We start from the raw sequence: 142948 nt of genomic DNA, 5'->3' as shown, positions 1-142948 counted from the left end.
CTTGTTTAACCAATCATGTGTATCCGCTGGAAGCCATGAGTCAACAAAGGTACAGAAAGCTACACTCCCAGGTCACCTGTAGGAGTATAGCAAGTGTAGAAACCGAGAACCCATCCCCAACAGCAAGGTAAGCTTCTGGGGCAGTAGTGAGAGTGTTGGCATCCACCGTTAACATGTCAGAGATGGAAGATGCCTATGCTTGGTGAGGGTCACAACCCCAGAGCCCTTTCCCAATCTGTTCTGTAGCCTGTTAACAGTCTCTGTGTATATTTCTGGGTAGCCTGTGACAGACTCTGTACTATACAGCCATGAGGCAGGAGAATAGGGTCTAAAGGCAAGGAACTTAAGGCCGATTCATGCTGACTTCCTAGAACTAAATCAAAAGAAAAGCCCCAACTTTCCACACCTGAGGAACAAAAGGACCCGTCCCCCTCCCCCACCATCTCCCTTTTCTGCGTGGCAGACGGAAAATTGAAAGTACCTCTGATTGGTTGCTTTCCACAACGAATCAGATGTTTGCATAGTGTGTAACCTTTGTAACTTCGCTTCAGGCTCTGATTGGTTGCTTTCTGCTATCAGACTGATTGTGGGCCACTATATTTGCGTGGGGTGTACACCAAGTGGCCAATGGCAAACCTCTAGGGGTATTTATACCCCAGAAAATTCTATAACCCGGCCGCCCGGCTCTTGAGTCCCATGTTCTGGCTGTTCACGCCCTGTGGAGTGTACTTTCATTTTCAATCTGCTTTTGTTGCTTCATTCCTTCCTTGCTTTGTTTGTGCGTTTTGTCCAATTCCTTGTTCAAGATGCCAAGAACCCGGACACCCTCCACCGGTAACAGCCAGAGGTAGTTTCTGGCCATGTAGGTGCAAGCCTCAATCTCCAGCTATCCTTTGAGCTACTTAGCGTCCTCCAGTAAACTTACTTTCTGCTTAAATTAACTACAGCTGCATTCTGTTGCTTAGCACTAAGACCAGCTCACTAAATCAGTGGTTTTTCATCATCTTCCTCTGACCTGGTCTTCTGCCTTATGACTTTAAAACCATTTTTGATGCTTGTTATCTTGTCCTTATACTTTAGAATACTCAGTGAGATGTGTATATGTTTGAAAGTTAATCTGCACAGCCCAGGGTGGGTAATTGGCATTTGAAAGACTAATAAAAACTGTTCACTGCAGAGTTGAATGCACAGATGCTTCCAGTATCACCATGTAAATCTGCACTAGGTGTACCTCAGCATAAAGGATTAGAAAGAATTCTTCATTGTGGAAACAAGATATTCAAGATACGTGACTGGCTAGAATATTGTACAAGCACCTCTTTGCATAACTGTGGAGTAGAAATCTGAGTGTAGCAGACCGACACCCTTCAGAATGGCTGTTAGTCTAGACTTAATATTTTGCCACAAAGTACTATTTGCAGTGTTTTTTGTGTCTGCTTGCTGATAAGATTTGTGTAGTAGCATTCAGCCTGAGACTTGTTTTAACTGTAGGACACTACTTAGTACCAAGGGAAAAGAAAGATAGCCTTGTCAATCATTAGTTATTGAAGTCTACCAGTATTCACCAAAAAAAATTTGAAAGTTATGAATGACCAAGTGCTGTTCATTTTCATCCACCCTATCTCTTGCATTTATTATTTCCCATCAACTTCTATTGCTTCTACTCTGTTATGGTATTCAGTAACCTCTATGCTGGTCATCTTGATTTCAGCCTCAGCTCAGTCTAATCCATTACACAGGCCCCTGGCTGATACTTTCAGAGTACCACGCTTTGTCACTTCTGGGATTAAAACCAGTGACTTGGCCAGGCGCAGTGGCTCATGCCTGTAATCCCAGCACTTTGGGAGGCCGAGGTGGGCAGATCACAAGGTCAGGAGATCGAGACCTCCTGGATACCACGGTGAAACCCCGTCTCTACTAAAAATACAAAAAATTAGCTAGGCGTGGTGGCAGGCGCCTGTAGTCCCAGCTACTCGGGAGGCTGAGGCAGGAGAATGGCGTGAACCCGGGAGGCGGAGCTTGCAGTGAGCCTAGATCACGCCACTGCACTCCAGCCTGGGCGACAGAGCGGTACTCTGTCTCAAAAAAAAAAAAAGTGACTTACACAGGCTACAGAATAAAGTCCAAATTCAGTCTGGCACCTGAGGCCCTCAAGGTCCCAATCTAAATCACCCTTTATCCTGAAAGTAGAAGTGTCAGGGTCAGATTCTGACATCTGGTACATCCACAGCCAAACACCTAAATATAAAACAGCCACCTGGGAAACATTGCAGAGACTGGTGATTTCAGGTTCTGGTTAATGATGGCAGTATAATGATCCTAATCACTGGAATATCCATTCTTTAACACCTGCTTCTATACAGACAAGGTCTGTGTGCTTCAGGCCAGGAATATCACCTGAGGAGTTATTTCAGACTAGGAACACCTGATGAAAATATAATCATGATAATAAGAAAAGGAAGAGGGAGCAGCACCCATCACAGGAGGTACTCCAATCCTATCACACATTCTAGTCCTCCGGCAGGGAGTCACAGATGAATCCTATGTTATTTCTTATGTTCTCTTTTGTTTTTCTCCTACTTTTTCCATTTATTCAGTTGAGTCCTAGGGCTAAACTAACTCAGATTCTCCATAGAAAGTCAGCTGGACCTCCCTTATTACCTCTGGGTAATACTTTGAGTTTACAAAGTACTTTCACCTATATCATATAATCTACACAAAAACCCAATCATGTAAATATTTTCATCACCAGTTTGCAAATAATGTAACCAAGGTCTAGAGATACTACATTGTTCTAGGTCCTCATAACTGTCTAAGATCAGGGTATTAAATCCAGTCTTTTGGCTTTAAGTTCTGGGCCAGCAAGAGCAGCTTTCTAAATATCAACCCCCCTCTGTGGGGAATCACAGGTATTTCATTCTTATTACTATTGTTTCAGTAAGTAGGGAAAGAGTTACAGCATTCAGTCTACACCTTAGAATCATCTGGCTAGACCAGTTAGAGTTTCCGAAATTAGCCTTGGGGGTGTGTGTGTATGTGTGTGTGTGTGTGTGTGCGCGCGCGCGCGTTTTTAAAGCCTCCCTCTCTTCCAGTGATTCTAATGTAAAGCACAGCTTGAAAATCACTAAGTTATTACCTCCATTAGTGCAGTGGTTCTTCAAGTATGGTCCCCAGACTAGCTGCATTAACATCACCTGTTAGAAATGGAACTATAAGGCCCTATCCCCAGACGTACTGAATCAGAAACTCTAAGGGTAGAGCCGAGATTTTAGGATTCGGCTCAGATGTGTGTATCAGAAGACTCAACAGTGTCTTAATTGCAGTTTATTTCTTTATCATGTAAAAATGGTCGAGAAGTAGGTGTTCCAGAGCAGACATGGTCCTTCCTTGGTGTTAGAGATCCTGATTCCTTCTTTTTTGCTACCCTGCCATTCTCAGGATGTGGCTTCCTCTTCATAGACCAAGATGGCTGCCTGATTTCCAGCTATGACTTCTGAATTCCAGTCAGCAAGTAGGAAATGCACTTCCTCCCACCCTTACTTTGACACTTCTTGGAAGTTGTCTGACACATCAGCTCATATCACATTGACTAGTATTTAGTATTTATAGAGTCTGCAAAAGGTGGTAATTTTGGAGGCGGCCATGTGCCCACCTAAAATCAGGGTTCTCTTTCAGAGAAAGGAGAATAAATACTGGATGATAGCAAGCAGTATTTGCCAGAGTTAACTAACTGCTTTTTTTCTACCTCCAAAATTCTTAAGTGAGATGACAAGCATCATTATTGTTTGAACAGTTTTGGTTTGTTGTTCTAAGTGATGCTCCTTATTTAATTAGTCTTTTCATTGTATTAATGATGGCAAGTATTTATTCATATGGCTGAACCATGATTAATTCTTCCCCGAATTTTGAATATTTGGAATGTTACAGTTTTTGCTGTTGAAAATGCTACACTAGGGCTTATTGCATTTGCGATGCATTGCATTTATGATTATCACTTCGGAATGTAGATTCCTAGATAGGTTAAAGAATTTGAACATCATAAGGCTCTTAATTCATATGGCTGATTTTCTTGCCAGAAGGGAAACATTTTGTGCTCCCCTTATAAGTGAACTACATTTTTGGCAGCAAAAGGTTTTGTCTGTTTAAACTTTTTGTTCTTTCAACATTTTGAAAACAATGCATTAGTATCTTCTTGCAACCTAATGATGCTGCCGAGAAATCTGATACCAATTTGATTTACATTCCTTTGGAGGTAATCTGACCTTTCTCTCTTAGCTTTTAGAAAATTGTCTTTATCCTAAATGTTCTGAAATTCTATATTTAAGTGTAAGAAGACCCTATATTTTTATTTAGCAGTTCTTTTTTATTGAAGGATTGTAGTCATTCTTAAATTCTGAAAAAAATATTAACCATAGATTTTTCCAGTATTTTCTTTCTTCCATCTTCTCTATTCTCTTACTTAGAACTCCTATTTGTTGAAACTGTATTTAAACTTCCTTTTTCTTTTATATTTTGCATCTCTTGGCCAGGTGCGGTGACTCACACCTGTAATCTCAGCACTTTGGGAGGCCGAGGCGGGCAGATCACCTGAGGTCAGGAGTTCGAGACCAGCCTGGCCAATATGGTGAAACCCCATCTCTACTAAAAATACCAAAATTAGCTGGGCGTGGTGGCGGGTGCTGGTAATCTCAGCTCCTCAGAAGGCTGAGGCAGGAGAATCGCTTAAACCTAGTAGGTGGAGGCTGCAGTGAGCCGAGATTGTGCCTTTGCACTCCAGCCTGGGTGACAATAGTGAGACTCTGTCTCAAAAAAAAAAAAAAAAAAAAAATTAATATATATAATCTCTTTATTTCTTTGGAAGAATTCCTCAATGTTGCAGCCACCAATTTACTTCTCAAGCTGTTGTCAACCAACAGGAGGCTAAAGACCAGACTACAGTGCAATAAATCAGGGCATTTTTTGGAGTCCTAGGAATTGCAATTTAAGAGTCACAGATTCAACTAGAAGCGAAACTGTGTTCTGAAGAGAGGTGGAGCATAGGGGCTTTTAAGAAAAAATCAAAAAGAAGCTAAGGGTGATTACGTAAGTTGTTTTGAAGGAATTATCATTGGTGGAGGGGGTGGCTTATTACATGAGTCCATAGTTCTTTGGTTATTATTGTCAACATAAGAATCTTGAGGTCTTAACTTTGGAGAGGAGACTTTCTTGTAAAGGGTTACAGCCTACCAGGCTGGCCATTCTGCAGGCTGGGAAGTGTAGCCTCTAGAAGAGACCATTAGCAGGCACTTCTAGGAAGGGAAGGATGAGACAGAAATTTATTCTGAACAGGTTGGCTAAATATACATTTTCAGTAGCTTATAAGAGGACCTATGAATATTCACAAAGTGGGGATGCACACGTGTGTAATAAGCAAGCATGCATTTTAAATGCATTCCATGTTCACTTTGGGACAGAGATTTAACATTGAAACGTATTACAATTAGGCCCTATATGTCAAAAGGTGAAGTAGAGACACAAAGACACTCAAGTTCACAACCTCTGTAAATCAACCGTCACCAATCCATAATCTGTGGTCTCTTATAAGGAGAAAGTTACTGAAATAGGTCTCTTGTCCAATCAAAGCTGTAGTTATGGCTTGTGGAAGAGGGGATGAGTTAGCACTGGTGGCAGATGAGCTGTAATTGTTTTAACATTGCTTATCTCAAGACCGGCACTTGTTTTGCTGATAGAGGAAAAGAAGAACCTTGTGGCAATTAGAACATAGCTTATTCTTTAAGTGTAGGCATAGGTAACTTAACCCTTGCCTGGCATGACCTTAGGTCTGCTTATAATTTGGTATCTTCTTCGTACAAAGAGTCCATTCTGTCAGTCCTATGAGTTCTATTTTAACAGACAACTGACCAGCATTAAGCTGCAGAAAGGAGGGAGTACAATGAGGCATGTCTGACCTCCCATCCCTTCATGGCCTGGAACTCAGTTTTTAAGGTTTCTCTGAAGTCCCCTTGGCCAAGAGGTGTCTGTTTTGTTGGTTGGTGGGGGCTTAGGATTTTATTTTTACTTTTCACTGCTCAGGAATTAAATTCAGCTGTTTTCCAGGATGTTGTGGACATGGAGGTTTGGCCCAGCTCAAAGGTTCAAAACAAGTTTCTGGGTTTGTTTGGTATTTTTCTTCCTTCAAGTCTATGGGATGTGCAGGCAGTCCTTCTTAGAATGGCTTCCCGACTCCGTTTGAGAGCTTGAACCAGTGACACCATTTTGCATATCACCTTTCACACTATCATTTTAAAATTTTCCCAGGTCGCTCGTTTCATTTCTTGAAATGTCCACTAGCCTTTTATTATCTCCTGTTTTCTTGTTTGATGGTATTTACCATCTTTATCTTTTCAGGATATTAAATATACATGTTTTAAGCCCTGTTCTGAATACTCATTTTACTGTTTCATCAGCTTGTAAATTCTTCTATTTGTTGGATCTGTTGTCTCTCTTTCGTGGTGTTGACTATCTCCAGATGTTAGGAGTATCTTGCTTTTCCATAGTAGCTTTTCTGCTGTCATCCCTGATGCTTCTTGCTTTAATGTCTTGCAGAGACTGAGTTTTTCCTTACTTTCCTTATTTAAAATAGTGCTCACATTATTCTGCTGAGAATTACTCTGATTTCAATGCAGCTATATTTATATTAAATTATTTTAAATATATTCTCTATTATTTTTCTCAACTCAGTGTAGGAAGGGTTATTTCTGCATATGCTGATTCTGTCTTGACATTCTGCATTATATTTTATAATTGAATATTTTAAGGAAGATATTTTAAAATTTGGTCATGTCACTAAGTTTTTTTCATGTTATACTTATGTCATGCTGAACCCCTATTAACCTAAACAGGGATGGCAACATGTTCAAGAGACTGAAGAAGAGACCCAGAGCCAGCAAACAGGACATAGAGCTTTATTCGCAGGAAACCTACAAAGAGGGAGGTCCAGTGGTGGCAGGCTGGACAGGAGAACCACACAGCCCAGTGAGAGGGTGCTGGGTTGCAGAACCACACAGCCCAGTGAGAGGGTGCTGGGCTGGAGAACCACACAGCCCAGAGGCAGTAGGCTGGGCAGGAGAACTGCAACTCCTTGCAAAAAGCATGCAGTTTATATAGCACCCTCCCCCTAACCATCTTCACCTGGCAACCTTCACTTAACCCAAAGCAAAGGGCCTTGATCCCTTGTATGGCCTGTGTTTCACTAGACAGGCCAGGGGCTCAGATGTTCCTCATAGATAAGGAATGAATGCCTGGGTTGGCCACTCCTGGATTCCTTAGCTGGGAACTCTGAGCACACATTCAAGTGCTTCTGCCATACAGGGCCATTCTCAGGTTATGGCTAAGTTAAGGAACTGCTGTCAGGTACTTCTACCATACAGTCCACCCCAGCTACCCTGGAACAGCCCTCACATCCTTATCACGCTATTCTTCCATGATTTCCCAGGGGCCACGTAATGTGGAGAAGCATTGCCGCCAGACTGCTGCAGCAGCAATACAAACTAAAACAAAAAATAATCCAACTTGGGAGTTGATTTTGGATTCACCACAGCAGGCCCATGGTGGAGGGGAGGGGCAGCTCTTCACAGGCCCAACAGTCTATTTTGTTTTGGAGAGAGGCCACCATCTGTACCTAGTTGGTGAAGAGGGTCTGCTGTACACCATCTGTGGGTGGAAGATGAGATGTTTAGTGGGTACAAGGAAGGGCAATCACAGCCATTCAACAAGACACAGGAAGTTGTATTGTTCTGAGAAAGCACCACCCTTGGCAGTGGCCTGGGGCCTGGCTTACATCACCAAATGGATTGGCTGCCTCTGGGATACATTGGGGGAGGCCAGAATAAGACAATGGGAATGTCATGATGTTCCATAATGAGAGGATGATCATCCCTTTTCACAAGGGAGGACCAGGATTCATTATTTTAGAAATACGATGGGGAGCAGGGTGCAAAATAGGTGTGACCTGTGTATCTTCATCTAGGCCCTTCTCCCACAGAGTGGAAAAACCAAAGCATCGGGGACTGGCTTGCCATTTCCAAGGCCACGTAATGATATGCTCCCCAGTGGATAGGTCCTGTGGCAAGGGCAATCACAGGTTATCTTGAGTCTCAGGTTGGGACAAAGGAGTACTGTCCCTTACCTTGTCCACCTGGATCGTGACAGTGGTGTCACATTCTTGCATCAGAAGGACATATGCACTGGTGATGAGGACGTCATGTTCATTCAGAGTGGCAACAACTGCTGGTAAGTGGTGTGTCCACAGAGCCAGAGTGTGTCACCTGCTGGAGTTGTTGCTTCAACAGCTCATTCATCCTTTAAATCAGCCCCACGGCTGCAGGGTTGTACAGCAGGTGGAAATGCCAGTGGATATCCAGGGCCTCCGCCCATTCCTGCACTTCATGTCTGGAAAAGCGCAAGCCCCGGTCACTGTTGATATTGGTGGGGACACCATAGGCCACATACAGCAACTCTAGTCCTTTTATGGTAGTTTTCTGGGTAGCATGCTTGCTGGGTATGACTGTGGTAGCCCTGTGCAGGTGTCCACACGAGTCAAGGCATAGTAGCAGCCATTAGATAGAAACAAATGCCCTACATAGTCTACCTGCCACCATTGTACTGGACTCTGGCCCCAGGGGATCTGTCCAGTATTAGGTGGCAAGGGCCTGGGGCATTCCTGTGTATGGGTAGGACATTGCTGACAGAGGTGTACTGTGTCTTTATGTCATAGTGGCAGGCCCCAATTCTTCACCATGGCCCAAAGGGAACGCTGTCCCCAGTGTCCTGTCTTTTTGGGTAGCCACTGGGCTGCGTATGTGGAGACTAACTTGAAGAGACAAATGCAGGCTAGCTTGTTCTTATGTTGATTTCCAGATGGTGTAGATGCTGTGTGGGCATCCACATGGAAGACTGTTACATGCATTCCCTGGATGTAACAGAGAATGTCCTTCCACATGCCAGCACCCCAAAGCAGGCAGCCTGCTACCATCCAATCCTGAGCTTCTCCTTGTGGTAGCCACATAGCAAGTCCCTTAAAGACAGCCCAGCTGTTGGTACACAAGACTATTGGGTCCGGCTCATAGAGGAGGATCATCTAGGTGGATCTCAGCTCAGCCCATTAGTTAATATGTCCCAGGCCTGTATCAAGCCAGATCCTATCAGTGGACAGCTGGATGGCTGCAACTGTCCACATGCAAGGATTGCCTCATAGCAACTTTTCTGTGTACCAGATCTGGTCAAGAATTGGGCCCTGTCCCTCCTGTACAAAGGAGGGAATCTGTGGAGGTTCAGCGGCCTCTTTCAATTCAGTTGTCACATAGGTGACAGTACTGAGCACCAAATGGAGCTCTGTGCTCAAGGGGCTATTAATGAATATGCCCCTTTGTTGAGGTATGCGTGCCTTTTGGCTACAATCTGTGTTTGGGCATTCCCAGGCTTTAACTTCTGGAAGGTACCCTTTAGTCAACCTGGTGTGGGTACTGGGTGCGTAATAGCACCAGGACCCACTTTGTAATGTCCTCCACTTACTGTAAAGTATACATAGCCCAGAGTTGTGGCACTCTAGCTAGCTGAAGCCCCCTTCCACAGTTGCGACCAGAATCCAAAAGGCACACATGTCCTTGCCTTCACCACAGGCCTCACCCAAACCCCTCAGGGTAACTGGCTATGTTCAGTTCACAAGGCTGCCCTTGCACTACAAGTCCTAGGCTTGTATTTGTTTCACTGCAACTTTAGCTTGTTCAAAGGCCTCATCCTCCTTTGTGGACCAGTCCCGGTGGGCACCCATCTTGACTAGCGGTATAGGGGCCTAAGGAGTTGGGCCAAATGAGGAATAAAAGGATACCAACACTCTAGGAGGCCTAAGGAAATTTGCAAGTGCTTTGGTGTGGTAGGACATGGGTAGGCCTACACCTTGTCCATAAGAGCAGACTGAAAGACTTTCATCTTACCCAACCAGAAGACAACCAGACTGGCAAACCTGGCCTCTGATCTTTGTATGCATTGACCGCCAATCCTTTGTTCGCCAAGTGAGAGGGTAAGGTGGGGGCTGTGCAGATTATCTGCCAGAAAAAGACCTAAAAGTTCATAGGAAACATGTATCCCCTCCAGGGTGGTATCCCTGGGCAAGACAGTCCGTTATTTTTCTTCCCATGTGAATGCAAATTGGTCGTGACTCTCTGGGGGCAATGGGGGATGCTGAAGGCATTGGCTGGCAATAACCAAATGGCATATGCCCATGGCTTCTCCTACCCTTGTCCCAAGAGAGGTAATATTGAGAACAGCCACATACACTGGGGTGGGGGGGACCACCTTACTTAATTCCTAGTAATCTACTGCTATTCTTTGTGTTCCATCAGGCTTCTGCATGGGCCATTCAGGGCTGTTGTATGGGCTGTGCACTGACCTTATAATGCCTGCCCAGGTCATCTCCCTAATAGTCTCTGTGATTTCATCATGCCCCCACCCTTGTAGGTGGTATTGCTCAGCACCTCTACTCACCGCAGGGCTAGAAAGTGGACTGGTGTCCATTTCCCATTCCCTGATCACAGGGTTCACCACACAACTCTCCATCAGAATTCCCTGGCAGTTGTTTGCTGGGTCAGGCCTGATCAGCTATCTATTCCCAAGATGTATTCTGGGATGGGAACAAAGTGTAATTGATCTACAAAATGTTGACCATTTAAATAAAAAATTTTCTAATTTATGAGTTGTAAAAGTGCCTCCTATTCATATTTTTAATTAATACACTTAGTTTTAATATCTCTTATCTGTTCTCCATGTACTCTCAAAAGTATCTTTTTCAATGCATTCCACTGGTTTATTTTCTCTCTGCCTCACTCCTTATCTGTTCTTTCTTTCTTTCTTTCTTTCTTTCTTTCTTTCTTTCTTTCTTTCTTTCTCTTTCTTTTCTTTCTTTCTTTCTTTCTTTCTTTATTTTGAGGCGGAGTCTTGCTCTGTTGCCTAGGCTCAAGTGGCACAATCTCAGCTCACTGCAACCTCTGCCTCCCGGGTTTAAGCAATTCTGCCACAGCCTCCCGAGTAGCTGGGACTACAGGCGTGTACCACCATGTCTAATTTTGTATTTTTAGTAGAGATGGAGTTTCTCCATGTTGGCCAAGATGGTCTCGAACTCCTGACCTCATGATCCACCTGCCTTGGCCTCTCAAAGTGCTGGGATTACAGGTGTGAGGTTCTGCGCCTGGTCTGTTCATTGTTTATTATCTGAAGTGTATAAGGTAGTGATTAAGACCGGCAAAAGTTCTGGAGCTATTGACTGCCTGAGTTTGAATCCATCTGCGCCACTTACTAGCTCTGTTTCGCATGTGTAAAATAGAAATAGTAATAATATTTAATTCAGAGCATTGTTGTGAGAATTAAATGAGTTAATATATGTTAGGTATTTAGAACAGTAAATACCTTACAGTAAGGTTCTCAATTATCTTAGCCTGACAGTAAGTTTCCAGTTGTTAGCTATTTTAATTTTTATATAGGCTAATTGAGTCAGGCTTCTTTCAGTTTTCCTCTTCTTTCATTTTTCAGACTGGCACCTTAGTACCCAGCGTTCAGCAGGGAGGCCAGGAACCTTGTTAGGAAGCAGGGAGAGGGGAGAAGTCTACAAATACTCATAATGTAATATCCATTCTTTTATCTTTGTCACATCTGATTACAAAAACAAAGACAAAAGAATAACTTCTGACTTTTACATGTAAACAGATTTAGCCCTATATTGCTTCCCCCTTTCCTCCTACTTATCCAACTCTCACACATATCCTAAGATTTTAAGTTTTCCTTCAATTGTGTAATAATTTTTAAGTGTGTTTGATTTTAGTGTTTACCACCTTTCCTTTATTACTATAAAGCAAATTATATCTGAAGTAGTGGTCCATAAGCTGTAAGGGAAATGTTTAAATAGACAGATTTTGAGATTTCAAACAAAATCTCCAGACCTGAATTCTTTGATGTCCTCATTCCCAGAAGGTTGTGATAAATGCCAGTTTTGAGAACCACTGTTCTAACCAATTGAGAAATGAAACAAAGTGAAAACTCAAGACTGGTGAGGGTAGTTGGGGAGAGTGGTGGTGTGATTGACCATCCTTTCTCTATTAGTTTGGAAGATCTATATTCTAGTTCTCATTCTACATCTCTGATTACTTTTTCTTCATTTTATTTGTTCCAGTTTTTAAAAAATGGATCCCACTTTCTCTTAAATAGGTCCCCCACCCCCCAGCCCTGGAGTCTATTTTGGTCCTGTCTTCCTTTGTTTGCTCTCTTAGTTAGATCTTGATATTAACTCTCACTTTTCTGCAGCTGATTCCCAAGCCTGTTATACCTCAAGCTCTCGGGAAACTGAGGTCACATTTTAAACTTGTCTAAATTCTGTATCTCTGAAAACAAACCCTTCCCATCTCATCTTTCTCTTTCATTCATTATGTATTCTCTACTCATCACCCGGGCTCCACCTTCTTCTCTTTCTACTGCCTCTATAAAAATTCCTGCTCATTTCTTTTGGAATGCACTATAGTGTCCCCTCCACCTTCTGCCTCTTTAATGCATCCTGGTATCAGATTAACCTTCCTAAAATTTTGTTCTATTGTAGTGTAATGATTACACAATTAAAAAAACTTTTATTTTAGGTTCGGGGGTACATGTGAAGATTTGTTACATAGGTAAATTCATGCATGGGGGTTTGTTGTACAGATTATTTCATCACCCAGGAATTAAGCCCAATACCCAATAGTTGTCTTGCTCCTCTCCCTCCTCCCACCCTCCGCCTTCAAGTAGACCCATGGCTGTCGTTTCCATCTTTGTGCTGGTAAGTTCTCATCATTTAGCTTCCAATTGTGAGAACATGTCATATTCTGTAACACAGGTTTTCTGTTCCTGTGTTGTTTGCTAAGGATAATAGCCTGCAGCTCCATCCATATTCCCACAAAAGACATGATCTCATTCTTTTTTATGGCAGCATCTGTCACACAATTCTTAAGCTCAAAATCTTTCAGTGATTGTTCACTGTTTTATATAGAGTTCAGATTCTTCAGCTTGATAGCAAAGAACTTCCAAAAATATCTCATGTACTACTATTATATTTCTTATTCCTAATATTTCTCTTTACTGCCCTAAACTCTATCAACTGGAAATGCTCACTAATTAAGGGCCCTCATTTCCCCTCTCTGTGTTCTCATCCATTTCTCTGCGTAGAATATGTTTTCTGCTTTACTTGTCCTATAACCTTAGCTTTTCCTTCAAAGCTCATTTCAAATGCCACTTGCTCTAGGAAGTGTTCCCTGAGTGCCACAGGTGCAAATGGTGTCTTCCTTTGAATTCTCATAGATTTTATCTGTCAAGTGACTAAAGACACTTCACATTTTTTTTCACTTATTTTCCTGTTGTTATTTTAATTTAAAAATGTACAGATTACATTAATTCATGCAATTCAAACAAGTAAAACTATGCAGAGGAAAGAGTGGGAGTTCAGCGCTTTGCCAAAGCCATTCCCATACCTACAGGAACACAGTGTTACCATTTAGTATACTATATCCTTCTAAATCAGTCGTTCTCAGAATGTTCCTGGTAAAGCCCTTGCTTCAAACCACCTGGGGAGCTAGTTAAAAATGGAGGTGCCTGTGCATCAACCCAGACCTTCCGAATTGGAATCTCTTGGAAGTAGGAACTAGGAAGCTGCACTTTGGTCATTCTTAATCATACTAAATTTTGAGAATCATCACTTTTATCTATGCATTAAATAAGAGTTTTACAGAGTTTTACAAATGTATAATTTCGTTTTTTGTTTGGTTGTAGTTATGTTCCTTCAGTAATGTTATTGACTTTCTTTTCATTTTTAGCAACATATCTCGGAGATATTCACAAAACAAATGCAGAGACCCACTGTGTGTGTGTGCTTTTTAAAAAATTTTTAAACTGTGTAGAATAAATTTACCAAGATTTATATGACTATTTTTCTGTTGATGGACATTTAGGCTTGCCAGTTTTTAATTATTAAGAGCAGTGCTTCAGTGAATGTGTGAAATTTACACACATGGTGATATGTTTATGGAGTAGAAGTTGCTGGGTTAAGTGCTTATTCAAAATGGTTATGCTGCTAAATTGTTCTCCAAAAAGGCTTTTTGGGTTCATACCAAATTTCTACCAATTGTGAAGGATAATATTCACATCCCCACAACTGTAGTCAGTAGTACATCTTATTTTTCAGTTTGTCAGGCTGGTGGATGAAAATAGTATTTCCTTGTTGTTTTAATTTGCTCATTTTTTCATGACTGGTGAGGTTGAGCTCCTGATTTTCTTTTTTGCCGTTTGTATTTCCTTTTATATGAACTGTCAGTTCCCATTTTTGTTCATGGTTATTATTTATTGAATTGTCTACCACCAATACTATTGAACTGTCCATTATTTTTCTACTGATTTGAAATGTCATGTTTGTCATACTAACTTCCTATATGTACATTGAACAGTTTCTGATCTTTTTATTCTCTTCTTTTAATGTATTTGCATTTATCTTCTATCATTTATATTATGGTAGCTTTGTAGTCTGCTTTTTTTCTTTTTTAACTTTAGAGACACAGTCTCACTCTGTTGCCCACACTGGAGTGCAGCAGCGTGATTATGGCTCATTGCATCTCTGACCTCACAGGCTCCAGTAATCCTCCTGCTTCAGTCACCCAAATAGCTGGAACCACAGGTGCATGCCATCATGCCCAGCTAATTATTTATTTTTGGTAGATATGGCATCTTTCTATGTCGTCCAGGATGGTCTCAAACTCCGAGTCTCGAGGGGCCCTCCCATCTTGGCCTCCCAATGTGCTGGGATTACAGGTATGAACTACTGCACCTGGCCTTTAGTCTGCTTTTATATCATCATTTTTATTCTTTTTCAAAAAATTTATTTGTTGTCCCTGTCCATTTTTTCTTTCATATGAAATTTTAATTAGCTTATAAAATCCATACAAAATTGTATTTGAATTTTGATTGAGACTGCAATGAGTTCTAGGTTAATTTGGGGGAAGATTTGACATTTTCCAAATTTGATATCTCCCCAAAGCACAGACATATTTTTGATGTTTAGTCTTCTCATCAGGAAGCTGGCAGTCTCTGCAGTCTTCTGTTCTTTAGTAAAGTTGTAGTATTTTCTTTAAATAGGTCTCAAAACTTTTTTAATATTTTGCTTATTGATAAGTATTTTTATAGTTGTTTTGTTTTTGCAACCTCGAATAGGATTTTTCCATTGTATTTGCTAATTGGGTTTTGCTGATTTTTAGGAAAACTACTGTATTGAAGTTTCTTGCAGTTCTAGTAGTTTTTCAGCCATTTCATTTACACTTTTTAGTCAATGATACCATCTATAGATAATGAGTCTTGTCTCTTCCTTTCCAGTGATTGTACCTCATTTATTTATCTTATCTTACTGAATTAGGTAAGTCTATTGGCTCAATATTGAACAGTCATGGTGAGATTGGGCACCATGATTCTTCTTTCTGTCTTTAAAGAAAGGCTACTAGTGTTTGTTAATCAAATATGAGGTTTTCTATAGGTTTGTGGTAGATGCTTTTTGAGATGTTGAGGAAGATTTCTTCTATTAATCTGAGTTAAAGTTTATTATATGAAAGTGTTAAATAAATGCTTTTTCCAGAATCCAGATGATCATTTGAGTTTTCTCTTTAACTTATATGTTAATTTGGTGGATATAATGACTTACATTATTTATTACTTGCCTGAATTCACTCTTGGAAGGAAAAGAATCCTCTTGGGTAGTAGTGAATTGTGTCATATTACTTTTATGTGATTTCTTCTTAGTATTTTATTTAGTTGTTTGGCATTAACAGTTATAAGTGGAATTAGCCTGTGAATAGGCAGACTAATGGCCTCACAAAGATGTCCTAATTCGTGAAACCTGTGAATAAGCTACTTTACATAGCAAAAGGGGCGTTGCACATATGAGTTAAGTTAACAAATTCGTGCTAAAAAGATTATTCTAGATTATCTACACTGGCCCAATCAAATTGCACAAGTCCTTAAAAAGGGAAAACCTTTTCCAGCTGCAACTAGAGAAAGAGACGCAGCAACAGAGGAGAGTTCACAGAGATGTGATGTGAGAAGGACTTGTGCTGACTTGACTGGATTTGAAGACAGAGGAAGTGTACTATGAGCCTTAAAATGGAGCCAGCCTCTACTAGAAAAGACAAGGAAATAGATTCTCCCCTAGAGCATCTAGAAAAGAATGCAGCTTTGTTGATGCCTTGATTTTAGCTCATTGAGACCCATTTTGGACTTCTGACCTACAGAACTGTAAGATAATAGATTTGTGTTGTATTAAGCCAGGAAATGTTGTTAGAGTGGCAAAAGAAAATTAACATAGCCTATGGTTTCATCTGTGTGCTTTCCAAGTTTAGAAACAAAACTGTAGCTGAAAAGTTTTCTTTTTCAATGCTTTAAAACAGACTTCAAAAAAGTCATTCAAGTTTGAAAAAATTAAACTGTCAAACCTGGCTCTTGTGCCTTTTTAAAGGAGAAAATATTTGATTCTTCAATTTCTTTCGTGACATCTTTTTCTAACCATGTGTTAGAATTCTCAAGTATATATTTTGTCTTCCCTACTAGACTGGAAGCTTCTTGAAGGCATAATGTGTCTGATTAATCTCGGTATCTGACTCAGTACCTAAAATAATCCCTTACAGTAATGCAAACATTTATATAGATACCTTATTCAACTTTGCATCCTCACAGCACTATATACAGTGTCTAATGTTTATGAAACTAATTTCAAAAATATATAGTAATTTAGACAGCTTAATTGATTAGGTAACTCAGATAATATGCTGAGTGAACATGAGCTTTGAAGTGAGGCCTGAGTTAAATCCTGGATGAACTACTTTCCTAACTCTGTAAATTTAGACAGTTGATTAACATCTCAAAGATTCGCTTTCCTCACTAGTAAAATTGTAATAATAGTGCTTACTTTATAGTGAGGCAATGTTTGTAGAGTGCTTAGCACAATACTGGATACATAATAGTTGCTTTATGTTAGTTATCAAGATAATTAAAGAACGTTATTTAGAACCAAATGGTATTTTATAAAAATGTTGCTTTTTCTGTTGCTCCTGTTGTAATTTTTTAGGCTGTTGTCATGTCAAAAGGGGATACTAGGCCTCCAATCTGTTCTTGCATATACAGTAATGCCATCAATAACTTTAGTTGGTGTCTCCAACACGTATTCTCCTTGGATGAGGTTACACCTGAGTAATTTAGAATATAATAGAAGCAACATTAGGTGTGCTTTTATACAGCTCATGAAGTCAGTGCTTTAGAAACTGAATTAAAATGTTTGAAGGGTTTTCTGCCTATTTAATGCTGTGATATTGCTAATCCCATCCTACTCTTAAAGCTGGTGATCCTCCTAGTTCATATTAACTGCCATTGGTATAGTTTGGATAATTGTCCTCACCAAAATCTCGTGTTGAAATGTAATCCGCAGTGTTAGAGGTGGGGCCTGGTGGGAGGTGTTTGGGTTATGGGAGTGGATTCCTCATGGCTTGGTGCTGTCTTCTGGGTAGCGAGTTCATTCTCACGAGATCTGGTTGTTTAAAGTGCGTGGCACCTCCCCTACTCTCCCTTGCTCCTGCCTTCAGCATGTGAAGTGCCTGCTCCTGCTTTGCCTTCCGCCACAAGTAAAAGCTTCCTGAGGCCTCTCCAGAAGCAGATGCCAGCACTATGCTTCCTGTACAGCCTGCAGAAGCATGAGCCAATTAAAGCTCTTTCTTATAAATTACCCAGTCTTGAGTATAGCAATGCAAGAGTGGCGTAACGCAGCCAAGCTTGATATTTATGGAACCCTCTCTCAGGCTTAATAGTTGATTCAAACACAATGAATAAGTGGTCCCCTGTCTTTGTGAATTCATAGATAAAAAGACAAGACAATCTTGTATTGTGACTTGTTTTGTAGTTTCCATTGAAATCTTGTAGGGTAGGTTGTAGTGAAGTGCGTATCTTACATCATTTTCTGGGAATTCATAGGGAAGAAAAATTGAAGATAAGAAAACACTGATTATCTTGCTCAGTATGATTCTAAGGAGTTGATATCAGACTTCGAATTGGGTGTTCATGGTGGAGATGAAATAGTGAATGTGTGCGGAGCAGGCAAGACTGAATGAAGAGAAGGAATGGGGCTATTAAAGGCACTTTGCCAAAATAAATAATAGTCACTATATGTCGTATCCCTACTATGTGACAAGATTGTTATCTGCTTTACAGACATCATTTTAAAACCTATCAATAACCTTGCAAAGTGAATTTTGTGGATTATCAAACAGGTTCTGAGAAGAACTTTGCCCCAATAAGTTTTCATAGGGTTAGTGATGGAAATCTTTCTGGATACAAAAGCCAGTGGAAAGTAGTACAAATCATGTATCCCTTATACGAATAAAGAAACTTCTGGAGTACCACTACTCTTGTGGGGTTGAAGAGATCATTTAGGTAAATATTCCTTTTAAAGATGTAAAAGCTAATGATGGTTTACAAACTTAAATTCTTTTACCAGCAAGGAGAGGGAGCTGGCCATTGAAGAGAGAGTACTGACGGACATGGCAAGAAAGTAGCATTTTAGGTTTAGATATAATTCATTTTAATGAATGTGTGGGAATACACAGAAGAGAAATTATATGGCTCCAGGTTACTTAGGATTGATTTAAGCCTCAGTTTATACAAACCAATTTAGACTTTCCTGAAGTATAAATTGAGCTATATCTTAATTATGAGAACACATTAATTAATATAAACAGGACCAGACCACCCCAAAAGATTCATAAACTAAGCATCAGCAGTGGCCCTGTATCATCACAGTTGCATTTTGGAAGGTGAAATTAACCATTTGGAAATTTGTATTCAATCACCTTCTTTATGCAACGTACTTATTTAGGCTGAAGATACAGGATAGAAAGGGGCTTTGCCCATATACACAGATGAACATGGACAAAGATAAACTTCAGATAATTAGAGCTATGCAGAGACTTTATGGTATTGTGAAGAGGCTATTTTCGATTATGTGAACTAGGACGGTGTCCCAGAGGATGTGGTATTTAAGCAGAGATTTCAATAACAAAAACAAACTAGCCATGGAAATAAAATATAGGAGGAAGAAATTCTAGGCAGAGGGACTAGCTAGTGCAAAGGTGGGCACATGATGTGTGTGTGTGTGTGTGTGTGTTTCCCCCACAGAAGGTCAAGGAGAGAATGGTGGGAAGTTGGAAAGGTAGGGAGGGGCCGCATCATTTACATTTGGCCCCTTTATGATAAGGGGCATCCACATTAAAGTAAATTGCCTCTAGATGGGTTATGAACAGTTGTCATAAAAGTGAACAGGTTTCATTTATATGTACCACCAGATGCTGCAGTGCGAGAATGTTTTCTGTAATGTTTGTTTTTATTTTTTGCCTCATATTAATGCTAGTGTATTTAAGTTCCCATTGTCAGCCCCTGAAGAGCAGAGCAGACATCTGCTCCTTATAGTACCTAATCCAGCGCCATGGCACAGAAATTCTCAATTAGTGAATCAATATTGATTGAATAGTGTAGACTAGTTAACTATGTTATTGCCACAAATGACCCCTAACTTGAGCTAGTTATTCCCACAAATAGTCCTCGTAGTTATAAAAAGGGAACCACAAGGCCTACTAGATCAGTGAAAATTCATTATTACTCAAGACAACTCCAAGTACATAACGTCTTAGGTAATACTCTATATAAAGTGATTTGTCACAGACCTGTGCTTGCTTTCTTTTGAATTTCATGCTTCACATTCTGTGGGACTGTGTATTGCATAAGTATCTCACAGAAGTATTACTATTAACCTATATTTACTTACAGTACTGTCTTCTACAGCGTGATGTTAAAATGTTGCTTCTTTCTGTTTGATAAATTTTAGGGAGGAAAATGTTGGTCTTTTTTTTTTTTCTCAGACAAGCTCTTAAGTCTGTTGCCCAGCCTGGAGTGCATTGGCCTAATCTTGGCTCACTGCAACCTCTGCCTCCCAGGCTCAGGTGATCTTTGTGCCTCAGTGTCCCGAGTAGTGAGGACTACAAGTGTGCGCCACTGCGCCTGGCTGATTTTTTAAATTTTTGTGTGCAGATGAGGTCTCACTATATTGCCAGGCCAGTCTTGAACTCCTGGGCTCAAGCAATCTACCTACCTTGGCCTCTCAAAGTGCTGGGATTACAGGTGTGAGCTACTACACCCAGCCTGTTCATTTTATTATAAATAATTCGTTGGAACTTTCTCAGTTATAGAATTGATATTAGCAGTTCAGTTTAGTCCAACCCTAAGACTAAAGGGATGATTTGTGACATCCTGACTCCCATTCTGTATCTCTTCATTCCAATTGGCACCATTCCCTAGGCCCACAGGGTCTTCCCCTCTGTCCTCCCCTTCCCCCACCTGCCCTCACCTTTTCTGGTTACAAGCTTCAGACCATTCCACTTTCCTATCAAATTATGTCTTCTTACTTTGAAATTCCCAGGTCCCTGTTCTACTTCCATCACACTGTACTCCAGTACTTTAATCTGTGGTAATGATTCAGAGGGGCCAGAGAATATAAAGCTCGTTATACAGTTAGTTAAGCTGTTAGGCCCTCTTTCTGTCTTAAGCATCTTTCTTCTTGCAGACAGTCTCAAAGATTTTTCCTTTTTCCAGTAATCACCCATTTATTTCCAAGGAATGTTTCATCCATGCCTAGCTTTAGGAAACATGTTATTTCTTGGATTTCTATTAGAAGTATCTGTGGCAATTTGGACACCATTTTTTTCCTGACTTCATTATTCTTTCATGTTTTAGCCTGTCAATGCAAAAACTATTTTATCCAGAGACGCATTATAGAACAGGAGTTTAAGGGAGAAGGAAATTAATACTGGCCATGGTCATTGTTCGTATTCTTTCTCCTTGTAGAAGACAACGGGCATAGCTAGAGTGGATTAGCTAACTGCAAAAAGGATTTGTAGGTCTAGGGATGAATGTAAATGTAAACAACTTAAATATGGATTCTATTATAGCTTCATATAGAGTATCTGTGACCACAAAACATATTCTTCTCAGTAGCTGATTTCCCACACCAGTTCAAAGAGCTACAGAAGAAATACTGTCATCAGGACACTACTGAATAATTTACTTGGATATATGCAGTAAAAGGATGCAAGTATATTTTCTTGCATTTTCTCCCTAAAGAGTTGCAAACAGGGCTGGATCTAGAAAATACTTTTTCATTTTTTGGGGGGTAATGCTCCTTACCATTTTTATGGTTTACATAGGCATTCCAATCCAACAATAGATTTTACAGCTTTCAAATTATTAATGACAAATTCAAGAAACAATTCTGCAGTCAAAGACTATGCTCTAATTTTTTGTAGTTTTCCTTTAACTTAAAAAACATAGAAGTACCATCTTTGATACTACTGATGGGCCCAAACTTAAAAGATTTATCATGCAAAATAGTTTTACCTATCATTTTTGATTACTAAAAACAAGCACTGACAGTAAATATTTTATACTATCACAAAAAGCAGACTAGCTTTCTCATAACTCAGCAAAGGTGTTATGGTTGAAAATAAAATTCAAAATAAATTGAACTGCTTAACTTATATTTACTAGAAGTTTATACTCAATAGTGCCATATGTAACAAGATCCTCATAAAAAAATAGATGCATACTAATTTAAAAACTACTGAGATGGTTATTTTCTTTTGAGATCGAGCCTCACTGTCACCCAGGCTGGAGTGCAGTGGCGTGATCTCAGCTCACTGCAACCTCTGCCTTCGAGGTTCAAGTGATTCTTGTGCCTCAGCCTCCTTGAGTAGCTGGGATTGCAGTCACGCCATGCCTGGCTAAGTTTTATATTTTTAGTAGACATGGAGTTTCATCATGTTGGCTAGGCTGGTCTTGAACTCTTGACCTCAAGCAATCCACCCACCTCGGCCTCCCAAACTGCTGGGATTACAGGCGTGAGCCACCACACCTGGCCAGAAAACTACTGAGATTCTGAAACAAATTTAGAAAAAAGCATACAAACCAAAGTTTAAGGTAAATTTAAAAGGTTTTCCAATTGTTGAAATTTGCATTTCTCTCATCAGAGAAAAACATTTAGAAAAACCAGCATCTCTCTCCTTTTATGCACTTAGAGATCTTTAAAATTGTTAGCTATTGTAGCCTGCTTGTTCGTTGGGTTTTGTAGTGTGTGTGTGTGTGTGTGTGTGTGTGTATACATATATATAGGCCACCACTAATATACTTGGGGAGCTTTGCATTCACAGTAGCTCATGGATATGACTTTAACATGAACTATCATACTATCATGGTTATTGCAATTCAGTTTTTTTTTGAAGAATAGTTATAATACAAACATTCCTTGTAGTAAATGTTTGTATTACGGGTTTTGTTTTGTTTTTTTTTGTAACAAAGAATATTTTCTACCTTTGTTACCATCTAACAAGCAATTCACAAAACCAAGAAGGAACCAAATCTTTGATTTACATTTCTGCTGACCTAGTGTGTGGACTCTGGCAGAGGAATAGCATTGCTGCATGGTGCTCAGAAAGTGTGGGAAAATGGAACAAAAAGCTTGAATCCATTTTTTTTTCTGCTTTTACATCAGAATTTATATTTAGGTTATACTTTTCTAGAGGAATGAACAATACATCTCTTATCCACAATATGTAATTTGCTAGTTTTGTGTTTAAAGCTTTTCTTATTTCCTGTTCTACGTCTGTGAATTAAGGATTTTAAGCAGGGGCAAAACTATAGGATCAGCAGGTAATCATTCTTGGATACAGATATTAAGTACACGTAGCATGCTTGTCTTCACTCTTAGGTCATAAGCTCCACGAGAGCAGGGGACAATGATCACTCCAATCCTTGCTGCTTTCCCAGCAATATAGCACATGGCAGAATTCAAACATTTGTTTAATAAACAACAACAACAAAAAACCTTTCATATTACGATAAAGACATCTGCTGCCCTGAAAGAACTGATAAATTATTATGTAGTTTACTTTCAAAAAAAAGAATATGATATGGTTGACACATAATGAAGTAGAATTTATGCTGTTGCCCTGCTTCTGTCATAAACATGACAAAACATGACAATGGGAAGCCACTTGAGTTCTCTGGATCTCAGTAAATAAATTTATGACATTAAGGGATTTAACAAAAATGAAACCCAGTTGGAAAATTGTACAAGTCACTCAAGTTCTAAATTGCTTCCCAATGCCAAAATCACTTAGTGAGATACATCAAGGACCACAGAACTTTCGGTTTACAAGTAACAGACAAAGAATACTAGAAAATTTAAAATTTTTAATAAATGTGCTTTGTTCACAAAATGTGAAAAAATACAACAAACACACACGTACATTTTCAGGTATGCTACCTCCCACCACTTGGCAACTATGGTAAAACCATATGATCTAGTCATGATCCTGAAGAATCCAACCAAATGATTACCATTTGTTTTTGAAACAACCAAATTATTTTGGAGAACCTGCTGTGAATGTGACAGGAGGCCTTATAACTTCTTTATATCCGAAATGAAATAATTCTTAGGAGTACCCATACAGTATTAGAAGGCCCTATTAACTTCCACTTGTTATTACATACATGATCTGGCATCAAGCTGCAATGACTGCTTATACTTCAATACTTATACACTGAATTGGCTTTGGTGGAATGTATATCAGTTTAAATCTGTGCCAACCTAATTTGAATAAGCTGAATTTACAGTAACAAATGATATAAATTCAAACAAATTTATACTAAGTGGTAGTAGGTTTTATAAAGAGACTTCCTCAGAGTACTACGTAAAATACATCATGCACACTTTGGAGCATAAGCAGAATCAACATCTGTAAACAATCAGAATTTATAGCACCAACATTTTAGCTATAACACAAAGGCTGACTCCAGGGTCATACTACACCAGCCTTTCAAAAGTGCTGTTTTCATTTACTTTCAAAGCATTTTCATTTGGTGTATTGTTTTCTTTTCTCTTAAGATATTTACCCAAGTCAAAAAGCAAACAGTATGGTAAAAGTTACTACCAAAATTGTTCAAAATAGTTCTGTATTATCAACACAGTGCTTTTTTCCCCCTTCTCTTGGGGAAGCTACAAGGCATAATCCTGTAGTGCTTAACTGGAAACAACAGTCAATCCTAAATATTAAGCAATCTTATGCTATTGAAAGTAAATGAAAAATTTTGAGTTACTTGTGGCATATTTGAGCAACCAATATTTATTGCATTTAATCAACTGACTTTAAAAAATCACAATCTTGTTACTTTCATTAATTTAGCAATGTGAAATTTAATTTGAAATACTGGGTACATACACTCAACCATTTATATCATAAAGGATAAGTTTTATATTTCTAAATAAAGTTTGACATTCAAAGGTACTACGGCAATTCACAATAAGCACAAAAACATCAGCTTTACCAGAGTAAAGAAGTGCAGTTTATGAAATTTAGGATCAACTATTGAAAATGCAAGTTTCCTTTAAAAACATACAAACATACGCACAACATTAACCATGAAATCTGAAACTGTGATATTTCAGTGCAAAAACCTCAGTATGAGGTAATTTTAATGTAATAACCACTTGAAAAAAAAAATCCACACAGTGGCACTCTTAAAAATGATAGTTTCCGTGACAATTGCTGGCTGACAAGACAATGTGGACTAAATGTTCTTAACTGTTTAAACTAATCTTGTCTTGTTTGGACATATATTTTTCCCTAATCATTTGCTTCTGATTCAGAAACACAGAAAGGCATTTATTAATGTGGAAAGGGAAAATTCCCACAGCCAACTAATTGATATATTCAAAGAAAATTTTCTGATAGAGTTTAGATAGAAATTAAGATACCAAAAGGTCAAAACCATTTTATGAGATCACCAACAGAGGATTAATTTTAAGTTTTTCCATATAATTTGAAACTTGTAGTGCGGCACCTCCTTCACAGAAAGGTGAGGACCCTATCAAAGTTGGTTTCAACAGAACATAAACTCTTCCAAGTGCAAACCCTTTCAAAAAGGTGTTTTAGGTCATTATTGAGTATTACATTGTTCCTTGCTTAAATAAAACATTTTGTAAATGAAACCTAAGTTTAAGAAAAGTAAAAGTGAACTCTCAGGTAAATATACTTCACACCAAGGCCCAAATCAACAAAGTTATGAAAATACTACTTTGGCAATGGTGTTTAATGGATAGGGCTAATGAAATTAGAATACATACTTTGGGGGAAATCTCTCCCCCAATGTCTGATGCTGTCAAATGAGCTTTTAATAGAAGGAAGAAAGAAAAAGAATTATCACCAATTACAAAAAGTTCAGGAAATATAAAGGAACATAAAATGACTTTCTGTAACATCACAATTTTAGTTAGAAAAAAGAAAAAGATAAGTGCATCACAAAACAACTAACCGATCTATTTTTCTGTATCACATTTAACTTGTGAGTCATCAAAGTGCAATCTACAGCTTTCTACATCTTAAAGTTTCCCATTCAATGGTTTATAGTCAACACTGAAAAGTTGAAAAGGAAAACATATAGCAAATTATGCTTGTTTTCACAATAGCACTAAAGAGAAAAAGGTACCTTTCTATGATAGTGCTAAATGCTAAAGTAACAGAAGTTTCTGCTATGACATGAGTCACTCTGCATGAAACTTTAAGCTTTCTATATAAGAATAAATTTTAAAATTGAGAAGTAGAAAAAAATAGCAAACTCTGTAAACCTCTGCATTTCTTTTATGCAAACCAGGTTTTCAGTACTGAGTTCATGTTAGTATTTCCAATTGGTGTAAGCAATTAGTTTAGGAGCCTGGACTGAAAGGGCCTTTTGCTTCTATATTAACTTAAAAGTAATATGGGGTCCTCTAGCTCATAGAAAGGAATAGAGCTGGCTTGACTTTCTCCAGAATCTGAGTCATATGGAGCATCAGGGAGTTCTGTGAAACCATATGCTAGTTGTTCATCTTCTATATCTGATCGAACATAGCAGGAAGGATTAGAATATTCCTCATCTTCTATACTGTTGAAATCTTGAGGAATATATAACATTCCTGGGTAGTTCCTACTAACCAAGTCACTTGTGGTTTTTAGAGAGATTTTCCTAAATGCCATCAGATGCATATGTGAAAATTTTGAGTACTTGAAGCGTTTAAAGCCCAGAGACTCTATAGCAATCTTCCAGCTTTTCATCATCATAGCATGACGGTTCTGATGGGAGGAATCAGGTGTGATGATAAGTAATAAACCATTTAACACTAACAGTTCATGGGCTTTCTTGCAGCAAATCCATCGCTGGTAAGGAGATGGAAAATAAGAAAGGAGGAGAGAGAAAACAACCACATGGAAAAGTTCTCCAGGAAGAGAATCAATAGGGTTTTTCAGCTGCTTCAAAAAAGCATCTATAGCATCCTGTGCAAGCTGGAGTGGTTGCTGAAGCTGTAAGTTCAGGAAATCACATTTATAGACACTCTGCAGAAACAGAAAACAAGGCATATTAAGAACTTCAAGATTATTTCCACTTTAATACATAGACTTTTCAGCAAACCATTTCACATATCATAGTAATAATTCCAGCATTGATTATACATTTTTCCTTTTAAATTTTAAACTTGAACAGATTTATTCAACCACAACTTTTACAAAAAACGCAAAGTAGTTAAGTCCAAAGACTTGCTAATCATCATTTAAATATATATTTTTGCCTAACAATTTAAAATGTGAAATAATTTAAGTGTGTATTTTGGGTTAGGACTTACATGAATTTTAATTTGGGTAGGAGTTTACAGGAATGACATTTCTATTTACATTCAGTTTAACATTTACAGTTACCAAAAACAAGCTAATATAAAAACTCTAAACAAGAAATACCATGAAATAAAGATGAATCAAATAAATTAAAGAGGATAATGAAAGAGGCATTATAAAATTTGTACAAGCAGAATGATTCCAAAACTGAAGTTATTTGAAACCATTAACTTTAAGCATTTAAAAAGTAACCCTCAACATTACTTTTATTTTATTAAAAAGCTAATCCCTGGTTTGGAACAAACTAAATTTAGTTAGACAAATGGCCATGGGAAACAATACAACTAAAGGAATAAACAACATTATATAATTTGCTAAATCTTAAAACTATGGAAATGGACCAGAAGAAAGCAATTTTAAAATTAGACAAAAATTACTCTGTCATATACTAATAGTTATTAACGAAGATATGACCTAATACCTTAATCCCTCACTCATGTTAGTGTATATACAAGCTGGCCACATAGTCATCTGGACTGTTTATTAGGAAAAGTGATATGTAATGTTCTAGTACCAGAAAAAAAGATGCTTTTCTTCTTCCCTTTTTCTTAAAGGCAGCTTTACTCATGTATAAGTGACACAAAAGCGTAAGTCTGGCAAGTTGTGATGTATTTGTACACTCATGAGACCACGGGCATTGTCAAGTTAATGAATAGATCCAACATCCCATAATTTTCCTTATGCCTCTTTATAGTCCCTTCCTTCTCTTCCCCTGCCAGCAGGCAATCATTGATGTGATTTCTATCACTATATTCAAGTTTGTGTTTCCTAGAATTTCATATAAATAATAATTTTGAGATTTTTCTTGCAGGTATTAATAGTTTATTCCTTTTTAAATTGCAGAATGGTATCCCATTGTATCAAGGATGTACCACAGTTGGTTTATCCATATACATCTGTTTATGGATATCTGGGTTGTTTCTAGTTTTTGGTTATTACAATTCAAGCTGCTGTGAGTATTCCCATTCATGTGTTTGAATCAACATTCTTTAATTTGTCTTGGGGAAATATCTTGGGTGGCTAGATCATACAGTAGGTGGTGTAGTAAGTTTAATTTTTAAATAACTCCCAACTGATTTCAAAAGTGGTTATGTAGTTTCATGTTCCCACCAGGAGTATGTGAGTTCCAGTTCCTCCAAATCCTTATTAACTCTTGGTATAGCTAGTCTATTTCATTTTAGTAATTGTTATAGGTGTGTAGTGGTATTGCAGTTTTAATCTACATTTTCCTAATGAGTTAGTGATGTTTATCATCTTTTCTCAGATTTATCTGCCATCCAGATATCTTCTGTGTTAAAGTGTTCAAATATTTTGCCCATTTAAAAATAATTGGGTTTCCTTAAATTTTAAGTATTTTCTTACTGGGTTTTGAGAGTTCTTTATATATTCTTGATGCAAGTCCTTTATGATATATGACTTGAAAATATTTTCTTAGTATCATGTGGCTTATCTTTTCATTCTTTTAACAGTGTCCTTTGAAGAGCTGAAGTTTTAATTTTGATGAAGACTAATTTATCAATTTGTTATTTCTCAGATGTTGCTTTCGAAGTCAGGTCTAAGAAGTCTTGTCCTATCCCAAGGTCATAAAAACTTTTTTTTCCAAAATGTTTTCCTTTAGTAGTTTTATAGTTTGTTTTTTTCATTTAGGTCTATAATACATTTTGAGTTTTGTTTTTTTTTTTTTTTTCCAGATGGAGTCTCACTCTGTTGCCCAGGCTGGAGTGCAGCAGTGTGATCTTGGCTCACTGCAACCTCCACCTCCTGGGTTCAAGTGATTCTCCTGCCTCAGACTCCTGAGTAGCTGGGACTACAGGCCCACATTACCATGCCTGGCTAATTTTTGTATTTTTAGTGGAGACGGAGTTTCACCATATTGGCCAGGCTGGTCTCGAACTCCTGACCTTGTGATCCGCCCACCTTGGCCTCCCAAAGTGCTGGGATTACAGGCATGATCCACCGTGCCTGGCCAAGTTCATTTTTTTTTATATGGAGTGTGGTATGGTCTGAAGTTTCTTCTTTTGTATATGGATACCCCTTTGCTTCAACACCACTGTGCAAAAGACTATGCTCTCCATCTTGGGCAAAAATCAGGTATCTAAGTTTGGGCCTATTTGTGAACCATCTATTATATTTCACTGATATTCTTGAACATCAATACCACACTGTCTTGAATACTGTAGCTTTATAATTTTGAAATCAGGTAGTGTTACTCTCCAACACTGTCCTTTTTCAAAGTTGTTTTGAGGTATTAATTCTAGGTCCTTTCAATTTCCACACAAATTTCAGAGTAAGTTTTTTAATTTCTATAAAAAAGCCCATAAGAGTTTGGTGAGGACTGCACTGACTCTATACAGATAGAGTCTCACTCTGTCACCTAGGCTGGAGTGCAGTGGTGTGATCATAGCTCACTGCAACCTCCACCCTCTGGGCTCAAGCAATCTTCCTACCTCAGGCTCCTAAGTAGCTGAGACTACAGGCAAGTGCCACCACATCTGGCTAATTTTTCTTTTTTTTTTTTTTTGTAGAGACAGGTTTTTTTCACATTGCCCAGGATGGTCTCGACCTTTTGGATACCAGCAATCCACTTACCTAGGCCTCCCAAAATGCTGGGGTTACAGGTGTGAGCCACTGCACCCAGCCTAGGTCATTTTACTTTCTCCTAATTTGTGGTTTGCAGCATTTGGATTTTTCTACTTTTGTCAGATTTATGAGCTACATATTTTATATATGTTTACATATAAAATATTTCATATTTTTGATGCTAGAGTATATGGTACTGTTTTTAATTAAAATATTTCTGATTGGTTGCTGCTAGTATATACACACAAATATCTATTTTTATTTATCTTTAAAGAGTTTAAACAAGAAGAGAAAATCTTTTTAGCTGTATAGTTACCACTTCTAGTGTTCTTCATTCCTTTGTGTAGAGCCATATTTCTACCTGGCTAAAGCACTTCCAACTTAACATTTCTTGTAATATAAGCCTGCTAATATTGAATAATTTCAGTTTTTAGATATCTGAAGAAAATCAATTTCATCTTCATTTTTGAAAGATATTTTGGCTGGGTATAAAATTCTAGGTGACTTTATTTCAGTACTTTAAGGTGTCTTTACAATTTCTGGGAGCTTTTAAGACTTTATCACTAGTTTTAGAAGTTTGATTTGATGTTCCTTGGTGTAATTTTTCTTCATGTTTCTTTTGTTTGGAGTTTGTTGGGCTTCTCTGAATTTGTGAGTTTAAAGCTTTCATCAAATTGGAAAGTTTTTGGCCATTATTTTTTTAACCCCGCCTTTTGGGGGATTCCAATTATGTTTATATTTAGCTGCTTAGATTTGTATCACTGATGCTCTTCTATTTTAAAAATTGTGTTTCATTTTGGATAGGTGTTATTATCTTCAATTTACCTTTCCTTCTGCAACATCTAATATGCATTAATCCTATCCGGTATGCATTTTCACATCACACATTGTAGTACTGTCTCTAGAACAGTTTCTTCTTAGCTTTTTATACAGTTTTGATATTTTTAAAATAATAACACTGTATTGAAGCATAACATGTATAACGGAAGAATATAAACTGTGTAAATGTTTAGCTTAAGGAATTTTCCCAAACGGGTATTATCTCTATTTTAATGTCCTTGTTTCTGTGTCAGTTTAGGGTTGGTCGTTGTTGGCTGATTTATCTCCTCACTGTGGGTCCTATTTTCTTGCTGCTCTTCATGGCTATAATTTTTTTTGGATGCTAGACATGGTGAATTTTACCTTGGTGGGTTCTACATAACTATGGATTGCTATAAATATTTCTGAACTGTGTTCTGGGATGTAGTTAAGATACCTGGAGACAACCTGAACTTTTTGGGTCTTGCTTTTAAGATTTGTTACGTGGGACTAGAGCACTAGTGTTTAGTCTAAGGCAAATTATTCTCCATTACTGAGGTAAGACCCTTCTCTGTGTACTCTATTAAATGTCTGTGAATCTTGAATGTTCCAGTATGGCTGATGGGAACAGGTACCATATTAGTACTTCCCTGTGTGAGTGCTGGCCACTGTAACCTCTAATCCTTTCGGACAGTACAGTCTCATGTAGTCTTCTCATATACATGTGTGCTGATCTGTACTCAGCTGAGTATTCAAAGGGGGACCTTTTGCAGGCCTCTGGAGTTTTCCTTCTATGGCTTTCTTATTTTCAGTAGACCATTCTAGAAACACGAGCTGCCTCGGTCTCTGAGGACTCACAACTCTATCTTCACAAGTCACGGAATCACCTGAACTCTGCTAGGGTTTCTCTCTGTGCTACATCCTGGAAACTCTCTCAAGGCAATATCCTAGAGTAACTGTAGCGCTTGTCTCATTTGTTTTCCATCTCTCAGAGATCACTGTCCTTCATTACCTGATGTGCAGTGTCAAATTATTTCAAATATTTTGTCCACATTTTTGTTGCTTCAAGTGGAAGAGGATAAAGCTGGTCTATGTTATCCCATCTTGGCTGGAAGAGTAAGTCCCTTTACTCTGTTTTAAAATTATAGGATTCTGAACTGTGAAACTCTGATTCTACACTTAAGTTATTTATAGCAGTTCTTTTGTCTTCCCTGGTGACTATACAATTCAGTGTTTATAACCCTATCCATAGATAGATTTAATATTAAGCTTAAGGATCAGATCAAATGGTCATGATGTCTCAGCAGTCCCTGAATCATGTATGTCTTGAGGAAGGAAGGGAAGAGAATTCATGCATGAAGCCACTTGGGCTTTAAAACTAGTTCCTGATGGCACAGAAATTCTCTGCAGTGGTAAGCTAAGAACAGTGATTTTAGCATAGAGAAGACGAAAGTAGAACTAACAGGAATGGTTTTAGGACTTGCTTGTTCCTCAGTGTTATACCGATTTAATCATGCTCATCAAACTGATACATAATTAAAGTTAAATCTTCATGCAGGAACTTACCAGTAGTAACAACAAACATTTATTTAGCAGGCACTACATAAGAGGTACTATGCTTGGTGCTTTAAATACTTTTTTTTTCCCCAAGAAAACATTACAACATCCTATGAAATGTGGTCCACTACTAACCCCATTATACAGGTGAGAAAACTGAGGATCAGAGACTAGAAAAAGGTGATGGAGAGGTTCAAACCTAGGTTGGAAATATTCTATTCTTTTATTTTAAAAAGTATTAAATATACTAGGCACTCTTCTAGGTACTGGGAATACAGCAGTAGAGGGAAAAAATCCCTAATAACTGATATATTAATATTCTAATCCATACTTTAAAAATAACATTAAAATGCATTTTATAAATATTTAAATGCATTTTAAAAAATTTTTTGTGTCTGCAGTTCTATCAAGAGTAAAATGGTAAACATAATGAATTAATGTTATGCTGGAAAAAGATCTTTTTCTGATATAATGTGCCTACTTTAGAGTCATCTATCTTTAAGAAATGCCTTTAACACAAACTCTTGGCATCACATGATTAAGGTAAAAGAAAGTTCAAGCTGGCTGGGTGTAGTAGTTCATGCCTGCAATCCCAGCACTTTGGGAGGTTGAGGCAGGTGGATCACCTGAGCTCAGGAGTTCGAGACCAGCCTGACCAACATGGTGAAACCCAGTCTCTACTAAAAATACAAAGTTAGCTGGGTATGGTGGTGCATGCCTGTAATTCAGCTATTTCAGAGGCTGAGGCAGGAGAATTTCTGGAACCTGGGAGGCATAGGTTGCAGTGAGTGATCATGCCACTGCACTCAAGCCTGGGCAAGAGTGGAAACTCCGTCTTAAAAAAAAGTTCAAGCTGATAAGGAGGTGATCCTGCTTCACTGAATTGAAATGATAGTGTCATAATAACTGACCCATAGGAAATATTCTCAAAAGAAAGGATAGAATCTATCATTTACTGAGTTCCTACAATTTACCAGGCGAAGTGTTAAGTAGTTTCATTGACTCAAGTACAAACAAGCTGGATTTAATAAAGTTCTGGCTGATGCAAAAGCCCTTGCCTCTTTCTACCATTCCATAATGGCTCTACAACACTATATATTTCAGAAAGAGATGCATTAAAAGAAAATAATAAACCAAATACAACAAAATGCAAAACCCAAACACTACAGCTATGTGGAATTCTGTAATCTACTGAAGTTTCTTTTTATTGTTAGATGGAGTCTCACTGTGTCGCCCAGGTTGGAGTGCAGTGACGCGATCTAGGCTCACTGCCACCTCTGCCTCCCAGGTTCAAGCGATTCTCCTGCCTCCGCCTCCTGAGTAGCTGTGATTACAGGTGCCTGCCACCATGCCCAGTTAATTTTTTTATTTTTTAGGTTTTGCCACGTTGGCCAGGCTGGTCTCAAACTCCTGACCTCAGGTAATCCGCCCATCTTGACCTCCTAAAGTGTTGGGATTACAGGCATGATCCACCATGCCCAGGTGAAGTTTCTTAATTGCTAAGCTTTTACTCTAACATAGTTCTAGATTATGGCTATTTAGATGATAAAGAAAATAAAGACAAAATTTGCTTAAATGCTCAATTTTTCACAAAATGTATTTAGTTTAGAATAGAAATTTCTTCTTAATGGGTACACATGAAATATGTTTGCTATTTTAGGGATGCAAAGACAGTGCTTTTCTTTTGTAAATATACACGTAAAATATTGAACTCTGAAACAAAACTATGCATACCTCTACAGCAGGTACAATGTCTATGCCAACAGTTAGAAATTCTTCAAACTTCAGAAATGGGTTAAAGCAGCTGCCAACATCAAGTAATCTGATTTTTCCTGAGGCTTGTAGCAACCTAAAAACACATATTTTATGAGAACAAAATCAAACATGAGAATTTAATAAATCACATAGATTATCAGCTTTTTAACTTGTTGGTCTCAGGACCCTTTTACACATTTAAAAATTACTGAGGCCCCCAATGAACTTTCATTTCTGTGAGTTATATCTATTAATAATGATCATATTTGAAGTTAAGATGAACAAGTCTTAAAATATATTCATTTATTAGACTTAAAAAGGACAGTAAAAATGTACAGCCTTGTTTTATATATATTTACTTATTTAATTTTTTAAAAATGGAGACAAGGTCTTGCTATGCTGCCCAGGCTGGTCTTGAACTCCTGAGCTCAAGTGATCCTCCAGCCTCAGTCTCCCAAAGTACTGGGATTAGAGGCATGAGCCACTGTGCCTGGCCCCCCCCCAACCCCCATTTTAAAAAAATATATTTTTTCAAGTCTCTAATGTCTGGCTTAATTGAAAATGAATGAATTGTAATATCTACTTTTGCATTCAGGCTGTTGCAATATCACATGCTATGTAGTCTCTTGGAAAACTCTACCCTCATGAAAGAGTGAGAGTAAAAACCAAATGAGAATCTGTAACAATATGTAATACTATACACACTACTAGATACTCATTCTAATCCTTATTGGGCTATGGTTAAGGAGTTCTCGAATCAGAAAGGCTAAGATCATAACCTGACTCTGACCCTTAACATGTAATACGGGGATAATAGTGGTACTCACCCTTAGACTTTTTTCCAGAATTAATAAGATAATACATTTCATACTTGACCCTATGCCTAGTACATGGTAAGTGCTTAAAAAGTGGTAGGTATCATTGCTCTCTATTACCATGTTATATAAAAAATTTGTATTTCTTCCACTAATGGTTTTCCCAAGTATAGTAAAAGTAGAATTTGCTATATGCTAAATTCTGTAGTATAAATTCTAGTAAACTGAGTAGCAAAACATTTCTGAGAGTCTTAAAAAATATATACTTCTTATAAATTGAATTTTCTATCTCAATGGAGTAACTTAAACCATTCAAGTTACTTCAACATTATGGAACAATCACCAATAACTTAATCATATCATGGATGAGCTTAATAACTGATCAATTCTCAGTAATATACTTAGTCTATTTCAAATTATTTGGCTTAGCTCCTTATTTTTTTATTTGCATAAAGTATACACAGTTTAAAGAATAGTCACTCAGTGAGTGACCACGTAATTACCACTCAGGTCAAGACACAATGCCTACACCCCGGAAACATGATCCTCCCTGATGACATCCCCACACCCTTCCAAAATGGTAGTCACTATCCTTATTTTAGGTAGTCACTATCCTTATTTTAGTCACTTATCCTTATTTATTCCCTTGATTTCCTTTTATAGTGTTAAGTACCTATGACTGAGTACTAGAGACTTAAGTACCTATGTCTACAGTTTAGTTTAAACTACGTTTTGTGATTTGCTGCTTTCATTTGATGTTATGTTTTTGAGTTGTTTGTGCTTCTATAATTCACTTTTACTGCTGTATAGTATATACTTAAGACTTTTATTAGTATGGCATTAAGTCTAAAGATCATTTAAGGAGAATTAACATCTTTACAATATTCAATCTTCAAATCCATGAACATGAATAGTTATCCATTTACCTAAAAAAACTGTCAATAGTTTTGATCATTTTCTCTAAAAAGTTTCCTCACATCTTTTGTTGGAGTTATATTCCTTGGTATTTCCTAGTTTTTGATGCTTTTATTATCTCTTTTCCCATGGAACACTTTACTGTTTTTTTTTTTTTTTTTAAATTTCATTTTTTTATTGTTGGTTACACAGATGCAATTGACTTGGATACAATAGTTCCCCCTTATCTGCTGTTTCACCTTTTGTGGTTTCAGTTACCCATAGTTAACCATGGTCTGAAAATGTTCAACAGAAAATTCCAGAAATAAGCCAATTCATAAGATTTAAATTGCGTGACATTCTGAGTAGCATGGTAAAATCTCACACCATCAGACCCAGGACATGAATCACATCCATTTGTCCAAAGTATCCACACTTTTTACATTAGCCATTAACAGGATATCTTATGATCCTGATATCTAACAATGGACATAGGCATGGCTTCATGATTTAGGATTACTGAAAGCAGATGATCCTCCTCCTCCTGATATATGGTCAGAAGGTCAACAGTAGCCTAATGCTATGTCACAATGCCTATGTCATTCACCTAACTTCATCTCATTGTATAGGCATTTTATCATCTCACATCATAAGGGTAAGTGAAATACAGTAAGATACTTTGAGATACCATACTCACATAATTTTTATAGTATTTTGTTATAATTGTTCTATTTTATTGTTATTCTTATTGTGCCTAACTTATAAATTAAACTTTATCATGGGTATGTATATATAAAAACATAGTATGTATATAGATTCAGTAATAGCTGTGGTTTTAGGCCTCCATGGGGGGTGCTGGCATGTATTCTCTGTGAAGGAGGGATGGCTACTATGCATATCTTTTTTAGATCCAGCAGCTTTACTAAATTTATCTCGATTGCTTATCTGTATATTATTTTGTGTACTCTAGGTACGTAAGTTCCTAAACTGTGAAAAATGACATTTGTGTTTCACTCACCTACCCATCCATTTTTTTCCCCCTTACCACTCTGCCCAGGACTTCCAATATGTTGGTAGATAGAAGTGGGCAAGTGGATGGACGCTATTAATCCTAGATCAGAAGGAACATTCCAATGTTTCACCATTAAATATAATAACTGGTATAGGTTTTATATACTACCCTTGATAAAGTTGAAGTTCCTTTTTTATAAACTTTTATTTTAGGTCCAGGGGTACATGTACAGGTTACATAGGTAAACTACGTGTCTCAGGAGTTTGGTGTACAAGGAGTTTGGTGTACTGATTATTTTGTCACCCAGGTATAAAGAGAGTTCCCAATAGGTAGGTTTTTTAATCCTCTTCCCTTCTCTGTCTCCACCCTTAAGTAATCCCCAGTGTAATCCCCAGGAAATGTTGTTTCCCTCTTTGGGTCCACGTGTTCTCATCACTTAGCTCCCAGTAATAAGTAAGAATGTGAGGTATGTGGTTTTCTGTTCCTGAATTAGTTTGCTTAGGATAATGACCTCCAGCTCCATCCATGTTGCTACAAAGGACATGATTCCATTCTTTTTTTATGGCTGCATGGTATTCTATGGTGTACATGTACCACGTTTTCTTTATCCAGTCTACTGTTGTGGGGCACTTAGGTTGATTCTATGTCTTTGCTATTGTGAACTGCGCTGTGATGAACATGTGTGTGCATGTGTCTTTATTGTAGAATGATTTATAGTTCCTTGGGTATATACCCAATAATGGGATTGTTGAGTCTAGTGGTAATTTTAAGTTCTTTGAGGAATTGCTACACTGCTTTCCACAATGGCTGAACTCATTTATATTCCCACCAGCAGTGTATTAGCATTGCCCTTTCTCAGCAACCTTGCCAGCAGCTGTTATTTTCTGACTTTTTAGTAATGGCCCTTCTGATGCCTGTGAGATGGTGTCTCATTGTGGTTTTGATTTGCATTTCTCTAACGTTTAGTGATGTTGAGCATTTTTTCATATGCTTGTTGGACACATTTATCTTTTTTTGAGAAGTGTCTGTTCATGTCCTTTGCCCACTTTTTAATGGGGTTGTTTTTTGCCTGTAAATTTGTTTAAATTCTTTATAGACGCTGGATATTGGACCTTTGTCAGATGCATAGTTATATTTTCTCCCGTTCTGTAGATTGTCTGTTTATTCTGTTGATAGTTTCTGTTGCTGTGCAGAAGCTCTTTAGTTTAAGTAGGTCCCACTTGTCAATGTTTTTGTTGCAATTACTTTTAGCATCTTTGTCATAATCTTTCCCAGGTTTTATGTCCAGAATGGTATTTCCTAGGTTATCTTCCAAAGTTTTTCTAGTTGTATATTTAAGTATTTTTAACTGATCTTGAGTTTATTTTTGTGTATGGTATAAGAAAGAGGTCCAGTTTCAATCTTCTGTATATGGTTAGTTACCCCAGCACCATTTATTGAATAGCGAGTCCTTTCCCCATTGTTTTTGTCAACTTTATCAAAGATCAGATGGTTGTAGGTTTTATTTCTGGGTTCTCTATTCTGTCCATTGGTCTGTGTGTGTTTTGGTACCAGTACCATGCTGTTTTGCTTACTGTAGCCTTGTAGTATCATTTGAAGTTGGGTAACATGTGATGCCTCCAGCTTTGTTATTTTTGCTTAGAATTGCCTTGGTGATCTGGGCTCTTTTCTGGTTCTACATGAATTTTAAAATAGTTTTTTTTTAATTATGTGAAGAATGTTCATTGGTATTTTGATGAAAATAGCATTGGATCTGTAAATTGCTTTGACAGTATGGCCATTTCAACAATAATGATTCTTCCTATCCATGAGCATGAAATGTTTTCCATTTGTTTGTGTAATCTCTGATTTGAGTATTGTTTTGCAATTCTTGTTGCAGAGATTTTTCACCTCCCTGATTAGCTGTATTCCTAGGTATTTTATTCTTTTTGTGGCAATTGTGGATGGGATTGCATTCTTGATTTGGCTCTCAACTTGAATGTTGTTGATGTATGTGAATGCTACTGATTTTTGTACATTTATTTTGTATACTGAAACTTTGCTGAAGTTGATCATCAGATCTAGGAGCTTTTAGCAGAGACTAGGGGGTTTTCTAGATATAGAATCATGTCATCTGCAAACAGAGATAGTTGGACTCTGCTCGTATCTGTTCCTTTTATTTCTCTTGCCTGATTGCTCCGGCCAGGACTTCTTGAAGTCATTTTTATGCTTAGCTAGGGTGGTTTTTCTTTTTTTGACACAAATCCATGTGGAATTTTATCAAATGCATTCTATATATTTGTGCAGCTATGACTATGTGGTAGAAAAAAATTCATTAATTGTACAGTGTCAAATCAATCTTGCATTCTTTGGAAGGCCTTAATTTGGTTTCTATATATAATTCTTTTCATAATCTGAAGGATTTGTTTTATATGTCTGTGTGTATATATAGTCAATTCTGACTACTTGTAGTCATTTGGTTCTATAAAGTGACCATGAATGTTGAATTACTAAATGCTGAACAATGGCTCTTACGGAAACTACAGGATTAGGTCTCTGGTCACAACATTTTCATCAACACAGACCTTGAATTTATGTGTTTCTGTTTAAAAGCACTATATTTAATACATATTGTTGATGCATTAACATTGAACTCGGGCCAACAGCACTATAACTCATGCCTGAAGGAAGCTTACATAACACATGTATTTTCTTTGTAAGGCACTATACAGCATTCTTGTGCTTAGGAACACTAGACTTCAACACCGTATGTGGGGGTTGTTTTAAAAGCAAAGTCATCAACAAAAAGCACAAACAAAAAATGTAACACCAAATAGGCTGTGAAAAGGGTATTTGTGTAAGAGAGCAGAAACAAGGCATAGCTCACCTTGTTGGACCTCAGCTGGGAAGTTTGTGTGTAGAATGAGCCAAATTTTTTATCACAAATATTGATTGTAGTGTTACAAGTAAGTAAGTTTTAGTAAGTTAGGTAATTCACAGGGAATTTACAAATGAGAACTGACTGTGTATATGTATTTTCAGGATTTTACATTTATGTTTATAAGTGGACAAGTTTGCTAACCATGTTGTTCAAATATTTGATAGTCTTAAAATGTTTCCTCAATCTTCCACCATTAAGGAAAAAAAAACCAGAATAATCTCTGCAAATTGATTTAAAGGTATTTTGTTATTTTCATATATATGTTTATTTTTGCAAAAAGAAACCTAGAAAGGATAAACCAGAAACTAATAAAACCTCAGAATATTTGGAACAAAGTAGATGCTTTAAGGATGAGATGGGATGTCTGACTATACCTTTCATTGTAGTTTTGACTTTTGAAAGTTGTTAATGTTTTACATATTCAAAAAATAAAATCAGTAGACTAGAGAAAAATACAATGGAATAAGAAGATAAACTAATGAATCTAGTTAAATGTCAAATAACCCAGAAGGAAAACTAGTAATTCAATACCACTTGAACATACTATTCTGAAGATAATAATCTTGATGGGTAATATATTCTAAGGACAAAAAAAAAAGGGGGGCTGCAAAAATACCCTGAAGTTTTATCATGAAAAATTTTTATGTTTGTTGTTGTGGTGGTGCTGATATAGTCATTTTGAAATTATTTTGTAATGGCAAATAAACTAAAGTTGCTGGGAGATACAAATTCAGAATGAGGGAACGGATGGAAAAAACCCTGCAGTGATGGATTAGAATTAGAGGTTTCATAAGAAAGGATGTCCAAGCAGTGACACCACAGTAATGAAGAGAATATCTAATACTCAGAATTTGGTTTCTAAATACCATTCTCTCACTAAAAGGAACCTGTACTACTTAGAGGAATAGCTTATGCCAGGGTTGAAGCAGAGAAAGTATATGGTAAGCCTGAATGATCTTATTGTACAAAAAAGTAAAGCACTGCTCAAACACTAGGAAAAGGCAAAAGAAACTACTTTAAAGGCATTTCCATTGGCCTAATTTGGGATGATTTCACCATCATAAGAATGAACTTTAACACAATGATTTAAAATCTGAGTCTACAGGTACTTAAACAAATAAGAAAGGGGGAGAAGGGAAAGATGTTTTTACAAAAGAATGCCAACCAATATATTTAAGCACGATAGAAATTAATCACCATTTCGCAACCACTGTAATAAAAACAACTTGATTTAGGCAAGACCATTAACGGATGCTAAAGCCACTGGTGAAAACGGAAACTTCACTTGGTGTTCATGTATAATTCACTCCACAAATTACAGATTAAAGGTACTTTTACAACGGAGGAATCTAGTAGACATCACCTTAGTCAAAAGATCAAACATCACTGAAAATGGGACAAATTGACATTTGCCCCTGAGAGCCCAGTATCACCTATGTAGCATGCTTACCAGAAACATTAATCATAGGGAGTTTTCTGTATTAATGCAGTCCAAGAGATATTTAACTAGATGCTATATGTAATCTTTGATGAATCCTGGATCAAACCACCATAAAAAATCTCCCCAAAACAACTGTAGATTTGTCTGTCAATTTTCATTATATATATAAAGTGTTAATAAATTTCATTATTTATTCAATATTTGTTTCATATATGCATGCAATACTATTAGGTACAAGTTTTAAAAACGTTATATTTTCCTACTAAATCACACCTTTTATCATGAAAAATGTCTCTTATCTCTAGCACTGATACTCTAAAGCCTCATGTTTTGGGTATCTCTCATAAGAGCATAAATTGGATTTTTATATGCAGAGTCTGACAATCTATGTTTTAATTGGAATATTTTGATCTATATTATATTACTTTTGTACTTTCTATCTGCTTTACTTATTCTATGTTTCTTTTCTCACATTCTATACTTTCTTTGGAATCACACTGGAAGTTTTAACACCCAGAGATTCTGATTTAATTGGGGTACAATGGAGTCTGGGCATTATGATTTTCAAAAGCTCCCTAAGTGAATGTATTGTATAGCTAAAGTTGAGAACTGGTTTTAGATTTTTCCTTTTTAAATCTCAGCAATTCCATATTTTTGATTTTGCTAACTTGAAAATTTTACATTGCCTTTGTCTTCACACCCAGACCATACAAAACCTTGAGAACACTTAAAATTCTGTTAACCATACAAATTAGACATTTTGTGTATTTTAATTCTATTATTATTACTGGTGTATATCTGTTTAGATTTAGCAACATATTTACTTTATTTTTTTGTTCTTCATCCTGTTTTTCACCTTAGACTTTCCCTTTGGGATCACTTTTTTTTCTGCCTGAAAGGTAGCTTTAGAATTTCTTTTAAGTGAGGTTTGGCTTTCCTATTCCCTCCTCTCCTTCTGCAACTCCAATAAAGATGTAAGTTATACTTCATTTTTATCTTCTGTCTTTAACCATTTTATTTTTTGTATTTTACATTTTCTTGTCTGTGTGAGGCAAGACAAGATAATAATGTTATCTGGATGATAATGTTTCCTAGTTTGATAATTCCCCTTCAATTCATTCCATATACTGAGTTTATGTTAAATAATTTTGGCTTTCCAAATGGCTAGTCTTAAAAGTTTCTATTCCCCATAGAAATTTTCAAGCAATTCTTTTCTCTAAAATAGCTTCATCCCTGGGATGCAAGGCTGGCTCAAAATACACAAATCAATAAATGTAATCCATCACATTAACAGAACCAAAGCAGTGAGCTGAGATCCGGCCACTGCACTCCAGCCTGGGTGACAGAGCGAGACTCCGTCTCAAAAAAAAACAAACAAACAAACAAAAAACAACAAAAAAAAAACAGAACCAATGACAAAAACCACATGATTATTTCAACAGATGCAGAAAAGGCCTTCGATAAAATTCAACACCCCTTCATGCTAAAAACTCTCAATAAACTAGGTATTGATGGAACATATCTCAAAATCATAAGAGCGATTTATGACAAACCCACAGCCAGTATCATACTGAATGGGCAAAAACTGGAAGCATTCCCTTTGAAAACTGGCACAAGACAAGGATGCCCCCTCTCACGACTCCTATTCAACACAGTATTGGAAGTTCTGGCCAGGGCAATCAGGCAAGAGAAAGAAATAAAGGGTATGCAACTAGGAAAAGAGGAAGTCAAATTGTCCCTGTTTGCAGATGACATGGCTGTATATTTAGAAAAAAACCCATCGTCTCAGCCCAAAATCTCCTTAAGCTGATAAGCAACTTCAGCAAAGTCTCAGGATACAAAATCAATGTGCAAACATCACAAGCATTCTTTCATACCAATAAGAGACAGAGAGCCAAATCATAAGTGAACTCCTATTCACAATTGCTACAAAGAAAATAAAATACCTAGGAATACAATTTACAAGGGATGTGAAGGACCTCTTTAAGGAGAACTACAAACCACTCCTCAAGGAAATAAGAGAGGACACAAACAAATGGAAAAACATTCTATCCTCATGGATAGGAAGAATCAGTATCATGAAAATGGCCATACTGTCCAAATTTATAGATTCAATGCTATCCCCATCAAGCTACCATTGACTTCCTTCACAGAATTAGAAAAAACTACTTTAAATTTCATACGGAACCAAAAAAGAGCCCGTATAGCCAAGACAATCCTAAGAAAAAAGAACAAAGCTGGAGGCATCACGCTACCTGACTTCAAACTACACTACAAGGCTACAGTAACCAAAGCAGCATGGTACTGGTACCAAAATAGATATACAGACCAATGGAACAGAACAGAGGCCTCAGAAATAACACATCTACAACCATCTGATCTTTGACAAACCTGACAAAAACAAGCAGTGGGGAAAGGATTTCCTATTTAATACATGGTGTTGGGAAAACTGGCTAGCCATATGCAAAAAACTGAAACTGGACACCTTCCTTATACCTTATACAAAAATTAAGATGGATTAAAGACTTAAACCTAAGACCCAGAACCATAAAATAGCTTGTTTTATAAATTGTAATTCATAACTCTAATATACAAAGCCTTTATGTCTGTTCTTGCTGCCTCTGCTGACTTTAGGTCATACCGTGTTCTCATACATGCTTAGTAATGATTTTTACTATAAGCAATTTACATTTCTTGAAAAATTATTTATGAAAATTCTTTGAGTAGAAATGTCTTTGCTGTATCAAGCTACCTGGAGCACCACCAGTTTAGGGCCACTTTCAACTAAATAAATACAAGGTTTTTTGAACTATGAATTTGTGCTTGGGATATACTATGGTTTCAACCTGTTCGGGCTCTGTCTGCTTTGGATGAAGGAACAGATTTACTTCTGGTTCACCAAATTGAGAAAGCAGCTGTTTGGAGATTCAACTCTATCAGAGGAGTGTAAAAACCAAAGCTCAGGTTTGCCAGTTTGGACCAATGCTCTCAGCTCAACAGAAGCTTTATGCTTTGCTTACTTTTCTGGCTTCTTGCCATTATTTGGATTTTGGCCTTATCAGTTCTTACCTAAGAAGATTTATCCATCATTTAAAAAAAGTTTTCAGTTTGGGAGATTGGTTAGAATATCTAGATAATCATATTCCAGTTTAACTTTTAAAGTAGAATATGTAAACAGATAAAATTATCTTAGTCTAAGTAGTCAGCATAAAATCAGTTTGTGACAACATAGCCAATAGTTATGAAAGTGTATGTAAATAAACAGTAGTAGTGTTTTGTTACTGTTCATTGATGTGAAAGTACTGTATTACGTGAATACATTAAGTATGCTAAAGACAACAGACTTTGAATAATCTATTAAAAGACTGTACTTTCTTCATCAAAAAAAAGGCTAGAGGGCCAATCTTAAGTGATCTTAACTGATACACTTTACTTCCATATTAATATATGCAATGCACATAGCAGGAGAACCTAACTTGAGAATCAGTCCCTCATTAAATTATTAAAAAACTAAAACTACAGAGAAGTGCTTGTTATAACATGAGTAACTACCTGAAAATGCATGTTCAGTTGCTTAAATGTTTTCAAACAAATAAAACTCCTTTGCCAAACAATTATAACTTAAATTCAGCAAATATTTAAATCATCTAATTAAAGAATAAATTTGACTCTTCAAAGATTGTATCATGCAACCATGTGCACCTTCTTTGTCTAAGCCAAGGGTTTTAAAATAATTTTTGGACCCTCAACCCCTTTAAGCAGTCTGAAGACAGATCCCTTTTCAAAATGCTTTCAGAAATGCATGAATAAATCAAATCACAAAATTAGTTATTCAGAAATAGTTATAATATTACAAGAAAAACAAAGCTACGATATAGTAACAAGTGTTACATATAATGTGTTAAAGTAACACATTAAATAATGAGGATTCAGCAATGCAATGACTGACTACCACAATTTCAAAGTAGTGATGAGAATAAGTATTCTGATATATAACTACAATATGATACAAACATCTGTAATTTCTCTAATAAAGTCATAGATACTAGTTTTGCTGCCTACATTCATAAAAGAAAGAATTGCTAAATTTTAATTGGAGTGAAACTAGAAAACCTGTAAGAGACAGATAAATTCCTGAACACATATCCCCTCCCAAGACTGAACCAGGAAGAAACTGATTCCCTGAACAGACCAATAATGAGCTGTACAGTAATAAGTAGCCTACCAACCAAAAAATGCCCAGGAGCAGATGGATTCACAGACTTCTACAGCTGTAGAATACTACAAAGAGCTGGTACCATTCCTACTGAAACTATTTCAAAAAACTGAGGAGGAGGGACTCTTCCCCAACTCATTCCACGAAGCCAGCATCATTCTGATACCAAACCTGGCTAAGAAAACAAAAAAATAAATATCCTTGATGAACACTGATGCAAAAATCCTCAACAAAATACTTGAAAACCAAATCCAGCAGCACACTGAAAAGCCAATCCACCACAGTCAGGCAGGCTTTATCCCGGGGAAGTCAGGTTGGTTCAACATATGCAAATCAATAAATGTGACTCAGCACATAAACAGAACTAAAGACAAAAACCACATGATCATCTCAATACATGCAGAAAAGGCTTCTGATAAAGTCCAACATCCCTTCATGTTAAAAACTCCCGGTCTCACCACTCCTATCCAACATAGTGTTGGAAGTTCTGGCCAGAGCAATCAGGCAAGAGAAAGAAAGAAAGGGTATTCAATTAGGAAAAGAGGAAGGCAAATTGTCCGTTTGCAGATGACATGATTGTATATTTAGAAAACCCCATTGTCTCAGCCCAAAATCTCCTTAAGCTGATAAGAAACTTCAGCAAAGTCTCAGGATACAAAATCAATGTGCAAAAATCACAAGGAGACAAACAGAGCCAAATCATGAGTGAACTCCCATTCACAATTGCTTCAAAGAGAATGAAATACCTAGGAATACAACTTACAAGGGATGTAAAGGACCTCTCCAAGGAGAACTACAAACCACTGCTCAATGAAATAAAAGAGGACACAAACAAATGGAAGAACATTCCATGCTCATGGATAGGAAGAATCAATATCGTGAAAATGGCCATACTACCCAAGGTAATTTATAGATTCAATGCCATCCTCATTAAGCTACAATGACTTACTTCACAGAATTGGAAAAAACTACTTTAAAATTCATATGGAACCAAAAAAGAGCCCTCATTGCCAAGACAGTCCTAAGCCAAAAGAACAAAGCTAGAGGCATCACGCTACCTGACTTCAAACTATACTACAAGGCTACAGTAACCAAAACAGCATGGTACTGGTACCAAAACAGAGATATAGACCAATGGAACAGAACAAAGCCCTCAGAAATAATACCACACATCTACAACCATCTGATCTTTGACAAACCTGACAAAAATAAGCAATGGGGAAAAGATTCCCTATTTAATAAATGGTGCTGGGAAAACTGGCTAGCCATAAGTAGAAAGCTGAAACTGGATCCCTTCCTTACACCTTATACAAAAATTAATTCAAGATGGATTAGAGACTTAAATATTAGACCTAAAACCATAAAAACCCTGGAAGAAAACCTAGACAATACCATTCAGGACATAGGCATGGGCAAGGACTTCATGTGTAAAACACCAAAAGCAATGGCAACAAAAGCCAAAATTGACAAATGGGATCTCATTAAACTAAAGAGCTTCTGCACACCAAAAGAAACTCCCATCAGAGTGAACAGGCAACCTACAGAATGCGAGAAAATTTTTGCAATCTACTCATCAGACAAAGGGCTAATAGCCACAACCTACAAAGAACTCAAACAAATTTACAAGAAAAAAACAACCCCATCAAAAAGTGGGCAAAGGATATGAACAGACATTTCTCAAAAGAGGACATTCATACAGCCAACAGACACATGAAAAAATGCTCATCATCACTGGCCATCAGAGAAATGCAAATCAAAACCACAATGAGATACCATCTCACACCAGTTAGAATGGCAATCATTACAAAGTCAGGAAACAACAGGTGCTGGAGAGGGTGTGGAGAAATAGGAACACTTTTACACTGTTGGTGGGATTGTAAACTAGTTCAACCACTGTGGAAAACAGTATGGCGATTCCTCAAGGATCTAGAACTAGAAATACCATATGACACAGCCATCCCCTTACTGGGGATATACCCAAAGGATTATAAATCATGCTGCTATAAAGACACATGCACACGTATGTTTATTGCGGCACTATTCACAATAGCAAAGACTTGGAATCAACCCAAATGTCCATCAGTGACAGACTGGATTAAGAAAATGTGGCACATATACACCGTGGAATACTATGCAGCCATAAAAAAGGATGAGTTTGTGTCCTTTGTAGGGACATGGATGCAGCTGGAAACCATCATTCTCAGCAAACTATCGAAAGAACAGAAAACCAAACACCGCATGTTCACACTCATAGGTGGGAACTGAACAATGAGATCACTTGGACTCGGGAAGGGGAACATCACACACCGGGGCCTATCATGGGGTGGGGGGAGGGGGGAGGGATTGCATTGGGAGTTATACCTGATGTAAATGACGAGTTGATGGGTGCTGACGAGTTGATGGGTGCAGCACACCAACATGGCACAAGTATACATATGTAACAAACCTGCACGTTATGCACATGTACCCTAGAACTTAAAGTATAATAAAAAAAAAAAAAAAACAAAAAAAAAAAAACCAGGATAGTACTGGTAGATGGACACATAGACCAATGGGAGAGAATAGAGAGCCCAGAATAGAGCTGCACATCTACGACCATCTGATTTTTGACAAAGCTGACAAAAACAAGCAATGAAGAAAGGACACTGAATAAATGGTGCTGGAATCAGTGGCTAGCCCTACACAGAAGATTGAAACTAGACCCCTTCTTTACACCATATACAAAAATCAACTCAAGATGGACTGAAGACATAAATGTAAACCTTAAAACGATAAAAACTTTGGAAGGCAACCTGGGCAACACCATTCTGGACATAGGAATATGCAAAGATTTCATGACCAAGATGCCAAAAGCAATTGCAACAAAAGCAAACTTTGACAAATGGGATCTAATTAAACTTAAAAGCTTCCACACAGCCAAAGGAACTACCAACAGAGTAAACAGACAAGCTATAGAATGGGAGAAAATATTTACAAACTATGCATCGACAAAGGTCCAATATCCAGCATCTATAAGGAACCTAAACAAATTTACAAGAAAAAACAACCCCATTATAAAAAGTGGGCAAAGTACATAAACGGACACTTCTCAACAGAATACATACACATGGCCAATAACTGTATTAAAAAAAGCTCAGTATCAGGATCATTAGAGGAATGCAAATAAAAACCACAATGAGATACCATCTCACACCAGTCATAATGGTTATTATTAAAAAGTCAGTAACAGATGCTAGTGAGGTTGTGTAGAAAAGAAAATGCTTATACACTGCCGGTAGGAGTGTAGTTAGTTCAACCATTGTGGAAAGCAGTGTGGTGATCTCTCAAATACCTAAAGCAGAAATACCATTTGACCTAGCAATCCTATTACTGGCTGTATACCCAAAGGAATACAAATCGTTTTACGATAAAGACACATGCATGTGTATGTTCGCTGCAGCACTATTGACAGCAGCAAAGACACGGAATCAACCTAAATGCCCATCAATGGTAGACTGGATAATGAAAATGAAATAGTATTGCAGCCATAAAAAAGAACAATATATAATGTCCATTGCAGGAACATGGATGGAGCTGGAGGCCATCATACTTAGCAAACTACTGCAGGAACAGAAAACCAAATAGTGCATGTTTTCACTTATAAATGATGAGAACATATGGACATAAAGAGGAAAACAACAGACACTGGGGCCTACTTTGAGGGAAGAGGTCAGGAGGAGGGAGAAGATCAGAAAAAACAACTGTTGGGTACTAGGTTTAGTACCTGGGAGACAAAATAATCTGTACAATTGTTTTTTTTTTTTTTTTTTTGGCAAGAGAGAATTCTTTTACATTAATGCTACGTATAGCTATCCTGGTTTCTCTTAGATTTACAAGTTCTTACAGTATTTGTAATCACAGTTAGCAAACTAATGCAGAAACACAAAACCAAATAGTGCATGTTCTCATTTATAAGTAATGAGAACATATGGATATAAAGAGGGAAACAACAGACACTGGGGCCTACTTGAGGGTAGAGGTTGGGAGGACGAAGATCAGAAAAAATAACTATTAGATATTAGGCTTAGTACCTGGGTGGCAAAGTCATCTGTGACATGAGTTTACCTATATAACAAACCTACAGTGTTCTCCTGAGCCTAAAACATAAGTTTAAAAAAGGCGAATGAAAAGATTTTTCTCTTGTTGTTCATGGACCCCATAAAGGGTTAAGTGTCAAATGAAGTAAACCTGGACAGGTTCATTTCACACAGAAAAGGCTGTCAAATGAAAACTATTTTAAAGGAATAGAATAACTTTCTAGGGAACCTACGGTGATTATGAGCTAAATATGTGGCCAACTTCTAACAAGCACACCAGCATTTCCACAGGTTTTGTTTATATTTATCTCACTTCTGGTTCCATATTCATACATTTTATTTTCCTCATTTAAAAAATTGTATCTGTTTTTATAAGCCACTTATATCCTTTTTGGAATATGAGCATTCTAGAAATTTTCTGCAAATTAGTTAATACCTAATATAAATATGAATAAAATTAAACTGAATTACTCATTTTTCCCATTTTAATTACTGCTTATAATTGTTTCTCAAGATAATTTTTTACATTAATGCTATGTATAGCTACCCTGGTTTCTCTTAGATTTACTATGGTAAGTTCTTACAGGATTTGTAATCATGTAGTCCAAAATAAGTCATTCTATAAGAACTACTTTCACATCAAGATAATTTTTATGTATGGAATCAACAACATTGATAAAGACTAAATTCTAGCACTAATCCTTATGCAAATTCTCACAGGGTAACTTTACCTAAGGGAAAAATCTTATTTGCAAGTTAAATGGTAAAGTTTGTGGTTAGATATCTGGATTTCAAAAAACTGCCTTAGCAAATTAAGAATAAATGATTTAACAGCAGAAATACTCAAATAGTACAACAGGATCTTTATTTTTCTTGATAATACTAATTGAACTATTCTTTCTTACTACAATTAAAGGACCTGAACATTCCAGTTTTTTGTTATCCAAACAATATTTCAGATTACCTTTTATTTACAGAGCACTACCCACCAAAAATACACAAGATAAACCTGTGTTCAGATCATAATTTGTAATTTTTTATGTGGAAAATATTACAACTATAGGCAGGATGCAGTGGCTCATGCCTGTAATCCCAGCACTTTGGGAGGCTGAGGCAGGCGGATCACCTGAGGCCAGGAGTTTGAGACCAGCCTGACCAACGTGGAGAAACCCTGTCTCTACTAAAAATACAAAATTAGTGGTGGTGCATGCCTGTGATCCTAGCTACTCAGGAGGCTGAGGCAGGAGAACTGCTTGAACCCAGGAGGCGGAGGTTGCGGTGAGCCAAGATTGTGCCACTGCACTCCAACCTGGGCAACGAGCGAAACTCCGTCTCAAAAAAAAAAAAAAAAAAAAAAAAGAAAAGAAAATATTACAACTATAAGGACTGTCAACCTAAAAAACCCAAGTTCTAAAAACAGAAATATGAGTATAGGCCAGGTGCTGTGGCTCATGCCTGTAATCCCAGTGCTTTTGGGAGGCTAGGGCAGGAGGACAGCTTGAGGCCAGAAGTTCAAGACCAGCCCACACCACATAGCTAGTCACTGTCTCTTCAAAAAAATTAAAAAAGAAAAAAATGAGCATTATAGGTCATGGTAGTGCATTCCTGTAGCCCTAGCTACTCAAGAGGCTGAGGTGGGAGGATCGCTTGAGCTCAGGAATTAGAGGCTATAGTGAGCTATGGCCATGCTACTGAGCTCCAGCCTGGGCAACGAAGTGAGACTCTGTATCTTAAAACAATTTTCTTCTGAAAGACAATAAATAATAGAGGCTTATATCAAGTAGCTATAATTATAATATATAGCTATTAAAACTGTTTCTCAGTTTAGAAATCATTATTTTCATTTGGAATTTAGTGAAAAAGTATTTCAAATCTATAAAAATTCAAGTACCTTTACTATCATTAAAAAATAGTTTTACATGTATACATACCTATAATTCGACATATTATTGAATACCTGTTGTATCTGTTAAGCCTGTTTCAGAGCTTGAGATATAAAGTTGAGTAAGAGAGTCCAGATACTCAAGAAATTAGTCCAGTGAAGAAGACACACATGTAAACAGTGCAATGTTTGCATTAGGTAGAGGAGTACACAAAATCTTATGGGAGTAGAACACTCACGGAAGGGAAGGGAAGGGAAACTCGGGGCTCTGGAGCCTGCAGAAGAAGCAAGCTTTTCCCAGGATCAAATGGAGGGGGGATGGTGGAGAGTAAAGGAGAAGACTATTGAGGTGGGTGACTATCATTCCAGTCAGAAAGCATAGTTAACTGAAAAGGTGTATGTTTCTAAGTAGGTATGAACTTTCCACAGACTCTGAATCTCACTGTAAAAGTGCCTTTTGAAATGTTGTGCAGTCACTTATTTCACTATATTTCTTTAAAAATTCTCCAATGCGGGAGGCCGAGGCGGGCGATCACGAGGTCAGGAGTTCGAGACCAGCCTGACCAATATGGTGAAACCCCGTCTCTACTAAAAATACCAAAATTAGCCAGGTGTGGTGGTGCACGCCTGTAATCCCTGCTACTCGGGATGCTGAGGCAAGAGAATTGCTCGAACCTGGGAGGCAGAGGGTGCAGTGAGCCGAGATTGTGCTACTGCACTCCAGCCTGGGTGACAGAGCAAGACTCTAAAAAACACCAAAACTTATCCAGTGCAACTTTTTCCCCCTACCCTTAACACTGCTTTAAAACTCACTTTGATTTTAAAAATAGTTTAAAAAAAGAAAATATCTTAAATGGTTCTTTCATTGGTTTCTGCAAGATTATTAAATCCAATTCTACTTCCACAAATAAACACACATGTCTATGGAAGTATTTTTCAAACCAACTTATGCTTTAATATAAAAAAATCACAATGTAATTTCCCTCCACAGAAATAGAAAATAGTTTGGTACAGTAAAAAAAGGCTCTGGAGACAGATAATCAACAGAGCTCTATCTTTACCCACACCTTACTAGTATGTGACCTTACGAATTTTACTTATCCTCCTTAGGTCTCAGTTTCTTCAAACATGAAATGAGGGGGTAGAAGTAGATGACCTCCAAAGACCATTCTAACTAACAATTTTAGAGGACTCTTTAGGGTTTTCTAGGTATAAGACATCATTAGCGAACAGAGAAAATTTGAACAGAGAAAATTCCAATTTGGATGCCCTTTATTTCTTTCTGTTGCCTGACTGCTCTGGCTAGGACTTCCAGTACTATGTTGAATAGTAGTGGTGAAAGTGGGCATCTTTGTCTTGTTCCAGTTCTTAAGGGGAGTGTTTTCAACTTTTCCCCATTTAGTATGATATTGGCGGTGGGTTTGTTACAGATGGCTTTTATTATTTTGAGGTATGTTCCTGAAATGCCTAGTTTGTTGAGGGGTTTTATGAAAGAATGCTAGATTTTATAAAATGCTTTTTCTGTGTCTATTGAAGTGATCATATGGTTTTTAATTCTTTTTATATGAATGACATTTATTGACTGCATATGTTAAACCATCTTTGCAGCTGGGCGTGGTGGCTCATGCCTGTAATCCCAGCACTTTGGGAGGCCAAGATGGGCGGATCACCTGAGGTCGGGAGTTTGAGACCAGCCTGACCAACATGGAGAAACCCCATCTCTACTAAAAATACAAAACTAGCCGGGTGTGGTGGTGCATGCCTGTAATTCCAGCTACTTGGGAGGCTGAGGGAATTGCTTGGACCCGGGAGGTGGAGGTTGCAGTGAGCCAAGATCGTGCCATGGCACTCCAGTCTGGGTAACAAGAGTGAAACTCTGTCTCAAAACAACAACAACAAAAAATAAACCATCTTTGCACCCCTGGACTAAAACTCACTTATTCGTGGTATATTATATTTTTGATACAAAACAGTATTTTGTTAAGGATTTCTGCATCTATATTCACCATGGATACTGGCCTGTAGTCTTTTTGTGTGTGTGTGCTTGCCTGACTCTGGAATCCGGGTGATCTTGGCTTCACAGAAATTAGTTAGAAAGAATTCACTACACCTCAATTTTTGGGAACAGTTTCAGTTTAAGACTGGTACTAGTTCTTTGTACATCTGGTAGAACTGGCTGTGAACTTGGTCCTTGGCTTTTTGTTGTTGTTGTTGGGAGAGGTTTTATTACTGATTCAATTTCACTATTAATTACTGGTCTGTTGAGGGTTTCTGATTTTTCCTGGTTCAATGTTGCAGGGCACTGGATGTTTCCAAGAATGTATCCATTTCCTCTAGGGTTTCTAGTTTGTGCCTGTAGTTTGTGCAAGACTCAAGGCGTCTCTGATGATCTTTTGTATTTTTGCAGTATCAGTTGTAATGCCACTTTTGTCATTTCTAACTGTTGCTTATGTGAATCACCTTTTTTCCCTCAGTTAGTTAGTGTAGCTAGCAGTCTATCAATTTTGTTTATCTTTTCAAAGAACCTTTTGTTTAATAAGTGACTTCAGTAAAGTCAAAATCAACATATAAAAGTCAGTAGCAATTCTATCCACCAATAATGATCAGATGGAGAACCAAATCAAGAACTCAGTCCCATTTCCAATAGTTACGAAATATAAAATACCTAGGAGTACACTTAACCAAGGAGGTGAAAGGTCTCTACAAGGAGAACTACAAAACACTGATGAAAGAAAATGTAGATGATGACACAAATAAATGGAAAAACATCCCATACTTATGGATTGGAAGAATCAATATTGTTAAAATGACTATACAGCCCAAAGCAATCTCAATCACTATTAAATTATCAACATCTTTCACAGAATTAGAAAAAACAAGTCTAAAATTCATATGGAACCCAAAAGGAGCTCAACTAGCCAAAGCAACCTTAAGCAAAAAGAACAAAGCTGGAATCATCATATTACTCGACTTCAAATTACACCATAAGGCTATAATAACAAAAACAGTGTAGTATTAGTATGAAATAGACACATAGATCAGTGGAACAAAACAGAACCCAGAAATAAAGCCACATAACTACAACCAATTGATGTTTGACAAAGTCAATGAAAATATACAATGGGGAAAAAAACCTACTCATTCAATGATGTTGGGAAAATTGGATAGCCATATGCAGAAGAATGACACTGAACCTATATCTCTTACCATACACAAAAATTAACTGAAGATTGATTAAAGACTTAAATATAAGACCTGAAACTATAAAAACTCTAGAAGAAAAATCCAGGGAAAACTCTTCTGGACACTGGTCTAGGCACGACTTCAAAAGCACAAGCAACAAAAACAGACGAATGGGACTTAAAAGCTTCTGCATAGCAAAAGAAGTAATCAACAGAGTAAACACACAACCTATAGAATGGGAGAAAATATTTGCAAACTGTGCATCTTACAAAGGGCTAATATCCAGAATTTACAGGGAATTCAAACAACCTAAGAAGAAAAGTAACAACCCCATTTAAAAAGTGGGCAAAGGGCATGAACACAGACATTCTTCCAAAGACATACAAGTTTCCAATAAATACATGAAAAAATGTTCAGCAGCTCTAATCATGTGAAATCACAATGAGATATCATCTAATGCCAGTCAGAAAGGCCATTATTAAAAAGTCAAGTAACAACAGATGTCGGCAAGGATTCCCACCACACAATTGGTAGGAATGTAAATTAGTGCTACCTCTATGGAAAATGGTGAACTAAAAATGTAACTACCATTCAATCTAGCAATCCCACTACTAGGTATCTACCCAAAGGAAAAGAAATTATATATAAAGACACCTGCCCTCGTACATTGATCACAGCACTATATACAATAGCAAAGTCATGGAATCAACTTGTGTCCATCAATGGATGGCTAAATACAGAAAACGTGGTGTATATATATATACACACACATACACACATCATGGAATTCTACACAGCCATAAAAAATGAAATTATGTCTTTTGCAGCAGTATGGATGGAACTGGAGGCCATTACCTTGTGTAGTGACTCAGAAAGCCAAATACATGTTCTAACCTGTAAGTGGGAACTAAGCAATGTGGCAAACAGAGTGAAATAATAGACACTGGAGACTCCAAAAGGTGGGAGGGGAGTGGGGGATGAGAAACTACCTACTGGGTACCATTTACACTAAAAGCCCAGACTTCACGACGCCATGTATCCACGCAACACAAAAGCATTTGTACTCCTCAAATCTATTCAAATAATAACAAAAAAGTAAAAAATAATTACAAAATTTTTGGTCAATCCTTGACAGAATAAAATACCACTCTCTTGCCCAATTCTAGTTTTTCTATATCAACTTGCAGCTGTAAATTATTTAAAAATTACTACCTAGTAAATTAGGAGCCACATTTCATGAAAATCTAATAAGTCAGGTTAATATACATCTAAAAGCAGCAAAGCTCTAACAAGAACTTTCTCAGTGTGTCATATATAGAATAAAAACTGGTGTAATCCTGGCACTGTAACATCCAATGATAATGAACCAGAGTTTCTTTCACTGCCTCAACATGGAATCAAAAGTGTAAAGAGACTCTGTCACCTAGAAGCAAAAGACTCTCTAAAGGACAATGAACTAAAATGCTGTTAGGCTGGTTTCTCTTTTCAGCATATCTGCCCTACATTTCTTCATTTACATTTTGTAAAGTGATAAAACACACTGATTGGAAAACAAAGCTTGGCTAAAAAGTTTATTTCTGTTATGCTGCCTCTACATTTTAATGTTACTTTGAAATGTTCATTTATATTCCTTAAATTTTCACTTCTGATTCTTTAGACAAATTTATGCAGAGAATCTTAAAACTGCATTATTTAAAAATATTTTTATAACTTAAGAATTTACAGCCCTTATAACTTCACTTGACAATTTTTCCTTTATTCAGTGGAAAAGAATTGAGGAAAAACCCTTGGTATATATAATGATGCATATAAGCTGTTCAAATTATAATTTTCTACTTACATTTAAATTTCATGTGTGGTTTTTAAGTCAATATTGTCTTTTCTTTTTCAAAACAGAGTTCAAGATCATATTTCTTTACTCTTTCCCCCTTGATTCCCACCCTGCTGGTTATCTATTTTAATAAGGAAATATAGGATTTTTATTTCCTACATAATTTTCTGTTTGGTGTGTGGCCAGTGTTGACAACAGCATTTTGAACTACTCAAGACATGTTAAGAAAGAGCTGTAACTCTAAGTAAGCTTTTTTGCTTATTACATAAGAAAACTTGGCAATATTTATCCAAATATGTAGTTTATAGTAGCTTTTTTGTTGTCGTTTTTTCAAAGTGCTCTCTACAGAGCCGGAGGTATTCTCTAGAGTCAGTGAAGGGCCGGCAAAGGCAGATATGGGAGATATACCTGGAGGCTATACCTTTTATACCCTTCAACCAGAACAGCAATTTTGCTTCATATGGTGGGCTTCCATAAAAGGTTTCTTCTGAATAAAGGGTTCTATGGTTAAAATACTTTGAAATCAATGATCCAGGCCTTATTGATCATCTCTGCTGCTTTGAAGTAGGGGAACAAGAAAAATAGGTTTCTACCTCGTATCTTTTAGAACGGGGAAAATTAAAAAAGAAAATGCGTTGAAAGTCAGTATGTAAATAGCATTGTCACTTCTTGAATTCATGACAGTCATATACATGAGAAATTTTTCTAATGTCTACTTTTGGGGCTGTTAGATGAGAAGTGGGTAAAATTTATTACTAGATACCTGAGATGACATAAAACCATTAGTTCCTCTTGTCTCAGTCATTTAAGGAACAGCAGAAAAAAAATAGTCACAAAATTCCTGACTGTGCATGAGACTAGGCTTATTCTCATTTATTTGGCAACTTACCCTTAGCATTTTTTATATAATCCATTTCATTTCTGTATGCATAAAAAATCCCTGAAATACTGACTGGTTAAAGATTATTGGTTTTGATTGCAATGTGTAACAGTCAGACAACAGCTTCTCCTCTGTATTTTGGTGATTAGGAAATAAAAAACTCATTGTAAGAGGTAAGTGTGGTGATCAAAGGTTACTTATGGGCTAAACAACCTGCACAAAGTAGATTAAAAAAATTCTGCCTATCATACCATACTTAACAAGCTTTAACAAGAAAAGAAAGGAACAGGTATTGGCTCATAGAATTAATGATTTATATCTGAAAAAAGTTTTTCTCAAAGAGCATTTCATGAAATAGTCTTGCAAGAAGCTCTTTAGTCAATAGGTCAATGAATGTGGGAAATATATTCTCTTTTTGAAAAGCTACACAAAGAACGTAACCATCTAATAGCTGTATGGTTAAGGAACTCTATTTCTTTAGTCCAATGTTTCCCCAGATTTATTTTGCTGACAAACTCCCTTTTCAAGAACATATTACTATCTTACAGATCTTTTCTAGAAAACTGAAACCAGAGATCTGGGAATAGAGGCTTAACAAAGGCAAGTATATCTAGTTTCTAAGTAAAATATTTGGAAAAAATAAAAGGATAACCCAGAAACTCCATATACAGAGCTCAGAGAAAGGTATAAAGAATTAAGTAAAAAGATCTTAGCCATGGCTTTTCTCCTGTAAATGTACAGATTCCTGCTCTTATTGACAATATTCTTTGTGTTGTTCTCATCATGAATATCATTACCATATAACAATGACAGCGGCCACTGCAGCAGCAATGCAAAGTTCTTATCAGTATGTACTACTACTCTCATTTTATAGATGGAGACTAAGTCTTAATACACCAAAGATCATATAGCTAATAAGTGATTTCAGATGGGATTAAAATATTTAGCAGCCTGAGCTTTTAATACTTATACTTTCTAATATAGAAGGAAATGGCAGTTTGGATACATCTTAACTGTTTTCCATGCATAAGATTAATATGCAATGGAAATATATACTATGAATGTTATATATCACTTTGAAAACCACCATAGGTATTAGGTTTTTATTGCTGGGCAACAAACTACCACAAACTTAACTTTAAAACGATATCCAATTCCATAGGTCAAAAGTGCAGGCAGGCAGGGCTGGTACTCTTTTTAGATTCTAATAAAGCTGAAACCAAGGTCTGGGTTCTTATCTCGGGACTATGTGGGGTAGAATCTACTTCAAGCCTCATTCCGGATTTTGGCAGAATCTGGTTTTGCATGGATGTAGGACTGAGGTCCCTGTTTCCTTGCTGGCTGTCTGCTGGGAGTCATTCTCAGCTTCTGGAGGCCACCTATATTTCTTAGGTCACGGCCCCCTCCATTTTCAAAGTCAATAGCACATTGAATCCTTCTTATGCTTCAAATCTCCCTGACATCCTCTTTTCCTCTCCTCTTCTGCTAAATCTGAAGAAAGTTCTTGGCTTTTAAGGACTTAGGTGATTAGATTAAGTTTACCCAAATAATCTATTTTAAGTCAATTGATTCTGCAAAACCATTTTGGGAGTACCTAGATTAGCATTTGACTCAATTAACAAGGGATAAAAATTTTGGAAGTGGGGACATCTTCAGAATCCTGCCTACCTCACCATCCTTGGGGGGGATTAAAAAAAAAAAAACTTTTACTTTCTATTAGCCACTAATAGTTTTAGGAGTTTATTCAGAATTTTTACTTCTGTGGTTAGAGAGTGACATGAGAAAGACTGAGACTTTAGTGTTTCATGTGTGTGTATATGTGGGCACATTTGCTAATAAAAAACACTGAATTTTATGTTGTTTCTTTGAAGCTATGAATATAAACGAGTATACAACTAAGTCGGATATTCGGTTAAATGAATGTCATTTTGATTGGACTGTTACAAAATGAAGAAAAATCACAATGGCAGTAGAAATTAATACCTGAATTATAGACTTTTTAAAAAAGAAAAGTTTATTTTTCATTTACTTTTTTATATTTTTATTTTATTTTTAGTTTTATTTTTTTTTGAGACCAAGTGTCACTTTGTTGCCCAGGCTGGGGTGCAGTGGTGTGATTTTGGCTTGTGGCAACCTCTGCTTCCTGGGTTCAAGCAGTTGTCGTGCCTCAGTCACCTTAGGACTACAGGCATTGAGCCACCACGCCCAGCTTATTTTTGTATTTTTAGTAGGGATGGGGTTTCACCATATTGGCCAGGCTGGTCTCGAACTCCTGACCTCAGATGATCCACCTGCCTCAGCCTCCCAAAGTGCTGGGATTACAGGCATGAGAAGCCTAGCCTATTTATCTTATTTACTTCTTTGAGGATGTAAAGAAGCAAATACCAGCTTAGCAGCAGTGACCTCTGCATATCTTTTTTGCTATAGTTTTGAAGTACTTGAAAAAGTTGCATTCAAAATTAACAGCTTTTGCAAATAACAGATAGAAAACACAAGGGAATATTAATATTTTGATTATCTCAAATAATGTTCCTGTACAAGAAAAGTGATGTAAAAATATTTATCGTCCAAATGTATTTACATATTGAATTGAATTTAAATAAGTATCTCCTAAAACAATTCTTTTTGAACTAAAAAAAAAAATGAGGAAAAATCAGAAATTAAACTATTCAAAACTATTTAGTAAATAAAAACTGAACAAAGGAACAGAATACAGATAGCTTCAGCTCCATATATAAACTTATCTGATAAGTTAGATTCATTCCCTAAATCACATATACACATAAACCTTGGGCAAACTGGTGCTGAGTTACATATAATCTGAACGCAAAGTATTTAATATACAGAGTTTATGCTAAAGAAAAAAACTAATGAAGTCAGCAGTAAAATGTTCTTTTTATCTTTACAGCGCTAAAATAAAACCACAAAAGAATGGTTTGAGTAAAAATATAAACAAATACAATAAGAAAGTAAAAAGCAAACTGAAAACCATTAATACTAATCTATATTAGAAATCACAAAACAAATACAAACATATATCTAAAGTTATAAATTGCAAAAACTATAAAATTTATATATATATAATCATCACACACCAGTGACAAAATGAAAAAATGTCAGAGCTGTGCTGATCTATATTGTGTCTTTGCATCACAGAAGAAGAATTTAAAAGAAAAGGTCCCCCCAGCTTCTTCAAATAAAAATGTTTAGTTAGTCTATTGCTGTACAAACTGAGCAACTGTATGCAACTGCCCAAGCTGCCTGTCCAGAGAAGCCTTCCAGAGCCCATGAAGAAGCAACCTGGCTGTACAAATGTGTAAGTCACACATATCCTAAACCTGTAAATGCACACACTGCCAGCAACCTATGACGTCCCAGTGAGATGAGCTTGTCTGGGTCAGAGTAGGAGGTGAGCAAACACTGGGCCTCCTAGAGCAGCAAGTAGGTGAGTGAGGTGTCCCCTGCCATGCACAATATGGCTGGGAAAGAGGAAGCAATGCTATGAGTATTTGGGTAATAAATCATGATGGTCTTTTTTGTTGCTCCAGGGCTGGGTCAGGAGGCAGGACCACCATTTGCTCTTATTTAAGTCAGTATAAATGTCTACCCATGTGAAAGGCTTACTCCTTGGATGTGGCTAACTTGTGTGGTGTGGAGTCTGAATACTATTAGTGGCAACTTTTTAAATTACTTTTAAAGCAAAATGAAAATATTTAGTAAGAACGATGAAATATTCATTGTCTTTGAACTGCAATATCACTATAAATTTTCTCTTAAGGATAACATGATAGAAACAAAGACATGAAGCATGAACTTGATTATACAGCCATTAAAAATAAACATGAAGACCACACTAGATACAGAATGTTTACCCTGACAGTAAAAATAGAATATAAAATAATATACAGATTTTGAAAGCAGCAATGCAAAAATATATAAGAAAACAGAAGATAACAGTAATTCTGATAGTAAAATCATTACAGAATATTTTTTAAATGTCTATAATTTTTAAAATAAAAATCAAGTTGTTATTCTTAAATGCTTAAATACTTCTTACATTATTTACTAAAAATCCTTTTTCCAGTTATAGTAAAAATAAATTTTTGATTAGATGTTAATCATAAATTCAAACTAATATGATTTTAATATATGTCAGTGATTTACTTGTGAAAGTGTATATACTTAATGAAACATCCATCTTTGAGTTTTAACAAGTAAGGCTATGTGTACAGGGTATCCATTACTATGTTCCTAAAAGTAGAGAATATATAATATCACTTACAAGTATGGGAAGCCAGTATCAGAACTTCTATTTATTTGTGATTTTAATTTCTGAAAGAAATGAAGCTGTATTGATATTTAATACATGAAATGACACTTGAGACCCTGTGATGATTAATTTTATGTGTCAACCTGACTAGGTCATAGTACCCAGATATTTGATCAAATACCTGTTTAGATGTTGTTGTGAAGGCACTTAGATGAAATTAACACTTAAATTAGCAGACTTTGAGTAAAGCAGACTACTCTCTACAATGTGGGTGGGCCTCATCCAATCAGTTGAAGGCCTTAATAGAAAAAGACTGAGTTTGCTCCCAGAAGAGGAAATGCAGCCTCCTGATTCAAGCTGCAATATCAACTCTTCCATGGGTCTCCAGCCTACTAGCCTGCCCTGCAGATTTTGGATCTGTCAGCCCCCACAATTCATGTGAATCAGTCCCTTAAGTTTCTCTCTCTATATATACAATTATGAGCCACATAACAACGTTTTCAGTCAATAATGGATGGCATATATGATGGTGGTCTCATAAACATAATGGAGCTGAAAACTTCCTATTGCCTAGTGACATTGTAGTGCAATGCATTGCTCACATTTGTGGAGTTGCTGGTGTAAAACAATTCTGCATTGCCAGTCATAGAAAAGAAAAGCACAGAGAATTATGTACAGTACATAATACCTGATACTAACTATTGGTTATGTATTTACTACACTTTTGTTATATTAGAGTGTATTCCTTCAGGCAGGTCCCTCAGGAAATGTTCCAGAAGTATTGTTGCCATGGGAGATGAGAGCTCCTTGGCCAGTAATGACCTGCCAGTGGGACAAAATTTGGAAGTGGAAGACAGCGATATTAATGGTCCCGACCCTGTGTAGGTCTAGACTAATGAATGTGTTTGTGTCTTAGTTTTTACCAAAAAAGTTTAAAAAGTAAAAAACCACAAAATTTAAAAGCTTATAGAATAAGAATATAAAGGAAGAGATTTTTTTTTACAATGTGTGTTTTCAGCTAAGTGTTACTGCAAAGGAGTCAAAAAGCTAAAAATATTAAAAAGTTTATAAAGCAAAACAGTTACAGTAAGCTACAACTGATTTTATTGAAAATAAAATTTAAAAAGTATAGCTTAAGTGCACAGCGTTTATAAAGTCTACAGTAGTATAGAGTAATGCTATAGGCCTTCGCATTCACTCACCACTCACTCACTCTCACCCAGAGCAACTTCTAGTCCTGTAAGTTCCACTCATGGTAAGTGCACTATATAGGTATACCATTTTTAATCTTTTATAATCATATGTCTACGGTGTCTTTTCTATGTTTAGACACACAAATACCATTGTTACAACTGCCTTCAGTATTCAGTACAAAACACGCCTTGCAGGTTTGTAGCCTAGGAGCAAATGACTATACCATATAGCCTATAGGTATGTATAGGCTATACCATCTAGGTTTGTGAAAGTACACTCTATGATGTTCACACAACAATGACTGACGAATGACACATTTCTCAGAATGCATCCCTGTTATTAAGTGACACACGACTATATATGTATACCCATTCTATTCTGTTCTGTTCCTCTGGAGAACCCTAATACACAACCCTACACAGACAACCCTGTTATCTGATGGTTGAGCTTTTTGTTTGTTAAGGGGGAATAACAATGGCAGCACTGCTATTCGTTCCCTTATTGCATACTGTGACTGTATTGAGTTTCCTTGCTCTTAGTTAAGTGCATACAGTAAATTATTGACTTAATTAAACTAAGTCTCACAAAAGAGTAGCTCATCAAGATTCTTTGCAAAAAAACTAAAACTAATGCAAATGCAAGAAAAAAGTCAACAGATTTGATACTTCTGTTCCTAGTAAAAACACTCTTTGCAACAGTGAAGCAAAAAATGACTAAATCAGATCCTGACAAAAGTTGGAAAAAATTATAAAGAAGGCTAATGTAAATACAGATTTACATTTGCTCATGACATTGCCCTAAGTAATTATGTCTTGAGATATGGGTTTACAACACAGATGAGTTATAATATTTTAAAATATTATTTGCTTCAATTATCTCATCTCTTATTTATAGCACAAATAACTTGTTGGAAAACTATATTGCAGTAGTTTTTGACAACTCAATTTTGTGGTAGGACACGTTTCTTTAACCAAGGGGAAGTATCTAGTGCTTAAATATAAGTTTTATATTTAATAGAAATTTCTTATGATTTAATACAGACTTACCAGTCTTCTTAAAAATGACTTAGTGAGCTGAGTGTGGTGGCATGCACCTGTAGTCCCAGCTACTTGAGAGGCTGACATGGGAAGATTGCTTGAGCCCAGCCTGGTCAACACTGTCAGATCCCATCTCAAGACAACAGAATTTCTCGATAATAGCATTCATCATGACCATTAGTGATTTTTATAGACATATAGGACTCGGCTTCTACAATAAATACGGCTGTTTCTGGAATTATTTATCACTTTTCTCTAAAAACAGTTGGTCCCTTGACTCACTGTCACATTTTGTTATTAATAAATTTGATCCTCCTTCTGTCTTCTTCAGGTTTCTAATCTGCTATGCTTGACAAATTCTCTCCTCTTATTAAATACAAGTCAGTTGAAAGTGGACTTACTGTCTTATGCAAACTAGGGTAAGGAACTAAATAGTACAGCCATTAGATTACCAACATCTTCTGAAGATATAAAGTCCCCTTTTTAAAAAAACCATTTCCTAAATAGTCTACTTCCTAACATTTTAATCCTTTGTTTTTCCTCCTTGGGATCATCCATTAATGTTTTAATCTGTTGTATTTATGACTCCATCCTATTCTAAATACTTTGGGTCACATCACTGTACTAAATGGTAAACAACTGAAAAGAGGCCAGGTATGGCGGCTGAGGCCTTTAATCCAAGAACTTTGGGAGGCTGAGGCAGGGTGGATTGTTTGAGCTCAGGAGTTCCAGACCAGCCTGGGCAACAGTGGTGAAACCCCGTCTCTACAAAAAATACAAAAATTAGGCAGGCATGGTGGCACATGCCTGTAGTCCCAGCTACTTGGGAGGCTGAGGCAGGAGAATTGTCTGAGCCCAGCGGGTGGAGGTTGTGGTGAGCTATGATCACGCCACTGCACTCCAGCCTGGGCGACAGGAGTGAGACTATTTTTTATTTTGAGACAAACAAAACATGGAAGAGATCTTCTAGGGGTAAAAAGAAAACAGAGGATTATTAATTTTCCCTGTTTCTAACTTCAATGTTGTCATCTCCATATTATAACATTAGAGTTAACTTAAAATCATGAGATTGGCACTATGGGAAATTTGGATTAAAATTAACTCTATGGTCCCTTCTCACAAAGAATTTATTCATTCACTCAATTATTGGATTGCATTATGTGCAAGGCTACTGGTGCCAGGCCTTGAGACATAGCAGAAAATAATATAGTTCTAACATGTTTTCATGGAGCTTTACAATCTAATACAATGGTATGGAAAATTAAAATGCTTCTTGGGCCACTTATTAAGTGAAGAATTAATGGTTTTAGAATTCTCTAACCCGGGCTGGATATGGTGGTTCATGCCTGTAATCCCAGCGCTTTGGGAGGCCGAGGTGGGTGGATCACCTGAGGTTAGGAGTTTGAGACCAGCCTGGCCAACATGGTGAAACCCTGTCTCCACTAAAGACACAAAAATTAGCAGGGTGTGTTGGCAGACACCTGTAATCTCAGCTACTCTGGAGGCTGAGGCAGCAGAATCGCTTGAACCCAGGAGGTGGAGGTTGTAGTGAGCTGAGATCGCATCACTGCACTCTAGCCTGGGTGACAGCATGAGACTCATAAAAAAAAAAAAAAAAAAAGAAAAAAAAAAAGAAAAAAAAAAGTTAGAATTCTCTAACCCTTTCTTAAGCTCTCAGCCACTATGACAGCTGATGAAAATCTGGCATCACACTATTTGACTTCAAACTATGCTACAGGGCTACAGTACCCAAAACAGCATGGCACTGGTTTAAAAACAACAACAACAACAACAACAACAAAAACAAGATATATAGGCCAATGGAACAGAATAGAGAACCCTGAAATAAGATCACACACCTACAAGTATCTGATCTTCAACAAAGCTCAAAGAAACAAGCAATGGGGAAAGGATTCCCTTTTCAATAAATGGTGTCAGGATAACTGGATAGCTATATTCAGAAGTTTGAAACTGGATCCCTTCCTTAAGCCATATACAAAAATAAACTCGAGATGGATTAAAGACTTACAGGTAAAACTCAAAACTACAAAAACCCCGAAAAACAACCTAGGCCATACCATTCAGGACAAAAGCACAGGCAAAGATTTCATGATGAAGATGCTAAAAGCAGTTGCACAAAAGCAAAAATTGACAAATGAAATCTAATTAAACTAAAGAGCTTCTGCACAGCAAAAGTAACTATCAACAGAGTGAACAGACAACCTACAGAATGGGAGAAAATTTTTCTAAGTTATGTATCTGACAAAGTCTAGTATCCAGCATCTACAAGCAACTTAAACAAATTTAGAAGAAAAAAAACCAACCCCGATAAAAAGTGAGCAAAGTTCTAAAGATGACATACATTCAGGCAAGAATCATATGAAGAAAGCTCAATATCACTTGCTATTAGAGAAATGCAAATGAAAACCACAATGAGATACCATCTCACATTGGTCAGAATAGCTATTATTAAAAAGTCAAAAAATAACAGATGCTAGCAAAGTTGTGGAGAAAAAGGAATGCTTACACACTGCTGGTGGGAGTGTAAACTAGTTGTGGAAGACAGTGTGGTGATTCCTCAATGACCAAAAGACAGAAATAACTTTCTATCCCATTACTGGGCATATACCCCAAGAAATATAAATCATTCTATTATAAAGACACATGCACATGTATGTTCACTGCAGCACTATTCACAATAGCAAAGACTGGAATCAACCTAAATGCCTGTCAACAGTAGACTGAATAAAGAAAATGTGGTACATATACACCACGGAATACCATGCAGCTATAAAAAAATGAGATCATATCCTCTGCAGGGACGGTGACCACTGTGGCCATTATCCTTAGCAAACTAACGCAAGAACAGAAAACCAGATACCACATGTTCTCACTTATAGGTGGGAGCTAAATAATGAGGAAACATGGACACAGAGGGGGACAACCCACACTGAAGCCTATTGGAGGGTGGGAAAAGGGAGAGGATCAGGAAAAATAACTAATGGGTACTAGGCTTAATAACTGGGTGATGAAATAACCTGTAAAACAAACCTCCATGACACAAGTTTACCTATGTAACAAACCTGCACTTGTACCCCTGAATTTAAAAGTTAAAAAAAATTCTGGCATTTGGACATGGGTTCTCCTGTGTTTTTATGATAAAGTTTAATGATAGGATACTGTGGATTCTATTTGTATTCAACCTGAAGTTAATCCATAACAGGACAAAGATCTTTGGGGGATAGGCTTTTCCTTAAGAATGATTCTTAAACACCGCTTAAAGGCTTAGAGAGTGAGAAAGACTTCACTCTGAAGTACTTGACTACTCTACACTCATATTTACAGCTGGAAGTTCTGTGTTTTAACCACTGTCAAATTAACACAGGTAACAATACTTCTTTGAAGTCCAAAACTACTGCTTAGGAGAACTGAGGTGGGAAAATAATTCAGATGGCTAAAGTTCTTCAAAAATTTATATATTTCTTTTTCTTTTTTGAGACAGGGTCTCTCTCTGTCACCCAGGCTCGAGTGCAGTGGCAAAATCACAGCTTACTGCAACCTTGACCTCTCGGGCTTAAGTGATCCTCCCGCCCCAGTCTCCCAAGTAGCTAGGATAGAGGCGTGTACCACCGTGCCCCATTAATTTTTTTTTTTTTGAGACGGAGTCTCGCTCTGTCACCCAGGCCGGAGTACAGTGGTGCAATCTTGGCTCACTGCAAGCTCCACCTCCCGGGTTCACACCATTCTCCTGCCTCAGCCTCCCAAGTAGCTGGGACTACAGGCACCTGCCACCACGCCCAGCTAATTTTTTCATATTTTTAGCAGAGACGGGGTTTCACTGTGTTAGCCAGGATGGTCTTGATCTCCTGACCTGATCCGCCCGCCTTGGCCTCCCAAAGTGCTGGGATTACAGGCGTGAGCCACCGCGCCTGGCTGCCCCACTAATTTTTACATTTTTTGTAGAGATGGGGTTTTGCCATGTTGTCCAGGCAGGTCTCAAACTCCTGGGCTCAAGTGATCTGCTTGCCTTGACCTCTCAAACTGCTGGGATTACAGGTGTGAGCCACCAGCCCTGGCCTAAAAATTTCTGTATTTCAAAGATGGCTTCCATCTGAAGTTTACATTTCATCTTTGGTTAAATGTAAGATTAATGCTATACTCTTAATTTTAAAATTGGCAATCTCAGCTGGATGCAGTGGCTCATGCCTGTAATCCCAGCACTTTAGGTGGCTAAGATGGGAGGATCACTTGAGGACAGGAGTTCGAGATCAACTTATGCAACACAGTGAGACCCCCATCTCTCGCTCTCTTTTTTTTTTTGAGACTGAGTCTCTGTCACCAGGATGGATTGCAGTGGTGCAATCTCAGCTCACTGTAACCTCTGCCTCCTGGGTTCAAGCAATTCTTGTGCCTCAGCCTCCCAAGTAGCTGGGATTACAGGCACATGCCACCACCACACCCAGCTAATTTTTGTATTTTTAGTGAAGACAGGGCTTCACCATGTTGGCCAGGATGGTCTCATCTCCTGAATTTGTGATCCACCCGCCTAGGCCTCCCAAAGTGTTGGGACTGTAGGCGTAAGCCACTGCGCCTGGTATCCCATCTCATTCATTCATATATATATATATGAATAATATAATATATATATATTAGCTACTTGGGAGGTTGAGGGGAAGGACTGCATGAGCCCAGGAGTTCACTATGACAAGCTATGACTGCACCACATCACTCCAGCCTGGGCAACAGAGTGAGACCCTGTCTCTTAAAACAAAATACCTAAAAAACTCATGACATTCTTCAGAAATAAAGCAATTACCCTCTAACATTCTATATTAGATTATTTATATACTAAGTACTTACATGCCAGGCATTCCATAGGTTTCAACAATACAGTGATAAAGAAGACAAAGCTATTATCCTTAAATACACAGAGCAAAAATATAATTTAGGTAATTGCTATATAAATAAAATGCTTTATGAATTATTTTTATATGCTTTTCTATATAGAGAGCTGAACTGAGGAAGAACGTGAACCATACACAATATAATAAATGTACAATGCTACATGAGGACTGCAATTTAAAAAATGAAGAATAAGATTTGAGATTAAATGTCTATATATTCTTCCATATACAGTTGCTCAATACTAGGAATTTGGCTATTATCCACATAGTAAGAATAAGCTTACTATGGAATATATTATAAAATTTGGAATAGGGAACATCTCAGAACTCTGTGCAACATTACGACTAAAGAAGCCACCTTCTTGGCCGACCCGCAGCTAGGTAATCTCCCCAGGCCAAGTGAAACAGGGAGAGTGAAAAAGAGCCAGGGAAGAAAGGGCGTGGGTTCTAGTGGCCACCTGCCTGCGGCTACACAGCTGTTGCCTGGTAAAACAAAAGAAGTCAGGAAGGGAGTGGGGTGCAACCCAAGAAGAGGGCTCTTTTTTTTTTTTTAATAGAGTTTCAGTTTCTGTTGTACCTCTTTAAATAGCAGCTGCCCCATAAGCTTCATGGTAGAAGGTTTAGAAAGCCAAAAGACTCAACCCCCATTCTCCACTGTAGGTCCCAAACACAGACTCTGCCCAGGCCTGAATACTAGAACGCGGAAGTGTTTAAAAATTTCCTTTGTTTTCCAATTAGCAGCAGACTTCACACTAATCCCTGCTTTTCTTACCTGTTTTTTTTCCTCCTCTCAAGATGCTTTCAAACAAAGTTACTGCTATACTTTCTCAAAAGAATGAGATTGTAAACAAAGCGGGGAAGACATTAAATACCAGATGAAGGAATTTAAAAACTGGGGTTTGTTTTCCCCTACATATACCATTGTCAATTATACTTCTTTGTACTATCCATCATTTGATACAAATTACTGGAAAACTAAAACACAATATAGCCAAATGTTTCAACATCTCCAAAGGACTGCACTAGCTCCCTAGCAATGGATCCTAACCGGAATGAAATGAAAATTAAAATAGTGCCAGGGATAAGAAGCTTAGTTGTCAATCTCAATACAATTGAGACAAAGATAAAATGCATTAAGCTTGCTTAAAACAGTGAATTTTCAACCTCTCAATTTCGTAATCACTGGACATGTAATTGAAAAGCTAAAACTTCAATCATGTACTCAATTTTATGAATATTAAAGAACGTGTAAAACTACTGAAAATATATTGTTACTAATTCTGTTCAAAGCATGAGGCATAATTAGGAATTTTCTATTTCTCAAGGAAATAGAATTAAAAGGCTTCTTATAACTGTCCAACTTCTGTATTTCATATTACTCTTATAAAAAATTTTGGGAATTCTTTATGATACAAAACTACCCGTACATGAAGAAGTTATGGTGTCCATAGGTACAATGCCACTTAGTATGCTGACAGTCTAAGTAAAATTATTTTCTTACTATAGTAATAGGATAGGATTTTATGTGTCAAAACTTTTGGATAATGTTCCTGAATGGATAAATCATAAAGCATGGAATAACAATCTAAAAAGCACAAGACGTTTTCTAAACTCAGCAGAAAAGAACTATATTTAAATAAAATGCCTATCAGTTAGCTTGTTTACCAAATACAGTTAATATTTAAAAGCAAAACATGAAAAATTATGGCTTTGCTTTAGAACAGGGGTCCCCAACCTCTGGGCTGCAAATTGGTATTGATCTGTGGCCTGTTAGGAACCGGGCTGCACAGGAGGAGGTGAGTGGCCAGTGAGCATTACCATCTGAGCTCTGTCTTCTGTTAGATCAGCAGCAGCATTAGATTCTCATAGGAGCATGAACCCTACTGTGAAATGCATATGCAAGGGATCTAGGTTGTGTGCTCCTTATGAGAATCTACTGCCTGATGATCTGAGGTGGAACACTTTCACTCTGAAACCATCCTTCACTCCGTCCATGGAAAAATTGTCTTCCACGAAAACTGGTCTCTGGTGCCAAAAGGGTTGGGGACTGCTGCTCAAGAACACCTTACACTTGCAAACTACTATGTCTACTATTAAGCAACCAAGAGTCTTGTCTTTTTTCCCCTGAAATAGTGGATTAGAGGCTTTCGGCATTCCCCAGCCACTTGGAAACAGCAAAAATAGTGCGTAAAGATCAATCTGTAATTCAAGAAGGAAAATGGGAATTAACCTGACTAGTGAAGGACACCCTAGACCTGGGGAGGAGAAGGTAGGCCAGCAATCCTCGTGAAGGTGTTTGGCAAGTTAACATGAATGAAAGCCCCAGTACGTGAAAGGGGCCGTCTGTCTTCCTGTGTGTCTCACCTTTCTGCTAGTTATCTGTGTAACCCAGACAAAGAAAGAGTGCCCTGTTTCTCCCAAAACTGGGAGGCAGTGTGGGGAGAGGCTGAGACAGAGAGGGGAAGACACCAGGAAGCTACAGGCATTTTCCCAGACCTAGGACTGAGAGAAGGACACCATTTCAAATTCAGGCTCATACAAGGTCAGTCACTGGCCACCTGGCAACAGCAGCCACTACAGACATTTTAGTATCAGCCAGAGATTGGAGTGCTTGCTCTGGGGCACGGAAAGGGCCCCCACAGCCAGAATCAAGCAGTGAGTGTGGGGAGTGCCCCAGCAGTAGTTGCCGGAATTAGGCTCTCTCCTGTTGCAAGACCAGAGTGGGAGGAGAGTTGCTAAAGCTGATATTTCTCCTACGTGGTTTGACTTGCAGGCAGGGACAGTTTTGTGACCTGGAACCAGTCTGCATGGGTCATTGCTGGGTGTCCCGGGCTGCTTCCTTGGTTGGTTGTGGGAGAGTAGCCCACCAGTCCAAAGACAGAGAGGGAAGGAGTGTCCAGTCCCCTGGAGATTTAACCTTCAGTGTGGACTGCCCCAACAGAAGGAGGAATGTGGCCTGCCAAAGCCTTCCTTGGGTCAAAGGAAACACAAGTGAAGCACAAGCCACTGAAGGGGGCAACAGCGAAGCCAAGGAATGAACTCAGAGGGGGGGTAATCTCTTGCCCCCAGCCCTGCTCATTAGTGCACTGGAATGGATGTGGCAGCAGCTCTACATGCTGGGGACCAGAAAGTGTGGGCTGAGAGAGGTGCTGTGCAGGTCTTTCCAGCAGCTCCATTCCCGCTGAAGACCAGTGGCACTGGCAGGGGAAAGGTGCTTATTTTGCCTCTGTCGCCTCCTGCTGGCTCTTACTCGTAAGCGCCATCTACGGGACTGCAGCCTGAATTACACCACCAAACATGAATACATCTCTACACCAAGCAACATCTGAGAAAGACATTGTAGAAACTATCTGCAACCAAGGAACCCGTAATACAGCCCTGGCCCTCTGAATGCACCCAGAAATGAAGTCAAATGATCACATTCAACATATACCACAGTCATATCCTCAAAGAAATAAGGCATAAAAATTAAAAAAAAAATCATCCCAATGATAGCAAATTCAAAAAACGCAGCACCAGTTTCCTCGGATGAGAAGAAACAAGCACAAGAACTTCGGCAATTATAGAAATCCAGTGTTCCATCACCTCCAAAGGATCACATGAGCTCCCTAGCAATGGATCCTAATCAGAATAAAATGACTGAAATGATATAGCATTCAGAATATGGATGGCAAGAAAACTCAACGAGATTCAAGAGAAAGTTGAAATTCAACAGAAAACAGAAAAATGATCCAGGAGTTGAAAGATAACATAACCATATTAAGAAAGAATCAAACAGAACATCTGGAATTAAAAAATTCACTACAGGAATTTCAAAATAGTTGGAAGCCTTAACAGACCAAAGTAGAAGAAAGAATTTCAGAGCTCAAAGACCGGTTCTTCAAATGAACCCTGTCCAATAAAAATAATAAGAAAAAAACACAAACAAGGCCTTGGGGAAATAAGGGATTATGTAAAGCGATCAAATCTGCAACTTACTGGCATTCCTGAGGGAGAAGAAGAGAAAACAAGCAACTTGGAAAACATACTTGAGGACATAATTCATGAAAATTTCCCCATCTTGGTAGACAGGTCGACATACAGACGCAGAAATCCAGAGAAGTCTTGTGAGATACTAGACAAGATGCCCATCCCCAAGGCACACAGTCACTAGACTATCCAAGGTCAAAGTGAAAGAAAAAATCTCAAAGGCAGCTAGATTACCTATAAAGGGAAACCCATCTGGCTAACAATAGATTTCTCAGGAGAAATCTTACAAGTCACAAGAGATTGGGCTCCCGCTCTCTGTCTTTTTAAAAAAAAAATTCTTAAAAGAAAAGAAATGCCAGCAAAGAATTTCATATCCCACCAAACTAAGCTTAATATATGAAGGAGAAATAAAGTATTTTTCAGACAAGCAGTCGCTAAGAGAATTCACTGCCATCACAGATAGGCCCTACAAGAGATACTTAAGGGAGTTCTAAACAAGGAAAAAGAACAATATTCACTACTACAAAAGCATACATAAGCACATAGCCCACAGATCCTATAAAGCAACTATGTAATTGAGACTACAAAGGAACTAGTAACACTATGAAAGAAACACAACCTCTCATATCAATATTAACCTTGAATGTAACTGACCTAAATGCTCCATTAGAAAGACGTAAGTTGGAAACTGGATTAAAAAAAAAAACACCCATCTTCTGTCTTTAGGAACCCATCTCACATGTAGTAACACACAGTCTCAAAGTAAAGGGATAGAGAAAGATCTATTGCATAAATGGAATATATATATATAAAGGGGGTCACTATTCTTGTATCAGATAAAACAGAATTTAAACCAATAGTAACAAAGCACAGAGAAGGGCACTACATAATGATAAAGAGCTCAATTCCACGAGAAGATTGAACTACCCTAAATAATATAACACCCAATGTTGAAGCATGTAGATTCATAAAATAATTACTTCCATAGTCAGGAAAAGACTCAGAGAGCCACAGGGTAATAGCGGGGGACTTCACCCATTCACAGCTTAGATCATTGAGGCAAAAAACTAAAATTCTGGACATAAATTTGACACTTGACCAACTGGACCTAACAGACATCTACAGACAACTTCACTCAACAACCACATAAAATACATTCTTCTGTCATCTATACATAGAACATCGTCTAAGATCGACCACATGCTCAGTGATAAAGCAAGTCTCAATAAATTTTAAAAAGGTCAAAATCATATCAAGCATATTCTTGTATCACAGTGGAATAAAAATAGAAATCAATACCAAGAGGAACTCTCAATACCACACAATTACATGGAAACTAAACAACTTGCTCCTGAATGACTTTTGGGTAAACAATGAAATTAAGGCATAAATCAAAAAACGATTTGAAACAAATGAAAATATAAACACAACATACCAAAACCTCTACAACGCAGCAAAAGCAGCATTAAGAGAAAAGTTTGTAGTGCTAAATGCCACACCAAGAAGATAGGAAGATCTCAAATTAACAATCTACTATTATACCTAAATAAACTGGAAAAACACAAACTGATGCCAATGCTAGCAGGAAAAAAAATAACTAAAATTAGAGAAGTAAATGAAATCAAGAACAAAAAAACATACAAATGATCAATGAAATGAAAAGTTGGTTCTTTAATAGCATAAACAAGATTGATAGACCACTATCTAGCTAAACAAAGAAAACAACCAGAATATTCAAATAAGCAAAATCAGAAATGACAAAGGTGACATTATACCAATCCCAAAGAAATACAAAAGATTCCTAGAGACTACTACGAACACCTCTATGCACACAAAATAGAAATTCTAGAGGAAATTCCTAAAACCACACAATGTCCAAAGATTAAATTGGGAAGAAATTGAAACCCCGAAGAGACCAATAATGTGTTCCGAAATTGAATCAGTAATTAATAAAACCCAGACAGAGGAATTCATAGCCAAATTCTACCAGATGCACAAAGAATAACTGGTATCAATCCTACTGGAACTATCCCTCCAAAAAAATCGAGGAGGAGGAACTCGTCCCTAACTCATTCTATGAAACCAGTATCACCCTGACACCAAATCTAGCAAAGACACAATGAATAAACTACAGGTCAATATCCTTGATGAATGTGGATGAAAAAATACTCAATAAAATACTAGCAAACCAAATCCAGCAGCACATCCAAAAGTTAATTCCTGATTAAGTAGGCTTTATTCCTAGGTTGCAAGATTGATTCAACACATGCAAATCAATAAAGTCATTCACCACATAAACAATTAAAAACCATATGATCGTCTCACTAGATACAGAAAGAGCAATAGAAAAATCCAGCATTCCCTCATGATAAAAATTCTCAACAAACTAGGCATCTAAAGAATATACCTCAAAATAATAAGAGTCACCGATGACAAATCCACATTCAACACCATGCTGAACTGGCAAAAGCTGGTAGTAGTCTACCTAAGAATTGTAACAAGACAAGAATGTCCACTCTCATCACTCCTATTCAACATAGTTTAGCATAAAATTATAAGGAAGTCCTAGCCAGAGCAATCAAGAAAGAGAAATAAAAGGCATCCAAACAGGAAGAAAGTCAATTATCTCTCTTCATTGATGATATGATTCTATTCTTTAGAAAATTTTACAGACTCCACCAAAAGGCTCCTCAACAGTGAGTGAAGTTTCAGGATACAAATCAATGTATAAAAATTAGTAGTAAAAAAATAAAAAGAAATTTAAAAAATCAGTAGCATTTCTGTATTATTTATAATTGCCATTCTACACCAGTAACATTCAAACTAAGAACCAAATCAAGAATGCAGTCCTATTTACAGTAGCTGTGCACACACACACACACACACACATACACACACACCCATCCCTAGGAATATATCCAACCAAGGAGGTGAAAGATCTCTGACAAAGAGAACTACAAAACTCTGCTAAAAAAAAATTATAGGTGACACAAACAAATGGAAAAACATCCCATGCTCATCAACTGGATGAATCAGTATTGTTAAAATGTCCATACTGCCCAAGGCAATGTACAGATTCAATGCTCTTCCTATCAAATCACCAATGTTATTTTTCATAGAATTAAAAAAAAAAAAAAAAACTATTCTAAAATTCACATGGAACCAAAAAAGAGCCCAAATGGCCAAAGCAATCCTAAGCCAAAGTTAAAAAGCTGGAGACATCACATTACCCAATTGCAAACTACAATACAAGCCTACAGTATTCAAAATAGCATGGCACTAGTACAAACACAGATATGTAGACTAATGGAACAGAATAAAGAACCCAGAAATAAAGCCACACACAATGAGCTGATTTTCAAAAAAGTCAACAAAAATAAGCAATGGGGAAAGAAGTCCCTATTTAATAAATGGTGTTGGGGAATCTGGCTACCCACATGCAGAAGAATGAAACTGGACCCTTACATCTCAGCATACAGAAAAATTAACGCAAGATGGGTTAAAGGCTTACATGAAACTATACAAATGCTAGAATAAAATCTAGGAAATACTGTAGTGGACAGTGCCCTAGGCAAAGAATTTATGATTAAATCCTACAAAGCAATTGCTACAAAAACAAAAACTGACAAGTGGAACCTAATTAAAGAGCTTCTGCACCGCAAAAGAAACTCAATAAACAGACAACCTAGAGAATGGGAGAAAACATTTGCAAACTATGGATCTGACAAACGTGTAGTATCTACAATCTATAAGAAACTTAAATTAACAAGCAAAAAACAAATTACCCCATTAAAAAGTGGGCTAAGGACATGAACAGATACTTAATAGAAGACATACCTGTGGCTAACAAACATTGAAAAAAATGTTCCACATCACTAATCATCAGAAATGCAAATCAAAAACCACAATGAGACACCGTCTCATATCAGTCAGAGTGGCTATTCTTAAAAAGACAAAAAACAGATGTTGGCAGGGATACAGAGAAAAGGGAATACTTACACATTGCTGGTGGGAATGTAAATTAGTTTAGCCTACATGAAAAGTGGTTTGGAGTTTCTCAGAAAACTAAAACTAGAACTACCATTTGACCCAGCAATCCCATTACTAAGTATATACCCAAAGGAAAATAAACTGTTCTACCAAAAAGACAGCTGTACTCTTATGTTTATCACAGCACTATCTACAATAGCAAAGACACAAAATCAACCTAGGTGTCCATCAATAGTGGATTAAAGAAAATGTGATACATATGTACCATAGAATACTATGCAGACATAAAAAAGAACAAAATCACATCCTCTGCAGCAACATGATGCAGCTGGAGGCCATTATCCTAAGTGAATTGACACAGAAACAGAAAACCAAAACTGCATGTTCTCACTTGTAAGTGGGAGCTGAACACTGGGTACATAGGGACATAAAGATGAGAAAAAGGCACTGGGGACTCCAAATACAGGGGAGGGAGGTAGGAGGGCAAGGGATAAAAAACTTCCCATTAGGTACTCTATTCACTTATCTGAGTGATGGTATCAACAGAAGCCCAAACCTCAGCATCATGCAACATATCCTTGTAACAAGTACCACCTGAATCTAAAATAAAAATAAAGCAACCAAGAGTAATAATACAGAAATATGAAGTTGAATTAAATATAAACTTAGCCACCTGTAACTTTATATATATTTATCTGTCTTAATCTTGATGTTTTAAAAAAACCTTACCCTTCTTTTATTACTACCTAGCACAGGCAGCTAGAAATACAGTAACACTCAGCAAATATTATTCTGAATGACTGAAACTATATCATTCTATGTATTGTCATAACCACATAAAAGCAATCTGGCTCAACTTTTATGCAAAAAAGCTGTGAGCTATTCTTCAGTGGCCATGGACCCTTAGGTCACATAACCTGATAAGCCCAGATCAACCAAGCATGCAATCACAGGAGGAATCTAAGTGCTTAGACTAAAGAAAGAAGTGGACGCTGCATGGCAGTATCCGTGATCCAATCAGATTGAGTTCTGGTATCACCCATGGCAGGATTCAGTCAGATGATGCCTCTGTCATCACCTGACTGCAAGATCCAATCATATCTCACCTCATTACCCTGTGCTTATAAAACCTGACCCAGCCCCCAGCTCAGAGAGGCACTGCTTTGGGAACTCTCCTTGGTGTTCTCCTTACTTGTAATAAGTAACAAAATTCCCTTCATCTTTAGTTGTGGTCACTGGGTTGATAATGAGCAAGTGATCAAACCCACCGGTTGTGTGAGTAACATTCTGGTTGCTTGAGGCTACCTAATACTGTCATGGATAAAGCAGAAGCAGAACATTCTTCTGCTTTTCAGTTACAGCTTTTCAGACTGAATAACTTTTTAATTCCAATAGTCTCTATCTTTTTTCTTCTTCTAAGCTTTCTCCATCCCCTAATTTTGTTAATACTGTATATTAGCATTAAAAATAAATTCATCTTAGATATTCAAAAGATTAATATTTTTCTCTATAGACTTACACATACAAAATAAAAATATGTGCTATAGTCAGTTAGGTAGAACTGATCTGAATTTCCCTCAAGGCATTACCCCTTAACCTTTCCCTATCACACTTCTCTTATGAGTATCATCTCTATAAACCTCCCACTTGAACTTCAAATCATTGAAATTTAGATGTCACCCTTAACATTGCACAAATCTCTCTCAAAGTCAATGATGACTTAACCATTAAATCCAAGAACATCCTCTTAATCTGTATCCCACTGATGATTGTCTTTCTGAACTGTTACATTCACTGTGGCTTCATCACCATTATAGGTAAGCCTTCTCTAAAGTTCCACAATTGAAGTTTCTCTTTTTCTATTCTATCATCTTTCTCCAGACTGATTCTGGTTATGTTCCAGATGACATGTGGTTCCACCAATCAAAATAATGCCAAATGTAGTAGAGACTATTTTTTTGAAACAGGGTCTTGCTCTGTCCCTCAGGCTGGAGTGCAGTTGTGCATTCTTAGCTCACCACAGCTCCTGAGCTCAAGTAATCCTCCCACCTCAGTGTCCCAAGTAATTGGGACTACAGGCACATGCCACCACACTTGCCTATTTTTTGTATCTTTTTTAGAGGTGAAGTTTTGCCATGATGCCTAGGCTGGTCTCAAACTCCTGGCCTCAAGCGATCTGCCTGTCTCAACCTTCCAAAAGTGCTAGAATTATAGGCATGCACCACTGCACCTGGACTGTAGTTGAGACTTCTATATCTATTTTCTGATTTTCGAACTTGTTTCTTAGGTCCAGACTCATATTTTCAACAACATGCAAGGTTCTGGCATAGAAGTCCTGGAAATATGTACAAATTCAATTTATCCAAAACCATACTAATCTTCCCATTCCTTAAAACTCTTCCTCATTTTTTACCCCATAGTATGTCCTCTACCCCATAATATGTCTTCTACTCTGTGAGATAATGCTAAGTTCAGCACAACCTTTGTATTTCCCTACCTCAACCAGGTATTACAACTCCGTAAAATCTCTTATACTCATCTTCTCTCTGGCTCTACCCAGAGTTCACAGTCTCGTCTATTAGTATTGTAATTAGTTTCTCTGCTAGAGTATCTTTCAACCCATATAATAGCATGTGGACGCAGAGACCTCCTCTTAAAATATATTGTTTCTTAAGATGTTAAGATGGCTTCACCTCTACTGCAGAAACACAGGATGAACTGCTTGGCATAATATTCAAAGTTCTTTATTATCTAAAACTCAGTCAGCTGTACAAGTCACTGTTTTCTGAAAATACAACATATTTATGTACTTATAAGTCTTTGTTAATCTTTTCCTTCTCACTGTTAAGCCCTCATTCCTAAGCCTAGTCATCCTTCAAGGCTCATGTCAAATATTAGCTCTGTGATTAATTCATCAAATCTTCCCATAAAAATTATCATTAATTCCTCTGCCTTCACAGCACATTCCCTCATTCCCTTTTACTCCATTTATAACACTCTCTTGCTAGTTGCATTCATGGTCCACTGAACTATAAGATCATTGTAAATGTAAGAGGGTGCAAAAGAGTAAGAAACATGCTCTATTTATCTTTGTAATCCTTTATGACTAACCTATGTTAACAGCACATGTTTGCTGAACTAATTTAACAAGTATTTACTGAGGGCTTAGTATGTGCTGCCAGTTTTCTAGGAGCTAAGTTATCCACAAGGCAGATGTGGACCTTACCCCCAGAGAGTTTATGGTGTGTTCTAACAGGAAAGACAGACCATAAATAATTATAGTAAAATGTAAGAAAAGTTAGAATAAGAAAAATACAATGTGTTAGAGCATGGGTTTTCAAACATTTTGGTCTCAGAACCCTTTTGTACTCTTAAAAATTACCAAATACCCCAAAAAGCATTTGTTTATGTGGGTTAAATGTATTGCTATTTACCATATTAGAACGTATAGGTGAAATATTTTTTAAAAATTTATTAATTCATCGAAAATAGCAATGATAAAACCATCCTGTGCGAACATAATTTCTGTAAAAGAACCACGGTTTTCAAAACAAAAAAATTGTCAATAAGAACGGCAATCACATTTTTTTTGTAAATTTCTGGTGTATGCTGGCATAGTTTGGATATTTGTCCCCATTCAAATCTCACGTTGAATTGTAATCCCCAATGCTGGAGGTGGGGCCTGGTAGGAGGTGTCTAAATCACAGGGACAGTTCCCTCATGGATTAATACTATCATCGCAACAGTGAGTTCTTGTGAGACCTGGTTGTTTAAGTGTGTAGCAACTCCCCCAAGTCCCCCAACCTTGCTCTTGCTTTTACCATGTGACATGCAAGTTCCTGCTTCACCTTCTGCTGTGAATAAAAGCTCCCTGAGGCCTTCCCAGTAGCTGAGCAATGTTGATGTTATGCTTCTTATACAGCCTGCAGAACCATGAGCCAATTAAACCTCTTTTCTTATAAATTACCCGGTCGCAGGTATTTCTTTATAGATAGCAATGTGAGAACAGCCTGACACAATGGCTAAACAGAAAATGGCTGGATAATTGTCATGCCATCATGTTTTAGCATGTAGCAGAAGTACTTTTTGCGCACTTCCCATTTCATCACATAACACAAAGACAGTTACTCAAGAGTTTAGTTTAGTAAAATTAATTTTTACTGCTTCATCCATGACATTTTTAAGTAAAACTGGCTTTAAAAGAAATTGCTAATGTATGAAGAATGCAATGACTATTACTACAGTTTGGTGCCACTGCCCTGATTTGTGCCAAGGTGCCAGCAATTTTATCCACCATTGCTTTTGAACTATCAGTACAAATTGCAACACAATTAAAAAGGCAAATAATGTTTTAGTATGAATATAAAAATTCTTTGAATTCACAGACCATTCTCTTCCTCCCCCCACTCTATGAAAGGGCTTCTCAGACTCCTGGGGATCCACAGAGCACACTGAGATGTGCTGTGCTAGAGAAGTATGCAGCCTGTTGATGATAACAACTCTAGGAGTAAAGGAAGTTCTCTATCAGAAAGTTTAATATTTAACACTATGTCTAAGGACAAACAGGAAATTATCCTGGTAAAGGGAATAAGTAATGGGTTGTAAAAGGATGTTCTAGGCAGAAGGGAAGCACTAGGCATGAGCTGGAATTTTGCAGAAGCAAAATGAAGTTCAATATTACTGACTTATATAGTTTAAAATGTACTGAGAAATAAGGGAGGCAAAGGTCTATCATAACGGACTTTTTATGTTATATTAAGGAACTTGAATTTTATCTCAAAGGCAAAGTGACATCACTAAAAGGTTTTAGTAAAAGAGCTGGCATTTCGGGTTTGTGTTTCAAAAGAACTCTCAAGTTGAACTGTGAAGAACAGATGGGAGTACGACGGGAAAAAGAGACTAACTGCAATACCCTTAGTAAGAGATGAGATAGAGGTAGACAGACTAACGCAAAATTGAGAATTTAGAATTGATGGTAGGACTTGGTGAATAACCAGATGTGGGAAGTAAAACAGTGGAAGGGGTCAAAAGTAAATCTTAAAAGTTTCTGGCTTGGGTGTGTATATGGATTTAATTAGAAATAGGGAACTCTGGAAGAGGAATCAATGTGAGTGATTCAGGAGGTAGGAAAGGAGAGAAAATTAGCTCACTTATGACACAAGGATATCTCACTGGCACAAACACAAATAGAGAGGTCTAGTGGGCAACTAAATATATGCAGGTCAAGTTGGAGGTCTGAACTGAAGACAGAGATCTGGAATAATCAGCACATATGTGGAAATAAAGCTATAGGAGTTAATTAAGCCACCATATGTGGCTGCCATGTGCTGAGTGTGAAGAGTAGAGAATCCGGGACCAACAATTAAGAGAGACACAGAGAAAGGGAAAATACTGTTATTATGAAACAAGTAGATGGACTTATTTTTAAAAAGCAGGCTTTTATAGCACAAGAATTAAGATGAAGATTTTTAAAAGAAGATAACATTGCAGTGATGGAAGATAAGAGAATACAGAAGTTGATTGTCGGTAACCACTAAATTGCCATTATTGCCACAAAATAAGCTAATACAGGCTGAGTACTTATCTGAAATGCTTAGGACCGAAGTGTTTTGGGTTTTGGAATATATTTGCATTTTATTTATTTGCATATATTTATCTGAAACTTGCATTATATATAACTTGCATTATATTTATCTGAAATGCTCCAATGAACACTTCCTTCAAGTATCATATCGGAGCTTCAAGAGTTTGAGATTTGGGGCATTTTTGATTCTGAATTTTCGGATTTGGAATGCTTAACCTGTAGAACATGCATCTGCCATGCCCACAAAATGAGTAACATTCACAGATACTTGCTCTGGTAGGGGTTTTAGCTTAAAACTCATTTGAAAATAGTCATGTGTTAGTTAAAACTAAACAGTAAAAACTCAATTATCTTTCTACAATTTTACATAGAAGTCTAGTTAACCTTTTTAATTAAATTAGATTCAATTCTAGTTACTAAAATAATAAAACAACTTGTTTTAGATAGTAAATCTTTACTAGTTAGGGACATAATATACAGAACTACATTAAGAATCTTCAAAACAGGATAAATTTTTTGAATGCTGTACCTCTAAGGAAACACATCTACTTTATGAATCTCTCCAGACAATTTCTTTCAGTAGAAAATATTCTGCAATCATCATTCTCATTTATACAGTCACATTATAGAAATCTGGATCATGACATTCTTCTAAAAAGAATTTGCCTACTGAGCTGTTACTCAAATGATGATTTGAACCTTATAATCACTATTTTTATTCTCAATGTCTAGAGCTTTGGGTCATGATCAGAAAACGTAGAGCTTTGGGGTTTTTTAACATAGTTCTTCCCACCAAAAAGCCAGCTAGATGATCATACATTTTTTTATAGAAGAAAAAAGAGACTCCGAATGTTAGATATTTCCCCAAAGTTATTCCCCGAGCCAGTGCTAAAAATCAGGTAAGAAACTGTAAAGAAGCAACAGATAAGCACAGATTATTTGCATTCCACTTATTAATAAACTTCAATATAATTTTTTAAGTCTAGAAAATCTATGGAGGGAAACTTAACAATTCTGACGTTGATAATAAGCATTCTTTCTGCATAAACAGCTTTAAAAACTATATTATGCATTTTTTACACAGGACTTAATATCTTAGTATTAAATACTAAGCCTCCAGAGACATCTGGTATTTGTAATTATAAACTTATCCAATTAGGATTTCAGCAAAATACATGTAGGATTTAACTTTCAGGTTTAAATACATTTGTGTATATATATTTGATTAACATATAATGGATTTCAAACTAGAAGCAAAACTATTAAAAACCATCATTGAAATACATACAATTTTGTATGTGTATATTACTGATGGCAGCGGCAGCCCGTCTGGAGTGGCTGCTGCAAAGACACTGGCTGCAGCAGGGGAGGTGTGGCCAGAGCTACACACTCCATGAAGCTGGCAGGACCTGGGAACAGGTGGAAGATCCTTCCCCTTCCAAGTTGGAAGTGAAAGCTGTGCCCTCCTGGGAACAGCTGCTCAGCTGCGGCTGCAGACCCGGGCATCCCAGCGCTCTTGGGGGCCTGGGAAGCTCCACTGCCCTGCAGGCTCAGAAGGGCCTGCTCCTGCCACCCACTCCAATTTCAGAGCAAAGTTGTGGGCCGAGTTCGGATGTTGTTGCAACCTGGCTGAGTGTGCATGTACAGTGCTGACACTCCAGTCCCCTGCCACCCTGGCCCCCTCCAGACTTTGGGCACCGACGAGCATAGGAGGGAGGCCAAGGGTGGTATAAGGGCAGCTTGGCACAGGCACCCCTTGGCATGAATAGCCTGGGTGCCGTGGATGACATGACGCCCCATCTTCAAGCCAGGGATAGCCTGAAGACTCAACTCAGCCAGGGGGCTGAGTTGTCAGTTCCAGGTGGAGTCTGCCACCCATAATGAGAGCTTATGGTGCTTTTTCTGGGCCTGCCAATGGCCCAATCAGTACAGGCCATCCCTTGACGCAGCTAGACTCAAACAGACATTGGGACTACCAGCTGTAGGAAGGAGCTACCCAATTCAGGTCTCCTCGACTCATCGGGATGACATACCTGCAAATAAGAGCTACTGACTCCAGTGTCTCCCCTCCAGGGAGGGATACACTCAGGACTGCCTGCCTACAGAAACAAGTTACCAACTCTGGGTCTCCTCTCCGCTGAGAGCTGGACACTTGTCAGGACAACCTGCCTGCAGAGAAGCTACCACTTTGGGTCTCCTGAGAGCTGTTCTATCACTCAGTAAAGCTCCTCTCTACCTTGCCCACCCTTCAGCTGTCTGTGAACCTCATTTTTCCTGGATATGGGAAAAGAACTAGGAACCCACCCAATGACAGGACTGAAAGAGCTGTAACAAAATAGGGGGCTGAAATGGCCTCCTACCCGGCTTGACACGTTGCAGGCAACAAGGAGGGAAGAGCTGCGGCCCCTAGGGGAGCCCAGACTGATGGGCTCCCTGAGCCAAGGCTATGAAACCCTCCTTGGGGCTCTGGGGTTTCTGGTGTCTTCATGCTTCCAGGCACCCTGCATTCCCCTTGTTCAGACGTGGGTGCTCACAGTGGAAGCTGCCTGTGGTACACTGGATCCAGCAGCAGGCTTGTCTGGAGCTGCCTGCCCCGCCACAGCAGCTGGCATGCCTGGCTGTGTGCAGTGGCCCATTGCTCACTCAATGCACTCCTTGCCACTTTGCACCTGGCTCGCCCTTGGCAGGCATGGGATCTGGACCGGCAGCATAAGCTGATAACAGCCTGCCAGGCTGATTTGGCAAAATGAGCCCAGTGGGCTCAAGCAAAACTTGGGCAAAGGCGCCACCAGCCATAGGAGTTTCTGGCTGGAAAAGTGATACCCTAAGGATCCAAAGACATTATGTTAAAAAGACATTTAACTGCCAGGTGCAGTGGCTCACGCCTGTAATCCCAGCATTTTGGGAGGCTGAGGCAGGCGGATCATGAGGTCAGGAGATTGAGACCATCCTGGCCAACATGGTGAAACCCCATCTCTACTAAATATAAAAAAATTAGCTGGGCGTGGTGGCACATGCCTGTAATCCCAGCTACTTGGCAGGCTGAGGTAGGAGAATTGCTTGAATCAGGGAGTCGGAGGTTGCAGTGAGCCCAGATCACGCCATTGCACTCCAGACTGGCAATAGAGCAAGACTCCGTCTCAAAAAACAAACAAACAAACAAACAACAACAACAAATTTAACTTCCTCCTTTACTACTGTAACATCTTAAAAAAAAAAAAAAAGGACATTTAACTTCCTCCTTTACTACTGGTACAACATCTTTTGCTCACTAGGATCACCTCCAATATTAAAAAGTCCAAGAAAATAAAAAGAATGTTAAAACTGAACAGAAATTAACAGCTAACTTAAAAAAAAAAAACTCCTAAGCCACAGAACATTAAAAAGGATATTAAAAAATCACATTTAAACTGTTATAAACTGAACTAGCAAAAATCATTAATATCTAATTCAGAACTTTTTATTAATTTCCTATTGTCATGCATTACATTACCTCTTTGTCACAAATCTTTTAAGAATATGTCCAATATTTTATATCTTAAGGCAGAATGGAGATAAGGCCTATAGTAAGCCTCTTGGATTGGCAGTGACCATCTAGCATGTTTTGTACTCTTTCCTTTGACTGCCACTAGTCCTTCTCCTCTTCCTTTTTTCCAGTTAACAATCTCAAGTAGATTGTTATGAAAACATGACCCTGCTATTCTAAATATGTCCTTCCATTCTTTCCATCCTTCTTTCCTTTTGTCTGTCTTTCATTCTTTCACCTGAGAAGCCTGTGTTAAAGCCCCTCCTCCAATAACTATACATATCAAGTATATCTTGAGTACTACAGAACTCAAACGGTAAACACTTAATATCCCCAAACAGATAATTCTAAAAAACAGCAAAAAAGGAAATGAAGAAATGATCCTATTCACAGCCATGACTTAGTTGCCAAGAAGCTTAAAGTCAAAACTGTATTCCTATTTATAGCAAGGGTAATGGACATAAATGGCAGATGAGGATGAATTTCTTTTCTCAAACTGACTACTGGTAATGCTCTAGAGTGCTGTGCGTAAAGCATTCTGAGGCCAAGTCCAGGCTCTGTAGGAATGATCCTATGATAAATTACCTATGTTTATCATAGATTTTGGAAAGTGTGATGATGACATGCATGCCATACTTCTGCCATGGCAAGTACTAGAATTTCACAGAATGCATTTTACTTTCCCAATTTCACACTATTTTCCTTCTATTTTACAAATGTGCTTTTCCTTGTTGTATTTTATGTATCTGTTAGAAATGTACACAATACAATGGTGTATTAGTCTGTTCTCATGCTGCTAATAAAGACATACCCGAGATGGGTCAATTTATAAAGGAAATAGGTTTAATTGACTCACAATTCACCATGGCTGGGGAGGCCTCAGGAAACACAATCATGGCAGAAGGAGAAGCAAACACGTCCTTCTTCACATGGCAGCAGCAAGGAGAAGTGCAGAGCAAGGGGTTTTATAAGCCCATTAATAAAACCATCAGATCTTGTGAGAACTCACTCACTATCATGAGAACAGCAGCATGGGGGTAATTGCCCCATTATTCAATTACCTCCCACTAGGTCCTTCCCACAACATGTGAGGATTACGGGAACTAGAATTCAAGATGAGATTTGGGTGGGGACAATGCCAGACCACATAATTTTACCCCAGCCCCTCCCAAATGTCATGTCCTCACATTTCAAGACACCATCATGCCTTCCCTACAGTTCCTCGAAGTCTTAACTCATTCCATTATTAACCCAAAGTCCAAGTTCAAAGTCTCATCTGAGACAAGGCAAGTTCCTTCTGCCTATGAGCCTGTAAAATTAAAAGCAAGTTGATTACTTCCTAGATACAATGGGGGTACAGGCACTGGGTAAACACACCTATTCCAAATGGAAGAAATTGGCCAAAACAAAGGGGCTACAGGTTCCATATAAGTCCAAAATCCAATAGGGCAGTCAGTAAACCTCCAAGTTCCAAAATGATCTCCTTGGACTCCATGTCTCACATCCAGGTCATGCTGATGCAAGAGATGGCCTCCCATGGCCTTGAGCAGCTCCACCCCTGTGGCTTTGTAGGGTACAGCCCCTCTCCTGGCTGCTTTCACAGGCTGGTGTTGAGTGTCTGTGGCTCTTCCAGGTCCACGAGGCAAGCTGCTGGTGGATCTACCCATTCTAGGATCTGGAGGATGGTGTCTCTCTTCCTACAACTCTGCTAGGCAGTGCCCCAGTAAGGACTCTGTGTGGGGGCTCCTAGACCACATTTCCCTTCCACACTGCCCTAGCAGAAGTTCTCCATGAGGGTTCCACCCCTGCAGCAAACTTCTGCCTGGACATTCAGATGTTTCCATACACCCTCTGAAATCTAGGCAGAGGTTCCCAAACCTCAATTCTTCTATTCACACACTTTGTATGCACCCACAGGCTCAACACCACGTGGAAACCATCAAGTCTTGGGATTTACACCCTCTAAAGCAATGGCCTGAACTGTACATTGGCCCCTTTTAGCCATAGCTGGAGTTGAACCAGCTGGGACACAGGGCACCGTGTCTCGAGGCTGCACAGGGCAGGGGGGTCCTGGGATCAGCCCATGAAACCATTTTTCCTTCCTAGGTTTCTGGGCCTGTGATGAGAGGGGCTGCTGTGAAGGTCTCTGATGTGCCCTGGAGGCACTTTCCCCATTGTCTTGGTGATTCACATTGGGCTCCTCGTTACCTATGCAAATTTCTGTAGCCAGCTTGAATTTATCCCTAGAACACGGCTTTTTATTTTCTATAGCATCATCAGGCTGCAAATTTTCCAAACTTTTATGCTCCGCTTCCTCTTGAGCACTTTGCCACTTAGACATTTCTACCACCAGATACTTTAAATCATCTCTCTCAAGTCCAAAGTTCCACAGACCTCTGGGGCAGGGGCAAAATGCTGCTAGTCTCTTTGCATAGGATGAGTGACCCTTCCTCCAGTTTCCAACAAGTTCCCCATCTCCAGCTGAGACCACCTCAGCCTCAGCCTGGACTTCACTGTCTATATCACTACCAGCATTTTGATCAAAGCCATTTGACAAGTCCCTAGGAAGTTCCAAACTTACCCACATGTTCTTATCTTCTGAGCCCCCCAAGTCTCTAGGAAGTTCCAAGCATTCCCACATTTTCCTGTCTTCTTCTGAGCCCTCCAAACTGTTCCAAGGTCTGCCTGTTACCCAGTTCCAAAGTTGCTCCCACATTTTTGGGTATCTTTATAGCAACACTCCACTTTCTGTGGTACCAATTTACTGTATTAGCCTGTTATCACACTACTAATAAAGACATACCCAAGACTGGGTAACTTATAAAGGAAAGAGGTTTAATTGACTCACAGTTCAGCATGGCTGGGAAAGCCTCAGGAAACTTACAATCATGGTGGAAGGGGAAGCAAACATGTCCTTCCTCACCAGGTGGCAGTAAGGAGAAGTGCTGAGCAAAAGGGGGAAAAGCCCCTTATAAAACTATGAGATCTTGTGAAAACTCACCTGGTATCATAAGAACAATGGCATGGGGGTAACCACCCCCATGATTTAATTACCTCCCACCAGGTCCCTCCTATGACATGTGGGGATTATGGGAACTACAATTCAAGATGACATTTGGGTGGGGACACAGCCAAATCATATCAGATGGGATACCATTTTATTCCATCATGTTAATAAAGAGTGAAAAAATGAAAATACTTAATGCTAGTGAGTTTTGGCTAAATGGGCATTTATACTGCTAGAGATAACGGAATTAATGTTATTTTTCTGGAAAGGAATTCAGTAATATGTACAAGAGGCCATTTATACTCTTCAACCTAAAAATCCACTTTTGGGAATCCATCCCAAATACATGCAAACTCAAGCCCAAAGATTTTATTGCTGAAATAAAACAGCCTGTGAGAAAGGAAATAACCTAAACGTCCAATGAAAAAACAATTCATATAAAGCAAGATTCTACCATACTGTCCTTCAAAAAAGAGAGCATCAGCTTATGTTTGAGCCCTACAAAGTCTCTATGCTATTCAGCCCTCTCATTTTTTTTACTTTGAACAACGAAGACTGTTTTGGGGAAAACTAACACTGGCCTGAAAGGACTTCACACAGTGTAGCTTGGTTGCTTACCTAGTAAGAAATCACTTCATAAACTTGGTTCCACCACATCTCCCTGCCGCCGCACAGAAGCAAAGACATTTAGTACCAATTTGGTAATTATACGTTGAAGTACAGCTTTCCAGTAGCAATTATTGGATGTTTTCTTTAAAAGATCACACTGGGCCGAGCGCGGTGGCTCACTCCTGTAATCCCAGCACTTTGGGAGGCTGAGGAAGGCAGATCAGGAGTTCAAGACTAGCCTGGGCCAACATGGTAAAACCCCATCTCTACTAAAAATACAAAAAATTAGCTGGGCACGGTGGTGTGCACCTGTAATCCCAGCTACTTGGGAGGCTGAGGCAGAAGAACTGCTTGAACCAGGACCTGGGAGGCAGAGGTTGTAGTAAGCCTAGAATGTGCCACTTGTACTCTAGCCTGGGCTACAGAGTGAGACTCCGTCTCCAAAAAAATAAAAAATAAATAAAAAATATAAGATCATATTATCAGTTTTTAAAAAGATGATATTAGGGCCGGGCGCGGTGGCTCAAGCCTGTAATCCCAGCACTTTGGGAGGCCGAGACGGGCGGATCACGAGGTCAGGAGATCGAGACCATCCTGGCGAACATGGTGAAACCCCGTCTCTACTAAAAAATACAAAAAACTAGCTGGGCGAGGTGGCGGGCGCCTGTAGTCCCAGTTATTTGGGAGGCTGAGCCAGGAGAATGGCGTAAACCCAGGAGGCGGAGCTTGCAGTGAGCTGAGATCCGGCCACTGCACTCCAGCCTGGGCGACAGAGCGGGAGACTCCGTCTCAAAAAAAAAAAAAAAAAAAGATGATATTAAAAAGCCATGTCATCAGGCAACTAGATAAATTCTCCAATTTCCTACTGGTCTTAGGTTTGTTTCCATCACCAGCAACCAAAGTGTAACTTAACCCCCAAATACAGATTCAGTCATTATCTAAAAATCATGTTTATACATCAGTCAGGAACAAGAAAATGTTAATTCAGATTTGGAATAGGAAAACTGGTTCAGTGTCTTAAACTTCATTCTGCTGGCCTCACAGAATGAGTTAGAAAGAGTTCCCTCTGATTCTGTTTTCAGGAATAGACTATAGAGAACTGGTATTCTTCTTTCCTTAAATGCTTGGTAGATTTCACCAGTGAAACCATCTGGGCCTGGTGCTGCCTGTTTTAAAAGGCAGTTAATTATTTCTTCAATTTCTGTAACAGATATAGGCTTTCCATATTATCTATATCTCCTTGTCTGAGTTTCAGTAGACTGTATCTTTCAAGGAACCAGTCCATTTCATCCAAGTTATCAAATATGTAGTCGTAGAACTGTTCATAATATTCCTTTTTATTCTTTTACTATTGATGGAATCAGTAATGATGAGCTCTCTTTCATTTCTGGCATTAGTAATTTGTGTCTTATCTCCTTTTTTGTTGGTTTAGCTTGGCTACCGGTCTATCAATTTTGTTGATCTTTTCAAACAAAACCTTTTGGTTTCACTGATTTTCTCTATTGTTTTCCTGTTTTCAATTTCATTAATTTCTGTTCTGATTTTTCTTTTTTTCTGCTTATTTAGATAATTTGCTCTTACTTTTCTAGTTTCCAAATATAGATGCTTATCATATTGATTTTACACCTTTTCTAACATGTGCATTCAATGCTACAGATTTCCCTCTAAGTACTGTCAGAACATACTACAAATTTGATGAGATGTATTTTCATTTTCAGTTAGTTCAAAAACATTTTCTAATTCTTTTGAGACTTCTTATCTGACTCTTGTGCTATTTAGAGGTGTGATGTTAGATCTACAAATATTTTGGGACTCTTCAGTTCTCTGTTACTGATTTCTAGTTTAATTCTGTTGTAGTGTGAGAGAAGGCGTGCTTTGTAAAATGATCTTTTAAATTGGTTAAGGTGTGTTTTATGGCCAAATATGGTAGTATATTTGAATATTTTGAAAAATTATAAATGCTTTTAAAAATTCAGCAAAGTATTTTGTGATAATTACAAATATATGTGTACACAATGAAAGAGAAGTAGACACACAGCTTTCCTAGTGTTAGGGGAATGGGTAATTGGGGTTTGGGATAAAATTTCCAGTAATCATGTTATACACATATTCAAAAAGTGCCATATCTAAATTCTGAGATATAGATGACTTAAAGGTGACTCCAGTAGTAACAAAAATTTGATATGCATGAAATCTAAGTGTAAAAAAATATATCTTTACGATGTGAATCCTTGCTATCTGAACCCAGATATCAAATGACTTGAAAGATATTTGGAGATAAGTCTGAAAAGAAGGTAACTCTTGATATATGAACTTGCTATCTAAACTAAAAAGTTGAATAGATTTTGATAGTAAAGGATGCACATCTTCCTATATGACAATATCTGTGACTAAACCAGTAAACATCTGACCCTTATTTCATCTACATATTTAAAAGTGGTATGTGGGGTATGTATGCTTGAGAGAAAGATTTCTCTTTGGAAAAATGGAGTATTACTTGGTATTTCAGATCATTTTATATTTAGACACATACAGTGGTAGATTTTCATGATGAAATATTATGCAAAACAGCAGTCTAGTGGCATGGGAAGAGAAGTTTACAAAATACTTTATGCAACATAGCCTCTTTTGTGTAAATAACAATGCCTAATAAAAAGAATATAAAGAAATGTACCTAAATGTAACCAGGATTAAGTGATCTTTTTTCTATGTCTATAATATCTGTTCTATGGCAAATTTTTCATACCTCAATTTCATTTGTAGTTAGAAAAATGTTCAACAGTGAATTTTAACACAATATAAATACCACAACAGAGTTATAAAGTTCAATACTGGTATCAAAGAGTATAAATTCTTTTGGGAAGTTCTAGAAAGTTCTGGAAGAGAACATGCTTCGAATATAGTCTAATATAAAATACAACAATAATTTATCAGAATTAGAATGTATCCCATTTGCAATTGCCAGAAAGTGAGAACAAACATGTACCACACTAGAGGAATTTAAAATAGGTCCATGTAACCAGAATACAGGCTGCAAGAATAGTGGGAGGAGAAGGAAGAATGAGAACGCATACACACACACACACACACACACACACACACACACACACAAAATGGGGACTGATGCTATATTAAGGAGTTCAGAGTTTTTATAATGAACAAAATCTAAACCAAGCCATCCAGGGCTAAATCATTTTACTGCTACATTTCAATACTAAGTTAATCCCCTCCACGATTCAAGAAACAACTATAAAACTGGATAAAATCATCAAAAACAACTACTTCAGGGCTCAAACAAAGGCAAATAAGATGAAAAGTGTTTATTCATAAAAACCAGCTGAACCTAGTTTAGGAACAGTAAGGATCTGCCCTATCTTTGCCTGGAGCTGCTCTCACCACCCCCAACCCCTGCTTAGCTGGTATGAAACTTTCTCCAGGACAGGACTGGCTGTTAAAAAATAGCAGCTTTACTGCTAGAGGCGGCTAACTTGATTTGGAGCAAAGGGTATAAAACCTACACAGAGCAGTGTCAGTAAAAGCAGCAAACTTGGAAGAAACAAGTATAGAAAGTCAGTAGCTATGCTAGTCTCAGACTGCAGTTGTGGTTGGGTTGAGCTGCAGAATGGAGGACTAGTTAGAAATTTAACAAAGATCCTGGAAATGAGACAGGTACAGAGGAGTGAGATAAGCTCCCCACAAAGCCATGGCTGATGGGGAGGCTATGTGAATATGCAGAGAAAACCCAAGAGGGCCTAGAAGAAAGTAAAAGTTGAGGCAGATTTGAAAAGCACCTCAATGTTTAATGCACTCCCCCATCAAGACACACTCTACTGGAAGAGGGTGGAAGCCTTACTGACTGAGGTGTTTGAGCGCAACCTCTGATCTATCATTGTTTGGCTACTAAATTACACAGATACTGGTGCAACCCCTAGGAAATCAGCCTAAAAAATAAAAAATAACAACCCTCTCCACCTCTGAAAAAAAAAAAAAACAACTAAGCATAATAAGGGAGACAGATTCCACAGATTAAGTCTACGCAAATTACTGAGAAACAACCACTACCACTAACGCTTGTGGGGGAAAAAATCCATGACAGTGTCTATACTTTTTAACCAAAAATTATGAGACATGCAAAAAAACCCAGAAAACCATAGTCCATACTCAGGGGGAAAAAAGCAGTAAATGGAAATTGACTCTGAGTGAGCCCAAATGTTGGATTAAACAGACAAAAACTTTAAGGCAGTAATTACTATATATATATACACACACACACACACACACAAATTTAAGAAAGTATACATACATATATAATATATATCATATATTATTTATATGATATATATCATTTATATATTATATATATTTTATATATATATAATTTATATATACTTTTTTTTTTTAAGACAGGGTCTCACTCTATCACCCAGGCTGGAGTACAGTGAGTGGTATGATCTCTACTCACTGCAACCTCCACCTCCCAGGCTCAAGTGATCCTTCTGCCTTAGCCTCCCGAGTAGCTGGGACCACAGGCACATGCCAGCACACCTGGCTTTTTTGTTATTTTTTTTAGAGACAGGTTTTGTCATGTTGTCCAGGTTGGTCTTGAACTCCTGGACTCAAGCAATCCACCTGTCTTGGCCTCCCAAAGTGCTGGGATTACAGGCATGAGTCAATCGATATGCCCAGTCTTAAAAATATTCAACAAATTTAAGGAAATCATGCTTAAAGAATCAAAGGAAAATACAGCAACAATGACTCAATAAATAAGGGAATCTCAACAATATAACAGAGCTGTAAAAGAGAAATATATAGAAATCTAAAGCTGATATTTTCCATACATATCTGTGTTTGATAGAAGTATAACTATATAATTTCTTTAACTGGCCAACACTTAAAATATTAATGTTTAAGAATGTCCATAACGTATGAGTTAAAGGATGTTTAGTAAGTCATTATGCATTATAGGCTTGGTAGTAACCTCTGAATAAAGGTAAAGATGCCTTATGCTTCCCTACAGAAGTAATTAAAGATATTTTGATTTTTAAATGTAATTGCTTAAAACTAGATATTTTCAATATGATTTAAAATCAAAGTACCCAAAATTAATGCTTGTTTGTATCTATAGTTTTGGAACTGCTTAAGAGTATCTTACTTTCATAATTATTTTCTGTGTCTATCAAGAATATTTATAAAACTATTCAAGTTTAGCATTTTCAAGTAATTAATAAAATACACTTGATACTACAAAACAACAGGGTAAAAGGGTATGGGAACAATTTTAATATTGCAGTTAAGTACCTCAGCGATACTACAGCTTTGGTTCCAGACTACTGCAATAAAGCAAGTTACACATTTTTTTTGGTTTTTCAGTGCATATAAGTTATGTTCCACTACACTGTAGTCTATTAAGCGTGCAATAGCATTGTCTAAAAAACAATGTTCATACCTTAATTTTAAAATACTTTATGGCTAAAAAATGCTAGTGATCATTTAAGCCTCCAGCAAGTTGTAATCTTTTTACTGGTGGAAGCTTTGCCTTGATACTCATGGCTGCTGATTGATCAGCACGATGGTTGCTGAAAGCTGGGGTGCTATCAGAATTTCTAAAAATAAGACAACACTAAAGTTTGCCACATACATTGACTGTAGCTATCATGAATTACTTCTCTGCAGCCTCAGCATGTGATGCTGCTTGACAGCATTTTACTCAAAGAATTTCTTTTAAAATTGGTTAGTCCTCTTAAACCCAACCACTGCTTTATCAACTTTTATGTAATATTCAAAATCCTTTGTCATTCTAACAATGTTCACAGCATCTTCACCAGTAGATGCCATCTCAAAAAAACACTTCCTTTGCTCATCCATAAGAAACAACTCCTCATCCATTCAAGTTTTATCATGAAATTGCAGCAATTCAGTCCCATCTTCAAGCTCCACTTCTAATTCTAGTTCTATTACTTTTTTTCCCCCGCCACATCTGCAGTTATTTCATCCATGAGGCTTGGAATAAACTCCTTCCAAACTCATATTCACGTTAATATTCTGACCTGCTCCCATGAATCACAAATGTTCTTAATGGCATCTAGAATGATGAGTCCTTTCCAGAAGGTTTTAATGGACTTTGCCCAGATCCATCAGAGAAACTGCTATGACAGCTACAGCCTTATAAAATGTATTTCTTAAATAACATGACTTGAGCCAGGCTCAGTGACTCATGCCTGTAATCCCAGCACTTCGGGAGGCTAAAACGGGAGGATTGCTTCAGCCCAGAAATTTGAGACCTGCTTGGGCAACACTCTACAAAAAATAAAAAAAAGTTAGCTGGGCATGGTGGTGGGTGCACGCTTGTGGTGCCAGCTACTGGGGAGACTGAGGTGGGAGGGTCACTTGAGCCCAGGAGGTCAAGCCTCCTGTGAGCTGTGATCATGCCACTCCACTTCAGCCTGGGCAACGGAGTGAGACCCCTGTCTCCAAAAATAAAAAAATAAAATAATATGACCTGAAAGTCTGAATTAGTCCTTGTTCCATGGGCTGCAGAATGGATGTTGTATTAGCAGGCATGAAAACAACATTCATCTCTTTGTACATATCTATCTGAGTTCTTGGATGACCTGGTACATTATCAAAGGGCAGTAATATTTTGAAAGGAATATTTTGCCGGGCACGGTGGCTCATGCCTGTAATCCCAGCACTTTGGGAGGCCGAGGTGGGTGGATCACGAGGTCAGGAGATCAAGACCGTCCTGGCTAACACGGTGAAACCCCGTCTCTACTAAAAATGCAAAAAATTAGCCGGGCGTGGTGGTGCGCGCCTGTAGTCCCAGCTACTCGGAGGCTGAGGCAGGGGAATGGCGTGAACCCGGGACGGGGAGCTTGCAGAGAGCCGAGATCGCGCCACTGCACTCCAGCCTGGGCGACAGAGCGAGACTCCGTCTCAAAAAAAAAAAAAAAGAAAGGAATATTTTTTTCTGAGCAGCAGGTCTCAACAGTAGGCTTTAAATACTCAGTAAACTGTTCTTTAAACAGATGTGCTGCCATCTAGGCTTTGTTCCATTTACAGAGCACAGGCAGAGTAGCTTCAGCATAATTCTTAAGGGTCCTAGGACTTCCAAATGGTAAATGAACACTGGCTTCAATGTAAAGTCACCTGCTGCATTAGCCCCTAACAAGAAAGGCTGCCTGTCCTTTGAAGCTCTGAAGTCAGGTATTGACTTCTGATCTCTAGCCAAGAAAGTCCTAAAAGGTATCTTCTTCTTCCAATAGAAGGCTTTTAAATCTACATTAAAAATCAGTTGTTTACTATAGCCACCTCCATGAATGGTCTTTGGTAGATCTTCTGGATAACTTGCTGCAGCTTCTAAATCACCACTTGCTGCTTCACCTTGCACTTTATGTCATGGAGATGGCTTCTTAGACCTCATGAACCAACCTCTGCTAGCTTCAAACTTTCTTCTGAAGCTTCCTCACCTCTCTTAGCCTTCAAAGAATTGAAGAGAATTAGACCCTTGCTCTGAATTAGGTATTGGCTTAAGGAAATGCTGTGGTTGGTTTCATCTTGTATCCAGACCACTCAAACTTTCTCCACATCAGCAATAAAGTTGTTTTACTTTCTTTTCATTTCCATGTTCACTGAATAGCACTTCTAATTTAAAAACTAACTTTTCCTTCACTTTGGGAGGCCAAGGCAGGCAGATCACGAGGTCAAGAGATACAGACCATCCTGGCCAACATGGTGAAACCCCGTCTCTACTAAAAATACAAAAATTGGCTGGGCGTGGTGGTGAGCATCTGTAGTCCCAGCTACTTGGGAGGCTGAGGCAGGAGAATGGCGTGAACCCGGAAGGCAGAGCTTGCGGTGAGCCAAGATCGCGCCACTGCACTCCAGCCTGGGCGACAGAGCAAGACTCTGTCTTAAATAAAATAAAATAAAATAAAAAAATAACATAACATAACATAACATAAAATAAAATAAATAAAAGAAAATGACTTAACCTTTGAATTCACAACTCGGTTAACTCTTTGGCAGAAAAGGCCTAGCTTTCAGCCTATATCAACTTTTGACATGCCTACCTAAGTTTAATTACTTATAGCTTTTGATTTAGAGTCAGAGACATGTGCCTCTTTTTACTTGAATACTTGAAAGTCATTGTAGGTTTATTAAATGGCCAAATTTCCCTAGTGTCTTATGGAATAGAGAGGCCTATTCTATGAGGGGGAAGAGAGAGGGAAGGGCGGGAGGGGGAGAAGGAGGAGTAGGGAGAGAGGAGAGGGGACAGAGACTGGGGAACAGTGGATTCATGGAACAGTTAGAACACATATGACATTTATTGAATAAGTTCACTGTCATATATGGATGATAAGTTCACTGTCCTACATGGTGCCCCTAAACAATCTCAACAGTAACATCAAAGATCACTGATCACAGATCACCAAAACAGACATCATAATAATGAAAAAGTTTGAAATATTGTGAGAATTACCAAAATGTGACAGTGTATTAGTGCATTTTCATGCTGCTGATAAAGACATCCCTGAGCCTGGGTAATTTATAAAGAAAAAGAGGTTTAATGGACTCATAGCTCCATGTTGCTGGGGAGGCCTCACAATCATGGTGGAAGGAGAAAGGCATATCTTACATGGTAGCAGGTAAGACAGAATGAGAGCCAAGCAAAAGGGGAAACCCCTTATAAAACCATCAGATCTCATGAGCCTTATTCACTATCACGGGAACAGTATGGGGGAGACCATTCCCATGATTCAATTATTTCCCACGAGGTCCCTCCCACGACACATGAGATTATTGGACCTACAACTCAAGATGACATTTGGGTAGGGACACAGTTAAATCATATCACAGAGCCACAGTGAGTATATGCTATTGGGAAAATGGTGCCAAAGGACTTGCTTGACTCAGGGTTACCACAAACTTTCAATTTGTAAAAAATGTAGTATCTGCAAAGTACAATAAAGCAAAGCACAATAAATGAGGTATGCCTGTACTAATAATTAATTGTATTATAATAGTCATGTACTTACAAAATTTGTGCCTATATGCATATAATCTTACTAGCAGGCAGATTTGCTTATCAACAATAAAACAATGGCAACTGGTTTTATTAATAACCTTCCATTATTTTTCCTTATTCATAAATTCTTAGTGGATAGCCACTTTAAATGGTTTAATTGGATTTTTCTGTTTTGATTCTTTGTTTTGATAATTACATAAGAATTACATATTGTTATATAATTATATATTACACTGTACATTATAACTATAATACTATAACAATTATGTTATATATACACATATAGCCATAACATATATGTAATATATATAATTATATAACATAATATATAATTATATAATCATATTTATGGAACTATTCTTTTTCATTTTCCAGTTAGAACAACACATGCTACAGAACCACTAGTTTTCCAGATAGCTCTTACAATTTTATGCTAGTTTTTAATTTAATAATATTACCTAACTGCATTTCTCAGCCTATTATGTAACTACTGGAAAAGCAAGTAAACTGCTCATTGTTTAGTATGAACCACTGCATTATTTTACATTAATAGTTATCCAGGATAATCAAAGTAGAAAAAGCATACTTACTCAGTTATAAATTCAGGGTTTGTAAAGCTGAGGTTGGTTAAATGACCTTCAAGTTTAGAAGACTCATGCATATTTAAGGCTGGAGTGGTCTTAGTGGCAAGTACAGCTCTTTTTTCATCTTTCTCAAGTGCTTTTCTCTTCCCACCATTTTGGAAATATTCTCTGCATACACTACAAGTAAAAATAAGGCTGTATTTTAACATACTGTGTATGACTATAAAATAAAACAGAAAAAACTGGCTTTTATTAATCAAGATGGGAAACTTTCAAATTTAAGATTTCTGCTTTGAAAATGTCAAACTGAGATAAGTTTGAGCACCTTGTAGCACTTTCAAAATTTTAAAAATTACTACACAATAAAGAATGATCACAAATTATGTTTAGTAAATAAAAAATACGTTTTTTCAGGATTACAGATGTGCCTGTACATGTTTCATTGAACTTCTCTCTTGACTAAAACTTCCTCCAGCAAAGCTTACATAAGTCTACTATGCAGTGACAACATCCAGAAGGAATAGTAGTCACAGTCAATTTCGAGCTGGCTTTGCTAGTAGTAGACAGATAACCCAACAGCTGTTCTTGAGGTCCCTCTTGGTTTATGATAACAAAGTCAGGATGAGTGTGTGTGTGTGTGTGTGTGTGTGTATGTCTGTGTATATATCTGTATATATATTTGTGTATATTTGTGTATATATATAGAGAGAGAGAGCTCATTTTTCTTCTTATTTGTACTTAATTTACTACATATAGCGCACACTTTACACAAAGCTACTTTATCATTCTCCACAGACATTGTTTGGTGAGGTTCCAAAAATATATGGCAAAAGAAGAATTGAAGAGCAAAGAATTCACGCAAAACTGGTTTCAGCAAGTGCAACTATAGTCCAAGGGAACTATGCCCATTTCTCCTTCACGCTTACAGGAACCCATTAGTTTAACTTCAGTTTTTCTTAGTTCCTATTACGTAAGACTTCTTTAACTTATACTATGTAGATTTAGTTTTAACTCTATATTCAGAAGTTGAAACTTATTAAGCATGAATTAAACATTTATTAAGTACGTATCATGTGTAGAGGTGCATGATGGCCAAATTGCAGAAGGCATAATTCTTAACCTCAAGAAGCTACTGTTACCTCAGTAAAGGACACAAATAATTATTATATATAATAATAAAAAACATGATTGATAGAGATTAACAGATAAACAAAGATAGTTATTTCTATAAATGAAGTACCTAACCCAACCTAAAATCAGCAATATAAATTGATTTTAGAAAGGTGAGTAGGAATAAGCCAGGAAAGTGAAGTTGAGTGGAAACTTTCTAGGCAGAAAGGACAGCATAAGCAAAGACATGAAAGAGAAAAGCAGAATGAATCTTCAGAGATGTACCTTAGTTCAAGGCACATGAAGTTTAAAGTACTAGGCAGAAGATGAGTGGACCTATTCTCAAAAGAAAAAGCCCTGAGCCTAGTGGACATATAGAGAGGAAGGAGAGTCAAGGTGTGCAAGCTTCAAATCACACAAGATCCATAGGTCAGTTTTAAAATGTGGTCTTTACAAATCTAATCTAATGACAGAGAGCAGTTTAGAAGCTGCTTGGGGTAGGGTGTGGGGATGAGTGCAAAGGGGTACAAGCCAGCTTTCTGGAGAAAAATGTTCTATATCTTGATAGTGGTGGTGGTTACATAAGTGTAAACAACTGTAAATACCCATTAAACTGTACACTAGATGGATGCATTTTATTGTATATAAATTATACCTCAGTAAAGTTGATAAAAATGTAGACTTTATCAACTTGAAATTATACTAAAAAGCTTATGTTTCTATCAGGTAGAACCATATAAAACTGGTGATATTCAAAAGTTCTTGAGCTACAAAAATTGCAATTTTATGTGGTCTAACCTAACAGCTACTAAGAAATTTGGCAGTAAAATACTTAAAGGGCTAAAATTCTAGGTTCTCATAGAATAATGACAACCATTTAAATTCCAATATCTCCATATGCCCTCAAAAAATATAGATCAATAAAGAGAGCAAATAAAAGCACTTACCGTTCATACCTATGGCAAAACAAGGAAATAAAAAATAACATTTCATTTTACCTGTTATTGAAAAAATAAAAATCTGAGACTGAATTGGCTTTGGAGGCCACTCAAAGTACAGAGTTAGATGAGGACTGCATAAAACAGAGAAATGTATGAAAAGGTGGCCAAACAGAATCTTCCAGCAATCACCACCTAGACCTGCAAGAATATCAAACTGAGTAACTATTCACACAAAAGCACCTTCATAAGAACTAAATCAGTTAAGAGACCACAGTACCTGGTTTTAGCCTAACAAGAAAAGATGCATTGAAGAAGGTAGGAAGGACAGTCTTGAACTGTCTATACCATCCCTCTCCCAAGCTCAGGCAGCACACCCCAGAGAGATAATCTTTGTGCTTTGGGGAGGGAGAGTGAAATTGTGGGACTTTGCACTGGAACTCCACATTGCCCTGTCACAGTGGAACACAGCACTGGACAGAAATCTATTGATGCCCACAGGGGGCATTTAGACCATCCTTGAACAGACAGAGAGATATCTGCTGCCCTAGTGGGAGAAATCTGAGTCCTAGTCAGCTTCACTACTGGCTGAATAAAGTGGCCTTGGGCTCCCAATAAATGTCAGTGGCAGTCAAACCATAGCAACTGTAGTCTTTGGGTAAGCCTCAGTGCTGTGCTGGTCTCAGCAGAGGCTGTGGGCCCAGGGTACTACAACCAAGTGTGACACCAGCTGTGGTGGCCATGGGAATGCCTGCATCACCCCTCCCCCAATTCTAGGCAGTGCAGTGTAGAGACTTCTTCCACTTGGGGGAAGGAGAGGAAGGGTATAGGAGACTTTGCCTTGCAATCCAGACACCAGCCCAGCCACAGTAAAACAAAGCACCAGTCAGAATCCTAAGGCCCCCGATTCCAGGCTCTTGTTCCCACATGGCACGTCTAGACCCACCCTGGGACAGAAGGGAATCCTCTGCCCTGGGGGGATGGACCCAAGTCCCCACAGGATTAATCACCTGCTGACTAAAGTGGCCTTGGGCCTTCAGTAAACATCAATGGCAGTTCAAAAATGACCCAGCATGAGGCCAGCTGTGGTGGCCACAAGATTGTCTGTGTCACCTCTTCCCCAACTCCGGCCAGCACAGCATAAAGAGACACTCATTCCACTTGGGGGAAGAAGAGGGATTTTGCCTGGGAACCCAGCAACTTCTCCCTTTAAGTCCATTAGGACTGGGAATTCAGGAATGTGCAGAAGTTGCAGCATACCTGGGCTTAGAGTGCCCTCTAGGGCTGAAATGGTTACAGTGACCACAGGCTTATATATTACTTTAACTCTGAAAGCTTAGAAGGCCCTCTGAAAAATGATGGATACTAACAAGTCCAGACTACAAAGACTGGAAGAAGTATCTAACTCTTCTATGCCCAGACACTGAAAAACATCCACAAGCATCAAGAACAGTCAGGAGAAGATGACCTCACCAAAGAGACTAAATGAGGCACCAGTGACCAATCCTGGAGTAGTACAGATATACGACTTCTCAGGGAATTCCAAACAGCTTTTTGAGGAATCTCAACAAACTTCAAAAAAACAGAGAAGGAATTCATAAATCTTTCAGGGAAATTTAACAAAGAGAATAAAATAATTTAAAGAATCCTACAGAAATCTTGAAGCTGAAATATTCAATTAATGAACAAAAATATGTATTACTATGTAAACAGAATTGATCAAGCAGAAGAAAGAATTAGCTCAAAGATAGGCTATTTCAAAATACAGACTCGGGAGAAAAAGAAAAAAGGAGTGAAAAAGAATGAATGAAGTACGCTTAAAAGTCTGGAAAACAGCCTCAAAAGGGCAATTCTAAGAGTCATTGGCCTTAAAGGGGAAATACAGAAAGACATTGGGGTAGAAAGTTTATTCAAAGAAATAAAAACAGTTTTCCAAACCTAGAGAAAGATACAAATATGCAGTTATAACATCAAAGAACACCAAGCAGATTCAACCCAAATAAGACTACCTTCAAGGCATAAAATCAAACTCTTACAGGTTAAGGACGAAGAAAGGATCCTAAAAGCAATAAGAGAAAAGAAACAGGTAACAAATGAAGGAGCTCCAATACATCTGGCAGCACACTTCTCAGTAGAAACCTTACAGGCCAAGAGGGAATGAGATGACATATTCAATGAATATGAAGGAAAAAAAAAAAAAGGAAACAACTTTCAACTAAGAATACTATACCCAGCAAAGCTATTCTTCAAACACAAAGGAGAAATATGTAGACAAACAAAAGATGAAAGACTTCATACCAGACCTACCTTACCAGAAATGCTAAGGAGAATTTTTCAACTTGAAAGAAAAGGATGCTAACACACAATAAGAAATCATCTGAAAGTATAATATAAAACTCACTGGTAAAGGTACATACATAGTTAAATTCAGAATACTCAATACTGTAATTGTAGTGCATAAACTATTCATATATTCAGAGGAAAAAACCCAATAGGATAAATTTATTATATCTGTACATATATATATATATAAATAGATATCTAAAAAGAGATTTGTAATAAGGAATTGGCTCTTATGATTATGCAGACTGAAATGTCTCACAATCTGCTATGCCTAAGGTGTAAAACCAGGAAAGCTCATGGTATAGTTCCAATCCAAGTCCAAAGGCTTGAGAACTATTTTATAAGTTCTGGTCCAAGTCCAAAAAGGCTTGAGAACCATTTTATAAGTTGTAGTCCAAGTTCAAAGGCCTAAGAACCGAAGTGTCAATGGTATAGGTCCCAGCTAGAGGGAAGGCCTCAAAAAAGGCCTACTCACTCACAACAGAGAGGGCAATCTGCTTTACTCAGTCTACAGATTCAAATGTCAATCTCATTTGGAAACATACTCGCAGATACACCCAGAAATAATGTTCAGCCAAATATCTGTGTACCTTATGAATCAGTAAAGTTGTGAATAATATTCCATAGTACCTAAAATCAATATAGGCAACACAATATTGACAGAGAAAAACAAACTGAAGGACTAACACTACCAACTTCAAGACTTACTATAAAGCTACAGTAATCAAGACAGTGTGGCAATGGTGAAAGAAAAGACAAATACATCAATGGAACAGAATTAGAGAGTGCAAACATAGACCCACAAAACTATAGTCAACTGATCTTTGAAAAAGGAGCAAAGGCAATACAATGAAGAAAAAATATTTTCAACAAGTCATGCTAGAACTAGACATCCACATGCAAAAAAGAAAAAAAGTAAATCTAGACATAGACCTTATACGTTTCACAAAAATTATCTTGAAAAGAATCATAAATGCAAAATGCAAAACTATAAACTTTCTAAAAGGTAACACAGGAGAAAACCTATAATGGCATTGGGTATGGTGATGACTTTTTAGACATGACACCAAACGCATGATCCATAAAAGAAAAAATTGATAAGCTGAATGTCACTAAAAACTTTTTGCTTTGTGAAAGACATTGTCAAGAGAATGAAAAGAGAAGCCACGGACACTGAGAAAATATTTGCAAATCATACATATCAGGGGTCCCCAACCCCGAATACTGGTCCGTGGCCTGTCAGATTGGGCTGCACAGCATGAGGTGAATGGCAGGTGAGTTAGTTAAGCTTCATCTGTATTTACAGCTGTTCCCCATCACTCACATTACTGCCTAAGCTCTGTATCCTGTCAGATCAGTGACAGCATTAGATTCTCATAGAAGCACGAACTCTTATTGTGAAATGTGCATATGAGGGATCTAGGTTGCACACTCCTTAGGAGAATCTAAGGCCTGATGATCTGTCACTGTATCCCATAAAACCCCCAGATGGGACCGTCTAATTGCAGGAAAACAAGCTCAGGGCTCTCACTGATTCTACATTATGATGAGTTGTACAATTATTTCATTATATATTACAATGTAATAATAGAAATAAAGTGCATGATAAATGTAATGCACTTGAATCACCCCAAAACCACCTGCCCCCACTCCAGTCGATGGAAAAATTGTCTTCCACAAAACCAGTCCCGAGTGCCAAAAAGGTTGAGGACTGCTGACATATACAATAAAGAACTGTCATCCAAAATATAGAAAGAACTCTTAAAACTCTGTAAGAAAGCAATTAAATTTAAACACCAGGCAAAAGACCTGAACAGACATCTCATGAAAGATGACACACAGATTGGAAGCAACAAGAATGCTTACCAAGTGCTGATGAGAATGCAAAATGTTACACTTTTTACAGCAGCTTTATTCATAATTATCAAAGCTTGGAAGCAACCAAGATGTCCTTCCATAGGTGGATGGATAAACTGTGATACATCTAGACAACAGAGTATTATTCAGCACTATAAAGAAATGAGCTATCAAGCCATAAAAAGATACAGAAGAACCTTACATGCTGATTACTAAGTAAAAGCAGCCAATCAGAAAAAGCGACAAACTTTATGATTCCAACTATACGACATTCTGGAAAAGGCAATCTATGAGGTCAGTAAAAAAGTTGGTGGTTGCAGGCCGGGAGTGGTGGCTCACGCCTGTAATCCCAGCACTTTGCGAGGCCGAGGTAGGTGGATCATCTGAGGTTAGGAGTTTGAGACCAGCCTGACCAACATGGAGAAACCCGTGTCTACTAAAAATACAAAATCAGTCAGGCATGGTGGCACATGCTTGTAATCCTAGCTACTTGGGAGGGTGAGGCAGGAAAACTGCTTGAACCAGGAGGTGGAGGTTGCAGTGAGCTGAGATCGTGCCATTGCACTCCAGCCTGGGCAACAAGAGCAAAACTCCATCTCAAAAAAAAAAAAATTTGGTGGTTGCGCAGGGGTGAAAAGGCCAGCACAAAGGATTTTTAGAGCAGTTAAACTATTCTGTATGATACTATAATGGAAGATACATGTCATTACACGTTTTTCAAAAACCACAGAATGTACAACATCAAGAATGAACCCTATGGTAAACTATGGACTTTGGGTGATAATGATTGATCAATGTAAGTTTAAAAACTGTAACAAATGTACCACTCTAGTGCTGGATGTTGACAGGGAGGCTATGCATGTTTGGGATGGAGTGGGTTGTATATGGTAACTTTCTGTACTTTCTGGTCAATTTTATTGTGGGTTTCTGGTCAATCATGTTGTAAACCCACCGCTCTAAAAAATAAAGTCTACTTAAAAGAGAAAAACAAAACAACCTTGGGATAAATATATCATGTATCTCCTGATGTATTACACTGAGAGAGACACAACATCACCTATGCAAAACACTTGCTAATGATACACTTAACTTATATCTAATCACAAATAAACTACACATATCCAAATTGACAGGCAACCTATAAAATGCTGACTTTTAAAAAATGGCCATATCAGCCAGGCACAGTGGCTCACACCTGTAATCCCAGCACTTTGGGAGGCCGAAGCAGGCAGATCACCTGAGGTCAGGAGTTCAAGACCCATCTGACCAACATAGTAAAACCTCACCTCTTCTAAAATATAAAAATTAGCCGGGTGTTGTGGCGGGTGCCTGTAATCCCAGCTACTTGGGAGGCTGAGTCAGAAGAATTGCTTGAACCCAGGAGGCAAAGGCTGCAGTGAGCCAAGATTGCATCATTGCACTCCAGCCTGAGCAACAACAGTGAACCCGTCTCAAAAAAAAAAAAAAAATTGTAACATAAAAAGACAAAAAAGAAAAGAAAAAAAATGAAGAATTTTTCTAGATTAAAGACCAAAAAGGTTAACAACTAAGTGCAATGAGTTATCCCTGATGGGATCCTGGATTGAAAAAAAAAAAAAAATCCAGGTATAAAGGACACTATTGTGAAAACTGCGGAAATCTGATTACAGATTACATTATTAGTTAGCATTATATTAATATTAAATTTCTGTAGTGTGATAGTTGTATTATGATTACAAAGAAGAATGTTCTTACATGATACACATCGAAGTATTCAGGAAGAAAAGTCGGGTAATTTCCGTAACTGACTCTCAAAAGGTTCAGCAGAGAGCAAGAGAGAAAAAGGACCCAGAGGAGAAAGGGGAACAAGATAAAAAAGTAAGACCAAGTAGAGTAACATTTTTTTCAGAAGCTGAAGGAAAGAAAGTGTGAGTCAAGGATTTTATATTCATCCAAACTACATATCTTGTAACAAAATTATACAAAACCAGTTTTTAAGATGGGTGAACTCAGAGAACATCATAATTCCAAGTTGTTTTTAAAGAATCTACTGGAAGATGAACTTCATCTATGAGATGATTAGGAAATGTTGGTGAAGAAGTAGGGAATAAAAAGCATTAAATCACTAAAAAAAGGGGGGGTATTTTAAAATGCTAAAGGCATTCAATTCACTTCAATTCCGAGTAAAGTTATAACTATTATAAATAGTTATGTACCACTTATCATAGCAGCCATCTTTACAAAGAAGAAATTCCATGAGATGTATGGAGAAACAGACAAACACCAACAACAGGGAACATTCCACTTTCAATCAAGAGAATGAAAAGGTTACAGAAGCCCTAAAAAACATAATAAAGTTTACCTTATTGCTAGAAGATAACTCTGCATTCAGAGAGAATAGCTTCTTTTTAACTACACATGGAATAGTCACAAAAATTACCATACACGTGTATTAAGTCATGAAGAAAACCACAGTAAAAACCATAATGAAAAAATACAGACAAAATTATACAATTGCAATGCAATAAAACTAGAATTAACCAAAACCAAGAAATCCATTCTATCTGTTATTTTTTTAAAAAGTAAGTAACTTGGGTCAGAGGGCGAATACTAATAAAATAAAAAAATCTTAAAAAAATTAATGAAAGCACTACAAGTCAGAAGATAAGGAATGCAACTAAAATAGCAATCTGATGAAAACTGAGACACTTTAATGTTTATATCAAAACAAAAAATAAAATTAAATGAAATAAACATTGAACTCAAAGGATTAGAAAAATAAAGCAAAAGAAAGGAACAAGAGAGTGCCAACAAATACACAAAAACTTGCGCAACTTGAGCAACTTTTTTTCTAGAAAAATACACCAAATATATAGAATAGGAAAATTTCTTAAACTTGAATGTGTAGAAATAAAAAGTTTAAACAAAACAAAAATCCAAAGATGAAATAGTTATCAGAGTTAATCTAACCAAAAAGCACCAGTATAAGCCTTCAAAAACCAGATAACCCCTGTATTAATCACGTTTTTTACTTTATCTTTCATGTTTTGATATTTTGGGAGGGGAGTTGGAGGGTGTGCTTATACATCCAGAGAGAGACTGCCCTCTCAGGACCAGCTAATTCCTTAAGGCGGTAAACTTACTTCAGAAAACATGTCTCATATGCAAGCCAACAACTATCTAACTTTTACACACAAGCCAATAATTCCCCACTATTAAATCAACTCAAGACCATACACCAGACAACAACGGACAGCCCCTAGTCCCCAAAGCCTACTGAAATTACTCAATCTAGCCAATCCTAAACCGTTTACTCTGCCCTGCCTTGTCTTTTCCATAAAAGGTCAATAATGGCTCTGGTCTAGGCTTTCCTTTAGCTCCTGCTTCTGACTCCTGACAAAATCTGGTGCTTCCTTTGTAGCCCTGCATAGTGTGGTATGTCCCCTTCTCTCAGGAAATATAAGTAATAAATAATCATTTCAATGGCATTGATCACTCCATGTTTTCCCTCAGTCACCTCTATAAATTAAAATTCCACTGATGCATGTGAGACAACCCCAAAAGTACTTAAACTGTTCCAAACCACAGAAACAAAAACATTTTTCCAAATTCATTTTCAGGGAGCAAAATTACAATGATACTTATCTGATCTGATAAAGATTACAAAAATAAAGACCAATATCACTTATAAATATCAATAAAAATATGCAATTAAATTTTAGCAAACATAATTAAACATGACTAAGTTATATGTATTTCAGGAGTGCACAGATGGTTCAACATAAGAAAATCCACTAATATAATTCACTATATTCATAAATCTAAGAAGAAAACACATTTATTCTTCTCCATAGATGTTGAAAGGTCATTCAACAAAATCCAACACCCATTCCTAATATAAACACTCAATAAAATACAAGTTGGTAAACACTTCCTTAATATTAGAAATACATGTGTATGTATATATAGATATATAAGCCAAAAAGCCAGCAACTTAATGAGGATACACCACATACATTACTGCAAAATGAATAAAGTACAGCTATGTAATAGACAAGAGAAAAAGATTTAGTCAAATGAGTAAGAGAGGAAGAAATAAAACTTTGTGTATTTATAGATGACATAAAAGATATACCTTGACAACCCAAGAGAATCAATCATAAACTCATATAAACAGTAAGAAAATTCAATAAAATGGCAGGATGTAAAACACTAAAAAATGAAAATCATCCATATACACACACACACACACACACACACACAATAGCCTGTTAGAATATAGTCATGTGTTGCTTAACAATGGGGATATGTTCCAAGAAATGCATCATTAAGGTGACTTCATTATCGTGAAATCACCAGGGTATACTTAAACATAGAGGTATAGCTTACTACATGTCTACAGCATGTTACCATACTGAATACTTTAGGCCACTGTAACACAATGGTTAAGTATTTGTGTATCTAAACATAGAAAAGGTATAGTAAAATTATGATATTATAATCTTATGAAACTACCACTGTATATAGTATATATATTTCCACTGCTGATAGAGATGTCATTATGCAGTGCATAGCTGTATAACAGAAGGGAAGGGGACATTTACAACAGCAATAAAAATGATAAAATACCTAGGAGTAAGCACAACAAGAAATGTGCATAACCACTATTACAGAAAACCTTAAAACACTGCTTTGCAAAAGTAGTCTGCTACTTTTGACTAAAGTAGACTAGAACAAATGGAAAGCCAATTTTTTTTTTTTTTTTTTTTTTAGACGGACTCTTGCTCTGTTGCCAAGCTGGAGTGCAGTGGTGCGATCTCGGCTCACTGCAACCTCCTCCACCTCCTGGGTTCAAGTGATTCTCCTGCCTCAGCCTCCCAAGTAGCTAGGACTACAGGCGCACACCACCATGCCCAGCTAATTTTTGTATTTTTAGTAGAGACAGGGATTCACCATGTTGGCCAGGATGGTCTCAATCCCTTGACCACTAATCTGTCCACCTCGGCCTCCCAAAATGCTGGGATTATAGGCATGAGCCACTACGCCCGGCTGACATATCTTTTTAATGGATAGGATGATTCAACATTAATGAGATACCTGTTGTTCCCAATTTATGAAAAATTAATGTGATCACAATAAAAGCAATTTTTTAAAATGTAGTTGGACCAGTTGATCCTAAAGTACATGTGGAAAAAAGCAAAAGCAAGAAAAACCAAGAAACCCCTGAAAAAGAATAGTGTGAAAGGGGGGTATGGGAAGAAGATGCTACAAAACAGCATTATAAGTCTTTATGATTAAAATGGTGGTATTAGGCAAGGATCAATGATATATAGAAGGGAATATGACAGAAAAGCTAAAACAAAACCAACTACGTGGGGAAACTTAGTACATCATGTAAGTGTCATGTCAAATTACTGAAGAAAAGGTAAAGTTTTTAATAAATGTTGGGGAAATGGATAACTTTGGTAGAAAAAAATTAGATTAACACTTCACAAGAAATACCAAATTTGACTTTTAAACAGATCAGAGATCTAATGTAATAATAGAGAAATCCCCTAAGTATTAGAAGAAAACATGAGTGAATAACAAATTGTTATTTGAATTCCTACAGTCCGGTAATTAGGAAAGCTTTTCTAAGACAATCAAAATCTGGAAGCAATAAAACAAACGACTGATACATCTAACTATGTAAAAGCAAAAACTTTCTGTATGGCAAAAGATAGAGTCAAAGACAAAGGGCACACGTATCTATAAATGATATAAACAGCTCTAAAAAATCAAGAAAAATTAGAAACCAAAAGTCAACACAAAAAACTATCAAAAACATGATCACATAATTCACAGAAAAAAGGCAAATGATTCTTAAATATACAAAAAGGTACTTGACCTCATTCATGAGAGAAATGTAACATAAACTCAAGCTAGAGATACCAATTCCAATCTATGAGACAAAAATTCAATAGCTGAGCCACATCCTATGTTGGTGAAGTTATAGAGAAATTGGTATTCTTATTTATTTATTTATTTGCTGGTGAAACTGCAAAATGATATAACCTCTACACAGGGCAATTTGGCAGCACATCTAATAAAATCACATATGCATTTAGTCTCCATTTCTGCAATTCCACACCTAGGAATCTACAAATATACAATGACAAAAATACAAAATGCACATACACAAGGTTATTCATTATAGCACTATTTGTAACAGCAAAAGCTTGTAAACAAGTTATGAAAATGAGGAATATATCTGTATACCTGCGATGGTTAATTTTAGGTATCAGTTGTCAAACATTATCTTGGGTGTTTCCTTGAGGGTGTTTTTGGACGATATTAATATTTACATTGTTAGAATGTAAATAAAGCACACTGCCTTTCCTTAAAGTGAGAGGGCCTCATTCAATCAGTTGATGCCTGAACAGAACAAAAAAGCTGACTCTCTCGTGAATAATTACAGAGAATTCCTCCTGCCTGACTGCCTTTGAACTGGGACACTGGCTTTTTCCCGCCTTCAGACTCAAAGTGAGACATCAGCTCTTTCTGGGTCTAGAGGCTGCTGGCCTTTAGACTAGATCTATACCTTCAGCTCTCATGGACTGCCACCTTGCCCACTCACCTTGCAGATCTTAGGACCTGTCAAATTCGATAATCATATGCATTAATTCTTTATAATAAATCTTACTATACATACTAACGGACACATCCTATTGTTTCTGTTTCTCTGAAGACTTCTGACCTCTACCAAATACAATGATTCTCATATTAAGTAAAAAAGAAAGGTACAGAGTATATAACAGCATACAACACACCACCACCTACAGGGATAAGAAAAGGTGGATATATGTACATATGCATATGTACATGGATATGAATTTGTTTATTTTTGCAAAAACAAACACTGGTAGGATAAAAACGAAACAAATGAAAATGGTTACCCATAGGAGGTGTTACCCGGTGTAACGCCTATATGACATAGTTGAATTGACCCTGCCCCGCTGCCCCAACTCTGTTTATCTTTAAGAAACAGGATACCTGTAATAAAAACTTCCCTTTGAAATAACGAGACCAGCTGAGACTGGTTAGAACCAAGATAGCTGACCTAATGAAAAGACCTCACATTTCATTACCATCTCATTTCCATGCTAAATGAAATGGTACTCCCACCAGTTCCATGACTGTTGGCAAATGACCATAACAACTGGAAGCCATAAAAGGACAAAAAGGACAGTGGCACTCCAGTTCTAGAACGTTCACTGCCCATTTCTAGAAAAGACGTGAATATTAATCCTCTTGCTTTTAATGTCCAATGCCTTCATTCGAAAACCCTGTATTTTAACCACCCAGCCTCTCACTAGTGGAGAAGTTGAATTGTGAGCCATGCTCCTGCTTCTCAATTCCACGGCCATCAAATAAAGCCTGCACTACTTGATACTCACTTTTGGTTTTGTGTACTGGTTTGGTGACAATGAACAGGGAAAGACCCCATCTTCTGGGGAATCAGCTTTGTTGGTAACAGGCAGGTGTAAATGAAGAAAATAAAAAGGAGTCTTGAGTATACTTTTTAATAAAGTTTGACTTTTGAACCATGTAAATGTTTTATATTCTCCAAAATTAAAGAAAGAACAACCCCCAAAATTGAAAATAAAGTGAAATCAACTGTATAGCAAAATTGGTATTACAACCATACAGAAAAGAACTATTTCAGGCAATTTTTAAGCATATATTCTGATCCTTGGTGGGATATGTTCTAAAGACAAAAGAACTGCAAAGAAATCTTAAATTTCAATTATTTTGTTTTTAGAAGATCAGTACTGCAATTTTTAAATCATTTTATATAAATTGTAGGAAAAGGCTAATGTATTACTGTAATTCAGAACCAAGTCCTTCTGGGTAACAGAAGAGAAATAAAAAACAGAGAAGTTAAGCAAAAATAAATATAAATATAAAACAAAGTTGTTAAGCAAAAATCTTGTATATTAAATTGGAGTAGAAAATATCAATTATGAAGTTGATTGAATATTTATATATAACACTATATATTATAACATATATATTTTTCTAATTCTCTTTACCAAAAAGATGCAGAATAAAGCATACCCTGTGCACATCTAGTGCCCAGATGTTACTTTTCAAATGCCATTTCCCACTAAATGAAACTAGGACTCCTTGAAGAAAGAGTTTGATTCCAGGTCTCGACGAGGGGAAGCAAAGACATGTCATCTTTGTACTAGAGAGCAAGAAAGTGCTCACAGGTGATGCAAAACACAGAAGCAAACTTTAACTGGGCTCCTGCTGCCTAATATGAAATTATTTGAGCACCCTACCCCCCAAAAAAGACTAACAATGAAAAATGGAATAAAAATCCAAGATGTTACTGTGACATTCCAAAACAAAACAAAACAAAACAAAACCCACAACCCATTTATTCTAACTGTAATTGACTATTATACCAATTGCTTTTGTGAAAACTGGTAATTAAACAGAATTACATATATTTTTTTATTCTGCTTTTCTGGATAACATGTAATCATCATTCACTGTTTATAAAGGAAAACTTTTATTTACAAAAGAATGCCAGCTAATAAATGTCAAGAAAAAAATACAATTTTAAAAATAATTATTTTGTAACCCCAAATGAAATATTATTTAACAAATGAAAGTAAAACTGTTTGTTGAAAGACTGTTAGGAAAGAGGATTGCTCCACAAGCCAAAATACCACTCTACATATTACTCGTTAATTGTAAAGGGATAAGTTTACAATGGAAAGATTGAGTAGATACCACCTTAACCAAATGACAACATTTAGTAGCTCTAATGACGGTACACCTCACAATAAAAATCTACTAATATGACACAAAATGATGTATAAAGCTTCATCTAATAGATATTTTTGCAAAAATACCTGACCTGAATCAATCCTTCAGACCCAACTTTCAGTTTACAGAAAATAAATGAGACTGAGGAAATAAATAATTGGTACCATGAGAAAACAATCAGATAAACCTGAATGCAGGACACAAAACTAGTTTGGAATTAGGATACAGATTATCAGAGCAGCTCATACGATAGAATTTAAAAAACAACATATTAAAAAGAAATCACGAGAGATGAGAATGCAAAGGGGTCTAAAGGAACTAAATAACAGACAAGTACAAGTCCTTCCAAAATGAGAAGGGATCACAGGAACTGGGGCATTTGCTGAAATGGTACCTGGGCTGCAGAGAGTCAAGCCTTCTAGGGTAGAAATACTCTGCTGGATTAAAGGGAAACGGCAGAGCTTTTAACAACTGCTTGGCTGTGTGACAGACTGAAATCTTTAAGAAACTCAAATGTAGAGATAATTCTCCCCATTCTCCTCCTGATTTCCTCCACAGGTCTATTTATGAGTATGTGAAGGCAGCAACAGCACTGGAGGCTGCAAGTGGGACTAAAAAGCAGAAAAAGATTAGGTTTATGTCCTGCAAGAGGACTGCACCTGTAATATACACAGAACAGGATTCATTCACTATCAAAGCACTTGAAACCAGAAGTGAATTGAAACCATCTAAAGCGGTCATCCAGTTCCAATACAGCTCAACTCCTGATGGTATCAAAGTGTTCAGTCTTTCATTCCAGCTTCCTGTCAGAGCAAAAAAAGCATGCCTCTCTGGAGAAAAATGGTATTTATGCCAATCTCTTCTAAACACAATGCCAGTATAAAAAAAGAATTACCACACATAAAGCAGGAAAAAATGATCCATAACCAAAAGAAAAAAATAGCCAAAAGAAACAGACCCACAAATAAGACATGTTAGAATAAGCAGACAAAAACTTTAAAATAACTACTATAAATTTATTTTTTTAAAATAGAGAAAAACACAACCCAAATGGATAAAAACAGAGAACTTCAACAGAAAAATTAAATCTCTAAAGAGCCAAGTAACTATTATAGAAAAAACGAGAAAAACGGTATCTTAAAAACATCTTTATTGGTAATTGATAGATTAAAAAGCCAAGAAAGAAAAATCAGTAAATATATATAGAATATTGAACACTATTAACCAACTTGAACCAATAACTGCAAAATGCAGAATGTGGGATATTCTACAAATTAACTGACATTTGTCTAAAAACTCAATGTTATGAAAAAAACAAACAAAAAAACCCCAAGAACCTAAAGAATTGTAACCACCAATGTATGAGACTTGATTGGATTTAGAAAAAAATTATATATATATATATATATAAATTTTAAAATATATTTTGAAGACAGTGAGAAAAATCTGATCTTATGAACTAAATATTTTAGAAAATTAGAAGATTACTGTTAACTGTCTTAATATGATGATGGCGTTGTGGTTATGTAGAAAAATTTCCTAATTCTTAGGAGATGTATGTTAATAGATTTACCGATAAAATGTAATGTTATCTGCAATTTACTTTCAAATAGTTCAGGAAATAGTGTGTTTATGGTATATGTTTCTCTGTATTTAAAAGAGCTAAAAAGGGCAAATTCCTTTATTGAAGGTATAGCTATACCTGTATATTGCATTGTTTTCCTGGCTTTTAATGCTTCATATTACATATAAAATTTTATTATTCTGTCCTTAGCAGGATGCAAGGCTTACCTCATATAACATATTCCCATAAGTTTTAAGTACAACAAAAACAAACTTTTGTCCAACCCTTTTTAAAGCCCACTTTAGCTTTCAAACTGACATTACTTTTAGAATTATCAAAAAGAGAAAAAAACTGCATATAGCTCATAATTATATAAAACTCAAGTTTCAAAATGTAATATTGTTTCAAAGTCTTTTCCCCCAACCTAGTTTTATGTTTAAAGACATTACATAACTTCTCTTAGTATTACTTCTGATAGTAAAAAAAATAATAAATTTAACCATATCTTGCCACTGTTCTTTTTTTAACAGTATGACCTAAATTCCTAATGATTTTTTCAGCAGTTTACATAAAAAATGACCTCATGTGATAATATAACTATTGATAAAACACAAATCCAAGGAAAAAGGAAGAAGACTGAAGTTTGAGGCAGATTCACTGTTTAAGCAGAAGGTAAAAGCAAATGCTCCTATGAGAATACCACATATCAAAGTTCATTTAAGAGATAAAGTTTGAGGGCCTGCCTGCTGTACTGTAATAGTAATTTAAAAGTACTACTGCTAAAATCCAACAATGATGATCTTAAACAGCAACAGTACTGATTTCCTGATTGGATTACACCGCCACTTTCTGTTACAGGGGAACTATTTGGTTCAGTAGTATGCCTCATTTTGTGTTTCTTGAGGGAGAAAATGTATATTCTGCAGAACAGTCAGATTTATAACCATTTTCTCTCTAGAAATGCAAATAAAAACATTTAACCCCAATCATCCCATTTCCTATTATTCTGGCACCTTTCTTTAGTTCCTTAACTCCATTATTCTTTGACTCCATAATCCACTGATGGTACCACTTTCTCATTATACTTTGTATTTTCAATTCCCTTACATATCATCATAATCACTAAAATGTGTGCCCCATCACCTCCCTGGCTCCTCTCTGAGTCATTATATTTATTTGAGCATTAATCCTGGTACACCGTCCTGTCAACTCACTATCTCGTTCACCAACTGTTTAACTATAATTTCATGCCATGATTATTAAAGTAGTTTTCTAACTGGGTTCCCTTACTGACACCCTTACTCTTCTTATAGTCTATTCTTAACACAGAAATTAATTCTTAAGAATTATTGACATCTGCAGATGGTTAATAAAATCCTATCACTTCTTTTGTCAAAACAGCCAATGACTTCCCATGTCAGAGTAAAAGTCAATGTCTTTAAAACGGTTCACAAGACCCTACAAAATCTAGTGCTCATTACCTTATTTTCTACATCTCTTCCTCTGTCATTTTGCTCTGGCCACACTTTTCTCCTGGCTATTTCTGAAACATGCTAGCATGCCTCTACTTTAAGATCTTTAGACTTGGTAGGGCTGGCTTACTCTCTCATTTCCTTTATATCATTGGCACATATCACAACAGTGAAACCCTCTTCCCCAATCTTACTTAAAATTGTTTTGGTTTTCCTTGCTTTATTTTTCTCATGGCGCTCACCACTGTCTGAACTAGTATAAATTTAATCAACATATTGTTTCTGGCCACTCACCCCCACTAGCATGTAAGCTCTATGAGAGCAAGGATTTTGTGAGTTTTATTGTACTCCTAGTGCCTATAATATGACTGGTACAAAGCAGACAATTACTAAATATTATTTATTAAATAACTAAGTTAAATGCATATTTTTCTCTGAATTATTTGTTGAATGAATGCATTATTACAGTTTTAAAATGAGATGTAAAAATTTTTGAATAAAAATTGAAAGAAAATGTAAACCAGAAGTTATCATAAACTTACTGTCCAGGAGAAAGACAATGTTTTTTTATTTAGTCTCTAGTTTTTGTTTTTGTTTTTTTTTTTGGTCCAGGGTTACATTTGCAGGTTTGTTATATAGGTAAATTGCATGTCACAGGGGTTTGGTATATAGATTATTTCACCACCCAGGCAATAAGCATAGTACCCAATAAGTAGTTTTTCAGGGAATTCATGTTTAAGTTTAGTCAATATACTTATCCTTTCTTATAATTTTACCACGTTGAGAGAACTAGTATCAGCATTATTTCATTTTCTGGTATTTTTAACATTAGCATCTATATTATGAGAAAATAAACATTATCCAAAGTCAATATAAATGCTGGAATACCCTGAATCATACATCAGAAATTCAAGATATAAAAATTTTAAGATATTTTAAGACTTTATAGAACTTTTACTTGAATCTAAATATAATTATCCAAAGAAATTTTTATACCATAACTTATTAAGGAGTCAAGTATTAAATCATTATATTTAAATGTATTGTATGTATTAAATGCATTTAAAGCCATATTTTTTAAAAGTTAGAACAAATGTGCCAAAAACATTTTTATTTAAAAAGGTGAATGAAATAGACATAGGGAAAGTGAAGCAAAAGGGAGAAAAGTTGTTTTAAAAGACAGGATCTCTTTCATAGTATTTCTGGTATTCTATTTTGGTACTATGAATTATACACAGCATCACTTAGATTTAAGAGCTTCTGCCAGGTGCGGTGGCTCACATCTGTAATGCCAGCACTTTGGGAGGCCCAGGCGGGCAGGTCACGAGGTCAGGAGTTTGAGACCAGCCTGGCCAAGATAGTGAAACCCCATCTCTACTAAAAATACAAAAGTTAGCCGGGCGCGGTGGTGGGTGCCTATAATCCCAGCTACTCAGCAGGCTGCAGCAGCAGAATTGCTTGAACCCGGTAGGTGGAGGTTGCAGTGAGCCGAGATCACGCCACGCACCCCAGCCTGGGTGACAGAGCAAGACTCCGTCTCAAAAAAAAAAAAAAAAAGTTATAACAATACATTAGAAACCAAAAACGTTAATTCATAAAAGTACTTACCTGCAACACCATTCAATACGACCTTCACCCTCACAAGTTTTTGCCCAATGATTATCTGCCAAATTTTTCATTGCAACAGCATATTCACAAAGAGTTTCTTCATCCTCACAGTGTTCTCGCCAGATCTTATCAAAATCTCCCACTAAAAACAAACAGATAAAGTAATTAAGTTTACATGAAACATGTCAGACTCTTGAAATAAGTTTCAGCACAATCTGAAATTATTTAAAGATAAATACAAGCAAAATTATAAAGTAAAACGTCATAAAATTTTAAACATTTAAAATGTTTAAATAAATGTTTACATGTTTAAATATTGTATAAATAATACTTAAATAAAAATATATATTTACATAAAAATAAAAATGTTTAAATAAAAGTTCCTTTATGTAAAGGGATGCATCATTTTAATTATTATTATTTAATAAATACATGAATGATTGATAACAGGTTTGTGAAGCTGGAAAAATTGACAAAATATAAGCAGATATTGTATATATGAGTTATCAGTTAATAATCCAAAGACATGCTGGTAAGAAACAATCACAGCTGAGTACTCAAGAATTAATTTTCCTGTCACTGTTGGACAATATGACTTTGCAGGAGCTGAGTACAAACACGTAAACCTGCTTCTTGACTGTTATTTTCTTGTGTTTCTATTGACTGTTACCTTCTTGTATTTCCACATTTATTAAAAAGGGGTTGGTAGGTAAGATGACAATGTAAATTAAGCAATCAAGTAAATATTTCTATTTACACACTTGGACTTGCTCTAGGCATAATGTAGTTTAAAAATTTAAAATTCTAGGTCAAAAATGTCAAAAATTGCCTTGAAGGAAATTACTTTGGAAGCCTCTCCAAAGTTTGTAAGCCTTAAAAAATGTCCTATATAAAAACTATAAGCTGACTATATTATCCATTCAGCTACTACATTTTTTAAAATAAAATTAAATCAGTCATCACAATATGAAATTGGAAACATCGCTGTGATGACTGATAAAGGTAGGAAAATGTTATCGCTAAATAAAGGACGTTAATGCAACTGTAATGGTAAAAGAGTAAACAAAATTTATCAAGGTAGTTTCATTCACTGTCCTTGGACATAGAAGTTAGGTTCTCATGCCCCATAATGAAATGTAGGCCATTATTTGGGGACAGAATAAACTTAAAACTATAAATAGAACAGCAAAATGTGGGAGATAATTATACTAAAATTCTTCCTCCACTTAAGATTATTGAATTCTTACACTTAAAGTTGTTTTTTTTTTTTTAACAGAAAAGGAATTAAAATAGTTCAAATGTAATAATAAGTAACTATTCAAATTTGAAAAACTTTCAATTAATCCCATTTACGGGGTATTTTAGGGTCTAGTCTAATAAGTACCAAGTTGAAAACCAAACTATTAGCCTCTAATTTGATCAAGAAAGAAGGGTAAGGATACAAACAAACCCTCTCACACATTATTAAGATGGCTATACATCAGTCTGAGTCTTGGTCTGAATACTGATTTTAAACCTGAGAGAATTATTTTTGAGGGGGCTATGTACTCGTATACAAATATTTCCATTAATCGCTAACATTTGGGTAGCGACTGGACTCTCAATTTGTTACATATCAGACTGGCAATAACTATTAGCTTAAAAAAAGCAGGCACAAGTTTTCTAAATTCTCAAATAAAAATTCCTCAGTTTTAGAAATGTTTAGGTGTTCAAGTTCGATCATGTAAATCGTAATAAATTATGATTTATTTTAATATAATGGCCAATGTTCTTTTTTTAGCAGTTTGACCTGAATTCCTATTAATGTTTTTTTCCAGCAGTTTCATTTTAAAATGACCTTAAGTGATAAAATAACTACTGATAAAACACAAGTCCAAGGAAAAAGAAAGAAGGGTGAAGTTTGAGACACATTCACTGTTCAAGTAGAAGGTATACACAAATGCTCCTGTGAGAATACCACATACCAAAGTTTATTTAAGAAACAGTTTGAGGGTCTGCCTGCTGTATTGGAATATTAATCTAAACACACTACTGCTTTCCTCAGTTTTAGCAACATCTTTCAGATGTAGTTATTTATCAAGTCTCTAAATAGAACTTCAGAAAGTGAGGTGTCTGAAACGATATTTTAATTAATGACACTTTCATAAACCCATGATGGTTCATAACACTATTTCTGACTTTATCCACCAAATTTGAAACTAAATCATTCATTAAGGTATTGTATAATTTTAATTATACAATAATTATATTGGATCGTTAGGTCTAGAAGGCCTTTTCTCGAACTTTTAAGTTTCACTGTCCTATAGAATATACACATTATAAATAAATACATAAATGTATTACATGTGCTGTTAATAGGAGTCATTCAAACAAAAGTTCTATGACAACATATACCTGGGAAAAGCTAAACACAAATACATTTTCTTTTCCTTTCCGCAAGACTTCTTGGAGTCTACAGAATGTACAACTTGGCTGGGTGCGGTGGCTCATGCCTGTAGTCCCAGCACTTTGGGAGGCCAAGGTGGGAAGATTACCTGAGGTCAGGAGTTTGAGACCAGCCTGACAAACATGGTAAAACCCCGCCTCTACTAAAAAATACAAAATTAGCCGGGTGTGGTGGTGCATGCCTGTAATCCCAACTATTCGGGAGGCTGAGGCAGGAGAATTGCTTGAACCTGGGAGGCGGAGGTTGCAGTAAGCCGAGATCACACCATTGCACTCCAACCTAGGCGACAAGAGCTAAACTCTGTATCAAAAAAAAAAAAAAGTACAACTTAAGACAAAGAACTGGGTCCATGTAGTTTAAGAATCCTAGGAAATATGAGTGAGGAAGTGAACAGAAAGATGGGAAGGAGAAAAAACTAATACAAGGATGAATTACTGAGTTTGCTGCTGTTGGCAAACTGAAAAGCATACTGAATGTGTCCAGAATTGTGCATCTAAAGAACGGGAGGCCACGGCATTTATCTCTAAGTTCTTATCCCCTATTAACTGAGAATTATTAACAATCTGCACTGCTAGTCTGCACTTAGCCACTGAATAAGGGGACAATCTCAGTGGGCTCCAGCAGTGTGGGAGAAAGGCAGAACACAAAAAAGCAGCACTCATTTAAAGTGGGTCTATGTAAGGGCTGCTGACTCTGAGCTCAAAGTGTCTATCTACCATGGGTGAGGACAAAGGGTGTGCAATGTGAGGCAACAAAAGTGTTACAAATTCTTAAGAGTCCCTGCCATGTCACTATATACTTTGAAACTCAATTTACTCTATAATTATTCTACTAGCTATAAGATGCAAAGAACTGAAAATATACAGAAACCTACTACCCTACAACTTTTTAGAAGACCTCGAGTTTTTCATACTCAACACAATTCTCTGAAATACCACGTTATGAAATTTTATGGCTATCTACCTAACTGAAGTTCTAAGGAAGAATTCAAACTTGGTAGGCTAATGCAACTCAGATTAACCACAGACAACTTCAATTTAATGTTTTCATTAACACTGAAGAGTCTGCAGACTCTCACAAAGTGTGTTGACACTGAAAACTGATGTGATTCATAAAGTGAAGTATACTTAAATATATAACTGACAGTAGATGATGCAATTGTATATACTTTTCCTTCTTTGAACAGATTTTCTTTAAAAAATACTCTATATTAAATGCTACAGAAAATAATTAAAGTTAATGAGCAGGCATTGGTATCAAAAAAAGGGGAGAAGACATGTAAAGAAAATGTGGTAAATGCTATAAAAGATATATGAACCTGATATGTTCCCTATATGCTACGTAAGGCATCCTGGACCCAAAACTTTTATTTCATATTATTTATAAAACAAAAATGTTTCAAACTCTGACTACTGTGTATACATTTTGTTAAAAGTCTGGTGGTTACAAAATTGAACAAAAAACATAGCTGGCCTTTAGTTATGAGAAAATTCCACTTCCCAAAATACTTCTGAAAGCTTAAGGTAATTTTAAAAATAAATGAAATTATTAAAACAGAATGAGATAAGCATTTTCATAATAGCCCATTTTTTGTTTTTATAGTATTTAAAATAATGGTATTTCAATTTTGAGCAAAGTTTTTCAAAGTAATCTATGATTCAGGTTCTAAAATCCAAAAAAATTAGGGTCCCCCAGTGACCAGTATACATATTTAAAACTCCTCTACCAACTCAAACTACATATATAAATATTAAAACTCAATTTTAAGGATTTGTTATCACTTAGTTATTAGGTCAACTAACAATTAAAAGATATACTATTTAAAAGGACAATATTTTTTCATTATTAAAAGGTAAATTAGGAGCTAGAAGTTCTTGAAGTTTGCATGAAAGGTCTAGTCAACATAGTATAAGAAACATTTAGGTCTTCAAGTTCAATCAGAACTCTCAATGAATTAATAATTAGCCTTGTGATTTATTTTAATATAATGGCATCTGTGAATGACTCAAAATTGTTGTGATTAATAACCCATTTTCTTACCAATTTCTTATAAGCGTTCTAGAAAAAAATACATGTGTTTTAAAGTAAAAGTGAGAGAAAGAGAAAGAGACAGACAGGTACAAGGGGAAAGGGAGGTGTGGAGAACAAAATCTGCAATGGAGTACATACATTTTACTTTGACCAACTACAGGGAATTCACAAATTATTTATAGAAAGCACAATTTAAAAATACATGCTCTACAGCTTAAATTGTCTTACAAAATTCCAGAGAACGGTCACATTAATATGACTTCTATTTATTGTTATCCCATAACATTTAAATTTTTTTAAACACCCATTTAAAAAAACAAATTCATAATTTTAAACATGAGTGATGCCAACTTAAAGTTGCCAAACCAAGTTCAATATAATCAATGAACCAAATTATTCTGAATCTTATATCAAGATAATACCATAACTACTGCATTGACTAAACTCACCTTCAAAAACATATGTCACAACTAAAAAATAAATTAAGAGCTACTAATAAAAAGACAGCGACAACTAGGAAAGAATAGCACATTCATTAATTTTAAAAGGGTTCCATTTTTAATAACTTTGTGATTAAGATATTATTACACTGCAACTGCCTTTGTAAAAAAACAAATAGAAGGAAATGAATTTAAAAGTATTTTTGCTCTACATAACATCCAGAAGTGCAGCTCTAAAACAGTTTCAAACTCAAGTGAACCAATGGAATCCCTACACTATTTATTTAGAGTTGATACTATTCTTTCTTTATGAATTAACCTCTCTCTTGCCATCTGCTACAGCATTTTTTTTCCTTCAAAATGTAACTGAATTCATATTTTCTTCAAGAGGGTTTATCTGCCTCCCACTTTATCATCTTACACCTCCCCCATTTGCCATCCTTATCATACTTTGTCACTCATTTATACATGTCTGTTAAAACCAGGTGTGATTTTCCCAATAGAAAGTATAAATGGAAAAGCAAAGACTACTTTTGATTTATAATTTGTATAAATTAGAGAAGTTAATTAGGGTGCTCAGTCAATGGAGGACAAAATATTTAAATTTTCATCATGCTCAAAAAATAAATGCCAAAAGTATAAACAAATCAAATTAGTTTCTAAGATAAAATTCAAACTACAGTTGATGGCTGTCAGCAAGTAGTAGTGACTCAAAAGCACAATTTAAATTTTTCAAAATAGTTACTGTTTTCAAAGTAAGAGTTCCAAGGTCAGTAAAGCAATAAATTCAACGTCATTTTTCTAGAGAGCATTGTTTTAAGTTTATTAAAAAAGGCTTTCCCATTTTGTGTTATTGTCAAAAGAAAAACCTGCAGCTGACAGTCCAGTCATATTCATTAAGTTCTTTAATAACAGTACACAGATCTTTTTGAAAAATTTATTAGCTCAAGGAGAAATGAACAGTAACACTACCAAATACATAATTACTTATATGTGAAAAAAATGAATAGGTGGTGCTAAGGTTCATGCATTTTTCCATGCCAGAACCACTTGATTTTTATATACCTGATGTATATAAAAATATTATTTTTTCTCAATAACTCTATCCTAATTCTCCTTTTTAAAACATACAAAGCACAGAAAATAAGAAAGTTAGCAAGTATACATGTGATGCCATTTTAAGATAAGAATATATTTACAAACCATATACCTGATAAGGGGTTAATAGCCAAAAGATGAAAAAAACCTCATACATACAACTGAATAGCAAAAAAACAAATAATCTGACAAAAAAAAAGGGCAATGACCTGAATAGATATTTTTCGAAAGACAACACAAAAAATGGCCAATGGGTATATAAAAGGGTGCTCAACATAACTAATCATCAGGAAAATGCAAATTAAAACCACAATGAGATACTACCTCCCATCTGTTAGGATGGCTATTGTCAAAAAGACCAGTGATAACAAGGGTTGGAGAGAATGTGAAGAAAAGTGAATCCTGGATACTTATGTTGGGTGTGTAAATTAGTACAGCCAAAACAGTATGGAGGTTCCTAAAACTACTATATGATTCAGCAGTCCCACTTCTGGGTATTTATCCAAAGGAAACGAAATCAGTATGTCAAAGAGATATCTGCAATCCTATACTCATTGCAGCATTACTCACAATAGCTAAGAAATGAAAATAAATGGAGGTGAATCTACAGTGAAAAGACATGTGGGACTGAGAGTATACAGAGAGACTGATTGCAAAGAAGTATGAGGAAATTTTGGCAGTGATGAAAATGTTCTATACCTTATTGTGGTAATGGTTTTACAGAGATGCATGCATTGTCAAAACTTATGGAATTATATACTTTAAATAGACATAATTTACTGTACATGAATCATACCTCAATAAAATTTTTTAAAATGATGTGCCACAAGCATGGTATATGTTACAAAATTAAAATTATATTTCATTAAATTTGAGGGCCATCAAATTCTCTACAAAAGCAAAAAAAAAAAAAAAAAAAAAAGAGTATCAAAAGTCTTAAACTTTTAGAAATTCAGAACAATTTATTTGATTCTGACTTAGGCATATTGCCAAATACGGGACCTAAGATGCCTTATCTGTAGATGAACAGACTACCAAATTCAAGTTCAAAGTACCTTTAAGGGTAATTTTCTCTAACACAAGGTAAGCAAAGAAAATCATGACTAAGTGCAAACAAGTTCAGCTACCACTTCAAGGCATTAAAACAAAATGTTCGGAATTCAGATTGTCTCACATAGTTAAGCCATACACAGACCAGTCTTCTCAGCACTTGAGTACCTGATACAGTGACACATCTAAAAGTGGGATAAAAAACATCCAAGGTGTTTGGTAATTAAGAACCAAAAAGTAACCAGAAAACACAAAGTTTGAAAACCTGCATCTTATAGCCAACATGTTATGAATAGTCACTTCTCTAATGTGGGAAGAAAATACCACCAATAATTTGACATGCTAAAAATGTTGGACTTTTCATATAAAAACTTAGAAACACAAACAGCAAAAGGGACAAAAAAAAAAAAAGAAAAAGAAAAAGACAGTCATTTTAATACTGAGAAAACTACAGAACAGTCTAGGTAAAAATTCCAGGAGTCATTCAATCTTTAATGTCATAGTCCTTAAATGCATTGAAGCAGTATAGCTACAGATAAAAGAGCTGTTATTTTTAAATTTCTGCATTTTACAAGCTTAGTGTGTTTCCTATATGCCAAATGTCGTTTTAAGTGCTTTTCAAATATTAACTCATTTAATTACAATACCAATCCATTGAGACATATATTTTACTTTATAGATGAGGAAACTGAAATAGAGCGATTAAGTAACTTTTCCAAGGTTACACAACAAACCTGGTAGTCAAAAGCTAAAGTCATGCTCCTAACCACAAACTCTGCTTCTCTTCATAAGTTTTTAATTCATGAACTTTTATGGATATGAGCAGAACTTTGCAATAGAGGAAAGTACACAGACTCTACTAACCACAAACAAATGGTCTTTTGTCAGTCAAATGCAGTTATTTAGTCTGTGCAACTGCATTATTTGTTAGATTTCTGGCAATGGTTCTCAACTCTGGCTGCCAATTCTGGTTGCACATTGGAATCACCCAGAAGTTTCATTTAACTGGTCTGGAGTGGCAACTGGTCATTTATTTTAACATTCCCCAGATGAATCCAATGGGTAGCTATGGCTTAAAACCAACGGTGTATAGCAAGGTTGTGAGTTTAAAAGCCTGGCAAAATAATATAGAGAGCAAGGGGGCTGCGACAACCTTAAGAGTCCAATTTAATTAAAAAAAAAAAAAAATGCATGAATTGAACTTAATATCTACAAACATTGGCTCATGGTATATCTTCTGTTCTTGGAATAGCCTTTTATTATAAACATATCAATGATAAAAATACTCCAAAATGCAAGTCTCTGAACACATCCTATAAGGGAGATGGAAAGAAATCAAGAAAAAACATAACCCATGTCACCAACATGTTATTCCCTTGTGAAAGTGAACTTCACAGATGGGTCTATGACCACACAGAGTACTTGCTTAGTTCAACTTTCAAACAAAAGGATTTATGAACAGCCTTTTGGAACCTGATTTTCATATGCTCAATTAAAAAGTCTTATCCTAATTTCTATATAAATGGAAATGGATACTCACATGCTGCTCTAAATGTATGAAGATTAACCATCTATTCTAAAATAACCGCAGCAATGGGTATTAGTGTATTTACACTTAAAGCACAATAAATCAGTATAGTTTAGTGGTTGTCAGATGTTAGATTTTATAACCAGTATAAATTTCACTTCAAATTTGAGAGACTGATATACTGGGGTTGCAAAATTTTTATCTGTAAATATAAATAAATACACAAAACTATTACTTTTTTTTTTCTTTTTTCAGAATGGAGTCTCATTCTGTCACCCCCAGAATGCAGTGGTATGATCTCGGCTCACTGCATCCTCCACCTTCCAGGTTCAAGAGATTCTCCTACCTCTGCCTCCCAAGTAGCTGGGACTACAGGCACGTGCCACCACACCTACCTAATTTTTTGTATTTTTAGTTGAGACGGGGTTTCACCGTGTTAGCCAGGATGGTCTCATTCTCTCTTGACCTCGTGATCCACCCACCTCAGCCTCCCAAGGTCTGGGATTACAGGCATGAGCCACCAAGCCCAGCTCACTATTACCATTTTTATTACCAACATACAGAGAGACATACATTATACCCACTACAACATCCTTATGAGAACAAATAACGATACCATAATGACTGTAAGGATATATTTACCATTATATTTATAGAAAAATAGAATGCTATTCAGAATAACTTGGACCATTTAAAAAAGTAAAATTAATCTAATATACTCGATTTAAGAAGACATGAGCATAAATTAGAAAAGATGGGTATCCACAAGTAAAATTTTAAACTTATGAATATAAAAAGATAAAACTCAACTATCTGGAAATATTTATACTAGCTTCTTTTGTGTGTGTGCCTTAAATCTACAAGGTCTGGTGCTGTGTACTAAGGCTACAGAGATAAAAGGCAGAGTTTTACTCAAGGAACTAAGTTTAGCAGATAAAACAGACAAATGAATTGGCAAGTTATTAACACTATAAAGGTAGGCACAATCATGCTATGGAAGCACAAGGTAAGAGGGGTACTTATGTAGGGACCTTATGTAGGATTCTGTGCTAGGTGCTGTACACAACTGTGTTTGTGGGGATGGGGTTGTGATGATTAATAAAAACCCAGATCTTTGTTTCAAGAATTTACACTATAATAAACAGGACTAAAAGACCAACCACGAAGAGGTCATTTCAAAAGAGGCCTGAAGATCTGACTCTAAGCCACAATCCTCTACATTTAAAGTTGAAAATATTATGCTGCTAAACTTCCAGTACATCATTACTTCTGATTTAAAGAGGAACATTTGAGAAAATTTTACTTGAATCGGTGGCGGAAGGAAGAGGGGCAGGGATAATGCCCAGGAGTCATCCGATCCTTAATGCTACCCTGAAGACATAAAGACAGAATAGCTACGGTTAAGGCCTCTACTATTATTTTCATTACTTGAAGAGGGTAGGGATACTGTTGCTTTTGCTAATTAGCCAGGACTAGTAAAAACAGGAGCTCCAAAAGTACTGTATAATAAAACAGGAAAGTCTCAACTTAATTGTCAAATGTGGACAATGTATGAGATTGCTCTAGGAAATTTACAAGAATACTGAAAGAAGAGATGATTACAACAGGAACTATGTGACAAATATGCCTGACTTATTTAGACAGTATAGAAATGGCTCCCGAAAGACGGAAAACTAATATAAAAATGTGTCAAAACTATCAATGCAGAAATTTAAAGCTAACTTCTTAATGTGCGCCTTAAAAACAAGTAGCTCTTTACACAGAGGTGTAGCGAGACTACCTATTACTGAAAAATCATTAACTCATTCAGTTATCTCAACTGATGTTTTACTCTGTATACTGTATTTTTATGACAGAAATAAGTATTTCATAAGCACACATGAGTAAGGAATGAATGTGAAAAACAATTTGAACTCCCAGGACAAGCACATCCTTTAGTAAAGTACCCTGCTTTTCTTTGCAACAGAAAAATCTTAGTTCAACGTTTTATCAGAAAGTGTTCTTTCTGAGAAAGAATCACATGAGGGACATTAAATATGCAGATTCCTGGGCCCCAAATCTCAGATCCACCAAATTGGTTTCTGGGGACCTAAGAATCAGCATTTTAAAAAGTTCACTGGAAGATCCTGGAGTCCACTAACATTTTAAGAACCATTGCCTTAGATGCTCTAAAGCTGCAAACATGATATATACTTATTAAAGAAAACAAATGCACCAAAACCAACTGAAAATACTGATTTGATTCTGAAAGACTGGGACTCTTTGAAAATCAAAGCAAATCAATATTTTCTTAAGCAATATTATAGTAAACATTATTTTACCTTTTCTTGAGGACTTTAGGCTGTCACTATGATCACCTTCACTCTACTGTAAATGATGCATAAATGGCGGCAGATATAGTTCTATTACAGTGTTGGTACCCAGCACAGCAGACACCCGAACCCTGGGAGTACTCCCTGTGTTCTGTGATGGTTCCACTTTATTCTTCCAAACTCTTAACTACTGGTGTCTTCCAAGGATCTGTCCTCAGTTCTATATTATAACCCCACTGTGCAGTTTACTTGGCTCAAAGCTTCAACCTCCACAGAAGGCTTCCAAATTCTAAACTTCCAAAGGATACACTGCAAACTAAATCATTACCATTATCCCTATAACAAGCCAATCTGCCTGACTACCCTGTTCCTCTTGCCCCCAACCCCTACCATTTCCAAAGCGTATGCTAATAGCTATCTACATTTTCCCAGGAAAGAAATATTGGCATCATCTTTGACCCTTCTTTATTTTCACTAAAACTGCCTATTCTGATCTTCAAAGTCTGTCTTCTTCTATTTTCATCATCACTATTGTTATTTAAGCTATTATTAACTTTGGATCAGGTTAGTATAAAAGCCTCCTTTCTCCTAGATTCCTCCTACTACAACAGCTGTGTTTCTCAACCTCTTTGTCCACTGTGTACTCTGGGAGCTTTTAAATATACAGATGTCTGTGTTCCACAAAGTTCCAAAGATGATACTGATGTGGAACCAAGGCTAAGAATCGCTATGTTTGTGGGTTTATTTTCCATTAAACAAGGAATCTGCACCAATGCTTTTGGCTTCTAGTGTATCTTTTCAACTGCAAAAAGCCCCTAAAACGATAACCTGTCACAAAGAACACTAATAATAACAAAATCAAACAGCTAAATACTAATGTACGTTGTATACCTACATGTACTTCATTGAACTGACTATATAAATGGTCCCTTTATCTTTTAGTATTACTGATTACTGAACTCTTTTCATTATTTTTTCTTCTACTGGGAATGGCAGTTCAAACTCTCCTAGTGCAAACTTAACAGGATTTTCTGCGGACAATCTTCACCTTATTTATTTCACTGATCAGGCAAATACTCTATCACAAAAAGCTTTCTGATTCTGTATCAGAATAAGTATAAGAACAACATAAAAAGAAAACAGCAAAACCTCACTTGAGAAAATAATCTGTTCAAAGTTTCTTAAGGTCTTGGAATTGGTCAAAATTTTAAAGCAGCTATGTTTAAAGTCCACTGAGAAAAAAAAATAAGAAAAGTTCAATTAAAAGGAGTCTCATTCTAATTTTTAAAACAAATTTAAAACTTTGTTTCTGAAAAAACACCAACATTACATTCATTCTTTTATTTTTAGACTTTTTGGTTTAAAATTACTCTAATACAAAGGTTTTTCCCCTTCCCCCACAATTCTCATTTTAAGTGTTTGCTGCAGAATAGTCAATCACAAATGTATTTTTCAGCTTATCCTACACTGCTATTCTAATTCACCTGTTAAGATCACCCCCTAATTCCATGACCTTAAGAATACCTGTTTTAACCGTTTAGAACATACTTTTATTTTTTTGTGATTGATTTATAAGCTGCAGGTGTTTATGTGATAAACTGTTTTAAATCTGTTTGGTATGCAGAACAAGTAAATTAAGGAATTGAATAATTTGATAAAATGTCCCAAAGATATTAATAAGATAGGATAAAAAAAATAAAAACGAAATGGAATTAAAAGTGTGCTTTTACTCCTGACAACTGCAGCCTTTTACATTTTCTTGGAATTTTTACATGAATGCTTTAAGTTCAGAAAGAGAAATGCCAGGCATAAAAGCAATCATTATAGGAACGGGTTCATGTGAATACGATTATGGCAAAAAAATCCTACAAAGACAACCAAAAACACACGTGGCTCTATTTCAGTTCTTGATGTGATACATATTTGTCAGGCTCATCTGATTAAATAATGAAGTCCCTGTTTGAAAAGCACAACTAGTTTTTTATTAAAAGGCTGTCTATAATATAACTCTTTTACATTTAAAATATTTTTGGTTTACATGCAGGTCAAATTTTAAAAATTATGTATGGCAAAGACAGAAAACACCTATATGTGCAAGCATATTTCCATTTATATAACCTCACTTTAAAAGACTGACTCTTAACTATCAATGGCAGATACCAGAAATACTCCTTCGCATCACCACTGCTAGGCATCTCCCTATCATTTCATTTTAGTAACTGCTTCAGATATGAGTGCTGCCTGGAACACACCTTTATCTCTAGTTCTCACTTTACCTTTAGACAAACTGGCAGAGTCTCTTAAGTGGTGACACAGGGCAGGCCGTAAAGTGGGGAGTGAAAAGTGGTAAACGAAAAGAGTGCATTAAGCCTACTTGCTACTCTTTACAACCCTGTCCACCCTTCCCCAACTCAAGCCTGTTCATCATCATCAACTAGCATCAGTTGGGCAAACGGATGGAGAACAGTGGAAAAAAATCTTTTTTTATCACAGCAAAAAAGAACAACAAAAGTTATTTTCATTCTTTTTCCTGTTTTATTTTCAATTCCACTAACAGAGATAAGGGAAAAGAAGGCTCTGTTCTCCAACCTCCCGGTCATTATCTAGTCCTCACTCCTGTCCTTAATATTCAATGACCGTTTTGTCTCCTTATTCCACTCTAACTTATTTCCTTTCCTGCCCTCTCTCCCCAGAAAACCCTCTCCTCATATAGCCCCAACTCAGCTAATCATACCTAGCCTATGGATCATCCATTCCCATCAATTTATATCTTTTCCCCTAATGCAAATTCTAGAACCACTTCCTGCTTCCCATTTTCCCTCCTATTCTAACATTTGGAGTCACTAACACTAGGTTTGGAGTCGGGGATGGGGAACCTGTATTATTCCCAGAAAATATGTATAGTATTAACAATGAACTACCAAAGCATCAAGAAAGTTATTTTAATCTTTTTAGGACTCAGCTCACTCATCTGAAAAATGAAGAAACTATTAGATCATCACTCTAAAATCTGGCTGACAATTTCTAATTCCTAATAATAGGGATCTTAAACTATAGATCTGAGGTAGAATACAGGAATTTTCTAAGAGGCACCCAGTTGAATCTGCTGATCATCCATGTTTGGGAATCATTGCTAAATGCTAAGAGGTTCCTTCTAGTCTAAAACTCCAAGATCCTAAGCTGGAATTTTCACTGCATTTGCTGGTAGAGAAACTGTGATAAGAGTACAGTTTCCATAGTTATTGGTGCTATAGTTCAGGTATGTTACTGATTCAATAGGCCTCTGCAGACTGATCTAGCACTTAAGCACGCTTCAGATTACGATAACAGCTGACTTGCAAATGAACTTGTAAAATATGTTTACAGATTAGGGACTATTACCACGATACTAAGTCCTCAAAGTAAAACACTAAAAATTATTTCCGTAGTATTATTATGTGCGCAGTGTTTTTCACAGATGGCTTTTTTACCACTAATATTTAGCCTATATGTCAGAAATAAAGGCAGAAGGAACATGCTCATTAGGATCACTTATTCTGCTAATTCACTGATGGGGCTTTGTATATCATTCGAGCAAAGCCTAGAGAAGTCTAGATCACTAGTGAAATTCAGGGTATTAAAACGCCTAAAGAATAGTCTCATTCAAATGTTTAAACTGCCAGGACTTTAACTCCCCAGAAGCATACTAGATCATTCACTTACGAACTACATGTATCTATTCTAGATCTGGCAACTTCCAATTCTCATTATAAACAAGGGTTCCTGTGGTTAATATTCAGGCTTAAAACATGTTTAAACGTGTGGGAACTAAGCACATATAAGCAGCACTTGAAGAGATGACACATTAGTGTGTTAATTTGAGTGGAACTTATTCATTTATGAATAATGAAATTATTAAAAGGTAAAAATAGAAATGGAATTCTATGCTAGTCATTTCTCTCTTTAAAAAGATGCACTTAAATTTGTACAAAATAGCAGGGCAAATTGCAGGAAAGTGTGTCCATTTATTTCCTAATTTCTCCAAATAACATGAAATCTACAGTGAATGCCATTATGTAAGAGCATTCTTTGAATATCAAGAATGATGCAGTTGTTGCTATGGTAACTACTCATTTTATTGACTAAATTGTGGGTTTGGGTAGCATTCTTTCAAAAAACATATTTCAACCTCTTAAGTAGGTCTGATAAGATTCTTTCTATTGTTATCTGTTAAACAATAACTACAAGCCGCATTTGGGGATGATTATTTAAGCAGCCTCTATTAAAAGCTAAGCTTGATTTGCTAAGGAAAGAAATCTTTAAAGTTTGAAAAACGAAACATATCAACTACATTCAAAAGAACAAAGGATACTTAGTTTTAACTTTCTAGAGTAGTTGAAACGTGTGTAAAAATCAACAGTAACATGATCTCACCCGTCTGTGTTCCTTCACTGCCATAATTTTCCTTCTAATCCTAAATTATTAACTAAGTATAAGACTAACACCAGAAGACTGCTGACTTTTCAGTTTGCAATTAAGCTAAAATGAGAACCAGTGGAAAGCTTTCTTCATTTCGGTACTTAGGAGAAGTCTCTGTCCTGAGCCTATGAAAACACAGAATTTTCACTGTCAAAATCTTATAAAATAGCTGTGTACAAAAGCCTATATTTAAAGATATCAAGGATAACTGTAGACTCCAACTATAAACACTCTTCAGGTACAGGCAAAAGCCACTAAGGCTTCTTTCCCTATGAGTTTCCATAGAGGAGGTTCTCACCGGAACCCCATCCATGGAAGCCGAAGGTGGGCTTCATCCGCACGTGTCTTCAGGGGGCTTCCAATCTAAACGGTATTTTCAGAACCTGTCCAGATCTCTTCCTCACCCGTCTAAATAAACAGTAAGACCAAGTATTTAAGAAACGGGACTGGGGGCCACGGGTGTAGCCCGTCCCCCTTTTAATAATGTTAAGTCCAGTCAGCTCAAAGGCCTGCTGACTTCGCAGCCCTGGAAGCCAACGCGAGGAAGGCTCTGCATGGTTGTAGGAATGAAGTACTAGGAAGGGGGTCTGATGAGGAAGCAAATGGACAGCTGGCAGGTCAAGCGTAAAGGAGGGACAACTCAGGTTTCTTTCCATTTTTTACAAAGGGATTTTACCTGTCTTGTTTTACCTTGGCGTCTCTTGGAAAAAGCGACCCCCACGTCCTCCGTGAGCGTGTATGTGTTTGTGTGTATCGTGACAACAACCTCAGCACCCCGGCTGAGGACGGGGGCTTGGAGGCGGTGGGGACTCAATTCCTTTACAGGCCTAGAACTCTCCCGAAGGGCCCTCGAAGAAAAGGGGGCGGGGAGGAGCGCGTCTGATGCGGACTAGGGGGCTCAGACCAGGCCCGTGAGAGCAGCAGCGGCTTGGGGGACGTGCAGATCCCTTAGGTTTTAATGGTGGCCTCTTTGGAGGAGGGAAGAGGTGACAAGGGGTTGGGGTTGATAAGGCCTCCCCTTCCCCCCTCGCTCAGCGCGCTGTTTACCTTCTCGGTACTTCTTGCGGAGCCGCCGGTGGACGCTTTTCACCACACCGGAGAGCTTCTCCTGTTCCAGTTTCCGCTCCTGCTCCCGGGGCGGCGGAGTGTTCGGGGGCCCGGCCCTCTGCCCACGAGCAGTACTTCGCCCTCCGGCCCCTGGCTCCATATCGCAGCCGCCGCCGCCGCCCCTCAAGCCCCCGCAGACGCTCCCCTGATAGAGGAGGTGGGGTAGGAGGAGGGAGCAGCGGAGGCAGCAGCCGGAGGAGGCAGAGGAGCCGGAGCGACAGCCTAGGAGGTGGACGCTCACCCAAAAGTACAAGCTGATTGGTGGATTTTGAGGGCTGGGCGGAAACGGAAAAGACTAAGGGCCAATGGGCAGAAAGCGCCGGCGGCGAACCCGGTTGTTTGGGAAGGCGAGCAGCTGGAGGAGGCGGAGCTTGCGGGGGTAGGGAGGCTGAGGCAGTGGGAGCGCTAGGCCTGGGTGCTCATCTCTCCCCCAACCCTCCCCGGATTCTGTGCGCAGGCGCTGTGGCCCGGCCTCGGGAGAGGAGCTGTGAGCAACGCGCGTGCGCGTCTCAGTTAGCTTAGTTTGGGCTTTTTTACAGCCCGGGTTTCTGATGTCTTCCATTATTTTCACCCCCTACGCTTTATAATCTGTTGCGATGCGGCCGTGGTACTCTGCTTGAACCTCCGCTGCACCTTGTCACATATAGGTTCCCTTTAGTTACGTGAGCTTTGAGATGACGTTACACTTCAGGGAACTCAAGCACACAAGCTTTCTAAGGCTCAAGGAGAGAGGTCTGGCTACCAAATGCTAATTTAATTCTCAGGTCGACAATGGTTAATGCCTGCAGTACTGCTGCTAGGCAAAGGACATAGAAAATGCGAAACGGAGAGGGCCAAGAAAAGCAACAGGAGATGCAGGAGGACAACAAGTAACGATGGAAAACTCACAGCAGATGCCCTCAAGAACTTTTGTAGTGACCACGGTGTTAATAAGCAGCCTGCCCTGACCTTATTCGCCTCAGCACTCTGAGCTTTTATGGTCAGCTCAGGTAACCTCCTGCCTTTTAATTTGGACAATTAGCCTATGCGGAGTGTATCTAAGTGGGTTTGGCAAACTGTTCACCCTCCGCCACTTCTTTTCCTTCTTTTGAGGAACGTGATTGATGACTTCTGTCCCATTAAGGTGGAACACTGCTCTCCGGAGAGAGGTAGACTGCATTGGCTCCTGAAGTGGCACCGAGACTGCTGGAGTGTCAGAGATTCAATAGACTGAGAGCCCCTAATGAATTGTGTAGGATTGTGGACCACTTCCCCATTGCAGGTGTTGGTTACGTGACAGTCTACGGAAATGATTGCAATGGGAACATTTTGATGATTTTCTAACGAATAAAGCTTGCGTTATGTAACTTTTATATGCTATCTTCTTTATATTGAATGAAGAGCAAAGAATTATACACACTGTCTAGGACGCAGGAGAAGCGCGAGGTGAAGGGAGATTGATGGAATTTAAAGGCGGAAGATGTGTCCCTTCAGCACAGTGGAGAGACAGGTCAAACACAGAGATAGGGACATGTAAACTTCAAAAGAACTCATTATAATTATGAAGAGAAGTTATACGGAACTGCCTAATAAATTGGGAATGTGGTGGTCTTATTTGGGGGAATTTCATTTGGGAAGAAAGGGGAGCTTGAATGACATATCTCTTTTGGCTCTTTCTATATTTTAACTTATATGGGAGGCAAATAATGGTGCAAATATTCGAAAGATACAATGATAGTAGAAAGAGCATTAAATTTCACTTGTGCAGAACTAGTTTTTTTTTTTCTTAAAAATATAGAACTTTTCAGCATACTACTAGCAAATGAAATTTTAAGTCCTCTTAAATGAAGATGTTCACTGAAGGAAATTTGGAAAATACAGAAAAGAGTAAAGAAAATAAGTCATCTGGACTGAGAGATAACAACTGTTAACATTTTTTCTGTGTATATACTGATTTCAAACGGGATATTTCTTGATGCCTATGTGGCAATCTATTGTATGAACAGCCTACTATTTCATTAACCAATTCCCAGTTATTGTATATTTATGTTTTCTCCAGCTTTTCTGTATTACAAATAATGTCATGACAAACACATTTGCACACAAGTGTTTGTCCATTTTTTAAATTATACATTCCATCAGTCTAAACTCCTAAAAGTTCAATTTCTGAAGCAAAGGGTCAAACATGTTAGGGTTTTGATGTATATTGTGAAATTGCCTTTTCTGAATGATAGTAGCAGTCTATGCCATGTCCAGTAGTACCTGTGGTTGTTTATTTCATTGCACACTTACCAAAGGTAGGTATTACAATTTACAAAGTCATTAATGAGATTTTCAAAACATGTCTATTTTTAATAAATATGGGGAATTTCCTGCTGTTTCATAACTAGCTATTCTTATAGGTATAATATTTAACTTAAAATACTAATGTAAAAAAAAAATAAAAGGAACTTATTTAAGACTATCTAGTTGTCATTGTTCAAGCAGATTGAAGAGTCCTACCTTTTAAAATTACTTTTTGACTTCTCACTTTTTGAGAAGCAACTGAAGAAATAACAACTGGACAGCCAGATTTTATTTTATTTTATTTTATTTTATTTTGAGATGGACTTTTGCTCTTGTTGCCCAGGCTGGAGTGCAGTGGCGCATTCTTGGCTCACTGCAACCTCCACCTCCTGGGTTCAAACGATTCTCCTGCCTCAACCTCCCGAGTGGCTGGGATTACAGGCATGTACCACCATGCCTGGCTAATTCTGTATTTATGGTAGAGACGGGATTTCTCCATGTTGGTCAGGTTGGTCTCAAACTCCCGACCTCAGGTGATCCACCCACTTCAGCCTCCCAAAGTGCTGGGATTACAGGTGTGAGCCACCACACTAGGCCCAGATTTTATTTTAAAGATGCATGAATTCAAATGAGGGATAGGCCAACATGTCCTGAGAAACATTTTAAGGCAATTTTTTTCAACTGACTATCTACCACAGTAGGAAAGGGAGTTTATAACTACTTTCCTCCTGTGTAGTTAGTAATATTACAAAAAGCTTTCTATCTGTTAAGGTTGCTGAGGAATTGTAATGGAATTCTCCATTTAAGGGAAACAACTGTCCTAATTGCTGATAAAATGGATTCACTGAAGGGAGCAGGCTTGGTGCAATATTCAATGAGCATATCCTATGCCCAGGAAAATGTCAGCAACTTTCCCCCCCGTGTGGTGACTGGTTTTTATTTACTGTAAATATCTTGTTTTTAAAAAATTCTCTCATTATTTTAAATGCCTGTTAGGGAAAGAAGATATTGGAATAAAACACTCTTCACTGAGCAGGACAAACCAGTCTGGGAAGAAGAGGCTTTTCTAATGACTGCTCTAAACCCCTGATAAGTAAATTTCTCATCCTCATTCTTTGCCTTACCTAACCGGTCTGCATCTAATTCCTTTCACATTTGGTAAGCTTCCTGTGTTCAAGAACCACTCAGTACAGAAAAAATGTTTTTGGTGAGAAAAATACCTTGTCATCTTTGTTTACAGTTATATTTTTATAAGTAACACATATTCCTACAAAGGATGTAAAGGGTCAATATATTGCGATAATAAAATATGTTCTATTCTCAGTGGGAGTTTGAAAAAATTAATGGGTGATGAAAAGTAAACTTAAAAATCCATATCAAAATCTGGGATGAGGCACTGAGTTAACCAGTAGATTCTGGGTGTACTTTGTAAAAGTGTTGAACATTTCATTCTGACCCTCTTGAGGATTCCTGTAGAAGAGAGAAGGCTACATAATAGAAATTGGGGTTCTTGGCCAAATGTGGTGACTCACACCTGTAATCCAGGCACTTTGGGAGGCTGAGTTGGGAGGATCACTTGAGCCCAGAAGTTCAAGACCAGCCTGGGCAACAGAGCGAAACCCTATCTCTACATAAAATACAAAAATTAGCAGGGTGTTGTGGTGCACAACTGTAGTTCCAGCTACTTGGGAGCCTGAGGTGGGAGTATCGCTTGAGACCAGAAGGTTGAGGCTGCAGTGAGCCATGATTGTGCCGCTGTACTCCAGCCTGGGTGACAGAGTGAGACCCTGTCTCAAACAAAAAAAAGAAAAAAAAAAAACAAAAAACTGAGCTTCTTTGAATGATCTAAAGCATTATTTATTTTTATTCTTCAGTGACTTGGTATTATCTACTTTGCTTTGGCCCTCTTTATTATAAAAATCATAAAAACAGATTTTAATGTTGCAAAATAAAAGCATTAATATTAAACTTCTGTTTCTAAAACATAAAAATGTTAAAACAACAGTGTATGTCAGTTGTGCAAAAAGACTTGATCAGCTTTATTATTGAAGATACAGCTGTATTCCAAGCTGGACAAATCCGTGGTTCATGACTATTTAGAAATAGAATGTTTAGGAATTCAGTTAAAATGAGAACTGGAAAAGTAAAATCTATGTTATTTTGAAAATATTTACCACTATTTGCAAAATTCTTACCCATGAATATAAAAATATCCATGAAGTTTAAATGATTTGTTATATTCAGAATTTTAAAAAGTAGATGTATCATTAATTGAGCACATTATTGAGAAACTGTTAAGCCTTTTGTTTTTCATATTTTATTTCAAATCATAGAAACTTTCTTTGGAAAATTCCATATTTAATGTTTTGATAGAAACAAACAGTGGAGAACTAACAAGAAAAATATTTTTTAGTGATATATTTCTATTCAATATGGCAGATTACAACTTAAAAATCCTATTTATTAAAAATAGGGTTATTTTCTTTAAAAATGTATGTCTTTAACTATTATGTCAATCAATGACTTCCCTGCAATTCATAATTTAACTGCGAACATTAAAAGTATTCAAAATAACACGCAGATTTGTTATCTTTCAAAAGTTAATAGACTGGTGTTAACCAAGTGACAATCATTAATTAAGGCTTACCTCAAAATACAATTGTAAAACATACTATTTTGCAATATACTAATTAATGAAATATATTTGATAATCATAACAGGGCTAATGTAGGAATAGATTTACATAAAAAAGAAGTACGCTTCTTCTAAGTGATAGATAATGTCCTTACAGTGAAATGTAGGACTAAAATTTTCTGTGTCCTAATTCCAGCTTTGCATTAACCAACAGAGCAAGGTTCTCTGAGCCTTTTTTATCCTCTGTCATATGTAAAATGAAGAGGTTGGATTTGACTAGTGTTTTTCAATTTTTTTTTTTTTTTTTTTTACCGTGACTCTAGTAAGGAATGCATTTTACCTGGGGGCACAGGACCCTTAGACATATACTAAATATACTAAATATACTTAGACATATACTAAATATACACATATGAATTTATACCCACATAGATAATGAGGACAAAAGTTTCACCAAGCAATACTTATCTTCACTAATGCAGTGCATGGTGATATTTTCCATTCTATTTTTCGTTTTTTAAAACTATAGGGTGCACTATGTTGATTTTATGGCCCTCTAATGAATCATGGCCTAAAATTTATAAAATACTGGCAATTGGAAAGATCCCTTTCAGTCCCCAAACCAGTAATTCTATGACTCACATTGATTTTGAGAAAGCTTTATGAGATGTACCTTGCTATGTTGAGGCTACTCAGTCCTTTCAAATATCATTTTTACCTTGGGAGATTTCTTACATTCTGAATGCGGGCTCAGAGAAGTGACCTAGACTCTGCTAATCATAGTCTCTGAATGAAGTATCTATTTGGAAGAGAGCAAAATGACGAAGTAGAAGCTACAGGGAATCTTTTGGCCTGTTGAGGGAGAGTGGAGATGTAGTTCTTTTAGGATCACCAAGCCTGAGGGTCTACCTTCCAGTGTCTAACATTTGCTTTATAAGCCAAATAATAGGGGCAATGGGTCTTTCCCAGAGTAGTTGCTGGGTCAACTTATGTGGGGATCTGGGCTGCGTAGTCTCCAAGTCTGCCTCTCTGGTCCTTGTGGAGATCTGGGATGCCTTTTCTATCTGAACTAGCTGAAGCGAGTTCTATTTTTTTTTTTTTTTTTTTTTTTTTTTTTGAGATGGAGTCTCGCTCTGTCGCCCAGGCTGGAATGCAGTGGCGAGTTCTATTTTTTTATTGCACAGGGGTGGCTAGTGCTGAGACATTCTGGAAGAGAATTAGGTAATCAGGAAGCAGTGTTTGCTAGCTTTCTCTATGACTGGAAGTGATCTGCTATCTGCTAGGTTCCTTGGTTTCCTCAGCTGTCAGATGATGACAACTTACCATTCCTACCTCACAAAGTTGTGTGAATAAAAAGAAATTATGGACTGAAAGTGTTTCAAAAAGTTAAAAAAGTACAAATGTGAATAAATAGTGTAGATGTTAATTGTTTCTAAGGTGCCAGAAAAAGTGAAATTTTTCTAAATGCAGAAGCTAAATTTACACTTCTTTTATTAAATGTACACCAGTCTCTCTTTATATTTTAATAGTTTGTCACTGACTTCCCATTTTTTTTCTTTTCCTGAAGGTAGAACATATTCCCATATTAGCGCTGAAATTACAAGGTTTTATTTGTCGAAGTATGAAGTAATCACCATATAATTCCTAAAGTTGACTGTTATCTCTCCCCAAAATTTTTTGTAAGATAATTAGAATAAATGTTTTATGAAAAGCCAGATCAAAATTTACTACCATAATATTTTAATAAACATGATATTTCTTTTTTTAAAATTACATATACTGAATTATTTTTTTTTTTAAGTTTCTTTTTAGAGATAGGGCGTTAATGTGTTGCCCAGGCTGGAGTATAGTAGCGCAATCATAGCTCACTGTAACCTCAAACTCCTGGGCTGAAGTGATCCTCTTCCCTCAGCCTCTTGAGTAGCTAGGACCACAGGTGCATGCCACTATACCTGGCTAATTAATTTTTTTCCTTTTTAGAGATGGGGGTCCCGTTATGTTGCCCAGGCTGGTCTTGAACTTCTGGTCTCAAGGGATCCTCCCTGCCTTGCCTTCCCTAAAGCAATGGGATTACAGGGTTGAGTTGTTATTCCTGACCACATGATGTTTTGATATACACAGTGGAATGGTTACTGCAGTCAAGCAAATTAATATACACATCTTCGCACATAGTTACCTTTCCGCCTTTGTGTGTGTGGTAAAAGCACCTGAAATCTATTCTCTCAGCAAATTTCCAGCATGCAATGCAATACTATTAACTGTAGTCCTCATGCTATGCATTAGATCTTTAATCTTATTCTCTAGACTTATTCATCCTATATACAACTACAACTTTGTACCCTTTTACCTCCATTTCCCTATCCCCTTTGTGTGTCCCCAACCCCCACCTCTAGTAAATACCATTCTACTCTCTGTTTCTATGTATTTGTCTTTTTTTTGATTCCAGATGCAGTTTTAATTTACTTTACCTCATTGAAATCACTACCATTTGAAAGTGACCATATCTTTCAAATCACTACCATTTGAAAGTGCACAGGGGCATTATTAATTATTATGCTAAAACAATAGGCATATATTGGGACTTTCTCAGACAAACTGAGATGTGTGATACGTGGCCACCCTTGTTACATTTCAATAATTTCTACAAAAAACAGGAAGACAGATCAACAACCCAGTAGAAAAATTGGTAAAGGATATAAACAAATGATGATGATGGCAATAAGAGTAACCACTTACATGGTGTTTATTATGTTCTAGGCACTGTTCTTGATATTTCTGCATATGAATTATTTTATCTTTACAACAACCCTATGAGGAAACTGAGGTACAAATGAAGACACGAAAGTAAGAACATTTAAGTAGTTCATACAAAGAAATATAAATTGTTCTAAAATATATCAAAATATACTCACCTCATTCATAGTAAGAGAAATAAAAAACTGCACTCCAATGACATTTTTCATCTATGAAATTTACAAAGGTCTAAAAATTGAGAATATAAATGTTTCTATTACCCTTGGATGGCAATTTGGCAATAACTATCAAAAGTATAAGTATCTATACCCTTTGAGGTGTCAATCTCATTTTAAAGAATTTATTCTTCAGCTATGCACACACATGTAGGAAATTATGATTGTATACGGTTATTTATTGTGGAATTTTTGTAGTGGCAAAGAATTAGAAGTAATCTAAATGTCCCTCACTAAGACACTGATTAAATAAATTATGGAACATTCCCACAGGCCATTTTATGGCCCTATATCCAGGGTCATAAAAATGAATGAGGAAGCCTTTAATGTGCAGATCATGGAGGATGAGAATTGGGTTCCTGGGAGGCAAGAGTGGGAGGGATACTCTGTATTCTTTTATAATTTTGGAGTTTTGAACCATATGAATGCTATCTACATTTTTAAACTATGCATTTTTATTTTATCTCTTTTTAAAATTTCAGTAGCTTTTGGTGA

The 142948-nt window shown here is 37.1% G+C and overlaps 1 protein-coding gene and 1 long non-coding RNA gene across 3 annotated transcripts; one reads left to right on the top strand and one right to left on the bottom strand.

Annotated features, from left to right (window-relative positions):
- Positions 1-23353: 23353 nt before the first annotated feature.
- On the bottom strand, positions 23354-134840 carry BMT2 (base methyltransferase of 25S rRNA 2 homolog). Of its 2 annotated transcripts, XM_003896496.2 has the most exons (5): positions 134526-134840; positions 118116-118257; positions 98434-98604; positions 33558-33672; positions 23354-26552 (listed from the first exon to the last, which is right to left on the bottom strand). In XM_003896496.2, the coding sequence occupies exons 1-5, from the start codon at positions 134683-134685 to the stop codon at positions 25923-25925; spliced, it is 1218 nt and encodes a 405-aa protein (XP_003896545.1). In that variant the 5' UTR covers positions 134686-134840; the 3' UTR covers positions 23354-25922. The 2 variants fall into 2 exon arrangements, with proteins under 2 accessions (XP_003896545.1, XP_021791887.1); XM_021936195.2 differs by lacking the exon at positions 98434-98604 and having other exon boundaries at positions 134526-134819.
- Positions 134036-135931, top strand: LOC116274491. The gene is made up of 2 exons (XR_004183163.1): positions 134036-134122; positions 135350-135931. It is a non-coding gene; the product is annotated as an uncharacterized LOC116274491 (long non-coding RNA).
- Positions 135932-142948: the final 7017 nt, after the last annotated feature.

Source organism: Papio anubis, chromosome 4 (assembly GCF_008728515.1).
Source record: "Papio anubis isolate 15944 chromosome 4, Panubis1.0, whole genome shotgun sequence".
NCBI lineage: Eukaryota > Metazoa > Chordata > Mammalia > Primates > Cercopithecidae > Papio > Papio anubis.
Note: the sequence above shows the minus strand (reverse complement) of the source record. Positions and strands in the feature narration are given on the sequence as shown.

Bases quoted from the DNA above. Each gene is read 5' to 3' on its own strand.
- BMT2 (XM_003896496.2), bottom strand. From the start codon at position 134,685: ATGGAGCCAGGGGCCGGAGGGCGAAGTACTGCTCGTGGGCAGAGGGCC. The intron at 98,605-118,115 runs GTAAGTACTTTT...TTTTACTTGTAG, and splicing joins CGTATTGAATGGTGTTGCAG to TGTATGCAGAGAATATTTCC. The intron at 26,553-33,557 runs GTATGCATAGTT...CTGTTTCTGCAG, and splicing joins ACATTGTACCTGCTGTAGAG to AGTGTCTATAAATGTGATTT.